The following is a 124219-nucleotide window of genomic DNA, read 5'->3' as shown; positions in this document are numbered from 1 at the left end:
CACTTGGTAAAAACTATGAGGTCTGTTCAGAAGATATCTAGCCATGTAATATGAAAAATAGAGACATTTATTGAAGAGCATACAAGATAGAAGAAACATTGTACATAAGACAATGATGCCTCAGTCCCCTTCAAAGTAGGCACCTTGGGACCTCACACAATTCTCCCATCACCATCAGCTGCCCTATTGTATTTTCCTGAATTTCATTGACGGTCTAAAATCTCTTCCCTTTTCAAAGGTGATTTTAGTTTTGGGAAAAGGCAGAAGTCACAGGGTGCCAAATCTGGGCTGTAGGAGGGGACTGAGTCACTTGGGTGATTTGATGTTTTGCCAAAAAAACTGCATGAGACGTGATGCATGAGCAGGCATGTTGTCGTGGAGAAGTTGCCAATCACCAGTTGCCCATAGCTGTGGTCTTCTAAATCATCCAAATAATTACCACAGAGGAATGTTCAAGCTTAATGCAAAATTTGATACAGATTCACTGCTCTACTTGCTCAGTCATTTTGAATGCAGTGGCCACACAGTATACATGCTCAGTCATTGGGGGCGTTAGACACTTTTGAGGCCCCTGCTGACTAGTACAGTGAGGTCATCATTGTTCACACATGTGCATTCCAGTCCCCTCTCCTTGGCAGCCAGGTTACATGGATGTTGTGCAAACCATTCTTGTTCTATTAACAATGGCTGGACTTTTTCTGGACAGACCTCTCATATATTTATATTCTTCAATGCTTTCCTTGGCATCCTTCAGTTTTAAGAGGGAAAGTAGGTACCCAAGAAAAGCTGTATCCAATTAAGAGGTTCTTAAATGTTATAGCACCCTTCTTTCCTTTCCGTTAATAGATAATAACTATTACTGCATGAGGTCCTGTGTGCCTGGCCCTGTTCCAACACTTTCAGTAAATCAGCTCGTACAGTTCTCAGCCCAGTCTATAAGCACTGTCGTTAGTTACCACCTTTAAACACGGAGGTAAACTCTGCTTCTATGAAAGGGCTGCTGTCAATTTTTTATAATGAGATTTCTGCTGTTCCCAGAGAACTAGTGAAAGCAGGTGGCAAACTGTAAAGAGTTTTACAGGGAACTGGAGTTAGTATTATTTACTGATATGTGAGCTGTAAAAAATGTGTTTAGGTAGCCTGCACATTTGAAATTGTCAGTGGAGTTTCTTTTCCAACTCGGTCAAGAGGTTGGTGGGAAATTGGCTAAGTAACTCAACTTCTTAAAAACCTGTTTGCCAGGCTTTGAAGGGAAAAAAAAAGAATTTCTTCTAATTTGTAAGAAATAGTGACACTTCTTCCAAAGGTGAAGCCAAAAGGAGCATTGGTTTTATACCGCAGTGCGTATCTCTGCTTCTCTCCTCCCTCAGCTGTTGGCTGACTTAGGAGCAAGCTGGGACTTGCTTTTTTCTTTTCTTTTTTCTTTTAAGAAACAGCATCAGAGCAATGTTTCAGCACTGTCTACCTGAGTGATCTCAGCCTGGACCAGCAAGCAGCGGCTGTATTTATAGATTTGAGTAAGAATTCCCCCACCTTCACCGTGTTTATCTCATGGGTTCTGCAGCCACTGCAGTTTGGAGCCTGTTGTACCGGCTGTGGGGCTGGGGAGGTCAGATCCATGCCGTGATGTGCGATTTTATAGCTCTCGGTTATTAGTGAGCAAATTAGTATCCTGTCCTAATAAAAAGGGTGACTAGACTCCTTGCCTAAAGTATACTATCTAGTTAGGAAATATTGAATACACTAAAAGGGCATGTGCAAAGTCTTTATGGGACCAGTAAGGGGGGGACAAAGGCAGAGAGACAGCAAGGAGAAAAGGTAGGTGGGGAGGGGACTTCGCTCGGGCACCACGGCGCTGTGTGTGGCTGCAGTGTGTGGGTGAACGCAGTCAGCTCCGCGACTCCTTTTTCTCCCCTGAGTTCAATCTTTGTGTAAGCATTAGCAGCGAACTTTCAAAGGAAGAATTTTGTAATCAGTTGCATCTTCCATTTCCGAGACTGGTTTCCTCTGAGAAAGGTCCATGGATGCAGAGAAGCTGTTGTTTGTTATAAAAACATTTGCTGAGCACCAACCTTGGACTAAGCACAGGCAAACTCAGGACTGGGTAACTAATCCATTACAAGGTCCACCCACGTTCAAGATCTACAAACTTGTGTGATTTAGAGTAGGTTGCCATGTCCTAGAACAGTGTCAATGCGACGTACTCAGGAGCTTGCCTCCTCTGCACCGGTTAGATGGCGCTTCACGACCTTTAGCCTTCATGCGAATGTTGATCAAGTGGGGCAGTGATCTGCAAGCAATTCTTTCCTGACGCATGAACTTCAACCTGAGGAGTGACTGTCTACTGAAATCTCCCTTATTAACACTTCTAACTGTGATAAATAAGCAAAGTTATATGCACATTTTCCCACATAGAATGAATTAAAAATATCTTTTACCTAAGTAGAGAGCGAAGAATAAACACCAGCCTCTCTCTTTTAACCTCACCCCACCCCCACCCAGTCCCCCGTCACTAGCATATCTGCTGAGGGGACCGGGTGCAGAAGGACTAGGGGAGGTAGCCTTGCAGTAGGCCTACTTCCCCTAGCAACCAGGGACACCATTCAGCCCGGAATGGAGCAAAAACAGATACTGACAAACATTTGCTTGAGGAATGGGAAACTGCTGGAGGCAGCTGCAGCTCCAGCCTTCAGGACTGGGGAGACGAGGCTGTCGGAGTCCAGGGGTGGGTGCCCTGGAGCCTCAAGTGACGGAGCATCCTCATTTTCTCCCTCACCCTCACAAGTCATGTGGCTTCCTCCAGGTGGGGGCTTTATTCCAGACTGTGCTAGTCTTCCTTCAACGAGCCTAGACGCCCTAAAACTTTCCTAAATACTCCTCCGCTCTCCTGCTGTCACCTGCGTGTTCTCTCAGAAGGACACTTAGTCTGAATGTTTTAGTCTGTCCTTACTCTGTTCTCTCCCTCTCCCCCTCTCCCTCTCCCCCTCTCCCCCTCTCCTCTCCCTCTCCTCTCCATACGTACACTCATGGCCAATGTTTCTGCTTTCTGGAAAATTCTCAGGTCTGTATCTCTAATCCCCCACTGGTCGGTCTCAAGCGTACATCCTGCATGTCCAGCCAACCGTCCCGAGGGCCCCTCACATTCAAAGGGTCTCACAGGAACTCTTGTTCATCCTTCAAGGCCACCTCAGGGCCCCATTATTGCTGTGGGCACCCTGTGCTTTCACTCTGGTTTAACGTGGTCGTTTATAGCAGTTCACCCTCATTAAGTTACTGCCACCCGTGTCCCAGGTTCAGTCCTCGCTCTTAGGAGCTCTCAGCGGAGGGCTCCTTCCCTCTTGATCCCTCTGTCTAAAGAGCCACGCCCCTCTTCCATCCGTCTAATTCATTACATAATTCTTCCTGGACCATTGCACCCAATGCCTTGAGGGGATCCCCGCCCCCTCCCCTGGGCACTCTCTGGCTCTAGAGCATGACTGTGCCTCTTCTGTGTCACTGCCCCCACCCTCCTACTGGCCGCCTCTACCTACTGGCCCTAAAGGCCGGCCCCTGATGTCAACAATTTCTCCAGCCTTTCCTCCCCCACCCCTCAGAAGCAATCTCTCCCTTTTCTGAATCTTCCTAGTGCTTTCTGACTCATCAAAGTCTACCTGGTATTAGAGTTTATGGATGTCTGCTTTTCCCCTGTTCAAGTCTGGGGCCCCTGAAGATGAAGTTAATCTCTATAGTGCCGTGGCACCCAGGACAACACCTTGCACATAGCAGGGAGAGAAGGACTCTTACATGAGGAAGCAAATGAACACACCACAGCTGGGCAAGAGCCCGTGCTCTGAAGACCTGCACTGTGTTCAAGATGAGGATGTCTAACCAGGGGGCACTGCTGGGACCACAACCCCCACTCGGGGTTCCTTCAGGTTCTCAACACGATAACCAGTATACATGACACCTCCTCACCCGACTGGAGGGTTGGGTTATGAATTCCTTCCTACTCCCCTAGGCCCTGCCCTGTCTGTGACTGTCGCCTTGCCACCGGGATCTCAAGTGACCCCCTCCCAGGGCCCCATTTTCAAGTCTCCCTTGAGTGGTGGCTGTAGGATTACGTGAAAAAAAAAAAAAATACCCGACGAGGCCCTCAGTACATTTTCTTCTCTTCCTCCAAGCACAAGAGAAAGTGAAATGTCGGCACTCCCTGCAGTTGGGGACCCCAGTCGGAGGGAGGCTCTGCAGAGCCATCACCATGACTCCTGAATGACACTTGGCATGCTGTAGCCACTCTTCCCCTTGAGTGACAAGCTCCAGGATGAAACAGGAAGGTGTGGTCAGGTCATCCTGAAGACACCAGCGTCCCAGGAGGGCTTAGGGCTCCCCACGGAGGAGGTACACTGTGAGCAGGCCTGGGGCAGGGCGGGGTGTGCTCACACTGACTCAGAGCTCTCAAGTGATAGGCTGCAGGATCCTGCCCTCGCCTGGGACTCCTAGGCAGCCCTGGTCGAGCAAGTTGTTGCAAATTGGCCTGGAGGGATTACAAAATCCTGCCGAGATGGGGCAAGGCCCTGCCAAGCCGAGATGAACAAATGATGGCAGCTGCGCTGGGAGAGGGAGAACAAGTGTACTCGGGCCACGTGAGCCAGTGGGTCTTCCAAATCAGAGGAGCCTTCCAAACACTCGGCCCCAAGCCGAGCAGGCCTGCTCCCCTCCACCCTGCAGGAGCTGTGTTATTCCACTCCTCGTTGTGTAGACGAAGAAGTAGGCTCCGAGTGGCTCAGTGCCTAGACCAAGGTCACCAGTTCATGATGTGGCAGATGAAAGAAGGGCTATCTCCCAAGCTCCAACCCCTTTTTCATCCTGGAAAGTTTACGGATACTATGTTTGATTTTAGTTTTTAATCATTGGAGTTCCTCAGCTCAATGTGTGATTAAATTATTTGGGGTATAAAGTGCCTTCCTAGCAACGACAATTTAATTCACGTGTAAGAGGACAGGTGCACAGAATGACGTGGGGGGCACTGTCAGATGGGCCCACTTAGTCCTTCCACAAACCTTGAGTAGCTGAGGCTCTGTTCCAGGGATACAGACGGGACACAGACATGGTTCCAGACCTCAGGAAGCCCATCATGTAGTCAACTGTGTCATGCAAGTTGGAAGAATAAAGCCCTATGCTTCCTTCAGATATTCCCAATTTTATGTATCCAAATTCAGAAGGAAGCTGTCCACTTAAAAGATTTTGCTAGCCAAGGAATGCTCATTTGGTGTCCATGGGCAGCAAGGCCCCGTGTATGGAGGCATGAGTGACAGTTCAGAGTTTGAAGGAGCTAGTGCAGAGTACTTAGGCTCTTCAGAGGGCAGTCGGGGGTGATGACCTTGAAATCCCTTTGCTGGAACGGGACTTTAGTGTTTTGAGTTTTGCTTTGTGGGTCTTGGAGTTTTAGAGCTGGAAGGAACTCTAGGAATTTACCAGAAGGACAAAAGCCAGAGCAGTGACTTGGTGCAGAACCACCCTGCGCAGAAAGGGACTGGATGACTTCCCGTGTCCAGTCCCAGTCCCTGGGCAACGGACGTCTCCAGGCTGGCTCCCAGCAGGTACTCTGGCTCCAAAGACCACTCCACCCCGAGTTCGCTGGATGTGACACTGTGTGAGTTTTTGGTTTCAGGGGTCCCAGTCCGTCCTTTTCTCATTACTTGTGTTTGACCAAGATGGTAGAAAGAGGCTTATATCATAGAGATCTAAGGCACAGTATAATTAATATAGATAATTATACTGTACTATAATTAATGTGGTAAATATCAGTACATTGGCAGTCATATTATAATATATAAATGTATCCAAGTAACACATTCTACACCTTAAACCTACCCAATGTTACACATCAAATTCATTTAATTAAAAAGAGAGGCACGTGCTAACCAGGGAGGATGGCTGGTGTGTACATCTCATTATCAGTTATTAATGTCATCTTTTATTAAGCTGGATGCTTTGTAATTATTTTCCAATTCTCAGGACAACCCATAGCTAATTATGACTACCCTAATTTGGGATGTGAAAAAAATGAGATTCTGCTTGATTGACATTTTCTCAAGATCACACATCAAGTAAGTAGCCAAACCGGTACTGGAGCCCACATCTGCCCGACTCCAGAACACCCACTCTCCTCTGTGCTGCAGAGCCTCCCAGCTATCCCTGGGAGGCTCCTCCTACGAACATGGTTGAGAAGAAGCACAATATATTCATGATTCGAGCTTCTATTCAGCAGCCCACTGCTTCCCTGACCACTCTTGGTGTGCATTACGTATCCCTCTCCATTCCTCCTTTGCAGGTGACTGTGGGCTTTTTTCCAAACCTGTCACTGAAAAAGCTTTTTCCACAGTTATCTCCGACACCTAACACTGTGCCTGTCTTCTAATGCATATTTAAGAATTACTGTTCGAGTAAATAAATGATGGACTCAATGAGTGAGTAAATGAAATGACTTCCTCTTATTTCCACATCTCTGTATTTTAGAGCACTGAGCACTTGTAGCCCAAAGAAATCTGTGCCTTTGACTCAATGTGTATTTCTAAATTCAGACTGATGAAAGTGTAATGTATAAACAAAATCACCAATTTCAGGTGTGCAATTTAGTGAGTCTTGAGAAGTGGATACAGCTGTGTAGTCACCATAGCTATTATAACATATAACACTTATATCGGCCAATAAGGTGCTGTGTGCTCCTTATCAGTTCCCTCCCCTCTGCCCTGGCCCCTTGGCAACTACTGGCCTGCTTTCTATCATAGTGGTATTATGTCTAAAGAATCTCATACATGTGGAATCATTTTAACTTAGAATCATTCTTTTGAGATTAAACAGTGTTATTGTATCTGTCAGTAGTTTGTTCATTTGATTACTATATAAATTGCACTGTATAGCTAGACCATAGTTTATCCAGTCATCAGACAGACGTTCGGGAGTTTTGCAGTTGTATCCTCTTGTGCATAAACCTTCAGCTTTCAAATACAAGAAGATTCAAATGAACATTCAAGTAAAAGTCCTCATTTGGCCATACACTTTCATTCCTTGTGGGGAAATACCGAGGAGTGGAATAGGTGGCCAGGTCACATGAGAAGTATTTGTTTCACTTAGCTACTGCCAAACAGTTCTCCAAAGGCTACCACTTTACATTCTCAAAAGTAGTTTATGAGAGTTCTCCATGCTCTACATCCTCACCAATATTTGGTACTCTCCATCTTAACTTTAGCTGTTCTAGTAGATATATAAAATAGCATCTCATTATGGCTTTAACTTGCACTTTCCCCTGTTAACTAATAACGTTAAACATCTTTTTCATATGCTTTATTGGCCATTTTCAAGGCTTTCCTAAAGCATCCAAATCTTTTGCCCATGTTTGCACTGCATTTTCCTCTTAATAGTGAGTTGCAAGATGATTGTCTACATGGAAAAGCCCTCAGAATTGACCCTCAAAACATACTTGAACTGTGCCCTGGCTGGTGTGGCTCAGTGGACTGAGTGCTGGCCAGCGAACCAAAGGGTCACTGGTTCGATTCCTAGTTAGGGCACATGCCTGGGTTGTGGGCCAGGCCCCAATAGGGTGCATGTGAGAGGCAGCCACATTGATGTTTCTCATCATCAATCCCTCTCTTTCTCCCTCCCTTTCCCTCTGTCTAAACATAAATAAATAAAATCTTTAAAAAAAAACATACTTGAACTAATAAATGAGTTTAAATAGCTCACATGATACAAGGGCCACAAAGAACTATATTTTTATACTTTAATGAACTACTGGCTACTAGACAAAAACTTTAAAACAAATGTCTTCTGTATGCTCAAAGAACTGAAGGAAAGTACAAACTAAAGGAAATTAGGAAAACTACATCTGAACAAAATGACATAAAGGAAGATATGGAAATTATAAAAGTGAACCAAACAGAACATTCTGGGCTGAAAAATACAATAACTGAATTTTTACTAGAGGGGTTCGACAACAGACTCACATAGGCAGAAGACAGAATCAGTAAATGTTAAGTCTGCACATTTGAACTGATCAAGTCTGAGGAGCAAAAAGAAAGAAAAATGAAGAGAGCCTAAGAGACTTGTGGGACGTAAACAAGCAGACCAATGTAAGCATTATGAGAGTCCCAGAAGGAGAAGGAAGAAGCAGAATATTTGAAGAAATGATTGAAAATGTATCAAATATGATGAACTACATGGCTATGAATCAAGAATCTTAAACTTTAAGTATGATAAATCCAAAGAAACTCACACCAACACACATTACAATAAAACTGTTGAAAGATTTTTTTAAAGAATTTTGAAAACCCAAGAGATAAATGATTCATCACATCCAAGAGATCTCCAATAAGATCATCAGTACATTTCTCAGCAGAAGCCTTGCAGGACACAGGCAATAGGATGATATATTTTAAAATGTGAAATTTTAAAACTGTCAACCAACAATTCTATACCTGGCAAAATTGTTTTTCAAAAATGAAGGAGAAAGTAAGATATTCCCAGACAAAAAGCTAGGGTGTTCATTGCCACTAGACCTGTTCTTACAAGAAATTCTAAAGGGAGTCCTTCAAGTTGAAAGGTAACTTGAATCCACATGAAAATACAAGGTTCTTTGTAAAGGTAAACACGTAGACTAATATTAAAAAATAGTATTGTAATTTTGGTTTATAATTCCAACTTTTATTTTCTACAGTATTTAAAAAACAAATGAATAAAATATGAATAAAGTGAATAAACTATTTATGTTAATTGACAACATATAAGGATGATGTGACATCTTTAACAGAGTGGGGGAAGCAGAGCTACAGCTTTAGTGGTCTTTGTATGTTGTTGAAATTAAGCTGGTGTCAAGTCAAAGCTATAGTAGTCTTTGTAGCTTGTTAATTAAGTTGGTGTCAATTCAGGGTAGTGTCATGACTGTAGGATGGTACATCTAATCCCTATGATAATCGCAAAGAAAACATGTGCAGAATGCACAAAAAGGAAATGGAATGAGAATCAACATGTGTCACTGCACAAAGTCAGCTGGACACAGGGGAAGCAGTAATGGAGGAAATGAGGGGCAAAAAAGCTAGAAAGAAGCATTCAGAAAATAAACAAAATGGCAAAAGCAAGTGTTTTCATATCAGTAATTACTTTAAATGTAAGTGAATTAAACTTGGTCAAAAGACATACAATGACATAATGCACAAGAACAAAAGGAAGGTCAGTATCCAACTATGTTCTGTCTGAGAGATGCACATTCGATCTAAGAATCAGGTTGAAAGTGAAAGAATGGAAGATTTTCCATGCAAACAGAAACAAAGAGAGCAGGGGTGCTGTGCTAATTACAGACAAAATAGATTTTAAGTCAAAAACCATTACAAGAGGTAAAGAAGGGCCCTGTGTAATAATAAAGGGTCAGTGCTCCAAGGAGACAGAACAGTTGTAAACAGACTTGTGTATGCACCAAATATCAGAGCTCCAAAACATCTGAAGCAAACATCGACAGAATTGAAGGGAGAAATAGACAGTTCTGCAGTAACAGAAAAAGACTTCAATACTCCAGTGTGAATAATGGATAGAACAGCTAGACCCAAGCTTAATAAATAAACAGAGGACTTGGCCCTGGCCAGCATGGCTCAGTGGGTTTGGCATTGTTCAGCAAAGCTTGAAAGGTTGCTAGTTCAGGGCATACACGTTTGTTGCAGGCCAGGTCCCTGGTTGGGGGTGTACAAGAGGCAAATGATCAATGTTTCTCTTGCATATCAATGTTTCTTTCGCTCTCTTTTTCCCTTCCTCCCCCTCTCTCTAAAATAAAAATGAATAAAATCTTTAAAAAATAGAGGACTTGAATAACACTATAAACCAATCAGATCTAACAGACATATTCAGGTCACTCCACCCAACAACAGCAGAATACACTTTTTTTTTCAAGTGCACATGGAACATTCTCTGGGAAACCATATGTTAGACCATAAACAAGTCTTAATAAATTTTTAAAACCTGAAGTCATAGTATCTTTTCCAATCACAATGGTATGAAGCTAGAAATCAACAGAAGAGAAATTAGAAAATTCACAAATATGTAGAAATTAAACAACACAATCTCAAACAACCAATGGGTCAAAGAAAAAAATCACAAGGGGAATTAAGAAATACCAAAACTTACCAGATACAATAAAATAAAAAGCAGTATTAAGAGGGAAAAATGTAGCTGTAAATGCTTACATTAAAAAAGAAAGAGGTCTCAAATCAACAGTCTAACCCTACACCTTAAGGAACTAGGAAAAAGAACTAAATCCAAAGCTAGAAAGAAGGAAATAGTAAGGATTGGAGCAGAGATACATAAAATAGAGTATAGAAAAACAGTAGAACAACAACAAAATCAAGAGTTGCTTCTTATGAAAGACAATAAAGTTGACAAACCTCAACTAAACTGAAAAAAAGAGGGTGAAGATTCAAAACACTAAACTCAGAAATGAAGAAGGAAACACTACTAACGATTTTACAAAAATAAAAGGTATATACGTACTCTAATAAGAGAGCACTATGGGCAATTGTATGCCAACAAATTGGATAATGAAGTGGACAAATTCTTAGAGAAACACACAACCTGGTAAAACTCAATCATGAAGAAAGGGAAAACCTGCATAGAGCTATAACTAGGAAGGGGTTTGAATCAGTAACTAAAAATGTCCCAGCAAAGAAAAGCCCAGAACCAGATGGCTTCACAGGTGAGTTCTACCAAATACATAAAGAACAGTTAGCACCAGTCTTTCTCGAACTCTTCTAGAGACCGAAGAGGGAGGGGAACACTTGCAAACTTACTCTGCGAAGCCAGCATTATCCTGATACCAAAACTGAAGACTCAAGGAAAATTATAGACCAGTATCCCTTGTGAATGCAGATGCAAAAACCCTCCACAAAAATACTGAAATGGAATTCAACAGCACATTGAAATGATTATATACCGTGACCATTCAAGTTACTTCCAGTCATTCATGTCTTTCCAGCGAAGACATCCTCTGACATGAAGCAGACATCCTCACTGTACACTGTCCAAATTCCTGACCCACAGAGGCATCAAGCACAAGGGCTGTTGTCTGCACCGCTAAGCCTGCGGTAGCTTATTGCACAGCAATAGGTACCTGGAGCACATCCCTTCATGGACCTGCTGTCAGATACAGGGCGAATGGTTCGAGGACCAATTTAGCCAGCTAGTCTAAGTGGGTATGTTGAATGAGGAGCATGTTTCCAGTGAAGATGTCACGAAGGGACATCTAAGGCTGCTGAGACATCCCAACTTTCCGAATATAAATCCAGGGGTTGTTGAATGGAGTTTCTTCGCATGAGTTGCTATAGGCAACTCACCTCAGCACTTGTAGACAGTGAGGCTGTTGAAGGCAGCCCCCTTGCTGCCCAACTGGCCAGCCCCCTGTGCACTGTGCCTTTTGCCTTCACCCTTTCCTTTCTTCCTTCCTTCTGTCTTTCCCCTCTCACTGAGTGTCCATCATGTATGTTACTTTAGGTTCCGGACTGTCAAAGACGAGTGTGCATTAGTCGCGTCATCTATTGTCTGCATGCTATTGCTGTGCCATCTAGGGCCTCGGCGATTCTGAAGGGACTGCCCCTCCCAGGGCTAGCCGGTTCCTGCAGGTAGTAAATAACTTACCTGCTAGTCACTTGTCATACAGACGCACAACCCCAACCTCCTCCTTATGGGGCTCTCAAACTCAGGGCCACAATCCACCAGCCCTAATCACCCCAGGGACAAGTACCTGACAACTAGGGACACCTTTATGCCCCAGTGCCCACCCAAATTCTTCATATTTAGCTGATCTTAAGCCTGCTTGCCCTTCCTCGCTGTTCCCTCGGGAGGAACCACCAAAGGCTCCTGCTCATAATTGCCCCTTTCCCAGTGTTTCTCCATGTGGTCCCCATGGCATGAGATGACTCTTGGGAACTGTCAATCACTAGCTTTTTAGTGGCAGTCATCGTCTTCTCTGTTGGCCTTATTATACCTCAAATTTTCTATTAACACACTATATTTTAAAACCAAATGATACTCAGTTCCTGCCCTAAGGAAACTTAAAATTAGTAGGAAGGGGAGCCTTAAAATAGTAGAACTGGTAACATTCTGTTTTATGAGCTGAGCCGTGTGCAGGTGTGTTCATGTAGTGAAATCGCAGCCAGCATTCACTGTCTCTGCACTTCTCTGTAGGCACACTGTACTTCAATAAAAACATAAACATAAAATAATGGTGGTTTGAAATCCATCCATTAAAGCAACCTCATACACTAAACATAAGTAACCCCCGCTTCTTACAGCAGAATTGTTCGCAGCGGACAGTTCTCCATGATGACACCTCTCTCAGTCCTGCTTCATCACGTCAGTCATCAGCCTGACACTGTTTACCCAGAAATCAGACATGTGGAGATAGGCTGAGAAAAAACTGATTGTTCACTTTGCATTGTTTCTAGGCATTTTCTAGTCAGCTTCCCTTCTTCCTCTTGGGCATTTGGAAAGAAGAGGCAATAGAATAAAGAGATAGAAACATATCCCCTGAAACAGCAGTTAGTTTTTTTTATAATTTATTGGTTTTTCCATCTAAATTTCGAAGTGTAGCTTCCAACCCACTAAACAAAGATTGTTTCAGTGCCATAATCATTCCTCCTTAAAGAAGAAAAACTAGTCATTGTTCAGAGTGGGGTGGGGGAAAATTAGTGTAGAGGTTTGTCCTTGACATGGAATTTTCCCAGCCCTGGGTGCTCGGGAGAAGCACACACAAACCCCAGAGTGAGCATTAGCTTATCTCGGCGCTGCCGTGAGAATGTGCACACACGGGCAAGCCCTCATCTCCCTGGGCCCACAAGGCTTTCCAGCCTGTGCACGGGGCAGGGGACTTGCTCAAATGTGCACATGCATGTGTGGCAGATGGGACTGGACTCACGTCTTCTGGCTCCAAGTCCAGGTGCTTCCCAGCATTCAGTAGGAGATGTGATTAATCATGGACAAGCAAGCATGTATAGAGGGGAGATTCTTTAGTAACCAGGACATCTGATCTGGGGGACCCCCCCAAAAATTGGGTTTCTGAACTCTAGTGTTTCGGTACTATTAAGTCTTTCCTAAAGAAACGTTTGGATGTGGTCAGGGGGTCTACACTCCCCACATTCAGGAGCAAATGTCATCTGAAAATCCTATTCCTTTCTCCCTAGTCCCCAGCAGAAAAGCTGTGTAAACCTTAGATGCTGTGAAACTCTGTCCCGGTGTCCTTGTGTCCTGCCTGCTGCCAGTACGTGCAGGTAAGACTATAGGTACATCATAAACCCACACAGTGTAGTTGAATCCAACCCCGCCCCCCCCCGCCAATAATTCTAAATTAGGGACCTTGACGAATTTCTCCTATATGACTATGAAGAGATTTATGTGGGTTAAAAGAATGGAACTCTGAGAGCAGGTTCTTGAAGGGAAGTTGCTGGGCCAGCAGGTCTATGTCCAGTTTCCTGGCTCTCCAGCACCCGCCTCATCGGTAGCCAGCAGGGTTTGCCCATTTGCTTTTCACATTACCTTCAACCTATTAGTACACTTTGGATGAGGAAAGGTCTGATGGAACTTGGAGAGATGGGAGTGGAGAAGGCACAAAAGCAGGGGGAGACCCAGCAGCTTGTTAGAAGCCCTGTTCTCTGGTCTGGGACTCTGGGGAGGGCAGGGAGCTGGGAGCTCAGCCCAAGGCAGCCCTGGAATCCAGAAGCAAAGGCATGAGGAACAGAGATGTATGTTCAGGTTTCTGCACTGCCTGCCACCCGCACGCTGCAGCCTCAGCTGCCTCCCTGGGAAACAGCTTAACACTAAAACTTGGACTGCCTACTTTCGCAGGGGGCTATGTAGAGGCTCCGATGAGCCAGAGAATGGCCTTTCAAAGACTGTCAATAAAGTACAGAATATGGAGCAGAGAAGATGGTGATGATAATTTCCACCTCCAGCCTGCTCTGAGGGACAAAAAGCACGAGCAAACCACATGCCCAAAACCGCTGCAAAGACGAGGGCCTGGTGCTGTGGCTCCACCAGCCCACGGTAGCAATACTGCGGAACTTGCTCTGGCCCGGGGCCCTAGTGCCCTGGAGTCACCAAAATTCTTCAGTTTGGAATAGAACAAGGGGACAGAGTAAAGAAAGCTCCTCGAGGGGAAAGTTTTGGAGGCCTGACCCTGTTAATTTTATTTAAATTTTCATTCATTCATTATCTTTATGACATTTCACAGTCCTTTAAACATACAAGGTGCTCTCACAAATACTGTATCAGTAATCCTATCCCCATTTTACAAGTGAAGAAACTGAGGCTGAGATCAGGTAAATGCAACTTGCACTTGGGGTTTCTGACTTCAAGTCCTGTGTTCCTGGACACCGACGTTCGGCGAGCTACAGAGCCAAAGGAAAAGATGGTAGGGAGAGAGGGAAAGAGGGGAGAAAGGGAAAGGGAGGAAACGAGACGGGCGAGGGCGGAGGAGAGGGAAAGGAAGGTGAGAAGCAGGGAAGCAAGGAAGGAGGAGCGGAAAAAGAAAGGGTAAAGAAAAGAAAGAAGGAAAAGGACATTTAAGAGGAGCAGAAAGCGCAGTTTACACATCACATACCAGAGGAGTAAGGCTCAGGTCTGTGTGCCAGACAGGGTCGTTGCACGGTGCACGCACACAGTGTCCACTGTGCCCCCGAGTTGCCACACGTGGCTCCGTCGCTCTGACTCTGCTCGCCTTTGTCTGCGGGAACCCGCATCCCACCCCGCCGCGGGTCCAAGCACCTATGCTGCAGCGCCTACGTCTCCACACTTCTTGGTTCACTTGCTTGCGGATTCACTGCGCGGAGCCTCGACCGATGAGCCTCTGGATCAACAGCTAACTGGCTACGGCCCTGGGCCCAGCGCTGGCCGGAGCAGGCGTCAGCCTGGCTCTCTTGCTCAGCCCTCCGAGCCCCGGACTTTGGGGACGCTTGGTATCTACGCAGAACTCCGGAGGATTGAAGGTCGCAGTGATTCGAGAGGCGTCAGACTCACATTTGACCCCGCGTTTCTTAGCACCACCCGCACCAGGGCATGCTCATATAAAGTTGCCCAAGTAAATCAATGCATTGGTGCAAGTTAATGAAGAAATTAAGGAATGGAATGAGCGTACGAGCCTGGGTTCCCGCATGCGGACAGCTCACACTATCGGGGCTGCGCCAGTGCTAGCAAGTGGCTGCTAAACCTCGGGTCCTGGAAAACCCAGGCTGGAGCGCTCTTTCCGGACGAAATACAGGAAATTAAACGATTGGAAACAACAATCATGATACGTATTGTCTCTGCCCCCGCCCCCGCTATTTTCTCCATTTTGCCGTGGGTCTACGGAATCCGACTTGCCCGCTCTGCGCAGCCGGGGTCTCGCGTATCTTCCAAACGTGGTTCCTGGGCGCGGCCCCACAGCGTGCGCGTTCTGCTCAGGAACTACGCTGGGAGGGAGCCAAAGGCTGGCGCCGGAATGGGGACTCCCGCGGCCAGCAAGGGGGCGCTGTCTCCTAGAGGCCTCCGACCCTGCGAAGCACCCTCTCCGCGCTGGAGGGCGGTGGGGTTTGAAAGAGTCGAAGAGAAGTTTTTCCAGGGGTCCTCGGGCTGCAGCACGGTTGCCCCTGCAGAGATCCGCTCTCCACTCCCTACCCTCCCCAGCCCCCAACGAGCTGCCCTCCCCCGGACGGGCGCGGCCCGAGCTCTCCGCGGTTCCCAGAGCATTCTGGCCCAGGATTTTTCTAAAGGAATTTCTGGCAGAGGGGTCCAACACGGGAAATGGCCTAGGCTTCCCGGGGCAGGGAAGCCCGCCTAGACCGCGGACACATTCTCTCCGCACACGTCCCACACCACTCCCTGCCCACCCCACGTCGCCAGCCAGCCCCACCGCTCCACCTCGGGTTCCAGGATGCTGTCTGGCTGCAGGCCACCCACTTTCCAGTCTGCACTGCGCCGTGTCAGGCGCCCTTCGCTGGTCAGCCTCGGCCCGCGAGAGCAGCGGGTGAAGCGCACCGGCCTAGGGTGCCGCTACTGGATCCTGGCTGGAAGGGAAAGAAAACTAAGCCTTCTATTTTTATGTGGAAAGCTGATTCTCGTACGAAAATTATCCGAGGCTTTAGAGATTAAAATCGGGACATTCTCCATTCATTTGCCTAGTTTTAGCCCTGGGGGCGCATATTACGCACCCGCACCCGACACCCCCTGTGAACTCAGTCACTGCACGCTGGGAAATTGAAACCCGGACTCAGAGCTTAAAGGCTCTTTGTCTAAAGTTATATTATGTATAGAGTTTGGACTTCGCATACATTATCTCTGAATCTTCACAAGAGCCCTGTGAGATATCTTATCATCGTCCTCCTTCAAGGATAAAGAATGGAGGCTTAGAGAGATACCCGACTTGCCCAGAGTCACGCAGGAGGCAACCCAAACACAGGGGACAGGCCGGGACTCCAGACTCGCAGTCCTCCAGTGACAATGCTACCTCCTTTCAGGGTCACTTCTGTGGAGCACGCACAGGGGTGGTGCTCAGCAAATGTTTGTGGAATGAATTCCAGAATCTAGTCAAGCCTTGTGATGGCCACGTTTTTATACAGTAGGGTGCGTCTAAGCCATATTTACTCACTCATTTATTCATTCACTTATTTGGCAGTGCCTGAGCACCTACTGTGTGCCAGCACTGAAGTAAGAGCCAGGGAACAGTCCTACTCACACGAAGCAGGGTGACACGGAGCTGTCATTGGAAGGAAGGGGTTCAAGTCCTCCAGGGACACGGTGAGCAATCAGCCCGCGGCCCTCTGAGTTGAGCGCAGGTCCAGAACCTGCAGCCTCCGTCTGCCCTGGAGGTGTCAGGATGACGGGAACCCGAGGGCTCTCAAGTCCTGCCAAAGTCGTAGGGGACGCGTGTGGGAGGGCCCGGTGACTCCACTCGCTCTGTGGGAGCTGGTGGGAGGAGAAAAGAGAAAATACAAGAAGGGAATTCCTGGAGGGAAAAGCTAGAGGCAAGGGAATTGGAGACCTGGACACCAGACACTGGGGTGGGGTGGGGAGGGATGGTAGAAGAGAGAAAGCGCATGGCAGAGTGAACAAGAACTGAGAACGCAGCCATGGTCTCCAAGAGCCAGGGTGCTGCGGGGCCGTCGAAGGGGACCGTCGGGTGGGCACTGAGTAGAACCCGACGCTGGATCCAACCCGAGCCAAGTGTAGCCTCTGGTGATCACTAAAGTTGGCTGGAGGCTGGGGTCCTTTTAGAAAAGCAGTAGGTGTGTTCTCTGGGGGGCGGGGGGATGCATGGTTAATGTCCCTCGTGCCCCGCCATTCCCAGCGAAACCTTTTTGGTCTCGATTCTCTGTAGGATTCCACGCCCGGGAGGAGTTGATGAAGTCTGGCCCTTGGAGGCCGCGGCTAGGGGCCTGGAGTCCGGCTCCTACTTTCGAACGAGGTAATTGCGAACGGTGGCCGCCTCCCTGCTCTGCGGCACCTGCGCCGGGAGCGGGCGGGACGGAAGGCGGCCCCCGGGCGGCGGGGCGCGGAATCCCTGGAGGGACCCGTGAGGCGGAGGGGCGGGCTGGGGGCGGGCGATGCGAAGCGGCCCTCCTTCTCTCTCCGGCTCCCCGCAGGTTTGAGCCGGGAGTCTGAGTCCCGGGACAGGGAGGGGGCCCGCGCGGAGACGGAGGGAGGGGCGGAGCCGTCTTCAAGAGTCATTGGAGGACGCGACAGCCCAAAGCTGATAAATAAGGGGCCGGGACGCGGCTGCGGGCCAAGTTGGACGCCCCGACCAGTGCGAGGGCCAGGCCAGCGCCCGCCCCGCGAGGCGAAGCGAGGCGACCCCCGTGCGGCCATGGCCTCGCTGCTGGGAACTTATCCGTGGCCCGAGGGGCTCGAGTGCCCAGCCCTGGAAGCGGAGCTGTCGGATGGGCTGTCGCCGCCTGCGGCCCCGCGCCCTCCAGGGGACAAGGGGTCGGAGAGCCGTATCCGGCGGCCCATGAACGCCTTCATGGTGTGGGCCAAGGACGAGAGGAAACGTCTGGCGGTGCAGAACCCGGACCTGCACAACGCCGAGCTCAGCAAGATGCTGGGTGAGTGATCCGGCGGGAGGGCGCGCCCGGAGGTCTCGGGCTGGGGACGCAGGCAGAGGCGGCTTGGGGCAAACGCGCGAACCGTGGCAGAACCTGGCAGGTGGGGACGCGTGGAGAGCGCGGGCGTCTCGGTGCCCGCCAGGTTGGGCATCTGTGTGAGCGTGGGTGTGATGGCGGTGGCCGGGATTCAAAGTAGGGACCCCCTGGCAAGGCCCAAAGTGAAACAAGGCGGCCCCGGCGTGGCCTCGGAGGTCCACTCGTGAAGACAGGAGAGGAATTGGGGGTCCTAGGGTACAGGCAGAGCGGGACAGCATCCAGGCCCGGGTCGCCCAGCTATGGAGACCCGCACTCAGAAACTGCCAGGACCGAAACGCTGAAACGGGGTGGAACTGGCCTTTGCTAGGAATACAGGAGTGGAAAACTCATCATTCCATTCACTTTACCTCTGGCACCATCACAGAGGGAGGTGGTAGCGACCATTAACGAATGTTCATAAAGAGACCTTTCCGGAACGCATCACTGCTTTAACTTTGTTATGAAAGCAACAGAAAAAAAAAAAAGACTACCACAAGTAGACTCCATTCGAGACTATTTCTCAATCAGACCAGTTTAGTTAACTTCATCTGGATACTTAGGGCAGCCTTTGAGGGCCTGTCTGTCTGGGAACCTGGCCCGGTGGCTTCCCTAGTGGTGCTGTGCTGTCCCAGCTGGAGTGGTCGGACTGCGGACAGGGCAAGCCAGACAAGAGGAGACAGAGAGGATGTTAGGGCACGTCGGAAAAACCAGAGTTCCTGTCAGGGCTTCTTGTCTCTCCCCTGTCTGGAGCTGAGCAGTTTTCACCTCTGCCCTACTCCTAACCTCTTAGCCCCTTCGATGTAGTTTTTATCCATTTTAATGGGTGGAAACCTTTGAAAGTACTTTGTGTGTGGAGGGGACCCTCGGCCCTGTGAGCAGGGACAGTATGTGGTCACCAGAGATCGGCCCTGCTCTCCCAACCTTACCAGACCCCAAACCAAAAAAGCCGGTTCCTTTTTTGTTGGAGCTTTGGGCTCCTTCCTGGTCGGAACCTTGGACTGAGGCTGCCCACCTTTCTGCTGGTTAAAGCCGCAGGCCTGCAGAGGGTCTCTCTTGCAGTCTAGTGACCCTCTCAAAGCAGCTGGTGGAGTGCCGGTTTCAAAGAGCCTTTTACAGCCCAGCCTCCTGGTTCGCCCTGCCCAGGAAGCCCTTGTCTTAGGGAGCCCCTTCCTCCATAAAAAAAATATTTAAAACTGTATTTTACACTGTTGGCACAAAGACAAATGAATTAGTATACACAACAATAAAACATTTTCTTCAACCTGTAAGTTTATATTTTCCCTCAGATTGCTAAAGAAATAAAAGCACTATTTTGTGGGGCCCTAGTTTTTGTTTTGTGGGTGCTACGTGCTGCTCCTAGGTGTTCTTGTGACAGGAGTACAGCAGGGTTTCTGTTGTAGACCCAGAGCCAGAGATGGAGAAGGACTTGATTTGGGAAGCCTTATAGAATTGAGGCTTCCTGTGTCCAGGGAAAGGGCAGGCCAAGGGACTTGGGTGGCAAATGCCTCTAGTAAGCTGATCCCTGCTGTCTATTTGCACGATAGCTTTCAGAGGTTACAGTTCGTTTTACAGGAAAGACACAGATTCCTTCCTGCTTAACCACACAGCCGTTGGCACTGGGTGAAGGGAACCAACCTGATGTTGCTCTTTCAAATACGGTCTTTCTAATCTGTTCAGAGGATGATGTATTTCCACTCCCATGATCTCGCCCGACCCTTTTCTTTCTGACCTTGGAAAGGAAAGGACTGGATGTGAGTCCCAACTTTTTTTACTATAAGCTCTCTAATCTTTAACATTAAAAGTTTCACCCATGAGCACTAGTATTTTTAGTCCCTACTAAAATTATTATATGAGAAAGCACATAAAGGCAGTTAGTTACCCATTTAGTGGCATTTAAAATTAACCTATATTTTATTAATACTGTAACATCCAGGTATGCTTAGAAACCAGAGCCACATTTTAGGTACTCAGTCCACAGACAGGGGAGGGTGCGGGCATCTGGGTCTTGGGTCTCTTGCAACAACTTTGTGGTCTCTGCCCTAGGCTGTGAATTGCAGACCAGTTAGCTCCAAATCCAGAGTTCCTAACACTTTTCATGCTGCCCTTTTAAGTGACAGCTAATTACATTAATTGATGACTGTCAGAATAGTTATAAACTTTCATCCCAGTGGTGGGACACCTTTGGTAATCACCATCCTCCAGCTGCCTCTGAGGGCCTGGGTGCAGAGCCTGCCAGCACGAGCACAGGCAGGAAGGTGGCCAAACACACAGCTCCACTCTGCACTGTGCAGAGGGATCTGGGCGGGGGAGGCGTGCCGCTCTCCTTACTGGGTTTATCCGGGCCTGTCCTCCAGGCTAGTGACTCTGAAACTTCAGCACACATTAGGGTCATGGGGGAACTTGCCAAAGTTGTAGAATCTGAGTTCACCCTAGGAGGTAACTACCTAAGGGGTCCAGAAGTGACCTTCAGAAAACCTGCAGCTGGCAGGATGTGCAATGCACTTTGAAAGACTCAAGCAATTTACAAAACAACACCCAAGTGAGTAAGGACAAATAGGAAATACAAATGAAACCAGCATTTCAGTACCAGGGGATGCACTTGTGCGGTACTTTTTACAGAGAGAGTTTTGTGTTGGGTAGTGTCACAATGTTATTTTCTAGTGAGGAAAAGAGACCCAGGGAAGTTAAGGGGCTCTTGCTTCCTGTGGAGAGTCCATGGCTGCGCAGGTGCCCCTGCCAAGGTCAGAGGGTCCTAAGATGACTGGAAGCTGCGGTGCATGGGCCTGTGTGTGTACACGTGTGCTTGTTGCATGTGCATGCTTACATACATATGTACATGTCACAGGCTGATGCTAGCATTCTGGCCATGGTCAGGTTTTCACACAGAAGGGTCCTTTTGACCTTCAGATGTAAGGGATAATAAGTGAGATCCTATAATTTAATTACGTCTGTGAAACTACCGAACTCTACCTGGGCTCCCTCAAGGGAAAGCCTGTGAGGTTTATGCCATAAATAAATACTACAATATCACTTCTTGAGAAACAGCAACAATCAGCGAAGGCAGAGAATTTTCATTAAAATGCACAAATAATTAGAATTGCTTCTCCAAGGGTTAAAAGTATCCACATCAATGTCGTGGTCCTTACATGTTTTTATCCTGTGGCTGACATTGGCCTTTAGCTGTGGGGCCCACATTGTTTCCGTATTTGTGTTACCTGATGGATTTTATACGAGAGGTGATGTGACTGTGTGTGTCGTTGGCATGGAGTGGTTTTGCTCCGTGCAGGCGAGGGAGGTTGGTTTGGCCTCTCGGTGCGCTGCGCGGGAAGGTCCATCGCTGGGAAGAGGGCGTGAAGGGGGAGTGCCTTCCTGTATTTTGTGGAGAGGTGGGGCCGCGGACGCGATGGGGCTCGGACGGGGACGTGGGCGCCCGAGTGTGCCCGTCTGGTGCTTGGGGGCGCCAGTCTGAGACAGGTGCACCGGCCGCCCCAAGCCGTGCAGATGCTGAACGTGCCCTTCTCTGACTTGTGTGAACAGGAAAGTCGTGGAAGGCGCTGACGCTGTCGCAGAAGAGGCCCTACGTGGACGAGGCGGAGCGGCTGCGCCTGCAACACATGCAGGACTACCCCAACTACAAGTACCGCCCACGCAGGAAGAAGCAGGCCAAGCGCCTCTGCAAGCGCGTGGACCCCGGCTTCCTCCTGAGTTCCCTTTCCCGGGACCAGAACGCCCTGCCCGAGAAGCGGGGCGCCAGCCGGGAGGCGTTGGGGGACAAAGAGGACAGGGGTGAGTACTCCCCGGCCGCTGCCCTGCCCAGCCTGCGGGGCTGCTACCACGAGGGGCCGGCGGGCGGCGGCACCCCAGGCAGCACGGACACTTACCCTTACGGGCTGCCCACGCCCCCGGAAATGTCGCCCCTGGACGTGCTGGAGCCGGAGCAGACCTTCTTCTCCTCCCCCTGCCAGGAGGAGCATGCGCACTCCCGCCGCATCCCCCACCTGCCCCGGCCCCCTTACTCCCCCGAGTACGCTCCCAGCCCTCTCCACTGCCGCCACCCTCTGGGCTCCCTGGCCCTCGGCCAGTCCCCGGGCGTCTCTATGATGTCCACTGTTCCCGGTTGTCCCCCGTCTCCTGCCTATTACTCTCCTGCCACCTACCCGCCTCTCCACTCCAACCTCCATGCCCACCTGGGCCAGCTCTCCCCGCCTCCCGAGCACCCCGGCTTTGATGCGCTGGATCAGCTGAGCCAGGTGGAACTCCTGGGGGACATGGATCGTAACGAGTTCGACCAGTATTTGAACACTCCTGGCCACCCAGACTCTGCTGCAGGGGCCATGGCTCTCAGCGGGCATGCCCCGAGTTCTCAGGCGACACCAACGGGCCCCACAGAGACCAGCCTCATCTCTGTGCTGGCCGATGCCACGGCCACGTACTACAACAGCTACAGCGTGTCGTAGAGCCCGGGGCCGCCCGTCCTGCTCTGCCTCGACGCCGCCACGCTCCGTCCTGCGCACTGAGCAGAGCCGGCCGCGCGGTGCTGCCGCCCACGGCGGGCTTGTCTGCCCTGCGGGTGCTGCGATCCGGGATCCGCGGATCCGAGGACCCTCTCCACCCCCTTCCCTGCCTGCCCCACTCCCTGAAGCCTGCGTTCTGAGTATATTCCTTCAAATGAGTCTTCATTGGCTGCACCTAGGAATAGGACAAGGTCGTTGCTGAGAGACGCTGGTTCCAGGTAGAATTTTCACAGACCTCTCCTCCCTGTCCCCATCTCAAAAACAAATGTTTGAGAAGCCCAGCAGCACCGTCACCGCCCAGGCTCTGACACAGCCGCAGGGATGCAGCCGAACTTGGGGTCTTCACGCGGAGGGAACCCTGGGCTGGGATCCAGGGACCCAGGATCCTCAGAGGGCTGGTGACACCCCAGCTGGCCTCTCCTCTCCTTCCAACCTGTGTTCCCATCTATAAAGTGAGGAGCACAATTGACATCTAAGGTCCCTTCTGCTCCAGGGTTTTCTGACTTAGGATTCTCGAAAGGCTGAAAGGAAAACGAGGTTTGACTCAGCAAATTCGTTAAGGTGTAACCTGTGAAGATTCCCTGTGCACAGCCTAGGGCTTTCTGCACTTGCACTGCCTTCCAAACTGGTCTTAGTCATCCAGATGGACTCTCTTCCAATTCGAGAAAAGAAAACACTCATCTTGACTTGGGAAATTAACCACTAGGGTTGGCTGCATTGCTGAAAATGAGATCGATTCAACCTGTATTTTTAAAGTATATTTTATATGTTCTTTTTTTATTATACACACATTTCCAGAGAGTATCTGCCGCCTAAACAGATGCAGGCAGTGTGTGAGACACACAGCACGCAGACCTTCCCGCGCACCCTCACATGCATGCCTGTGCAGCTGGCATCAGATACTCTTGTTGACATTGGCAACTTTTTGTCAACTGCCTGTTCCTAACGACCCAAAGAGTGGGGAACCTAAAAAGAATCTCCTCTAATTTGAATGTGTTGGTTTCTTCAGCAAAATTTCAGCACACTCTTTAGCAAAGTTCTGACTCCCCTCTGCAGACGCTGCCTCCAACTCCTTCTCTTCCTTTCCCTGGGTTGTTTTTGTTTTTGTTTTTCCTCTGCTCTTCCTCCACACCTAACTGGCCACTAGTTGAAAGATTCCAAGACTGATGATGCCCATGGTTGGGAGGGGAATTCATCCCCCTCACCAGCAAGTTGGTTCTTTAGGTAACATCTTCACACAGCACTTTAAAGGGACTTCTCCACGGCACCTTCCGGTGCTTGCTTCCCAAAGAACAAGAGACCCACTGTGATCCAGAAAGTGTTTCTGAGCCCTGGCCCCGCCCCCAGAACATTTCTCTCTTCCTCTCAGACTTCCTTTGAAGGAACGTACCTAACAGTGAGCGAAAAGGCAGTCGTTTGTCTTTTAATGTCAGCATATTATTGCCTGTATGAAATATGTGTTTTATATATTCTTCTATTATTTTCACCTTATATTTTGTATTGTTAAAAGATCCTTTTTTTTTCCTTCCAAGGAGTCCAATTGTAAAGTCACTTATAAAATATACTTAATCTTTATGCTATGACTGTATACAATGTTTGGTAATAAATAGTAAAGCACTGACAGTATGATCGACTGGCGCCGTCCGGAATGTGTATTAATAATCTTGTAAACCACGATCACAGACGTTAAGCTAAACTGTTCCATTTTCTGCTAAGAACTACACATACTTTGGAATGGTTGTAGATATTGATTTGTCTAAAATATTTAATTTAAATAAACACTTTTTGTATAATGACCATTCTAGTGGTGCAAAAAAGAAAACATTTTCAAGTGAGGTGGAGATACCATGCCTCATCAATTTTGTTTTAATTTTAAAAAGTGGCATTTATAGGGGTGGCTTATTTGATTTTTGAGTTTCTGGTGAAGTCATGCAGTCTAATATTATACATTGGAAACAGTGCTGTTATTATTAGTAATGGAAAAAAAGGCTAATTTATAGACTTTTCTCCCCAGGATATCTTCACAATTGTAAATTAGAACCGGGTGTTATCTCAAGATAGGAAATAAATTCTGCCCAATTACTTGCTCACTTAAGGCTACCACATTTGTTTTTTCTCCGTTTTGAAGTAGTTTGAGAAATACCTGGATTGCCTTCTCCACTGCGCAGGTGTGGATGTGGCAACGACAGACATGTGGGCTCCCAAAACTGGATGGAATGCGGTGAGAGGAAGGGGAACACGGGCCAGCAATTAAAGGATGAAACGTCTTGTGAGGTTTAGGGTTAAAATGCCAGCCAAAAAGTGCTTGGAAAAAACTGGGGATTACTCAGTCCCCGTGCGGGTCACCCATGTCTGGCTCTCTCCGTGGTGTAGCAGTCGTAACTTGTTCCAGTCAAGGGTAGTCTTGTGTTCTTTCGGGCCCTCTGGCCAAGGAGTGGGCCTTGGGAGGGCCCAACTGGGCATATGATTCCCTTTCAATTCTGATCATAATCTGTAGTCATTACTTTAATAGCACTTTATAGATGTAGGGAGTTTTACAGCGAGTTTTATGGGATATTTCTCATCCACAGCCCCAGGTAGGTCCCTGTCATCCATCCACCCCATTGTGCCACCAGGGACACTGAGGTCCAGGGTGGGAGGTGGAGCCGTGCAGCTCTCCCCACCCCATTCGGCCAGTGGTGGCTGGTTTCAGCCCTCATTTGTCCTGGACATTTGTTGGCAGCGTCAGCCTAACAGTCTCACAGCTCGAGGCTTTGGGCTCCACCATGACGTGGAATTACTGTGCACGCGGTCCGGTGCGTACCTATCACAGCCCAGGGAAAGAGGAATGAACAAGGAGGAAATCACAGGGCCAGAAACAGACAGAAGGCGAACTCATTGCCGTCCAGGCCGCTGCGCAGACAGTGGCACTTGCAGGGTCATCAGCTGGCTGGAGGACTTGTCTGGCAGCGTCTGCCTAAGACATTGGGCCTCAGCAGTGCCAGCAGGGTATGTTTCATTCCAGGACACACGCCATGGGGGTGGGGCGTTGTCCTGCCTCTGGAGGGCAGGGAACAGGCAGGCAATAGGGCCACTCTTCCCATTTCTTTTTCTTTTCTTTCTTTCTGGCTCTTTCACTTTCACTCAGCTGTGAGTGAAACAGCGGTCACCCTGAGGGACAAGAGAACCTTTCACTTTGCCTGATAAGAAGTCATGGGTATGAAGAGGTGTAAGTTGTTTTTTCTAAAATGAAGATGTTATCATTTCACTCTTTTCCTCAAGATCCCTCAGCACCTGCTCATCACCCACGGCAGAGGATGAGCACAAAAGTGGGATCATGGGGTTCATGCCTCTTGGTCTCTCGGTTCCTGGAAGGGACCTTGGTAATGTAGCCACATGGCCATTTGTTTTTATAAGCTTTGCAAAAAATATTTTATTTTGTATCTTTTCCTTTAAAAGCCCCTTCCTCCAATTGTACAAGCTTCAGCACCCCTAACACCTGGCTTGGTAGCCTGTGAGTGCCCGGGTGGCAGAAGCCTCTTATGGTCCCCATCACCCCTGCACAAGGTGTACCTATTGCACAGAAAGCTTATTGTCCCCTGAAAGCACTGTCTTTCCCCATACTTTCACGTTCTCCCATGCTTTTCCCTGGCTGGGGAGACCCTCTCTCCCATTATCTATCTAGTGACATCCCACTCATTGTCCAAGTCCGGCTCAGACGCCTCCGGCCCCGTTGGGAGAAGGGCTGGTAGGGCTTGAGCACTTACCGCCTTGCGTCAGAATCGTTTTCCTGAGATGTACAGTAGCTGCTCAACAAATAAATGGATGAACAAATGAATAAAGTAAACATCTGAGATGTCCTGTAGGTATTCTTCACGTTGGTGGGAAAAACCTGAACCCTTTGGGTTTCTAATTTTGGGGCCCATCTCTGCAGAAACCAAGACCCTAGAGCCTTTGTGCGTGTGGTTCTCAGGCTCCGAGGCTGGATGAGATGCAGCTGCTGCTACTTGCCCTCACCTGCCAGAGCACAGCCTGGGGCAGACAGGTCAGGAGACGGGCACGAGGACACTAGGGAGGACTCTTCTCTTCCATTCTGTCTTAGAGAAGCAGAACAGAGCTGAGCACAGACGGTCTGTGACATTTGTAACTGCCTGCGCTTCCTTTTAGAAGGTTGTGCTCTTGATTTCATCCCAGTGGAAGGGATTTGGATGGAAGGAAGGAAGGAAGGAAGGGGGGAGGGAGATAACTCTATCTGTCCATCAGTCTTATCTGTCACCTATCTCTCTATTATCATCTATCCTGGACCCATCCATTCATTAGCCCTCTCACCCTCCTGTCTATCTTTTGTCTGTCCCATCCATTTATCTACCTACCTACCTACCTACCTACCTATCATCCTTCTATTGATGTGTTAATTCTCAAAAGAGACAGTCTTTGTAGAAAGCTTAGAAAAAAATAACATCATAGAGAAAAAAATGCCATCTATGGTTCACAACTTAGAGAGATTACTGATAATATTTTTGCACCCATCCAGTCTTTTTGTCTAGTTCTACATATTCATCTGTCTTTTATAATAGACATTTTACTCATTAATATTAAATCAATGTATTCCTATGCCATTAAAGTATATATTTCTGCAAACAGTGTTTCCTTTCTAGTTGAAAATCAATATGAAAAAATTTTGAAAGAATTACCCACTCCATCGGCATAACTATTTTTAACATACCTATTTTTGTATACCAAACTCCCTAGTCTTGTATTCACATGTTCAGAATTGTACCTGATGTGTTCACAGGGCAGATATAGATCTGTTGATACTTGTCTTTATATTTGTCATTTTGGGTAATGGCACTATGTTTCGGTGCATCAACGTGGCTCAATTTATCTGACCATTCGCAAGCTATTAGATAACCAAATTGTTCCATTTTAATTTTTTGCCATGATAACTGCAGTGAACATTTATTTACTCATGTCCTTGGCTGGACTCCCAGCAGGGGATCACTGGGCCTAAGCATCTGAACAAGTTTCCAAAGAGTCTCAGTTGACAGTTGAGGCACAAAATGACTTCATTCAATACCCGGAATGAACTGACTCTTTCTTAACAGGAAGAATTAAAAACCCTGAAGATTATTTATAACTGACGTAATTCTGACCAGGCTAAAGTGGCTTTACTCACGGTGCTTCTGTCTTCCTGAGGACCTTTGCTGTGCCTGCTGCTGGCTTCCACTGGAAACAGGGAAGGTTCCTTTCCCTAAACACCACGGTGGATGGCACCCCCTTCCCTGAGCATCAATTTACTATGGGGGGGGGAGGGAGGATTGTGCCATTAGTTAGCAAGGCAAGAGGTTTGGTTCCCCAGAGTCCCTGGAGCGCTCCATCGGGGTGCTGGCTGCATTCCCAGGGTGCTCAGGGCCCTGGGCACAGGAGGATAGCGTCTGGAAAGAGCTGGGGTCTAGGGCAGGGGGCTAACCTTACCCCATCCCTGGGTTTTGATTGGGACTTAGGTTAATCCCTGGACCTTTTTCTCATCTCATTGGCACTTCATGAATTTGTAGGCACTTGAGAAATTGTAGAACTTTATATGCATGTATAGGATAGCTATTATCTAATTTTATTTTATTTTTTAGGGAAACTTTTGTTATTTATTGACTTTTTAGGAAAAAAGAGGCAGGGGAGAGAGAGAGAGAGAGAGAGATTTGTTGTTCCACTTACTTATGCAATCATTGGTTCCTTCTTCTTTGTGCCTTAACCAGGGATTGAACCTGCAACCTTGGTGTATCAAGACAATGCTCTGACCGATAGTGCCACCTGGCCAGGCCAGGGCTAGGGAACCTTTATTAAGAGTTTATCTGAGCCAAGCTGACAACATAGGCTGGGGCCTCAGATGGTCTGCTACTATCTATTTTAGATTTCTCCAGACAATTTCAATTCCTTTAGGCCTGGAGGCTGGTACTGAAGTGAAAAATCTGGAGCCATGTGCTCGGCGCTTGGCGCACTGGGATTGACCGTGTGGGAGAAATGAGGGGACAGAACCCCCAGGGGAGCTCAGTTTTCTTCTCCCGGCCCTGAGCTGGGGCTGAAAGAGGCCATCGGGGTCATTAGCTCGTTCTCCTGCCTCTCTTGCCTCTTAGTCATTCTGAGCGGAGGATTTGCATTTGACTTGAGAGTCCGTTTAAAAAAAGCGATTTTTTTTTCTCTATAAGCTAGTTTAACAAGTTCCATCGTTCAGAAGTTCTTTCTTTCACCTCTCCTGAGTCCCTTCTGCTTCAGTCGGAGTCCATGTCTGCGTGATGTCATCTGCAGGGGCGTGCACACTTTGTCCCCATCTTGCCCCGGAGGCTGGAGGTTAGCATGGGACCCTGTTTGAGGCTGGGTAGGGGTCGTGGTGCCCTCCAGGCCCTCTCTCAGGTCTGCATTCCCTGTAGTCGGGCTGAGTGTTGTGTGCGTGTGCAAGGGGGAGGGGTGAAGGAGCAGGCAAGGCGCGGGATCTCACCCGGCCGTGGGACAGCAGACTCTTCAGGCACTTTTGGAATGTTCTGCACGTAGGTGTAGGGTGTGGTCACTTTCCAGAGGTTCACGTCACTGGATCAAATAGTCACTCACCTTCCATCCACCCGAGGGGCCGTGGGGTGGCACCAATCTGGGCCAAGGTGAAGGGGACCTTGAAACAAGACCAAGATTTCACAGGACTCTGGAAAAAGCACTAGGTTATGATGGGTAGAACGGCTCTGCAGCCCCCAGGGGCTCTGGCAGCTGATGATCGTGTTCGATGATGCACCTGAGAGACAAGGCTGCGACTTCCAGGGTGAGAGCTCAGGTGGCCAAAGGCATCCACTTGCTCTCGCCCGTGTCTCTTCATGCTGCTTGGCTCCTCACCACGTCAGCGATTCCGTGAAAACGTCATGGCTCCTCCGTTTCAATCCTGACAAGTCCACTTGTCAGCGTGCTGCCAAGGTCAGGGAAAGCGTGTAAGCTTAACCTCTAGCTCTGCAAAAGGGAGTATGCTAAGAGAAAGTGATTTGCTCTGCTGAAGACCGTCAGCTGTGGGGGGGTGCCCTAAGGTAAACAGAGAGTTAGTTCCATCTGTACTGAAACTGGAAAGAACATGAGTCTTGGAATTAGGAGATTCTCGTCCCAGCTCTGTGACCTTGAAAAAAAAATCACTGGCAGTCAGAGCTGGAAAAAAAATCGTTGTTATCATTCTGTCAACCCCCAGATTTGATGAAAAAGGAAATGGAGGCCCAGAGAGGTCAGGAGATATGCCTGAGAGCCAGAAGCTGGTGGAGGGCCTGGGGGTGGAGGGGCACTATGAAGAGTGGGGGCCTGAGGGGGCCGGCCAAGACTCCTCAGGGATAGCCAGTCATTGCTCCGTAGCAGCGGTGGCCAAGGGGGCAGCCAGGACAGGACTGTGGGAGAGGGTCCCCCCACTGCTGTCTCTGCTGGCTCTGAGGTGTCAGCCGTGGGCAGGAGCTAGGGGCACAGATACAGGGATGTGGGGTGAGGGGGAGAAAGGGTTGTGGGAATGTCGATGGGAGGGGAGGCAGAAGCCCTGTGTGTTAGCATGCCTTCAGGAGACTTCCCTCCAAGTTTCTTTTTGTGCTTCTCTCAGCCCAGGTGGTCTCGGTGGGCCCTGGCCCAGGAGAGGGAGGCTGGGAACGGGCCTCCCAGAGGATGGGGAGATGCACTGCACTCCCCCAGGAGGCAAGCACATGCCCCAGGCTTTCCAGACGTTTCAGGGGAAAAGTGGTGGCTTCTGAAGGCTGGGACTGGCACAGAGAGGCCCGAGGAGCCCCCGTGGACACCTCCCGGAGCCAGCGCCCCTTTGTCACGTTTCTGCCATCCCTGCCTGCCCCACCCAGTGTCCAGGCTGCGGAGAAAGGCAGCAGGCAGTCCAGGGGCGGCAGAAGGGCTGGGAAGCCAGGGCAGCGGGGCAGGGCTGGGAGGGCAGCAGACCACAACACCGGACACCCTGCCTCCCCAGTGGGCTGGAAGATGAGGAGGAGGAGGGTGAAGGCGTGCAGGAGGGGCTGCAGAGGGTGGAGGGGCGGCCTGGCCGCTGAGTGTTTTCCTGCCCCTGGGAGCTGCTGTGACCAGGAGGAGGAGGATGTGGCCGGACCCTGTGTTTCCTGCCTGATAAGCCGGCCCCTCCCTGGGAGCCCGGGCCGGCCTACCTTCCAGCCCAGGGACCTGCCCAGGGAGGGGCTGGCTGAGGAGGAAAATCACTTCTCCAGATTAGCTGGCCCAGGCCGAGCCTTCCTCCCCCACCCCTTGTCCCTGCAGCGGCCACAGGAAACGGGGCTGGGGCCCAGCACGCCCAGAGGTCCCCACCTTCGGGCACTCAGGCTCCAGGCCCAGGGTCTGGGGGCTGTCTGGGCCCCCCCCACTCCCAAGTTCCCTGAGTGCGGAAGCCTTGAGGCTCCAGAGTCAACCCCTTCCAAGGAGGGCAGCTACTGCAAACCTTTTATGTGTTTGTCAGATCTCATGCCTGGAGTTTGGGCCTAGAAAACTGGTTCTTTTATTCACAGCAAGTTTATGTACCTGCCCCCTCCATGCTGGTCAATTGTCCCAGGGCACGAAGCACACAGGGTGCCAGTCTGTCATGGAGGGAAGGGAGGGGCTGGCTCCCCAAGACCCAGCTCCTCCCTGCTCTACCCCGTGGGCTCTGTGTCAGGGGTGAGACCCCCACCCTCTCTAAGCTTCGCTCCTCGTCTGTAGCTGGAAGGGATGACCATATGGGAGCTAGAACCTCCCTCACTCCCTCCCAGCATTCGGGATAGAGGACTAGGGTGCTGGACCCAAGCACCTGTAGGAGCACAAGGGACAGGGGGCCGTCCCTGGAATAAGGACAGAGGCGCAGGGAGGGTATGGAGGAGGCTCCCCAGAGACCTGTTCACAGACATGAGCGCCACCAGAACTGTGAGCCACTGACACCCAGTCAAGCCCGTTTCACAATAGTGTGGCGCTCCCCCAGGCCCACTGCCCAGGGCATTCCGTCCCCAAACTGTGGGCGCCACCTCCTTCCCCACAGCCTAGACCTGCTTCCCCAGCCGCTGGTGAAGGCACCCCCTCCACTCTCGCAGGGAGCCAGCACTTGGTAATAAAGGTGCACAAAGGCCACATTTAACACCCAGCACAGAGGAACATGTGCTTGCCTTGGAGAAAACATTCTCGTGGGAGCGGACAGGCCCCTGAGTGTGCGCACTCAGGCCTTACAGGTGAGCAGGCAGCACCTGCCCTTCTCAGGCAGGGGTAACCACCATTTACAAAACGCTTTCCCGCTTGGTATTTTAGGGGATCCTCACAGCAATCCCACGTAGGTACTGATTAGGTCCTGCCACAGGTAGGGAAGCCGGTGCTCGGGTGGGGCAAAGGAGCCAGTAAGGTTGCATCGCTGGTAAGCAGAGACAGTGACCCGCCCGTGGATTGGGAGACAAGCTTACCCTCCCTGGTTTCTGCCCGGAAGGAGGGGCTCTCTGTCAGCCTGCTCTTGGGGGCAGCATCCTCACACCACAGCTGAGCTTGAGCAGCGGGTGGGCGGCTGAGAGGAAGAGGGGGACTTCCCTGGGCCACAGACTGTCTGCAGCCCTGCCGGTGGCACAAGGCCACGCCAGCTGCCTCGGCCAGCAGCCCTCCCTAACCTGGGATCTCCTGGTTGTGGGAGACCTGGACCTGGCAGAGGCGGGAAAGGAAGGAAGATCGGGCTGTAGGCCTTTTCATCTTACTGTGCAGGGCTGGCCCAGCTGCTTGCCACGCTGTAAGCTCGGGCAAGTCACTTTCCTTCTCTGGGCCTCTGCAAATTAGGACTCCGGAACTGGGAGTCTTCAGAGGCTGGAACACCGTGGTCCTCTGAGACTGTGAAAAAGGAGAAAGGGAAAGAGGAGTGTCCCCTCCTCTCTGCTCCTGGCTTCAACAAGACAAGGCGGTGCTCTCTGGGGAGCTGGCACTGGTGGGTGTCCTTGGGCAGTGCTAGGGTGTCCCTCTGAGCAGAGCTGAGCTGTGTCTCCACAATCCAGGCCCTGAACACCTCCCACCGCTTCACCCACTCCTGCCTCAGCTGCCCTGGGGCCACGGCATGAGGCCCCCAGACACCTGGCCTGGCCCCATTCCTACATTTCACCTGGGCCCTGGCCCCACCTCCTTGGAACTCTGCCCCATCTTGCCTACATCACATAATCTCTCTACCTCTCCACAGGGGGCGTTGGGCTGGACAGGATGGGGCAAGAGGCCGCTGTCATCTGAGTCCAGCCTGACAGGTCCTCATGTAAAACACCCAGGAGCACCTCCCTCCCCACCAGGTGGGCTGCAGCACAAAGGCTGCGTCTGGTCTCCCCAGGGAGCCTGGGACCTCCAGGGTCCGTGGAGCCTCTTAGATTTCACCCTCCCAACCCCTGTCTGCTCCCAGCCCTCAGCACAGCCCCTCGGTGACTAACACTCTGAGCCTCTTCCCCTCCAATCCAGCTCTCGAGGGTCCATATGGTCTCAAAATGTCACCCTTTTGCTTAAGCTTTTGCCTATTCAGTGCTGCCAACAAGGTGAAGCTCAAACTTCTCAGAGGGACATGCAAGTCCCAACTCACCTGGCCGGCCTTGTCTCCCCTGACTCATTCCCCACCCTGTGTGCTGGGCATAGCCAATTTCCAAATAGGAGTTGTTTCTTCATACCCCAGTGCCTTTGCATAGGCTGTTCCCTGGGGTTGGAATGCTCTTCCCTGCATCTTCACTATGAGGATCCCTACTTATATCTCAGGACCCAGCTCAAATATTTCCCCTCTCAGAAAGAGTTTTCCTCACACCCTCCACCCACCCACCCACCCACCCACCCACCCAACCGTCCTCTAGTCTCCACCCCGAGTGAGTTTGTGGCCCCATTTTCTGCATATTCCCACCGCCTCTCATACAGCATCTGTAGAGGGCTGATGCAACCTCTCTGTTTTTAAGCCTCTCTTCCCACTAGTCTGGGAATGTATTTATCTGGGAAAGGCATCTCATTTATCTTTGCTTCCATGGGACCTACTTTGTGCCAGGCACACAGTAGGTGTGCAGTCAACATCTGCTCGGTGGTGGAAGAGCTCCATCCTGGCCCACCGTCTGCTCACTGTTTGCCCTTAGACATGTCACTTTATTTCTCCACGACTCAGCTGTTCTCTCTGTACATTGGTCCTGGTGTAGATCAAGACCTTTCAGATTATGGTACTGCACAGAGGCAATGGGACAGCACAGGAGATGATCAATATGAGGTATAAAGTCCTAGTCCAGTCGCCTTTTGATGATCCCTGGAAAAATTTAATTCTCACTGGCTCTCTGCCACCTCCTAGCCCGGGTCCTCACCCCACCCTTGGCCATCAGTCAGGAATGAGAACTATGTGTAATATTGTCCCCACCAGAGCCTATCAGGAAGAAAATTTGTGCTGCATGTGGAGATCATGTATATGTATACACATACGTGTTATACACATGAGTATCATACACACATGTACTATACACACGTGTGTTGTGACATCATGAGGCCTGACATGAAAGGCCCCGGGATGCCTTGCTCTCTGGCCGGCCCCAGAGGACAGATGCAGGGCTGACACTAACAGTTGGTGTCAGGGTTCAGCACAGTGAGGAGCTGGCTGCTAATTCTATAGTAATAAAAATGCTAAATCTCCTCTGAAAATAAATTTAGCCCTTTAGTAAGCTGACTTTCCCAGGCCTAATTAAAAAACATTTAGTTATTTCCTTCACGAAATATGTTGTTTGGTACTTACAGAAAACTTGAAAATACAGAGGCACAACGAGAGGGAGGGAGAGAGAGTCAGAGAGAGAGGGAGAGAGGAAGGGAGGGAGGGAGGCCCTGTGGTCTGACCTTGCAAAGACACCTCCTGTTACCTGTTGCTGTGTTCTTTCTAGGCTAGTTTTCTATCCCTGTGTGCATACTCACAAACATATTTTGTAAATTTAATTTTAGAATATTGGGTTTACATTGTTTCATAAACTCCCGTTTTAAAAAAGTGAAGATGTAGCCCAAATCTGTTCTGCATGGATGCCTGCCTCTTAGTGGGCGACGAACGCTCTGCGCGGCCCTTTAGAAGTCACATTGCTGTCCTCCCGTTACCGGGCCCTGAGAGCACCCTGCAGCTTGCTGGAGAAGCCCGGGTTGCCCCAAATGAGGCCCTTCCTCTTCTGCTGGTGAGTTCACCCGCTTCTCACATCTGATGAGCAAAGTGTACACTCCCAGCCTTTCAGGGTTTCTCAGGCTTCGGCTGCCCCCTCTTCACGGGAGTACAGCCACTCCCTGGACTTCCTCCCATGCATGCTCCAATCACTCAAAATGTGTGTGGGGCTTTCTTTCTCAGTGGTGTGCATTGCGAAAATAGGTAGGCACTGTTTTTACTCTCTAAATGTAGGTTATACATTTTTCGTGGCATATCAGCTTTCAGATGACATGTGTCCCACTCTCCAATATCACCCGACCTCCTTCCCCACCAGACCAGCTGCTCTGATGGGAAGGAAAGGCTGGAAAGGCTGTGGGCGGTGAGGGACACAGGGATGCCCACTTTCAATGCCACACCGGGTGCCCGGGAGGGAAGTGACTTGTCTGAAGGTTGCTCGGTGAGTCAGCAGCTTGGCGCAGCTGCCCTGAGAGTGCTGGGAACAGGCTCCAGACGGAGGGCTGCCAGGTCCCGGCCTCTGACGTGCATGCGCTGTCTTGCTCAGGGCGGAAACCTGTCTTCCTGGGAAGGAGGGGCAAAGGCCCTGGGGTGTCCCTGGGCCTGGAGATGCCTCCCTGTGCTAGAAACCACACCAGGGGCTTGTGGGTGGTACATTCCTGTATGTGTCGGCTCTGTCCAGCCAGACTGTGACTGTGCAGGACGTGGTCTTCCTGTCTCCTGTACCTTCCCAGGTTCAACCCTTTCCAGCTCGCTGCAGGGTCAAGACAGCACACAGGGAGGGCACAGACTTGGGCTCGGCTCTCAGTTCCTCCCCGTGCTAGCCGTGAGACCCGGGGTCCTCGAGCCTCAGTTTCTCCACCGGAAGGACGGGGATACTGAGACCCCCTCCCAGGGAGGATTGAAATTCCATGCTGTCCTTGAATCGTTCAAAGCAGGCATGCATCCCTTTGTAACTGGGATTTTTTTTTTCCTTTTGCTTCATCCTGTGACTGCCCATCTGGGAATCACAGTGGCTCCCTACCCTGGGAACGCCGCTCCAAAAGTCTCCACCTCACATCTAGGCCCTTTTCCAGATTCTTCTCCAAGCCTTTGTCTGCAGCAAGACAGGGTTTGTGGAGGGGGCAGGACGCCTCCGTGAACATGCAATTGACAAAGCAACAGGGCTCGCTGTGCCAGTGCAGCATGGAGACAGGCTTCCCCGTTCTCCCCCCAGAACTTGGAGGACAGGAGTCCCAGCTCCTGAACAGCCAATCCAAGGCCCTGGATTCCAGCCTCACCTCTGGCGCTGCCACCAGCTCCACCTGTCTACTCCTCTTCTCAGCAACAAGCCTTTGCTCAGGTGGGCACTTGGCTGGCTCCAGTGCCATGTCCCTCCCCCGCCCCCGAAACCTCCTACCCCCGAGGTCCCTCCTGGGCAGCAGTCTGTCTCTCCTGTGCTGGCCCTGCCCCTGTGTGCTGGGGGCCTGCTGCCCTCGGGCACATGCCTAGGGGTTGAATGTGAGCTTGTCGGCCTCTTGCCTAGAAGGGGGGGGTCACATTAGTGTGATGACTGATTTAAGGAAAGGGTAAATGATTGGGGTTAGGTCAGATGGGCCTGCATTTGAATCCCAGCAGATTACTCATTAGCTTGGGAACAATATAAGTAAGACCCCGACTCCTCCCAACCTCCCTCTCCTCGCCTGTAAAATGAGGGTAATGAAATGAAGTGCGCTTGGGCACTTGGGTAGGTACTGAGTACTAAGTTAGAGACGGCTTTTGTGGTGCTGTTTCTGCATTCTCCTCTGCGCCTCGTGTATTCCAGGGGTTCCACCTAGTCCCCAACATGGGGAGGCAACGATGGGGACGGTCATGGGTGTGCTGGGCTGGGCTGAGCTGTGTGACCCCAGCAGTGCGACACCGCACAGAGGCCTTGCTGACTTGCTGGGTCCGGCCTGCGCTCCACCCCTGTGCTGACCCCTCCGCCGTTCACCAGCTCCCTCCTATCCTCCGGTTTTGAAGTTTCCAGCAGCTGCTTACATCAGATTGGAGCATGGCGTTTCTGGGGGATAAAGACTTGCAAGGGATTGGGAAGGCAGTGGTCGATATGGAGAAGGCAGCCCTTCCTGCTTTCCTCCGGGCTGCAATGCCGTGTGCCGGCAAGGTCCGCCCTGGGACTTGGAGCCCTGGGTTTGTGTTTGCCTGGCCAGGGACCATGGCAGTGACACTGGGCCAGTCCCTTCCTTTCCCAGGGACTCTGTTTCTTCAGCTGTTTTATGAAGGACAACCTCCTGAGAAACGCTTCTGCGTGGATAGGGACTGGATAACACAGTCTTACTGCATCAGGTTCAGAAAAGTTTCTCCCTGTTGCTACCCTATCTCAGGTGCCTTGGAACCGTGGCTGGGAGCCACGTTGCCCTGTTCTTAGAACATTGCAGATGGAAGGGGCTTCAGAAAGGATACAAGCATTACCTTGCTCCTCATGTAGAAACTGCGGGCACTGGCAGTGTTCTCTGTTTTCTCAGCCTTTGGTGGAAGTATGAAAGAGCTTGATAATGTCAGAAAGCCCTTTGGGTTCTTGGGAGGACATTTTACAAGTACCACTGTGAGGGGCTATAATAGTAAGGTGTTGATGGTTGATAGAATTTTGGACCTAATCCATTTTTAAAAATCCTCACTCAAGCATGTTTATTTACTTTAGAGAAAGAGGAAGGGAGAGAGAAAAGCAGTGATTGGTTGCCTTCTGCACACACCCCACCTGGGGATGGAAGCCACAACCTAGGTATGTGCCTGCCCGGGGAATTAAACCTCAGCCTTTTGGTGTATGAGACAATGTGCCAACCAAATGAGCCAGCCAGCCAGGGCTGAACTTAATGCATTTTATGGAAGCAACCCTATTGAATGAGTAGGATATGATGGGGTAGAGTTTTTCTGAAGACAGAGACCAGTGATTGGTAAATTCTGTTTCGTGTTACTCACATCTTCCACTTGGCTGTGTGTGTGCAAGTTCCCAGAGAAGGGGTTCTGTCCCCTGAGTGCACAGTAGTTTTCTAAGAGTAGATGCTGTGGTCCCACTCAGAATCCAGAACACACAGGCTGACTTCTACCCAGGGGCCATTTCATCTGGGGGCAGGGTGGTCTTGGCTACAGGAACCACACCCTTTAGCTCGTGGGCGAGGCGAGAACTCTCAACGAGAGGGCAGAAGTTCTGTTTGCTTCTGTCCTGGCTTCACCCTCTATTAGGCAAGCGACCTTGTGCAATCATTTCACCTGTCCAAGCCTCAGTTTTCTCCTCTGTCTTGGAGGAAGCATTCCCTGCCCTCCCTGTCTCACTGACCTCCGTCAGACCGTGGGTGTGAGCACACCACTGCCAGGGTGGAGCTGCCTCCCGGGTGATTGGATTAAGCAGCAATCTCTCAATCAATCTTTTTCTCTCCTGCTTCCTATTGTCTGTTGTTTTTCTTCTCTTAGGCTGGAAGAAGCTACTGGCTGCTCTGATCCACAGGAATCCTTACAGCCATCACAACCAAGAAGAAGAGAACCCTGCCAGCAGTAGGTAGGGAAATTCCTGAATCAATTGGCCTGGCTGGGCTGCAGTGGGTGGGATGAGGATAGAGTATTTTGATTGGTCTAGGTTGGGTCATGTGCCGATGCCTGGTCCAATCACTCTGACCAACAGCAGTGGAGTCCTATGAGTGGTCCACTTGGGAAATGTGCTTCTCCTTTGGCCAGCGAGGGAGGCACTGTGGCTGAGAGTCCCCATCAGAACCAGCTGCTTGTGGCAGGAGGTAGAGAACAGTTCTTCAAAGAAGGAGCTGTTGACCTTGTAAGGCAAAACTGTAAATACCCACTGAGGTGCAGGGCTACTTTGTTAGCCTACTGGTGCCAGGTAACATCAATATTTCAGTTGTTGGCCCTGTACCTGAGTCCTGTGAGGAGACCTGGGAACTGACACCCTGCTCCACTCTGACTTCCCTGACCAAGAAGAATGGGAACTTGAGTTTTTACCCATCATGGAAAATTCCGGTGTCTGATATATATAACAGTTCTTCCTCTTAAAGCAAAGAACACAGGATGAGTCCCCTTAAAGTGGTCCTGGCCATCATGGTTCTCTTTTTCTCCTCAATCAGCACAACCACTCTCGGCCGAACAGGGGGCCTTTGGCAGTGCTCTCAGGTCTGTGTGCACACAGTGTGCCCACACTGTGCCTCTAAGAAGATACACTTATGGTACAAGGCTCCTGATTGTTAGGGAGTTGCAGGCCAGCAGGCAAGGCAGCTGGCAAACGCAGCGCAGAGGGGCGAGTGCTTGGGTGCTGGTTGGGGAGAGGAGGCAGGGGCACTTGGGGTGTCTGCTCTTGTGGGAGGAAGACCCCTGCCATTGCCAGGCCCCCAGACCTTGAAAGCCAGTAAAATGTGGAAGGGAAGAGTGTGAGCTCTGACCTTCTGGTATTATTTAACCCCTACCCGTTAGTTTTCTCATCTATGAAATGGGAATGATAATAGCAGTATCTACTCCATAGAAATGTTATGAAAATAAAAATATGTTAGCCTAGCCCTGGTCGGGTATCTCAGTTGGTTGGAGCATTGTCTCGATACACCAAGGTTATGGGTTTGATCCCCAGTCTGGGCGCATACAGGAAGCAACCAATGAATGCAAAAGTAAGTGTAACAACAAATCAGTGTTTCTCTCTCTCTCTCTCAAAAAATCAGTAAATAAAATTTTAAAAAACATGTTAGTATATATCAAGTGCTTAGAAGAGTGACTGGCACAATAGTGTGTGTTCAGCTCCTAACTGCCACCACATGTTTATTCATTTACTCCCTCCCCACTGAACTGTGAGCAGAGACAGTTTTCCTCTTTGGTGTATTCTCAGGGCTTAGAATGGTCCCCGGCACACAGCAGGCACTTACTAAATATTTATGTATAGCAGACTGACAGCTAACATTATATTTGACTTGAATTATTTTAAGATTATTTTATCTTCCTGGTTTCCCTTCTTCCAACCTCTATCTCCCCTGATCATTTTGCTCCCCCACCTAAAACTGTGTCATGGCTCCTTCCCCACAAGGGAAGAGCCCACACTCCCCGGCCCTTTGCTTTATAATCGGTCCCACCCTGCGTGGACATCGTTGTCAGCTGCTCTCGCTGTGGTCCCCGCAGCCACTTGCCACAGCCTGCTTGCTGCCCTGGTCCAGCCTTCTCCAGCCTGGCTCTTGCACATTCTTTTCTGTGTGATGTACTATCTCTCATACCCCTCTCAGATAGAATCCTAATTATCTTCCCATGTTTATTGCACATTATGTTTCATCTGAGAATCTCTCCTGTGTCTTTTCCATATCTTTGTATCCACAGTCCAATGTCGTTAACCGCCTCAGTGGTGAGGTTTCTGACACCCCGAAGTTACTTCCGTTATCTACCTGCTTGTGGCCTTCATATCACGCATCTCAGTCAGTGAGTATCTGGTTTCATTGCTTGTCTGGGCGCAGTGAGCTCAGATGGGAGCTCACTGGGAGCTCCTCAGAGATGGAGGCCTTGTTTATCCCGTTTATTTCTGCACCCCTAGTGCCTAAAAGCTTCTGGTACAAACCACTGGTCGAACAATATCTTGAGATGAACAAAAGCACAGTGTCTTCATGGAAGGAGTCTGACTCTGTATTCTGAGTGGCTTACTACCTAGCCCCGCCCCTCCTTCGTCCACCCTTCTGCCTCCTGACCCTCCTGGTGTGGTCTGACTGCTCACGTACACCCAGCAACCAATTCTGGGCACGTTTCTTCTCCATAGTCATTCTTTCAATTTAGTGAGACACTGCTTTTACAAACATTTACATATTTATATATTGATGGGTTAATATTATAACCTCAACAACAAACATTTCTATTTTTCACATTGAACTTTTAAAAAGTGAGCTTCCAGTAGCATTCACAACATTAAGAGATGTTTCGGCTTGAACAGAATAAATTTCTGAAAGCTTTACGCTGATTGCCTGAATTAGATGAAAAAATGAACTGTTATTGGCATTGACTGGTTTGTTTCTATTGACACACGTGATTACACTAATACAAAACTGACATTGTTTGAGCACGTGTGAACTTCTCTTGGTGGCTCTGGCTAACGAACAGCTACCACTGCCCTCTTAGCATGTGTACGAGAAAACTTGGGTTTAACAAACGGACTGAACAAAGTTCTCCAGAAACACACAACCAATAGGACATAATATAAATATAATTATATGACCACATATATGCATACAGATTGTATGAGCATATAAATTTACATATATGTGAGAGAGACTGGCAATTCCAAAATCTTTAGAGCTGATGTTTCTGCTCAAGTCTAAAGGCTGGCCGGCTGCTATGGAAACAGGGGAGCTGATGTCCCATTTCAAAGGCTGTCAGGAAGGAGAAATTTCTCTTACTCCACAGAGGTCAGTGTTCTGTTTTATTCTGACCTTTAACTGATTGGATGAGGCTCACCATGTTAGGGAGGGCAATCTGCTTTATTTAGTCTACTGAGTCAAATATTAACTTCATCTAAAGCCCCTCACAGAAATATCCAGAATAATTTTTGGCCAGGATTTTAGACAGTCTTCTTAAAGTTACGGATGACCTTAGAGTTAGATGCTGACGCCTCTTGAACAAACGTGTGTCTTGCTTTTTATATCGTCATTGACATCACTGTGGTTCTCAGGGGGACAGTAAATGCAGAAAACCATTTTGTGCATGTTACAGTTTCATCATTAATTTTCTCGAAAAAGAGAGTCAAGATAACTTACATTTTCAATACTCATGCACTTTCCCTTTCTTTTGTCGAACTCATTGCTACTGAGGTTTATTGAAAAGTGAAAACGCCATAGCAAACGCTAAGGTAAATAGTTGTCGACTCGCACCGTGCAGTCAATGGCCAAGTCTCTGCCGCAAACTGCTGCCGTGGCCGCCCAGGCCCTCCAGTGAGAGGCCTGCCTTCCAGCTCCTGCACACCAGGCAGACGCCCCTCACCGGTCACCACCACCTCTCCCTGCTGACCCTGGAGCCTGGTGGCTGGGTGGCGTCATGCATTTTGCAGGCTGTGGCATGACGGGCAGGAGCAGCAACACAGACTTTGTCTCTCAGCATCACCCCAGAGGGGAAATGAACACTCATTAGCTGCTTCTGTCTGCAAGCATTTCCCCCTCGCAGGGAGAGCTGTATGTACTGTCCCTGAGAGGGTCACACTGAGTCAGGAAAGGGTGGGGACGGTGGGGCAGGTCAGCCCTCATCACCTTCTGCATTTAGCTTTGTGCCGGGGTGCAAGCTTGCTCACTGCACCAGTGTCTCACGCGCCAAGAGACGCAGTCCTGGCAGAAGGTGGGAGCACAAGTGGAGGGCTACCAGTCTTGTCCTAACTTCTTTTAAAGTGTTTTAAATTGGATTCCCTCAAGCAATGACAAACCAGGTAGGACACAGGGACAATAGGAGTCAGCCAGGAGGTGTGGTCACCTCACCTATGGGGCACTTTATCCTCGGTCTGTAAGAGACGCTCCCGTCTCAGCCTGATTATAGGGTAGTTTCTCAGTCTGGGGTTCCATGCCTGGTGCCAGTGTCCAGGCCTTGTCTGTGAGTGGGGGCCGGGGGGACTCTGCTCTTCCACAGTTGGCCTGGGGTCCTCTACCAGTTGCTGCAGAAGGCTGCTCAGTGCCTTTTTCTCAGGTGGGGGAATGGGTGGGGCTTTCCCAATGGGGCCACCCACTCTCTGTTCCTATCTCGATGTAGAAAGCTCAGTTTTAGCTCCCATGGTGGAGGGGGCTTGAGGCCTCCACTCCTGTTTCTGAGGAAGCCTTGAATCCACTTCTCACTGTGTCTTCCCTCCACACTTCTGGTCTCTGTGACCCTCCCATCCCCACATCCTTCATACGTGCAACCCAGCAACACATGCAATAGATATTTAGCAAGTTCTGTGACCAGCACGTCTACATATTTGGGTAGGAGCTAAAGGAGGAGGGCAGCGTATCAAGGTTGCTCAGGGATCTGTGTTTGAAATCCAACTTTCCCAAAAGCCACTTGGTTTTCTCCCGAGTTGGGAGGGCCTGGGGGTTCAGTAGGGTGTCTCTCCTCCTTCTCAGATACCAACGATCCAGGCTTCCCTTGCTTGTCCTTGGGCAGGTGATACCAAATCACTATGGAAGTCAGCTGGGCATGCAGGTGTTGGTCTCCCTTGATAAATGGGGAGATCTTTTTTAGGATGGAAACTTCTAGCCCAGTGGAGGATCCCACAGGGAAGGGCAGGGTAGGGCAGTCTGTTACTTTCACCAGCTCTGCTTTTGGTTTGGCAGGTCCGATGTCCCAGGGAGGAGTGTCTTATTCCTGACAAGTTTGGTAAGCTTCCCAACACCTCTGCAGATAGAAGAAGGAGGTGCCAGGATTTTCTTAAATTTTTCATTCATTTATTCGTCATCCATCCATTCATCGTTCTTTCATTCTTTCTCACTTCCCAAATGTTATTTAACATCGGTATCTGTGGTATGGCTGAAACCCCAGTTCCAACCCCAGCCCTTCCAGGTAGAGCCACCCCTGAGGGCAAAGAAAGGGAGGCCCTGCAGGCTGACCGAGTGGACACATAGCTGCAGGGACCACCTTCTTCCCTCGGAGTCTGTGCAGCACCCACCCCTTTGTTCACTGCTTGGCTGGTGCTAGAGAGATGACTCTGGCCAGGCTGGGGGTCTACCCATAGGCTGGTAACTGGGGGCACTTACGGCAAGGATCCTCCTGGGAAGGATCAGGTCCACTGACCGTCAGGTCCACTGAGGAGGACAGTGCCAGTAGCCCATTGTCCACAGTTCCGGGTACAAATGGCCTGAACCTGAAAAGGTTCAAAGCCTCAGGGGTCCTGAGGGTCTCTCTGGGCACTGGCAAGGCAAGGCTGGGACACTAGGGTGTGGGTGTGGATGGGACGGTAGAACCTCCCTCCACTTGGAAGTAAGACAAGGCAAGAGGGAGTCATTAGTTCCTTTGTGCTGAACGCTCCCAGCCCAGCGTCAACGGGCACTTCCAGTGCCTCTGGGACACTATAGCAATGCTCTCAGCCCGGTTTCTGCCTACGATGGCCAGGGTGGGGTCCCCAGCAATGGCCTGGTCTGGAGCAGTACCCGCTTGCCTCTGCCCCCTGCAACACATACACTCACATACACATACGTGCTTGCTCATGTGTGTACACAAACACACACACACTACACACACAGGCTGCATGGGTGTTTTGGGATCCCAATCAGGCCTGGACAGCATAGGAGGGCAGCTCTCCTTCTTCCCTCTGGAGCACAGCAGTTTCAGCAACACGGTAGATGTGGGTATTAAAAAATGTGGAGTGAAGGATAAATACATCAATGAATGAATGAAGAGATGAAAAGTTTAAGATAAACCTGACACCTCCTTCCTCTGTCCAAAGAGGTACTGGGAAGCTTATTAAATGTCTCAGGTATAAATTACCCTCGCTGAGGATAAATTTATCCTCACTGAGAGTAAATTCATCCTCAGTGAGATGGGGAGAGTCTGGGGAAGTGTTCCCAGTGAGACACCTTCCTAGCCAGGCATCTCCTGTCTCCTGGAATTCTCTCAGAATTCCTAGCCTCCAGGGCTGGTGACATGCCCCCTTTGGGGCTCTGTCTCCCTACCCAAGTCCAGCCTGGCCTCCATAAGCAGGCTGACTTTGCCTGGAAACACCTAGACCCAGGCACACCTTTAGTGGCAAGAAATAGAAAGCAGCTGTGGTCATGGAGACACAAACATAATGACGACAGGGGGAGCTGCACTATGGCCCGCCCCATTGTGAGCAAGGGACACCGGGCAGACGGCAGAGGAGACAGCAAGTCGCTGGCCTGGAAAAGACAGTGAGAGGCAACGTCCTTTCTGGCCTGATCTCGGGGCCCCAGTCACCTGTCAATTATATGTCTGTGCCAGCCAACCGCTACCGGATTGTGTGGTTGTTTGTACGAGGCACAATGCCGCAGAGCAAGGAGCACTGCAGTAAGAGTCTGGAGACCTGAGCTTGCATCCTGGTTCTTGTGCTGCCCCACCGAGTGGCTCTGAGTAAACCCTCCACACCTCCTTGAACCTTGAATTCCTTGATGAATGGGAATAGCAAACCTTGCTTCATCTATCTCCTCGGGTGTGGAAGATGGACCTTAGACACCAGCCAGGAACTCCCCCACTTGACAGAAGAGAGAGCTAGGGCGAGGAGACAAAAGGGTCATAGGCAAGGTCACCCAGCAGAGCAACAGCAGAGCCAAGTTTGAAACCAGATCTCTGCCCTCTAAGGCAGCACTTGCTCCCCTGACTTAGTCTGAACAGTGTAGATTCTCCCAGAAGGAAGAGTTGTCCTCCAGCAGGGAGACTGGCACATGCAGGGCAGGCTGCATTCTGTCGATTCTGTTGCACCAATCTCAGAAAGGCAGCGGAATCCCAGGACCTGTGTTCCCCATCCAGCAACAGAACCAATGTGTCAGCTGGAAGTCCTTCTGGTGTCTGGGTCACCCCTACTCTGACCGGGTTCAGCCCACTGGTGGTTCTGTCTTCAGTGTCAAAACTCAGGCTTAGTCAACAAAAGGGCTGTTTGCCCACCAGGCACAAAGCTCTGTGCTTAGCAGAGAACAGCCGTCTTATTTGGGTTAGATTTTTAGGTGATAGAAGATGGTTTCTAGAATGAAGACAGAAGTAACATGATGAGTGTTGTTTCATTTCTTTTAATTGCTAGAAATCTCTGATCTATTGGGTGCCAAGCACATCACATAATGCACAATAATGATTGAGGAATGGCTCTTCCATGATCAGTGTCTGTAGACAATGGACATGAGGGATCTTCTACTTCTTGCCTTTTGCTCTCTTTGCTTTTTCTTTCTTTCCTTTGTTTGCTTTGTTGAACTTGAGAGATTCATCTTGGCCTGGCTGGCCAGTGATGGACAGTGGGAAAGGGACAGGAGAGTTGAGCTTTAAAGTCTTCTTCTGAAGTTTCAGGTCCAAAATATCATAAGTTACCTGTATTTCATACTGCAGCAGCTCTCTCAGGCACTCCATCTGGATGTGAATGGCCTCTTTGATGAGATTCTCTAACTCCTGGGAGGAATGGAACATGGATGGTGAACAGGGCTCAGGGGAAGGTCAAGGCCATCTGCAGATAGGGTACCTCAACAGCATCTAATTCTTTTTCCTTTCCCTGGGTGCTGGGACTTTCCATTTTCCCTTCCAGATCTCCTCTCCACCCTTCTCCATCCTGTTCTGTGCCCTGGGAGGCCGACTTTTGAGGGCAGCACCAACCGGGCACCTTGACCTTTGGTTTCTGGTTGAGTTCTGCCATTGGGACCTCCGGTTGGGAGGTCCTGGCAGGATATCTGAGTGTGGGAGGAGAATGTGGTCTCTCATCTCCCCCCACCTCCCAGCCCTGGGTTGGCCATGGCTATGATCCTCTCCCTATAGCCACTCCTGTCCCACGGCCTCTCCCATAGCTACAGCTCTTGTTTGGGGTTCCAGGAATTGCTCTTTTCCTTCTGCAGTTAGGCCCGTTGTGGTGACCACCCTGTGTGAGTGTCATTGGTTACTGACATTGTTCCGGGACCATAGGCCAGTGTCATACCCCCTGTTTTCTGGTCAAAGCAAGCTCCACTTAGATTGCACCCCCCTCATTTTCCTCCTGCCCTCATCTCACTCTCACATCTCAAAGTTCTAGTAGCTTCTTTGGAAGGGATGGGAAATTTCTTAGAGAGTGGGCATGTCCGTCAACTAGCCACCCACCATCGGCCGAGTTCAACAGAAGATGTTCTCGGTCACCTAAACCAGGATCATAGCATCACGAAATCCTGGAGGTTGTGTGCCAAGAGGATGCACCACGTGTATTCTACAGTGTTGAGTGTCCCCAGCTCAGGCACACCCCCAGAGCGCACAGCACAGGAGACCCTCGCCACAATCCGCCAAGCAGGGCCCCATAGCTAAGTGATGGCCCACAGAGAAGCTGGGAGGAGCAGGGAGAAACGGCTGTGTGTGTGGTGGGGGCAGGTGGGCAGGAGCTAGACAGTAGGTACCCCCTTCCACCTGTGGCCTTGCCCACATGTTCTAGAGCAAGATCCCTGGAACAGGGTGGAGGCAGGCTGCTGTTTGGGTTCTACCAGTCCCGTTGGATGTCTCAACACACTGAGATTACGTACGACCTGCTGTGCTACTTGTCTGGGAGACCTAGCCTTAGGAGGGAATCATTCCTTCTGCTGTGTTGATGGTGCTTTAGAGATTTGCCCAGTGTTTTATATACATTTAAAGGCTACTTTAAAGGCTACTTATCCGTTCACTCTCTGGCTGACAATTCAGGAACCAAAAGCCTTTTGGAGCATGCAGGCCCTGTGACTCGCAGCTCCACACCCAGTCTCACCCCTACGCCCAGTCTCACCCCTACGCACATGCGCACATGTATATACACATGCATGTGCTGCATGTCTCTGTGCTCAGAGATGATGTGACAGTGATGACATCAGTGACTGTGTGTAGTTTTAAAAAAGCTTTAGACTCTGCCAGGCCCTCAAGAAGCTGGCTGCCCTGAGGCCAAGCTAGTCACCATGTATTGAAGAGCTGGTCACTAGGGACTGGCCCCCAGAGCCCCAGAGGCCCTGGAGACCCATCAAGAGGGCGACCTAGTTCCTTAGATGCATACACCAGACACCAGACACACCAGGTCCTCCCTGACCAGCCAGCCCTGCCCTTTGCCTGTCTCATCGCATTACCGCCCTAGCTGTGCCCCAGTGCTCTTCCTTCGTCATCTCCACCCAGGCCTTGCTGCGAGCAGGCAGCCAAGAGGCACCCAGAGAATCTGTGGTTGTCAGAGCCTGAGGGCTTTTTTGGTGGAGCCTGTCACTGATGGATGATGCCATGGAAGGAAGTTGGACTTTGGAGTCAGCCAGGCCTCAGTCCAAATCTAAACTCAACCACATGCTAGCTTGGTGACCTAGGATGAGCTGATCAAATTCTCTGAGCCTCAGTTGTTCCACCACTAAAATGGGGACATGAAGTATACCTTATAGGGATGTGTTTCATGAAACATGCATGCAAAGCCGTGGCAGATGGCCAATGACTCGCTGTCCTTTTCAGCCCCCTTCCATATGTGCAGATACTTGGGGTCTTGTTTGTGCATCTGACTCCAGCCTGGATGTTCTCGTGGTAGGAACAGGGGTGTTTGCTCATAGCAGGGGAGCAGCCCTCCCACCTTGGGGCACAGCCTTACCTCTCTCTTCAGAACCCGGCCCTGCTGTGCTGGTTCCTCCTCCGAGAAATATTGCTGCAGCTTGTGCTCCTGCTCCAGGTGCAGCGCCTCCTTTAGGAGCATCATGTTGGTGCGCTTCTGCACCTCCTCCACGCTGAGCTCGGCCACCTGCTGCTCATGCTTCCACAGGTCCCTGTCCTTACCCTCAGCCAGCGGGAGGGGCTCGGGTGGCGAGCACACCTCCAGGTGGGTGACGGTCAGGTTGACTTCCTGGTCCTGGCCCAGGACGTACTGGTAGAGTTTATAGTGGCGGAGGAAGGTGTTGTGGAAGTAGTCACAGAGGGCCAGCAGGTGGGTGGTGTTGAACTGCCCCTGGTAGTCTCTGAGCTTGTTCCCTAGGATTGTCACAGCCTCGGTGATGGAGCAGCCTGTGGGCACAGAGGGGCCAGGCCTGGAGTGTGAACCGGGGCACAGCTGCATCGATTGATACAGGCTCTGAACCCAGGCCCTCTGACCCCAGAGCCCACGGGGTCAGAGCCTACCAGCTATTTTGTATGACCATTTACTAGCCGTTGACAGCTACAGGGTGTATCACATTTTCCTTTTTACCTTGGGCTCTTGAAAACTCAAAGCCAATTTTACGTAATATCTTACATTTACCCCCTTTTTTTCTTATGTGATTATCCCTCTCCTCACCTGTATTGTGACTTTTAACTCTTGTTTTCAAACCTCAGCTGTGCTGTATATTGTTTCCACTTGAAACCCTTTGGGAAGGAGATGAGGGTGTAAATAATGGAGTCTGATAGGAGTGGAGCGTGAGCTGGTCAGAGACACAGACAGATGGATGTCCAGGCAACTGCTGTGTTGGAGACCCGTGTCACAGAGTGAGGCTAGCACTGCTCATCCCACGGAAAGGTCAGCTCTGAGGGCGGCGCCGCCGGGCCCCTCACACCAGGAAGCCCAAAGTCAGGCAGCAGCTCATCGTCTCCGCCTTCTGACTTGGTCGCCCGCTCCCCACTCCTGGCACCCTGGCCTGGGCCTAGGGTGGTGGTCCCTGCACAGCACTCACTCCCCAACCCCAGGAGTGCCACTTTCTCACAGAGCACGCCCACCACAACCCCACCCCACACTCCCTAGAAACGAGTTCTTTTGCTGTTTCAAGCAAAATTAAAGGTTAAGTTTACTGAAAACGGTTTTTAAGAAACTAATCTTATCAATTGCTTTGCTAGAAAAATGACAGTTTTAAATGATACAAGATTTGATTGCATTGCTCTTATTATGTATTTATGTAAATCTCTTCTTTGCATATGTAATTTGGCAATTGAAATTTAGGTAAGTAGATAAATTACTTTAAAAAGTTACTCAGAAAGTATAGATACATTGTTAAGTTAGATGTTGACACCTTTTAATTTTTTAATTTAACTTAAAAATTTTACTTAGTCATCTTTAGCCCTGACTCGAATACAAAGAGTGCGCTCTGTGTGTGTGTAAGGCAGACACTCTGCACACCCATTGTGCAATCAGGCACACAGGCCACGGGCCCCACCGTGTGATAGGGGAGGGCCATCAGAAAAGAGTCTGAAACAGCTCTTCGCTGTGACTCGGAAATCCCACTTCTGAGTGTGTATCCAAAGGTAATCACATCAGGCTCTTGAAGAGATCGCTGCATTCTCACGTTCACCGCAGCATGGATTACACCAGCCACGCCATGGACACGACCTAAGGGAATGTCCACAGACAAACGGATAGAGAGGGATGCCCACGTACACACACACACACACACACACACACACACATAATAGAAAGTATTTATCCTTAAAAAAGAAGGAAATCCTGTCATTGGCAACAACATGGATGGACCAGGGAGACGTGATGCTAATTCAAATATGACGCAGAAAGACATATATTGCATGACTTCACTGAGATGTGGGATCTCAGAGAGTGGAGCCCATAGAAGCAGAGAGTAGAATGATGGTTGCCAAGGGCCGGGGGTGGGGGAAGTGAGGAGAGGTTTGTTGCTCAGGGAGGACAAAACTCCCGTTGCCTAGGGTGTACGCGTACTAGAGATCACCGATCCAGCATATTGCCTAGAGGTAACAACGCTATTCCGAGTCCTTGCAATTGGCTAAGGGAATAGATCGTAAATGTTCTCACTACAAGTAAAAGTGATAGCTATGTGAGGTCATGCATATGTTAATTAGCTGCACGGCTGTAATCATTTCACAGTGCATATTGTGATGTTTCATTGGACACCTTAAATATTTGTGAGTTATTGACAATTGACAAATTATTTTTCAGTGATACCTCAACCAACCTGGGAGAAAAACACACACAAAAAAAGTTTAAAAAGATGGTTCCTGAGGAGAGCTAGAACAACAACAACAAGAAAAGGCTGAGATGCAGCTCTGGCGCGTGCACAAGTGTGCGAGGCACTTTCCTCCCCTTTGCTCACTGGATTCTTACAGCTTCTCATCTGTGTCACGGAGACCCAGCCTTGGCCTGTTCTGGGAAATAAGCCAGCCAGGTTGCTGGTCCCGGGGACCTCTTCACCCTGAACATATGTCTCAGGTTGGTGGTGGGGAAGGGCCCAGGGTCTGCAGGAGCCCTACATTCCAGAATCGCCAGGGGCTAAAAATACAGAGCCTCCTACACACACATGCACAAACACACCCGTGCATCACACGTACATATACACACATCTCAGAAGAGGAAGTGCTGATTCTAAGGTGGGGGATGGCTTGGGAATTGCTACCTCCTAACCTTGATCAACGAGCCAGACTGCGCCGAAAGAACTCAGATATAGACACTCAAGGCCCACTGAGTCATCAGATGACCAGCTGCAGAAGGATGGTGCCAAAGGTCCCAAATGCCCTGTTCTGCTGAGCGACCTTGACACGTGGAGTCTGCCCTTGGGACCCTGGTCCCCTCCGTGTGACATGGCTGCTGGGTCCCTTCCTGCACATGTGTGAGCTTCATGCTACTCAGAGGTGGTGGGAATTTTGTTCTGTTTCTTTTTGCTTTTGGAGAGAGGTGGTTAAAAATGACAATATAGAGTGTCTATTTTCTATGGTGCTCATGTACATTATGTAATTACAGAACAAGAGTTGAGGACTCCTCTAAAGGCAACATGTAAGTCAGTGCCCAGGGCAAGTCAGTTCCCCCAGGCACCCGAGTGCAGAGAGGAGGAAGGGGAAGCACAGTGATTCTGGGTCCTGGGTGCAGGGACTGGGTGCCAGAGAAGGTTTCCTGCAGAGAAGACCCTGGAGCCCAGAAACAGGAGGAGTTTGGCAGAAATGGCATTCCTGGTGGAAGATCAGAAGGGATGAAGGCTAGAGGCAAGTGGAGTACTGTGTGGCTGTGTGCAGGGGTCCCCAAGGTTCTGAGCCCCTGGGAAGCAAAGCTGGAACCCGGGGGACTGGGCTGGGGGACAGAGGGCTTGAGGTCTTCCGTTTGCAGAAGGCAAGCATGCATAAGGCACACAAAAGAGCCGCACTTCTTCACAGAAGCCAGAATTCATAGAACCCGAGGACATCCAAGGATGGGCTTCAGGACACTCGGGGACCCCCAGAATTGCACCCAGAATTTTGCATGTGCATGTATTTCTGGGGAGAGTGCACATAAAGAGAATCATTTAATTAAGAACCGCAGGAAAGTTAAGAACTGTAGCAGAGCGCTTCGGAGCCCCTCAGAGCTGTTCGGATGAGAAGTGAAAGGTCACACGGGTATTTCTGAGGCATGGTGGTGGCCCTGGAGGACGACAGGGAAGACCAGTAAGGAATCCCGGGGGGTGGGGGGAGTGGGGCAGGGTGAGGGCACCGGTTTCTGGTCATCAGTGCTGGCGTCCAAGCCAGTGTGGAAGTGACCGTGTGCTGACTTTGTGAGATGAATCATCACACCTTCTCTGGGCTCTGAGGAGCTGAATTGCTGGAAGGTGCCCTATTCCTCCCCCGGCCTGGCCAGCAGCTCATGGGGCTGGGTCACGGCCAAGGCCAGCTCCTAGTATTCTCTCTTTGCCCAGCAGCCACACACACAGCCCAGGTTTGAACCAAGGAGTCCACAGGCCCAGCAGTGTTCGGTGCCCTCCATAAGTGTGCGCATGTGCTCCCAGCTGCCTGTCAGCCTGGTGGAGGCCCTGCTGCGGGCATGAGCGATGGCCTCAGCCTAGAGGTCACGAAACACGAGTGGGGACCTGGTTCCAGGGCAACAGGGAAGGAGTCCCTGGGCTGGATTCCAACTTTCAGCCCTGAGACCCTCGACTAAATTTGGTTTTCAGCAAAGCTCATCCCAAGCTGGCTCATGAGACGCTTTCCTGGCCTCCAGACCCCTCTCCATTTGCCTCGGGTTGTGAAGTCCTGATGACTCAGAAAGCCGAGGATTAAGTCTCAGGGAGAAGCCTCTGGCTGCCAGGGCAGACAGATCTGTACCTGCAAGTGGCTCTTCAATAACAGGGAGTGGTCTTCATTTGCATTGGCTGCTGGGAACTTCCTGAAGATGGTCCCCAAACCCCTGGAGGCCAGCACCTGCTGGGGATGAGGGCACAGGAGTGGAGGAGAGCAACGAGTGGGGAAGAGTGGGGGTGGGAGGACAACACCAGGTGCTCCAGAATCAGGGCAAAAAGGCACTGGGCTTGGACGAGGGGCTCGTGCACCCTCCCACCACCCCTCACATGCGGTCTAGGGCTGGGCAGGAGCAAGATGTGCCACATCCCAGTGGGCCAGGAGTGGCGAAAAGGAGCTGTTCCTTCTGGGTGGGCGTGAGGGGGAGGACCCAGGTGCCACCGCCGGTGCCCCCTGACAAACCAGTTTGGTTGCCCCCGCCTTGGCTCTCAGGGCAGGAACCAAGTTAGGCCACAGCTTGGCTTCCCTTTCTGAAAGCTGAGCACCAGTCAGGGTTGACCCTGGATGACAGGAAACACATGACAGCCCAGGGCCCGCACCACCACCCCCATCCTATGGCCTGAATGCTGTCATCCCCCCCACACCCTGCCCATCTTTCTGCTCTTGGCCAGGCTCTGCTGAACTCATTTACCCTGAGGTGCCCATGACTCGACAGCCCAGAGGACAGGGTGTGCTTCCCTTGCAGGCACAGAGGACTCCCCTGTGGGGGGCGCTTCCACCGTGCCTGTCGTTGCTCAGGCTCCACCCAGCCCTCCTGGCTCTGATACAGGTGTAGGCCCCAACCCGATTTTACCCGAGAAAGAAACTGAGGCTCAAAACGGTCAGGGAATTTGCTCAAGGGCACGTGACTGGTGAGTGGCAGAACCAAAATGCAAACTGCGGTGTGGCTAGGGGAAGCACCTTCAGCCATTCCCCGAAGTTCGGTGAAGCTTTGGGCTCTCTTTGCAGAGCCTTGTAAGTAGAGACCAGAAGGAGCCCCCACCAGGCAGTGACTACGTAGAAGTGAATGCACCCTGGCCAGAAGCCTTGAAGATATGTTGGATCAAGAGAAATTAAACGGAGCCCTTCATATGCTAATAAGCTCAGCAAAATATGCTAATAGGTTCAGCAAATGGCCAGAAAGGGTTGAGCATATGCAATGTTTCTCAAGTTTATTTGAATTAAATAGTCTCTTGGGACCAAAGAGCATATTTTGGCAACTATTGAGCTAGTCTAGTCTGTTCATTCTGTAGATGGGAAACTGAGTCCCAGGGAAAGGAAGGGGCTTGCCTGAGGCTCATTCTCACCAAGTCAGGACCCGAGCTCCAGCTGAGGGGTTGGTGGCCCGGCACCTGTTACCACTTGCACCATGGGGAAGGGACTGGTCTTGGTTTTCATCACTGCCCCCTGCCCCGGGGCTTCTTGGTAGGTCAGAAAGTTCTCAGAAGGATGGGCAGGGGCTCTGCCTGCCCAGGGGAGGGACGAGCTAGGCTCTGCTCCAGGAAGTTTACTCTGTGGCTGCCCTGCTAACCCCTGGCCCTGGGGACAGCCAGGAGTCTGGGGTGAGAGAATGAGAGCTCTGTACCTTCTGGGGCTCCTTCCTGCCTGCCCCAAGGTCTGGGCTGCTGGCCTCCCCTCCTTCCACTGCAAAACAAGCAGTTCCTTTGGGAACACCCCTTCCAGGTGTGTCCGGTGATGGAGCTGCCTGGAGGGCTGCTGGGAAAAGACAGTGGGTGGTCTGGTTTGGTCTGACATCCCCCATCTGGGGACATGGGTCTGCAGCGTCCCTGCTGACCTCATCAGCACTGTCTGGGGGTGGCCAGGAAGGACCAGACTGGCTGGAGAGAAACCTTCCCTGCAGCCTTGTGACCACAGCGCCAAGGATCCCACAGCACCTCATCTTGCCAGACATGCGCTCTGTTTTCAGCCACTGTTCACAGTCACACGGAGGCCACCTGTGAGCCTGGGGTAGCCTCAGGATTGAAGTCGGCACTGACCTTAGGGATCATTCTCAGAGCTTAGTGTGGGGTGCCGGTTAGAGCACAGACTGGAAATGCAGACAGATATAGGCCCATATACTGCTTCTGCTTTCTAACCACTCACACAGGTTATTTACTTCTCTGGGCATCAGTGATCTCATCTGTAAAATGGGGGTGATAAAAATGCTGCCTCACTGCAGTAGATGAGGGCACACATGTACGGAGCTTTCCAGCATGCCTGGCACATGGTAAGCACTCAGTAGGTAATGGGATCGTCATGAGCAATACAGTGCAGAGGCTACTGGCTGTGAACGATTCTGGAATCAACCAGTTCCTCTGAGGTCCTTACCTGACAGTGGAGGGAAAGGGTGTCTGGGAAGTCGACTGTCCCAAGTTTCGGGGTAGAGGAGGGTAAGGGAGGATTCAACCCTTCCAGTGAGAACATTGACTGAGTAACCCGATAGTTTGTAGTTCTACTGTTTCTTGGTCATCCTGTTCTCTCCCTCTTATTGTGAGCTTTTCAATGACAGGGACCTGCTAGAATGGACCAGATTCCCCAATCTCAGTGGATTTTTCCAGAAAATTCTGGACATGTGGTTGCTGCCTAGTGCTAAGCTCTCAGTAAATAATGATACAACCAACCTTCACTGGTATACCATTTTACAGTTTTAAAGCATTTTAATTATCCATCAATTTATTTAATTGTTCACAATCAAGCTATGACATAGGTTAATTGCTCCCATTTAATAGAGGAGGAAACTGAAGCATAGAGAACCTATGGAAAATCAGGACTCAAACCTGGATTCTCCAGCTCCAAGGCAAGTGTACCACAGCTACTGAAGTATCTTTGAGGAGGGAATATACAACATATAAGAAATATATGGAACTACACTGCTTCCACTGGGGCTTTTAAATCTGTGTTTATAGTGGTAAAATATATATAACATCGACCTTACCCTCTTAACCATGCTTAAGTGTACAGTACAATGGCCTTAAGCACATTTGCATTGTTGTACGGCCATCACCACCTGCCGTCTCCAAGACTTTCTTCATGTTGCAAAACTGAAACTCAATGACATTTAAACGTTAACTCCCCATTCCTCCTCCCCCCAGCCTCTGGCAATCACCAATCTACTTCTGATTCCGTAAATTTGACTCTTCTAGCCACCTAATATAAGTGGAATCTACACAGTTTGTCCTTTTGTGAATGGAGTCTTTTACTTAACAGAATGTCTTCACGGGTCACCCACGTTGAAGCATGTGTCAGAATGTCCTTCCTTTATAAGGCTGTGTAGTATTCCACTGTGTGGACATAGCACATTGGTTTGTCCATTCACCCATCGATGGGTACTTGAGTTGTTTCTGCCTTTTGGCTATTGTGACCAGTACTGCTATGAATGTTGGTGTCCAAGTCTCTGTCTTCAGTTCTTTCTGGGTGTACACCCAGAGATGGAATTCCTGGCCCATATGGCTACTCTCTGCTCAGTGCATTGAGGAGCTGCCATACTATTTTCATGTCCACTAGGTGTTTTGTTTTTAAGATAAACCAATAGCCTCATCAAAGGCAAAATCTTCCCAAATACTTGAATTAGAGAGCCTTCATTGTATTTTTAAAGAATTCTTCTCTGTTCACTTTCCTGGAACCTGAAGGGTAAACACAGGGCCAAATATTTTAAATATTTAAAGATTGTCATGGGCTTTTCTCCAATCATTTCTCTTTGCCCACAGCGGTCGCCCTACTTTGTCTGCTTAGCAAATGCACTACTCACTGTTTCTTGCCCCATTCCTCAAGAAGTTGCATGCTCAGTGCTAAAGAACTCTGGCAGGAAGAGCAGACTCTGAGACCGGAAGGTCACAGGGTTAAAGCTGACTCTGCTCTTTACTGTGTAATGATCTGCAAGTTACCTAACCTCTCTGAACCTCAGTTTCATCATCAGGGAGTGAGGACAATAGTACCCAACCGCCCAAGACTTGTGTGAACATTAGATGAGCTGATCTGTGAAGGGGGCTTAGTGCCTCGTGACTGCTGAGTGAATGTTCATTCTTTCTGGTCCTCCAGCACAGTGCTCTGGCAGTGTCTGCTGGAGAATGGCCGAGGGAGTGGAGCAGGGTTACACAGATTCAGAGGGTTCAGAGGGCAGCACAGGAGCCATTAGGCAGAAGGCTCAGAGAGACAGATTTCAGTTCAGCAGCAGGAAGAATGTTATAGAAGCAAGAGATTTGTCTGTGGAGTGACCCTTGTTTGAAAGAGTGAGGAAGAATTTATCTGGAGAAAGGATTCCTGAATAACGTGTGTGGTGGTGGTGGATCAGGTGACCTCTTGAGTCCCTTTCAACTCTAAGAAGCTATGGTGACTTCCATGAAGCCGACAGTTCCTCAAAGCCCTACCTGGGGCACTGTGGGTCCTCCTGACGAAGCCCTGCATCTGTCTCAAGCTTGGGGAGGGGATTCTTGACTGTCAATCTCCATCATCATCCCTGTTATCATCATCCCTGATGATAGATGAAACCAATCAAGTCATCCCACCATGTCAGGGACAGGGCACGTCATAACTGCTCCTCATCCCCTTCGATGCTGGGGGCCTCCAGGACCACCCAGCATGCCCAGCTGACCGAGGAAGGATGTGGGAAGTTAGAGGTAGGACATGGGTTCACCCCAAAGGGCCACAGCTCTGGTCTCAAGGGCACTGGTACCATCTGCCCACACGCCGGGGGCACCTCCAGGCCAGAACACATTAGCCAACCTGCGCAACTCACCCTCCCAGCTGGGCCTGCACCACCCCCACATCGGAGCCATCCTGCTGGGGGCCAGCATCCCAGGCTCAAGTTGTGACTAACTCCAGGTGACCCAGTTAGGAACTCAGCCCCTAGGTGTTCCACCTGGTTGTTCCAGGTGCTCAGCTCTTCCTGCCCACCAGCAGCCTTGTTCCCCTCACTGCAAGGTGCTCTCCCGGGCTCCATGTTTCTCAGGCCTTCACATGCCTCGCCTACAGATCCCTCTGGTCAAGATGGAAGGTTGCATGGTGAGGCTCGTGCTCTGCCATCAGGCAGACCTGGGTTCAAATCCCAACTTTGCTTACTGGAGGTGTGGCCTGGGGCAAGTTACTTAAACTCTCTGGGCCTTAGTTCCTTCATCTTTAAAATAAAGCTTAGCAAGTTTGAAGTGAGGATCACTGATGATGCTGTGTGTGAAAGCACCATGTGCAGGACACTCATACCCTTGGGGAAGGTTCTGGAAGGTTTCTATGGCACATCTTGATTTCTGACCTACTAACTGGTGCAGTGTCCCTGGTGAACTGTGGCCTCACTCAGTGCCGTAATTTGATTTCACATGGTGCGCCCTTCCGTATGTTGAAGTCCTAACCCCCAGGACCTCAGAATGTGACTATATTTGGAGATAGTGTCTTTAAAGAGGTAATTAAGGTTAAATGAGATCATGTGGGTGGGCCCTAATCCAATACGAGTGGTGTCCTTTTGGACAGAGGAGATTAGGACGCAGACAGACAGAGAGGAAAGTCCAGGTGAGGTGCAGAGTGTGAAGACAGCCATCTACAAAGCAAGGACGGAGGTCTCAGAAGAAACCAACCCTGCTGGCACCTTGATCTTGGACTTGCAGTCTCCAGAACTATGAGGCAATAACTTTCTATTGTTGAAACCACCCAGTTTGTGGCACTTTGTTGTGGCACCTTGTCGTGGCAACCTGAGCAGGCTCATATGCTCAGGGAGGAGTGTCTGACAGGATAGTTGCCTGTTTGCTCCCAAGATATCAACCAATGGCCTTTTCATAAACTTCCTCTGCCCATTAACAAAGAAGTTGCCCCCAAAGGCCCCTCTTCTGGGGTTAGTCTGAGGGACATCAGGTTCATACTGCTGCAAGATTCAGTCAGCTGCTGATGTTGACTCACTGTTCTTAAATTTGCTTCAGTTGCTAAGTGGAAGCTGACATGACGTGCTGGAAAATTGTAATACTTAAGGAACCATGCTCTAGGTATGAACCATTTCCCAAAGAGGCTTTTAAGGTGTTCCTGCTCTCTGCTCAGGCTGGTCCTGAATCACTGGAGGCTCCCCCACATGGGGTGGGGAACTTGGAGGCTGGTGGATAGACCATGGGGCATGACCTTGTGTGTGCCTGGAGGAAGGGTTTGTGCAGAGGAGCCAGGGGGATTAATCCCCTCCTGCGGACCCCAGGCTGTGGGGGGTGGGTGAGGGGGCTGCCTTCCATCCTGGCTGCCTGGTTGACATTTCCTGGAGAATCAGGAGTGGCCATGGGTGGGACTGCAGATACCAGTGCTGTGACACACTTCACTGGGCGTGCCTGGCCACCCCATGCCTCCACTGACGGGTCATCGAGGCCTACTTCCTCCCATTCCCCAGGACAGCAGGGGAGGCGTTCTTCCTAGCCCACATGTCTACCTGGAGCATCAGAGAGAGGCCAGTGCTCGCCAGATGTAGAGGATGGCAGGAGGCAGAAGCTCCAAAGTGACTGATGTGCAGAAGGCTCCGCAGATGAGCAACAGTGGTGGGTCCCAGGCAAGTGTCTGCACTGGCTCACACACCTCCAGACCTTGACTCCCTGCTGAGTGAAGTCTGGGGCCAGCGAGGCTGTTCCTCCTTTTACCATCCCCAGCTGCAAGGCGTCAGTCACACATGGGAATTACACCTGAAATGTCTGCAGCACTCCCAGGCAGAGGAGGAGACCTCAGCGTTCCCATATGCCCCAACGTCTCTCTTTAGTCCTGGTCTTGGCAGGGTATGCAAAATCTGTCAGTTACCTCTGACTTCCTCCCAGCAGGACAGAGCTGGCAGCCTCTGTCCTCCTCTGCTGTGACTGGTGACTTTGTGATGGGTTCTACCCAGAACTTCTGGGAAGCTGGCAGAGGGGATGCAATGAAAGGACTATTCTTCTGGCCTGGCGTTGGACCCCAATGTCCCGGTGAGCCATTTGCCAGGACATGGAATCAGCTTACACTTTTGAATAAAGAGCTAACCATTCCCTCCTGGTCCTGGGGCTCGATTGGGCAGGGAGATAAGCTGAGCTGTCGGCTGTCCTGGCAGAGTTCTGATTCATTGTTGTGCAAGCATGACTCTCCTTAAACACTGACTGCCAACTTTGTTATCTGGTGTATGAGCAGAGCTCAACCATCCTTAGCCCGAGATTAATCACACACACACACACACACACACACACACACACACACACACACACACACAAATGCCTAGAGAAGCTACCTTCCAAGATAAGTGACAGGCCGGTGTGGACTTTCACTGAAACAGAAGCTTGAATGTGAGTTGGTCAGCCAGTGGGACCCCTGGCTGGACACATCTTGCACCCCACAACCTGTGGTAGGTGGGACAAGTGCCCAGGAGGAGGGCAGGGCGGGAGTGAGATGAGAGAGGCCTGACCTGCCTTCCTCGCCAGCCTTCCTGCCTGTTAACGCCCGGGCCCCTAACAGGAGCAGCCAACAGATGGCTTGGGCAGGGATGCTTCCTTACATGTGTGCCTGAGGGTGGGTCACATGTGCATGGCCAGGCTAGAGGGTATTTGGACTGCCTTTCTCGTGGCCCATGATTTGAACCCATCTTCAGTTTCATCTGCAGGGGGAGGGGAAGATAAGAAACGGTGCAGACAGTAAGCCCTCTGAGGGAGAGCATGCAGTAACTTCCAGCCCTGGACTGCCCGCGTCTGCTGTTCACCTTGTCTCTCCTCCATGCATGATGGGCACAAGGGAGCTAACATTTGCTGAGCACGTACTCTGTGCCTGTCATTCTGCAGTATGTCTTGTGTGCCCTGTCTGATTTGATCCTGCCAACTGTCCTATGAGTTGGAATTATTTCCTCATCACTTTAGAGATGAGGAAATGAAGGCCCAGAGAGGTAATGTTTTCAAGATTATACAGTAGGAAGTGATAGAGGTGGGATTTGAACCCAGATCTTTGGACTGCAAAGTTTCATGCCTAATCACTTTGTTGTGCAGCTTTTAACACCATCTGGACACACAATACTCAGTGCAGTAATCTTGGGACAGGTCAAGTAACCTAAAACCTCTCTGCATACGGAACATACTGTCTCCCTGGGCATCAAAAATCCATTCATTCATTCATTCATTCCTTCATGGAACACCTACCATGTGCCACATGCATTATTTAGTCCTGAGGGGACAGATAGAGGGGATAAAAGTAAAGAGGGCATAGACACCCTCTCCAGTGGTTCAAGCTTCCCATGATCAGCCTTCCTTGCTGTCCATTAAAGGTCTTTGGGGGAAGAGTTTAGATCTGAATAGAAAAGGAGAGTGGATGGCCTGGTGGAAACAAGGTTTGAGAAGGGTGAACGAGGCAGCCGTGGTAGGCAAGGGGATGGTGAGCGTGCATGCAGGTGCTCAGAGAGGACACACGGCAGAAATCCAGGTCTTCATCCCTGTGGTCCACTCCCAAAAATCAGAGCTAACGCCCACTGAGTATTTACCAGGCACCAAGCCCACACCATGGGCTTTACATGTACAACATCACTAAAACAATCCTAGAAAGTGGGTGCTCATCTGTTCCCATGTGTAGATATGTAATCAGAGGCTCAGGGGGGATGTGACTTGCCCAGGACCCCACAACCAGCAGGAGACCGAACTGGGATTTGCACCTTCCCTTTGGGTGCTGAGGTTCTTGGTGGATTCTGTTTTCAGGGAGCAAAATTCCAGGTTTGGAGACCACCCAAGAGCTTGTTTCTACTCCATGTCTGTACCAATAGTGTTTTAGAAATTTTGAGATGATGTAAAGCTAAGAGGAAGAATTTTCAGCTGAATGGCCCAAGCTCAAGATTTTAAGATGTCAGGAGGAAGGAAAGATGGGCCAACACTGACAAAATGGAATCAGTGGAGATGATTTTAAAGTCCCACGTGTATACTCAAAATTGTGATTGCACAGGGGCAGGATGGGACAATGTTACCTACAGGGGGACTGCTTGGCCAATATGAATCAATGTGACCTGGATGCTGATGAAGTAAATGCACCCCTGGGCTGTATTAACAGCAGCAGCATCAACAAGATAGGGGAGGTGTCATGATCACGTCACTGATCAAATTGCAGGTTGTGTTGTGTTTGGATCTGGATGCCACATTTTAAGAATGATATTGACAAACACAAGTATTCCCAGAGAAAGGCATCAAGAAAGGGAGCAGTGGGTGGGGAGGTGGGGAAGAGGGGTCTACGGAAATGATAACTTATTAAGAATGATAAAAGACCCGGGGCGGGGGGATGTCTAGTCTAAACGTGAAGACATGATAGTAATCATCATCTCTAGCAGAGACTATATAATCACTAAATATCTCTAGGGCCTGCACTCTGCTTCTAGAAGATAGACTTTGAGCATTTGAGAAAAGGTGTAAAAGGAAGATGTGGCTAGCTGTAAAAAAAAACTTCCTAACAACCAAAGTGGTGTACAAAGGAGTGATTGCCTCAGAAGGAGGGAGCTCCCTGTTGCTTGGATGGTGTCCACAGAGGTTGGAAGAACCTCGTTGGCTGGCTGGGCTCCCTGCAGAGAGGGAATTTTTCTGATCACCTGATTTTCTTCCAACCCTGGGTTTTAGAAGCCTATGCGACCCAGCTAGGCAGTGTTGGCAAGGCGTGCGACGACCAGAGATGCCAGCAGATCCTGCGCAATCTAATCTCCTCAGTTTGAAGTTGGGTTTGCATCATCCCGCCTGTTTTTCAAGGGTCGGCCTGTGGAAGTCCCTGATGGAAACTTGAAAGAGCCCAAGTTCCCACCTGCTCAGGGCTGACATTTTTCTCACTAAGCCAGTGTTTGTTCTGGCCACGAGCCACTGCAGAGCTCAGGAGCTGAACTCTGGTCCCCACGCGTTGCTGTGAGCAGTGGGGAGCAGGACTCAGAGTGGTGCCAGGTAGGCCCCGGGGCGCCGGGGCTGGGGGTGGCTGGGGTGGGAAACCAGGCTATGAACAACGCTGTGTCTTGCTCAAGCCTTCAGCCTGGGACCACTGGGTGGGAGCAGGGATGTGAAAGGACACATGAGCAGCTCAAAAAACAAAAGAGGCCGATCCAAGTGCACATACGATGGGTGACAGAAACACTGAATGGCCTGAAGCAGAGGAGGGATGGGGTTTTCTTTGTGGGTGAAAAAAATCACTATACTGTTTGGTGAGTAGGTGCAGAGAGGTACAGAATTTGAAAGGTCAAGGCATGGAGCTGGGTGAGAAAGGGTGGTGGAGGAGGCAATGGAGACAAGTGGTGAGCTCAGGGAAGGACGTGGAGGTGCTGCCGGTAGGGCTGGTGGGAGAGCTCTGGGTACGCTGGGGACGCCGTGCATCGGGAGCAGGAAGTGTAGCTTGGACACAAGCACTGCAGGCCTGCCCCAGCCAATCTGGTCTCCCAGACGGCCACTAAGTAGACAACACAGGGGAGCGTATGCCGTGTGGGTACACTGGACACAGGGATGATTCCCGTCTCAAGAGGGGCAGAGCGGAGCGGCACAGGGTTTCATCACACTACTCAGAATGGTGCACAGTTTCTGGAACTTCCCATTTAACATTTCAGACTGCAGTTGAATGCAGGTAATGCAGTTGAATGCAGGTAACTGAATCTACAGAAAGCGAAACTGTGGACAAGGGGCACTACTGTATGCAAAGAACCCTTACAATTAAACAAAAAAACAACCTGATTACAAAATGGGCAAAGATCTTAACAGACACTTCACCAGAGAAGATACACAGATGACAAATAAGCACACAAAGAATGCTCCGCATCCTGTGTCACCAGGAAGATGCAAATTAAAACCATGAAATACCGCTGCACACCTGTTAGAATGGCCAAAATCCAGAGCCCGGATGACACCAAATGCTGGGGAGGGTGTGGAGCAGCAGGAACGCTCCTTCACTGCTGGTGGGGACGCAGCCACTTTCAAGGCAATTGGGCAAATTCATATAAAACTACACATACTCCAGTCATATGATCAGGCAACAGCGCTCCCTGGTATTTACCCAGAGGAGCTGAACACTTACGTTCGCACGTAAACTTGCACACGGATATGTACTGGAGCATTATTCAAAATTGCCACAGCGTGGAAGCAACCAAGATGTCCTTTGTAAGTGAAGGGAGGGAGAAACTGAGGTTTGTCCAAAAAATGGAGTAATATTCATCCCAGAAAGGAAAGGAGCTATCGAGCCACGGACAGACACGAAGGAAACTGACATGCGTATCACTAAGTGAGAGAAGCCAATATGGAAAGGCTGCCACCTCTTGTGCGCCTCCAACTGCAGGACGTTCTGAAAAAGGCAACACTACAGAGACAGTAACAGGGACCGGGTACGGGGAGGGATGAACAGGGGAGGCACAGGGGATTTGCAGAGCGGCGAAACTGCTTTTGTTGCTTTACTGGTGGGTACAAGTCATTATGTATTTTTCAAAACCCATAGAATGGACAAGACTGAGAGAGAACCCCAATGTGAGCTACGGACACTGGGTAGCTGTGGTGCAGGTTTATGGGTTGTAACAAGCGCACCCCTTTGGAGGGGGACGCCGACAGTGGGGAGGCTGTGTGTGTGCAGATAAGGTTTCCGTGGAAAATCTGTGTCTTCTGCTCTGTTTTGCTGTGAACCTGAAACCGCTCTGAAAAATAAAGTCTATTAAAAAAATAGTACAGCTTGAAGCCACACAAGCCCTAGAGGAAAACAGAGGAATAGCTCCTTGACACTGATCTTGACAATGATTTTGTGCATGTAACACCTAAAGCACAGGCAACAAAAGAAAAAAGTAAGTGGGACTCCATCAAACTAAAAAGCTTCGGCACGGCAGCGGAAATGATCGACAAAATGAAAAAGCAACCTATGGAATGGGGAAAAAGGTCGGCACACCACGCATCTGATAAGGGGTTAATATCCAAAATACATAAGGAACTAATACATTAGCAAAAACTCAAATAATCCAAGTAGAAAACAGACAAAATACCTGAATTGACATTTTCCCAAAGAAGACATTCCCACGGCCAACAAACAGGTGCATGAAAAGAGGCTCCACATCATTAATCACCAGGAAAATGTAAAGCAAAACCACAATGAGACATCACCTCACACCTGTTAGAAAGGCCACCATCCAAAAGCCTAGAGATGACAAGTGCTGGAGAAGCAGGGGACCCATATGGAGAAAGGGGAACCCTTGTGCAGTGTTGGTGGGAGTGCAAACTGGTGCAGCCACTGTGGACAGCAGTATGGGAGCTCCTCAAAAAGGTAACAGCGGAACTGCCGTATGATCCAGAAATCCTCCTTCTGGGTCTATGTCTGAAGGAGATGAAATGGCTTATTTGAGGAGCTGTCTGCACCCTCACGTTCACTGCATCGTTCTCCGTAACAGCCAGGACATGGAAACCACCTCTGTGTCCATCAATAAATGAATGGAAATGTGATTATACACATGCACACACAGGGGAATATTATTCATCCACAACAACAAGGAACTCTTACCACTTGTGACAACATGATGAACCTTGAGGACACAATGGTAAGTGTGATGTTATTTACATGTGGAATCTAAAGCACTGATCTCACGGAAACAACAGAAAAGACTGGTGGTTGCCGGAGGCAGGGGTGGGGGCAGGGGAAATGGGCGTAGCTATTTCAAAGGTATAAACTTCCCGTTGTAAGATAAGTAACTTCTGGAGATATAATGTACAGCATGGTGACATTACTGTACTGGTTAACAGTACTGTATTGTGTATTTGAAAGTTTCTGAGATAGTAGACCTTAAAAATTCACATTATAAGAAAAAATTTTAACTAGCTGTTTTCAATATATACATATATCAAGTCATTATGTTGTACAGCTTAAACTAATACAATGTTACATGTCAATTATATCACACTAAACTGGAAAAAATAGTGCAAAGAAATTTTCCCCAAACTATTGAAAGAGGCCCTACCATCCCAGAACCTTTTCACATGCATTTTGCTAACATGGGGACGTTCATAACCACAGCCACTCGAATCAGCTGTATCACTACTTGACACATGGCTGCCTAATTTGGTGTTTTCTCATGATTAGATCAGGTTCTGAGCCTTTGCTACAATCATCATGGAAAGATGCTGGGTTCTTTTGCACCCTACCCAGTGCATGGGATTCTCAGCGTGTCTAACTGAAGATGTCCACTTGGACCATTTGATTAAGGAGGTATCTGCCAGGCTCCCTCACTGTCCAAGTATTTCCTGCCCCCTGTGATCAATAGGGATGTCATGGGAAAGTTCTTAGGAAATGTGAAAATACCCTATTTCTTATTAAACATTCACACAGTGGTTTTAGCATCCGTTGATGCTTTCTGGTTGAGTACTACTAGGATGGTGGCCATAGAAGGCTGCTCCATATGTTGTTTAATGACTCAATCCACATCACACGGCCCAACAAGTCGACAGATGTGATCATGTCTCCTCATGCCAAGGAGACCCATCTGTAGTTGCTCCATCTATAAACTCTCCTGACTCTCTTTCCCCATCCCTGCCAGCAAACTGATGCCTGTAAAAGATGCTCTCAAGACATTCTGCAGAACAAAACCTGATACTGGGAACAATTAGCAGTCTTTTAGGAACGCAATGGGAAATCCATGGATGGTTTTAAGCAGAGGAATGTCACATTTGATTTATGTTAAGCAAAAAGAAAACTAGACTAAGCAAAAGTTCTGAATTATGATCCTCCTTCTCTCTTCCCTCAAACAAAATTTGATTTCCCTCTGGACATGCTCTCTACTTGCTACCCCAGAGGTATTGATCTGATGATGAAATTCATACTAAAGTGTTAATTGTCTGACCAGGAAGCAAACACCTGGTGCTGTGTGAACATGTAGGAATGGTGCAAGGTTTTCACCAGTGAAAAGACTCGGTGAGAACATTCTGTTTGTTCCACTTTCAAGAAAGCCTGGACAAGGACCCTGTTGATGTGCATGTGAAAAGGGTAGATGCAAGGGAAAAAAAGGAAGGGGCTCCTGGCTCTTTAGAGCATTCCTGGGTGTGGACTGCAGGGAGAGTGTCCTGTGCATCCACCTCCCCCTTCAAGCCTCTCTGACTTCTGCCCTGATGTCCCATACCTTTGGTTTCCTTAAGTATCTCTTCTGTGAACTTCACCACCTCGACCACCTCCACCCATGGAAAGCCTTTGCCCACGGCAAAGATGACGCTTTCGTAGAGGGTATCCAGCAAGATGCTTCTGCGGGAGTCTCCCACCTCGTCAAACTTCTCCCAATTCAGCAGCCTCCGTAGGTGCTCCCGACCCTCTGGTTTCTGCGGAGGGTGCAGGGTGACAGGGAGGAGTCAGGACCACTGGGCAAACACTGCTGGGGGTCTCCCCATAGCGCCCCACTGTCCTGAAGAGTGACCAAGGATGTAGATGAATATGCTTTCATTTCTGGACAGCTTTGCCTCCCATTTCTGTGGTGGTACTCTTCTTTCTAACTCTTCTTTCCAGCACTGCTCATTCCCCTAAGCACTCTCACGTGAGCCGCGGCTGCCCTGAGTTTGTAAACCTCCAGCAGGCTTCAAGTCCTCAACTATGGTGCTTCCTTCCTCTTCCCTAAAACAAAATTTGACTCTTTGGGCCTACTTTCAACTAGCTCCCCAGGGGTATTGATCTGATAACAAAATTCATACTAAAGTGTAAATGACTGAGAAGGGGCTTGCTGAGGCCGGAAGGAATATATTTTGCTCGGTGAAAACTCTGGCATTCTACAGGTCAGGAGGAAAGATGGATCAAGGTACCTTTTTTCCCTATCTGTAGGTAAGAACCCATTTTACTTGAGAATTCATCTGGCCCTTCCAAAAAGGTTCTTATAGTTCATCAACAGGTGTAGGAAGAAAAAGTGCCTTGAAGGGAGAGGGTAAGAAAAGGTGTGGTGTGGCTGGAGTGTTGCTTCTCGGGAGTGGGAGGCAGCTCTGGCCAGGGGGATTGTGGATGGGGATGTGGACTGCTGGCTGACTTGGTGCCAGAGGGAGCCCAGAGCCCTGGCCACAGCCCCCACGAACTTCTTGTCCACCACCGCCACTTCCCGGCCTGACCCAGGCAGTCCTTTCCCACAGCCCTCGCAGATCCCCAAGCTAATGTTTGATGGGAAACCTGATTGGAAGATATAGAGAAGGTGGTGGGAGCCATGTCCCAGGCAGGGATGGAGGCCCCACCAGGGGCAACCTTCGCCTGGTGCCTGCCCATCAGCTCGTAGCTGTGGGGAAGGGACCCAAGCACGGAGTTGGCATGTGACCCTGGCCTGAGGTCTGCAGCAGTGCCCTGACACCCCTCTGTGGACAGCCCTGCTCCGGAAGGAGCTTGCTGAGAAGTCCGGGCCCTGCGGGTTGGATCCTCATCACTCCTTGTCACACCTTTTGGCCTCCAAATTGGTTCTGAGAAACCAAGGAAAACTGCCCCTCCCTGCCCTAAAGCAAGAGAACACCCACCCCACCCCTGCCTCCCACAAACCACACACTCCTTGCACACTTTGGCGTAGAATCCCAGAGGACTCAGCGGTTCCTGACGCTCCCTGGTGAGAGATGGCAGCCCCTGGCCCTCTTGGAGTGGAGGCAGGCCCAAAGCCCACACACCCATCCCCCCCTCCCCTCCAGCGGGCTCTGAAGACAGCCACCAACTCTAAGGGCCCGTGAGCCTTTGGCCAGGCCATCTGGAGCGCACACACCCATTGTGGGCCAGAGGTGCTGCTCCAGGGAAGGAAGGGGTGATGTCCCGGGTGTGCGTCTGAAGAGGCTCCAGCGGGGGCCACTTCGCGCACACACCTCACTGCTAGACCAGTCTGAGCAAACTTCCTTTTAAAAGCCGTGTTTTCTCTTTACCTGAAATTGGAAGACTTTCTTCAGCTCCTGGGGTGTTAAGTGTGCCATGGCCCCGGGTCCGGTTGCTGGAAGACCCAGCCAGGACTGACTCAGAGTTCCGGGAACCTGGGGGTGAGGGTGCAGCTTTGTGAGGTCATGAAGACCTGCTTCGAGGTGGCTTTTTTTGAGGCTCCCTCCCCCTCGGCCCCTCCTCTCTAGCTGGGCTGCAGCTCTCCTACCCAACACCTTCACAACACATAGTTGCTGTGTCACGGGTCCCTTTCCATCCTTGTCATCCTTGGTAGATGCCTCTGTCGAACATAAGTTTACTTCTTGCTTTCTAATAAGCTGCTCTCTCCTGAATGATCTATCTCTCCACCCATTCCTTCCCTGCCTTCGGAGAACTTTGCTCTGTTCATCCCTTACCTGTTGGTCCCCTCCAGGGTTCTGTCTGCACCCTCTTTTTTTTCTAGACCACATATTCCTTTTAAAAATTCTGTCACAGCAAGAACACAACGTGAGACCTACCTCAATACACTGTATTGACGTGAGCACAATGCACTGTGCACGACAAACACAACATTGTACACGGACCTCTGGAACTGTCCATCACACATCACTGAAAGTTTATGCCTTTTGACGAGCAACTGTCCATCCCCCTCCCCCCAGAGTCTGGCAACCACCTTTCCACTCCCTGATTGATGAGTTTCACTGCTTCAGACATCTCGCACGTTCGGAATCATGCCGTGCTTGTCCCCTGTGACTGGCTTATTTTGCTAAGCACAATGTCGTCAAGACTTATCCCATGTACTTTTTTGTTTTCATTTTTAAAATTTCTTTTTTCTATCAGGGTAAAATATGCATAAGATTTACTTTGTAAACCAGTTTAGTCAGCGGCACGAAGCACATTACCATTGTGCAGCCATCACCACCACGCATCACCAAAGCTTCCCCAACCTCCCACACTGTCCCCACTAAACACTCCCCAGCTCCTTTCAGCCACCGTTCGGCTTCCTGTCTCTCTGAATCTGACTACTCTGGGTATTAATGTAAGTGGGATGACACAGTATGTTCCCTTTTGTGATTGGCTTTTTTTCTTGGTGGGAGTTTTTATGACAGTTATGATCCTTTTCTGCCTTTGCATATGGGGGCGCTGGGGACAGACTCTGCCTTTTAGAGCTTTGGGCCACAAGGGACCACATGGTAGACATGACAGAGAGAAGAGCATCACTCAGAGATCCTTTGTGTCCCTTAGTGGAAATGGGAAGTATATGTGAATATGAATGCAAAGAAGGGTCTTTATGGATGATAGGTAGCTCAAGAGGGTGGATCCTGGCAGATGCTATTTGTGGTCTATTCAGCATTTATTCTTCCCTAGTCTTACCATAGAACCTCAGTTCTCCCAAGGACAGCAATGTGCACAGCTAAGAAACATTTCCCTGCTTTTTTTGCAGTTAGGGGTGATCATGTGACATAGCTCCCAGGCAGGTTTTCCAGGCTTTAGAACATCCAATTTACCTTTATTTCTTTCTTTCTTCTGGTTGGGAATGCAGAGGTGATTGCTGGAGCACCAGCAGTCATATTGCAAGCATGTGAATGAGAATCCCATCCTGGGGTCCTTTATCATAGCCAAGGCCTGTTGCACCAGCCACTGACTAGTGACCTCTGCACTTTTTTTGTGATAAAAAGAAAAAAATTCCATATCTTGTTTAAGACACTGTTATTTGGGTTTAGATTTATGTGTAGCTACACTCAGGCTCCTGGTGCTAGATAGACTGATTTCTGAGGCTCACGCTGGGTCACATCAGGTCAGAAGATGGACCAGGCAGTGAGGGGTTCTCGTTCACAGAAGTAAAGTGATTTGCCAGAACCAGGAAGTGGGGGCGTTGAGGTCGCCGGATATCGCCCCTGGTCACCAATGTGAGCTGCACGTCCCGCTTCCTGTCAGGGCCCTGAGAAAGAGACAGTCGGTCATCTTGGGAGACTTTTCCAGGGCTGGGGAAGGGTGGGAATTCTGCTCGTGAAGATAAAAGGAGCCCCATCAAGGACAAATCATCGTGATGAACCGAGAGTCTGCCCTATTGTGGACACATCTCAGCGGATAAATTTAGGCTTTGTGGATGTGCGGCCTGTTAGACAGGTAGGAGCCCTTAGTTTCCCTGGGAAGGAGCCCTGGAGGTGGGGTGGGGAGACAGGCTGTCAAGAAAGGTCATTTTTAGGACACAGTAAATCTCGACGTCTTCCTAAGCAATCATTCATTTGTTCGCTCGTAAAAACGTTTATTGCACATTGAAGAGTGGCCAGTCCAGTAAAAGCATGAGCTACCGAGGCGCCTGTAACGTCTCCTATGACGTGGCCCTGACTTCCTCTTCCACCCCGTTTCCCAGCACTGCCCCCCACTCCTCCTTGCTGCTCTGCTGGACTTCCTATGCCTTGCGGCCCATTCCTTCTTGGGGCTTTTGTACTTCTCCTTGCCTCTGTCTTGAAGGCTCTTCTCCCAGGCACCTGCTTGGCCAGCTCACTTCGCTCAGGCCTTGACTACGAGCTGCATCCCCAGAGATACTTCCCCCATCACACTTCTGCTGTGGCAGCGCCTTCCTCTCTCTCTCTCTCTATCCCTTCATTCTGCTTTATTTTCCTTCCCAGCCCTTATTGCCACTGGACACATATGCATTTACTGTGTATTTATTACCCCTCTCTAGGACGTATGTCTGGGAGGGTGAGGTGTTCGCTTTGCTCACTGTGGGGACCTGGGCCTAGAAGGGTGTCTGAAGGGCAGTGGAGGCTCCATGTGTATTTACTGAATGAAGGAACACAGGCCCCCAAGATACGCTCACTCTAGGGAGGAGAGACTGAGTCACGAATGCACTGTCTAATGTATTAACAGTGCGTGGTGACGGGGAGGGTCATGGAAAAAAGAAGAAGCGCCCCATCCAGCTTCCAGGAGGAACAGACACAGCCTTTCTGCCTGGGGACAATGAAGTACCAGCTAGAGGGGGGCGGGGGCAGTGGCAGGACCCTGGAGTAGGAGAGATGAGCGATGTGGGGCTCCAAGAAGGGCGAGAACAGGGCGGAGGAACCTGGGATCCGAGGGGGAGGCCGCCATGGAGAGTCCTCAGCAGTGGGGAGGGGGTAAGGATCAAAGTCTTGGCTACAGGAGTGTGTCAGAGTCTCTTTAAAGTGGCCTTCCTTGCTGGGCTGAGGTAACCCTGACAGCCCTTCCTCACCCCCAAAGTCCCTGGCGTCTGTCATGCGCATTGGTCTGGTTGTGGAGAAATCAAGGCCAGTGGAGCTCGGGAAGGTAGCAACTCAAAAGCCCCTCTGTGAAGGGCTGGGATTTGGCAGCAGTAAGTGAGACCTGGGGGCAAAGAGGTAAACGTTTCAGCCCTCCAAATCCCTTCAGAGATATGGGGAGGGGTGCTCAGTTTTTCACCCATGTGGGGTGGGGCTGGAGTCTGCTTCACTGTTTTTCTTAGAAGAGAGATCCCAGCCTGGCTTCCACTTCACGGTGACAGGGCACAGGTGATGTCATCGCTGAGCGTGAGCGGGTGGATGGGCTTCCGCTTGCGGTGAGCAAAGGTTTGGAGGAGCAGCTGTGGAGAGCAGCATGGTGACCCATGCAATGACAGCCCTGCATGCCCCCAGCCTAAACTGTGGCAACTGTAATTCAGCCAAAGCCCTCACCACACCCAGTGGATGACTTGGTTGAGGTCCACAGCTTCCCCGAGGGGAGAGAAGGCTGTGTCAGGGAGGCCAGAGGCACCAGGAACCAGGAGCCAGCCCGGGAGCCCGGGAAAGGGAAGAAGAGACTGGGGACTCAGAACGGCAGCCCATGAGAGCACTCTTTGTTTATTTGGCATCTCTAGTGCCTAGAACAGTATCAGACACATCGTAAGAATTAGATTAATGTTTGTTAAACCAATGAAAGAAAGACATTCCCTGCATGATCACCGTTTTGCCGCCAGTGGCCCTGTTGGTCTCCAGTTTACAACTGGTCAGACGCTTCAAAACTGAGCCATGGTCCTCCAAGTCCTGCCCCGTTAGCTACTCTGTTCCAGTTGAAGAGCTAAGGCACTGGAGAGTGCTGGGAGTAGGGAGGAAAAGACGCATGAGCTGGAAGGACTATGTCCTAACTGTGTGACTTCACTTGTAGTATGAGCTGAACTGTGTCCCACAAGTTCCCATGTTGAAACTCTCACCCACACGACCTCACAAGGCACCTGCCTTTAGAGATGCAATCTGTAAAGAGGTAATTAAGGTAAAGTGAAGTCATATGGTGGGCCCTCATCCAATCTGACTTGTGTCCTTATAAGAAAAGATTAGGACACAGACGCTAGCAGAGGGAAGGCCATGTGAGGACATGCGGAGAGGGAGGCCATCTGCAAACCAAGGACAGAGGCCTCGGAAGGAACCAGCCCTGCTGACACCTTGGTCTTGGACTTCCAGCTTCCAGAACTGTGAGAATAACTGATGTCGTTTAAGCCCCCAGTCTGTGGTACTTTGTGATGGTAGCCTGAGCGGACTCATGCAATGTGGACACCAGCCCTTTGTGGGTGGGATGGGGTGGGATAACACAATTACAAGAAGGGTTCTTCCTTTCAAAGAAAGGGAAGGATGCTGTGACTACAGCAGGGAATCGCTTCCCAGATAAACAATCCATGGGGAAGAAACTGTTTGTTTGTTGTTTAAATTTCCAATCTGTGGCAGGTCAATATGGAAAATAGCACAGTAAAATGAATCATTAGAAAACACATCATCTCTGTGCCCCTAGTGTGGTTGCTTCTTGGCCATGAAGTGAGGATTACTGAGAGCAGGGAGAAGTCAGCTGATGCTGACGACAGAGAAGCTGTTGTGTGAGCTGCTGGAGGTTTTTCACAGCCAGAGCCCCGGGATTGAGAGCACGCATGACAAGTACCAGATGGCTGAGCCTGCCCCCGACACTGCCCCAGCCACAGTCCACGACTCCTGGGGGTGCGGGGTTGGGGTCAGGGGCTCCAGGAGGAGCCCAGGGCTCTCTATAGCAAGAAACAAAGTGAACCACTGCTTCCTGGAAAATACCTGAGGCTGAGGATGTAGTTCATTTTTAAGGGCAGGCGGGCCCCACAGGAAGGATGGAGCCATATGTTTATTGCTTGTGAGTCTTCTCTTTGTGGCCTAGAACTTGCTCTCTCTGCCCTATTTCCTTGCAAAGAGGCAACACATCAACTTGCATTTCCCCCCAAGAAACTTAGGGCCCAACCAGGCTTCTCTTCCCTTTGCTCAAGGTAATAAAACAGGAAGCACTTTTAGTATCAGAAAGGTTTATTAGAAAATTCTCACCCTGGGCTGTGTAGCATGTGATACTTCTGTTCATTAAAACTGACTGGAGGAAAGTAAAAAGAAAGAAAATATATTAGACATACAAAACACAGGGCAACTGCTTCACATTCAGATATTAGCATAAGGTCAAGTTGTTATAAAAGTTTCTAAATGCTTGCTCGCAGTATCTGGCCTTATCTCATTTTGTGTAGGTAACCAGCAGCTCGTGACCTCAGTTCCAGCTGCACTCGGTAACACCAGTCTAAGGCAGTTCCCCTCATTCTGGAAGTCCGGCTATAGAAGTCACACACATGGCTAACTGTGCCCAGCCGGGAGCTCCCAGGGGCCCTGCAGAGGTGGCCAGTGGGTGGCTGCCTGTGGCCAGGAGGGCCTTCCCTGCATTCAGGAGAAGGGAAGTGGGCACTCTTCCCTCCCAGGAGTAGTGAACGATGAAGGGGCAGAGGGAGGAGAAGGATCCAGATGATGACAAGAAGACAAAACCCCTTTGTCTGACGACAGCAGCTGTCTTAGATCTGAGGGCAGTGCCCTGGTGGGCTTCCGGCCAAAGCCAATCCAAATTCTACAGCGGGGTGCAGACCGCAGCTGGCTGCACTACACGAGGAAATGTGGTCGTGGAGACTACACTACAGCAAGGCACCAGCGATTTCTTCCCAGAGGATTTCCTATTCTGCTGCAAGCAGGGGTAGCTTGAACCCTATGGACCAAAGCTCAGCTCCTATCATCCCGATCAGAGGTCTCCTGAGGCAGTGACTTGGGCAAACAGACGTCGGTCAAGAATAGCCACTCTGAGGACTGGGCCTGATCTGGGAATGGTGGAAGCATGGAGGGGTCGCATCGGAGGTCCAGTTCATGCTGAGACCATGAAGCTGAAGGAACCTCAGTGCCCAGGAAGGAGTGAATTCCTCCAGCTGCTTGCCAGCCCTGGAGGTGGAAGAGAGGCAGGAGGGGGCTGGATTGATCAACAACAGAGTGGCTGAAGCGGTGTCCCATGGGCACTGGGCTGGCGGCAGGGCAGTCTCGAGCTAGGAAGGGGAAGAAGGGATCGAGGAGGGTGACTAGGGTCTGCCGAGAGTGAAAACAGATGGAGGGGGAAGAAGAGCAGGAGAAAACCCAGAGATGGAAGGCTGTGGTCTGGGACGGACCCTGTAGAGTTGAGGTTCCTAGAGCCGAGCACGTCTGGGCACAAAGGCCTGGGGAATAGACAGGGGAGTGAGTTCGGGGGCAGGGGGTTGTAGACAAAGGGTCTTAAATAAGAGGAATCTGAGTGCCACAGAGTAGCTGTTATCTTATCTGAGATTCCTTTCCATCTTCAGTAGTGGCTATAGCAGGTACATTAAAAACATTGAGTTGTGAATCTCTTACTGATTGATACAAAGGCCACTGAGGGCCAGGTACAAAAGCTCTAATAATTTAAATAGGTTTTCTGGAGGACAAAGTCTATTGGACCACGCAACTCATGGAGCCACAGACATTTACACACGGTCCCTTTAGAGGTAGGGCAGTCTCAGGCCAGCTTGCCTGGGGCAGTCTCCTCGGCCCCTGCTGTCCTGCAGCAATTGATGGAGCCCCATTTCACTCCTTGAAGGGTTGTGGATCGGCTGATAAAACATATGGTCTCTCCACTTAGAGGTCGCTTGGTGCACTCACTTTGTAGATGTGGGCATCAAACGAATTTATTTTCCCTTTACTTTACTTGCAGTCATTTGCACATTCTTTTGGAAAATAAAAAAAGCTAGTGGAAAATTTGATGGTCTTTGTGTGCTTTATTCATAGGCTCAGGTGAAGTGACATTTATTAAATATCAACGAGTGTTGCACGCTTTCCCAGTGCACCGTAAATGTGAGCGATATGGCGCTGCCCACACTCTGCACTTTGCACAGATAATCTGGGTTTCAGCCCGACTTTTGAGTTTGACAATATTTATTCTAACTTATTAAAACTATGTGGGCAAGCCCAGTGTGATGGGTAATTTTAGGTGTCACTTTGACTGGGCTAAGGAGGCCTAGATAGCTGGTGAAACATTATTTCTGAGAGTGTCTGTGGAGATTTTTCTCGAGAAGACCAGCACTCACATTGGTAGACTGAGAGAAGCGGATCTCTCTCACCAGCATGGGTGGGCATCATCCGATCTGTTGGGGGCCTCGACAGAACAAAAAGGCAGACATGAAGTGAATTCGCTCTCTCTGAGCTGAGACCTCCACCTTCTCCTGACCGTGGCTGGACATCAGCGCTTCTGGTTCTTAGGCCTTCGGACACAGAGCATGAAACCACTTTGGACACCAACAGCTTCCCTGATTCTCAGGCCTTCGGGCTGGGACTTGAACTATCCCCTGGGCTCTCCTGGGCCTCCACTTGTGGAGGGCAGATTGTGGGGCTTCCCAGCCTCCATAATTGCATGAGCCAATCCCTCATAATAAATTTCTCTCTAGATAGATAGATATAGAGATAGATAGATATAGAGATAGATAGATATAGAGATAGATAGATGATAGATAGATAGGTAGGCAGATAGATATCTGTATATATCCTATTGGTTCGGATTGTTTGGACTGAACGGCTGTAACCGGTAGCCAGCAGCGAGCCTTGAGTGATTCCATTGGCAGAATTGATCAGTTGTGTCTCTCTGCAGATTGGCTCAGTTTTTGCCTCTTGATGACAATGCAGTCTCAGTCCCAACTGTGTCCACAGGTGGCTCTTTAACCTAATTAATTCCCAGTGAGGAAACCACCAGCTTCAGGTCACACAGTTCATCCCTGCCTTCAGGCAACCTTGCACATGAACATGGGTATTCTAAGAAAGAGTAGTTTCCTGTCCTCAGAGAGAGTGGGTTCGATGATTCCAGGCTTCAGTAGTTCCCCCAAAGTGTTGCCCACCTGAAGCCCAAATGATCAATTTAGTCTGCAATCAGGGTGGAGGGTCCTCTGAGGAGGAGACTGGCCGTTCGGCACTGGTGGAGAAAGCTGCTGCCGATGGTTTCTTCAGGCCCCTGCACACCTAATTCCTGTCCCGTGGGATGCCATCAGATTTTTTTTTTCTGCTTTATGTGGGGAGATGGCAACTAGCCAACCACCTTTTCCCTGCTGTCCCCCACTCAGGACTTGTGTTTTTGTGGGACACTCCCCATGGACTGGGCAACCCCACCCCTGCCAGCACACCTCCCCCCGACCCCAACAGCACACCCCCGCCTGCACAGACTCCCTGTGGCCCACCCAGGGAGCTGGAATTGGGTGGGAGTCCCTGGGGTTTGGAGGGCTCCCTGCAAGCCCACGGGACTGTGTTGAATAGTCCTGAGGAGTGTACCCTTGGGCAGAAGGCCGGGAACAGCCTGGGTAACCCACTAAGCTAATTACTCTCTCTGCAGATGGTGTCCCCCACTAATCCTCTTTGGGTGTATAATAATCCAGCCTGTTTTGAGAGATGTGAGGTGTCTGGCCTCAGTGCAAATGGCCTGTCTGTCTGGGCTGAGAAGGCAGGGTGGGCTGGAGTTCTGGGCTCTCGAGCCAGGGAGAGTGGCTGTGAGGACCATCTGGAGAAGGGCCACGAGACCTGCGGCTCCTGGAAGTAGGACCAGCTGCAGGGAGAGAGGTGACATTCAAAGCAGCTGGACATTCCCCTTGGACTCAAGGGGGCTCAGGAAGCCGGGCATGTCCTTGCCCTCCCTAGAGGACGGTGAGCCTGTGTCCTGCAGGTCACCCACCTGAGGACAGTGTCTACTGGTTCTGGGAAGTCACAGCCAGCGGGGCAGCATTCCAGCCTGAGACTCTGGGAGGTATGTCTTGAGCAGGATGCTCGATGTGATGCAAGACTGGGGCTCTCCCGTCAGCCTGCCGGGCCATTTGGTGTTAGGTCATGTTCAAACACGGTGCGCCCTAGATTCAGGCTCCTGCTCGCTGATTTATGGGATATTAATATTATAGCCTGTCTGGTCCTCCCATTGTGCACCTGGAGGGTGAACAATGCACTCAGAGAGGCAGAAGTCCCTCCTGATGACCCTTCTCCATTTCTTGGTGTGGCGGGGGTGGGAGAGGAGCTCCTCTCCTGCAGGGTGAGACCAGCATGTGAGGGGTTTGGGTTGGGGGTGACACTGGCTTCTGAGAGGATCAAGACTTCAGGGAAAGCTATCAGGGGCTGGGGCGAACATAGCGTGTGTCATGAGGTCGGCGGTCCCTAGGAATGACCTCATAGGATTTCCTCTACTGGCCTGAAGTTCGAGGTCACTGGGCCCATTTCTCCAAAAGAAGGAAGTGAGGCACCAGAGAGTAAGTAATGGGAGGTCCAAGAAGTCAAACTCGGGTCTTCCTCAAACCCCTTCTTCCTTGCGGCTCTTTTTAAGGTTGTTCCTGGGCAAGGCAAATGCCATCTTCCTGCTCAGGGCTGACTGGCCAAGAGGCCAAGGACTGGGGGCCGGTGAGTCTCAGAAGGCACACAGCCAGGGAGGCCAGACCCTCAGCCACATCCCGTGTGACTGCCAATCACTGTCTCTGTGCCTTGCGAGGTCCTGTGCGTTCTGTACCCCACTGCCAGTTCTCCTCACACTGCAGGCTCCCCCCACAGTGGAGGGAATTCATCCCCTAGTGATAAAGAAGGGAGCGAAGCCACTGCCTCCTAGAGATGTAACCATGGAGGCGGCCCTAGAAGAGACTTTGGTCCCCTCCCACAGCCCAGAGTGTACCTCGGACAGTGAGGACATCCCCTGCTCGGGGCAACCTCCAGAGAAGCACAACCCACATCCCACTCCATTTACCCTCTTAGATATAAAAACGTCATCCAGAAGTCCTCTTCTGAATTCTGCTGACCCGGGCCTGCTCTCCTAGGCTAACCCTGGAGCTAGAGAAGAGCTGGCTGCCATCTGCAGCACCTTAGTGCTTATGTATGTTTGTGTATGTGCGTGTCAGAGTGTGTGCCTGCAGGTGTGCGTGTGTGCGTGGGTGCTTGTATGGGAGTGTGTTGACAGACATGCTGATTGGGGAGACCTGAGGCTGGAGAGACACCACTGCACCTGCAGTCATGGCGCGTAGGCCGGGCCCTGGTTCTGCTCTGTGGGCCTTGGTTTCCCAGGTGGGATGTGAGCAGGGAGGACTAAAGAGGCCATAGCCTCTCTCCAGCGCGATAGCCTATGCATGCAGCATTCAGCAGCTCTCTCTGCTCCAAGTTAAATAACCCCAGTCCCTGTAACCTTTCCCTGTAATGCACATTTTCCAATCCTTTAATCATCTTGGTTATTTTCCTCTGAACTCCCTCCAAGATGCCTATGTCATTGGATAAGTATGTTGTATAAATTAGTCAGTAAATCAATCTGTCAACAATATCTCTTGTGCAACCACCCTGTGGCTTGCAGGAGGTACCGGGCTGATACAACCCAATCACACAGGAACAAAAAGAGTTTTCACTCTGGCTCACACCAAGAGTTCACTTGTCCAGCAGTGGCCCAAGACACTGGGGTCATGCTGGGAAAGCGGGGTTCCTTTCAATGCCATCACCCTCCAAAGATCAGGGCCTTCCCCTAGCATCAGTGTCCGAATTGTTTTAAGTAAACATATAAGGGTGTATGCTCTGTCCAGAGCCCTGTGTGAGGCTCTTCGAGGGTTATAAAAATAAGAGTGATGCAGACCCTGGCCCTCAGGGGGAGAGGCAGGGGCGTGAGGTGGAGAGTGGGGGTATAGAGGCAGAGAGGATTCTGGGTGGGGAACTAGCCAATCCCCACCCAGCCTGCAGTCTGGAGGCTGCAGAGGGGCTGCTGGTGTTAGAGGTGGGTTGCTTTGAGAGGTTTTCTCCCAGATGCAGCACGATCAATAATAAAGTGAAGTAGCCAAAAGAATTCAGAATTTGGAGGAAACTATTTATTTGAGTAATGGTTTCATCGTTCATTAGCTGGGTGGATCTTGGGTGAGTTATTTAAGCTTTCTGAACCCCATGTTCTTGAAGAATAACATGGTAGGATTACACCGACCGGGAAGGACTCTTTAAGCTTTGATGATGTCACATTTGTGAGTATCTGGTGCATGGTAGGTGATTCATATGCATAACCTCTCTTCTCAACAAAAATCGCAGATGAGTTTCAGCAGAGTCTTCAGCTCTTCTGGATGGATGGATGGTGCTGACCATCCACTAGTGTGGGTTCTAAGTTCTGTTAGGTGGCTATGTGATGTACACAATGGTATCATCTCTGCTTATTGATCCTATTTTCTTTAAGATCAGAGGATAGTCCATTATCTATGGTATAGTGTATGCATCATGATTTTATAGTCTTAGATCAACAGCTATGATTTTGTCTCTTGGCTTTTATCCTTATGGTTGGCCTTTTCCAATTTAGCCTCCATTTTCCATATTAGAAAGAGCAGTTGGCTCTTGATTGGACCTCTGGCTAACCCGGCTGGGTAACTTTGGAGACGTCACTGAAGAGCCAGCCTGGTGCACAGCAAACACTTCTCAAATGAGAGTGTGTATCAGAATCATGTGGAAGTCTTACTGAGGTACAGACTATTGGAACCCACCCCAGAGTTTCTGATTCAGTGAGTCTGGGTGGGGCCCAGTCATTTGCATTTCTAAGAAGCTCCCAGGTGATGCTGAGGCTGTGGGTTCTGCACCGTGAGAACTGCTGCTGTAGGAGGACCAGCCCTGGAGCTTCCTGGAGCTCAACCAGCTGAGTGGACCTTCCGAGCCTGCTGTTTCTTTTGTAAACCTCTGCCTTACAGATTAGATTCAAAGGTAATAATTAAATACATTATGATGTAGAAGGCACTTTGGATACTATAAAACACAATATAGCTATTAATAGCTTAATGTTGTCCAGTCTATAGGTAAATTTACCTATAAAATGGGGATAAAGATAGTAATTTTTATAAGGATTAAGTGAGATGGTCTATATAAAAACAATATGTGAAATATGAAGAACTGTAGAGTCTTATTCTTATCACTTCCCTGAGCCTCGATTTCCTCATCCACAACATGACAGGATGGCCAATGGGCTCACCTTCTGTGCCCTCTCGGTCACGTGGCAGTTCATTATTCCAAATATGAATGCAAATTTGTATTTCATACCCTGCTGTTGCTGCCCTGTGTCCTGTTGGCCCCTTTGGTCAAAGCTGCGTGTCAGATCACTTCTGTTAGATGGTTTCAGGCTGTAAGAAACAGAATTCCCAGCTAAAAGTAGCTCTAAGATATGGGACTTGTTGTCTCATCTAATAGGTCTAGAGGCAGGGTGGTTTCAGGGTTGTTAACTCAATGGCTTGACCAAGTTCAGATTCTGGAATTCTCTTGGCTTTCTCCTCATGGTCACAAAGTGGCTGCAGCACTGCCAAACTTCACATCCACATGTGACAATAGTCAAAAGCAGGAAGAGATGAATTTCTAACTTGTATTCCTTTTAATGGATAAAAATACTTTCTTAGAGGCACTTATTGACCAGTGTTGTATCACATGCCCTGTGACAAGGGAAATGGAATTACATGATTGTCTTAGACTAGTCAATATTCAACCTCTATCGCCTCTATGGGGAAGAGGCCCAAGAAACGCAAGGTCACCCAATCAAACCTCTGTCAGCAAGTGAGACAGTGGTGCAGGAGTGTCCATGCAGAGGGTGGGGGCGGGTGGGGGACCAGCAGCCTCTGCTGCACTCCAGTGTCTCTTTCCAGTAGGAATCCCATCCGTAAGGGCTTTACTTGCATATCTACTCTCCAACATTGTGAGCTCTTCCTGTAGCTGGGAACACAGCTAGAAGGGGCCCCCAGCAGAATCTTTGAAAAGCTGTTTAAATTAGTATTTGCAAATCTTTGCAAGAGAAACTGAACTCTCTAGGAAAATCCAACCCCCCGTGCTGGCAAGGCAGGTCTACAAGGTCAGGGCAAGACCACAGCCTAAAGGACTCAGAGACCACAGGATTTTTCCTGGGCAAAGTGCTTGACCCTGAACACAAACCAACAACACAGCGTGACTCTTGTGTGTGGCGTTTCCTCCTGAATTTAGCATAGTGCCACAACCACACAGGTACCTGACAAGTACCTATGTTTTTTCTCAAGAAAGAAGCTCTCGCTGCCATGACCGAAGGAGCGAGTGAGCGAGTGAGGATGGGGAGAGCAGGGGAGGCTTTTGCAGTGGCACAGCTTTTCTGGAGTTCTCAGAAATCCGTGTCTGTGGGTTGGTCCACCCTCCTTCTTCCTCCTCTATCAGAGCTCTGTGAATCCACTCAAGGGTTTTCTAAGGGAAGAGGAGAGCCCTACTGAGTTTTTTCCCAAGGAGTAGGCTCCAGTCTAGGCTCAGGGATGGCCACCAGGCTTGAAAGGAAGCAGGGCCGGGAGAGAAGGGGATGTAGCCTCGCTGTCCCGAGTGCCCGCAGGGCAGTGATGGTAGCACAACAACGTGAATGTGCTCGATGCCACTGAACTATATACACTTAGTGCTAAGTGCTATACAACAGTGCTAAGATGGCAAACTTTATGTTATGTGCAGTTCGCCTCAATTCAAAAGAAAAACAGCAACAGCAACAAAAGCACACTGTCAGCTGTCACAGGTTGGGTTCCCCAGAAAGCAGACCCCAAGCGGGAGGTTAGGGTGCCAAGGGTTATTAGGGGGTGCCCTTGGGCCCAGTCCATGAAGAGGGAAGAGAAAGAAGCCGGACCAGCAGAGCAGAAGCCCAGCCACCCTGTCAGCTCAGTGGAGACTCAGCCAATTTCACAGGGAGCTCCGAAGGCGGGACAGCTCGTCACTGTTGTCCCAACTTGGGGCGAGGTGACCAGGCCATTGGAGCTGGGCCTGGAGTTGTCATTGGTGTGCACTGCCTTGCAAGAGGGTGGTCTTGGGCAAGGCTGTCTTCCGCTGAAGCAATCCTGGGGGCGGCAGGGTGGGGGGATGGCTGAGGGCTGCCATTTGGGATAAATGGGTACAAGGCGCGTAAGAGCACAGGCACATGAGGGGCCGTCAATGCCCACCCTTTAGTCTTTGCTGCGATGGTAGCAGCCCTCTCTGAGGAGAGCAGCATCTCCTCGTTTTACATGTAAGGCACCAAACAGTAAAGTCACTCGCTGGCCACACAGCTAGTAGTAAACAAGCTGGTGGAGAGCTCTAACCTTCCTGCCTGAATCCAGGGCTCCGTCCATGCCTGCCACCCTTAAGTATGGGCAACGAGGCTCTGCCTTGGGCCTTGGACATTAGAGGGGCTGGCTCTGGCCCTCCTCCATCTACATGTCTTCCTGGGAAGTAAGGAGTACAGAAGGGTATGGGATGTCCCCCACCCAAAGCTCATATCCTTCCGTCTCTTCTTATCCACCCACTGGGGACCCAGAATTTCCTGGAAGGTTCTAAGACCTGCATCAAATCTTCTCTTGGTACATCCTCCATGGTAAGGTATGCAAAATCCTTCAGCGACTCAGCAGTGAAAGACAGGGTCTTAACATAACACAGAAACCAGGACTGGCGTCCACACTCTGTGTTCAAACCCAGCTTCACTCCTGAGCTGCTGCTTGCCTGGAGGTAGTTTCAGTCTCTGAACCTCCTTTTCCTCCGTTATAACATGGAGAGGATGATAGTGGGTCCTGCAGGGTATGTGGGGAGCAGGCTGGCAGGGTACACGTCCCCTACACAGTGCTGATGTTCTGAGACGCTCATCACCATGGGCTCTCAGCAACATCCTCGGGTCCAATGTCCGTGATGCTGTTTGCATGGCACCTTCTGTTTTCCTGACACAGCATGGTCCTCACCTGTCTCCCAGACCAGACGCTAAGCTCTGGGCTCAGTCTGTGCCTGCTGAGTGAGGGAATGAAGATGGGGCAGCTCACAGGGCGTTGCAGGAGCCAGGGCTTCCTGAGTGAGGCAAAGGGCAAGCACGGGGGAGGAGAAAGCCAGCTTCAGCAGGTGCCTCCCACATGTACAGTGTGGAATCTGAGTCCACTGGTGGTCCATGTACGAAGGGACATGGCCTGGGACGTGTCCTCTGCCTGGCCTGGTTGTGACATGGGGCTGCACTCCCTGCAGAACTGGAAACAGTCTGCAGGGTGTGTCTCTGAGCACCCCCAGAGCCCACACTTCCAGATGTCCCATTTCACAGTTGGGAACGTGGAGACACAGGAAGCGGGAGTCAAAGGCTCAAGGTCACAGGACTTCTTCCCTTCCCGGAGGCCTTTCTTGGCAGGATGTGCCCAGCCTGGGTTGCGTTCGCTGTGGTTCTCCAACCTGGCTGAGCTTCTGACTCACCGGCACCCAGAGCTCCTCCCCACTCCCCACCCACAGAGATTTGCATTCAGTCTTGTGTTGGCAAAATCTGTGACTTCAACCAAAACCTCATAGTTGGCATATACTAGGTGCTGAAGACGGATGTTTGGGAACCACTGGTTGAGAGATCTTTACAGAAATTAATTGAAGATGCCATTCTTATTTATTTAAGTATTTACTTTCTCATTCTACTTATTTATTCTCTCATTCCCACAAGAATCTGAAGAATTATAAAAAGCCAACAGAGCACTCTATGGGGTCACTTGATGTAAAAATTGAACAATGTAAAGATAAATGGTCATTAGTACAAAAATCAGCCAAATTGGTTGTTACATAAGCTAATGAGTGACTTGGCTGAACTTCTCTTTGGTGGCGACAACGGCCCCCTTGTTTGCTCAGAGCACTGGTTCAGCAAGGAGCAGGGAGCGGGGCTCAGGTGTGTCCTCACGTGCAGCTGGGTTCAGAATGGCCTCTTTGGCACTGATAGAGCTCCCCCTAGTCACGGGCTTTGTGGCATCCTTAGGGCAAGCCAGTAAAAGAGGCGGAGATTTTGGTTTTTATTTGATTGGTGGAAAATGATGGAAAGGCTGAGGCCCAGATTGGTGAGTGGACCAACCAAAACCTAGAGAGGGAAAGGGCTGCCTACGTGTCTCTGTTGGAGATGATGTAGCCTCCTCTGGAGGAGACGCTCAGTCGTCACGGTTCTCCACATAGTCGGGAACAGGGGTGAATCAGACCCATGTGGCCTCCTGTGCACCTGCAGAGGGCAGGGGTGCGGCAGGGGTGGGAGGAGTGCCGTGGGCTGCCTCACTCTGGGTGCTGCAATTCAGAAGGTCACTGGCTTCCTGCAGAAGCATCACATGCTTCCAAGATCAACAGGTTCTTTAGGGGCCATCTTGCCTGGCTTCTTCATTTTTTTTGGAAAAGAAATCAGAGTCCAGGGAAGGGGTGTGAAGTCCCTGAGCCCTCACAGCCCCATTGAGACAGTGTCCGGCCACCTGGCCCCAGTTCTGAGCACTCCCTAGGATGCTGTTGCCTGGTCCGTGAATGGAGCCTGGGACCTGCTGGAGAAGAGAGCCAGAGAGCAGCTTCAAGCTTCCCCGGGGTGTAGAATGAGGCTGGGTGCTCTGAGGACCCAATAGGGCCTCCTCACATCTCAAACCACTTCCCTCGAGATGTACTTCCTTGTTGACAGATGCTGGAAGGTTCTGCTACCCTCCCTGACCACCCCCCACTCTCCTTCTGCCCACCCCTGGCCCTGTTTGTCAGAATGACACAGACTATACTCAGTTTTATTGCTTCATCTTGTAAATCAGTTTCTTATAACATTCCAGTTGCTTTCATTCTCTGAATTTCCACAGATCTATCGTGTTTCTGGACCTGGGTGCTCTGTCACACAGCACCACCTGCCCAGGTGAGAGGTGGCTGGCAGGCCCCCGGGGGAGGAAGGACTGTTTTTCCAGCGCCCACGTCAGGTTGTCGGCAGAACCAGGATCTCCTTTTTCCTGGTGCCGGGACTGGCTTTCCTCTCCCAGGCAGGAAAGACCACATTCCAGCTTTTTCCAGCATCTGTCACCTAGAGAAAGAGACAGATGGGAAGACAGTGCTGATGTTTTTCTAGGACATTAGTATATGCGTAAATGCTTTCCGTCCTTTCTGAGAAGCTGAGAATGCGTCTCTGGTCGCTGATCCCCAAGTCTCGCAGCTAGCTCCCCGCAGAGTGGCCAGGCCCACGGAAGAAGTCAGGTTAGGGGCTGTCAGAAGGGAAAGATCTAACATGAGCACCTACTGTGTCCCGGCATCGTCAAACACGTGCTCTCGTGTACATCTTGGGGTCGTTTTTATTTTCTTTTTCAGATAAGTAAACTGAGGCTTGGGGTCCTTAGTTAATTTACCTAAGTTACATAACTACTAAGGGTGAGAAAACCCAAAATTTGACTGCATCTGGAACTCTCAGCCTCATTGTGCTTTGATTGAAGCTCTGGGAAAAAAGAAAAGGGGGGAAAAAGGAAAAGAAAAATGAAAACCAACTTGCCAGAATTTCCTCTTAAAAACTAATTTTTTGTGCTTTTTAAAAGTTGATCATAGTTTTTCTAGAGCAGATGTTCTCTTGCTTATGCCTCCTGAAAGCACGCTGCTTTCTTCTTAGCTTTCACTCAACTTGTTGAGCACCAAGCTCAGGAAACAATGGGTGCAGACCAGCCTCAAGTGACCCAGAGGCACCTGGGCTGCCTGCTGGCACCTCTCAGCATGCTGTCAGGATCTGAGAAACACCGTTCTGACATTTTAAAAATAATTTTCCAAAAACCAGATCTTTACTAAAACCTCCCTAAAAGGAGTAATTTCATGGCAAAACAACCAACAGAACTTCTTCATCAATCTTTTTTCCCTAAATTTTCCTAGAAGCGTTTCAACATTTTTCTCTCTGGATCTTCACCAATATATTCATTATTCTCTCTTCTTTTCCCTCACTTTCAACTTCCTAATTATTTTTGTTCTTTTTAAATTTCTTGAGAGCTTTCTAACATAGATAAATCTAGGATTTGTCTGTTCTTTCCATTCTGCAAACTTACTGCCTGCCCCGGAAGCACAACCAAACCCCAGGCCGACTAATCACCTTTCTTCTCTCTGTGTGGGGGGTGGGGCTGCGGGGGTGGTAGGGACTGTCTGGGCGATGAGCAGAGAAATGGACTGGATTCCACTGTGGTGGCAAAATGGTGTCGGTAGCTCCAGCCATCATGTACATATTTCAGGAAGCTGGAAGGAGAAAAGAGCCAGAGGAAAAGGGTTTTTAGCAACCTTGAAAGAGATTTCCTAGAAGCCCCTCCAAATGACTTCTGCTTAAAACTCATTGGTCATCCTGATGTGAAAAGAAATGTGGGAAATATAATTTTATTTACTGGATATATTGCAGTTCTCAATAAATAGGATTTCTATGAGCAAGAGAAAAATAAAGGGACAATGGATTAATAGTCCCTGCCACGTATGTTAAATAAAAGTGGTAAATAATAATTTTTGTCTTTGTCACTCTTGGGACTTTTTTAGACCTCTGTAAAAAAGTTAAACTTTTTATTTTGAGGTAATCGTAGATTTATATGCAGGTATAAAAAATGATACAGAGAGATCTCCTGTACCCTTTATCCAATTTCCCCCATTCGTAACATCTCATAAAACTAGAGTGCAATATCACAACCGAAATATTGACATTGATCAGTCACGGTACAGAACACATTCATCACCATGAGGGTCCCTCGTTTTGCCCTTTTATAGCCACACCCACTTCCTTCCTTCACCAAGGTATCATTCATCCATTCTCCATTTCCATAGTTTTGACATTTCAAGGGTGTTATATGAATGGATCATAGAGTAAGCAACATTTTGCATTGTCATTTGTTGTGTGCATAAATAGTTTGTTCCTGCTTTATTGCTGAGTAGTATTTCATTGTAAGGATGGACCACAGTTTGTTTAACTGTTCGGTCATTGAAGGACATCTGGGTCATTTCCAGTCTTTAGCTACCACAGATACACTTGTGTACAGGTGTTCGTGTGAGCCTAAATTTTCATATCTCTGGGATAAATGTCCAAGAGAGCAACTGCTGGGTCGTATAGTAGTGACATGTTCAGTTTGTAAGAAACTTCCGAACTGTTTTTTAAAGTGACTGTACTGTTTTATAATCCCACCAGCAATGTGTGAGTGGCCCAGCTTCTCCACATCCTCACCAGCCTTTAATGGGGTCACAGTTTTTTTATTTTAGTCAACCTGATGGGTAGGTCAAGATATCTCATTGTGATTTCATTTGCACTTGCCAATGGCTAATGATGTTAAACACCTTTTCACCTGCTTCTTTGCCATTCATATCTCGTCTTTGGTGAAGTATCTGCTCGTGACTGTTGCCCATTTTCTAACTGCTGCATCTCGAGATTTCGTTATGTATTCCAGATACTAATTCTTTGTTAGATGTGTGGCTTGTAAATTTTTCTTCCATTCTGTCGCTTGTCCTATCATTCTCTTAACAGGGTCTCCTGCAGAACAAATGTTTTAGATTTTGATAAGGCTCAATTTAATCAAGTTTTCTTTTTCCAGATCTTGTGTTTGAATCCAAGAACTTTTAAATAACCCCAGAGCCTGACAGTTTTTTATGCTTTTTTCTAAAATTTTTATTTTTTTATGTTTTACAGTTATGTCTGTGATTCACTTTGCATTAATTTTTGTAGAAGATAAGAAGTTGAGGATAATTTTGTTTTTACTATGGATGTCCAAATGCTCCAGGACCATTTATTGAGAAAGCTTTCTTTGTTCATTTTGCATCTTTGTCAAAAATCAGTTGAACATATTTCTGTGGATTTATTTGGGGGGGGGAGTTATTTTGTTTCATTCATGTATGTGTCTATGCATTGGAGGCATTAAAAGCCTACAATAATCCATTTTGGGGCTTTTAAAAGAAAAGTGTTTTTACCACTTAAAGTAATATAGTACATTATAGAATATTGAAAATATGCTGAGAAGTTTTTTTAAAAATTACCTACAGGTACCACCATCTAAAAAACAGAATTATAAACACTTTGGGGTGTTTTATCCATGCATTTTTAATTATTATTTTTAATTTTTAAAAGATTTTATTTATTTATTTTTAAAGAGAAGAGAAGGGAAGGAGAAAGAAAGGGAGAGAAACATCGATGTGTGGTTGCCTCTTGCACGCACCCCAAAAGGTGACTGAACTCTCAGCCCAGGCATGTGCCCTGACTGGGAATTGAACTGGCAACGCTTTGGTTTGCAGGCCCACACTCAATCCACTGAGCCACACTAACCCAGGCACATGCATATTTTTTTTAAATGTGTACTTTTACTTTGTTGCTCTCATGTTTTTGCTGTGTATTAGTATGGATAGGCTAGGTAATGCTGCAGTGACAAATCTCAGGGGCTTAACCTGACAGAAATTTACTTCTCATTTGCACAGGAATGATGGCAATCTGGGCCTCCCACTATGGCTATTGTCCTAGCGGTGGTGACTCAGGCATCCAGGCTGCTTTAACTGACTCTTCTGCCCCGGCCTGAGGCATCCACATTCACTGTCTCAGCATAGTAATGGCACGTCTGTTCTCATTTCATTGGCTGGAGCTGGTCACATGGCCCCCTAACTGCGGGGAACAGAAAGTGTGGTCATGTACTAGGAAGGAGGAGTAGAACGCAGGATAGAACATACGGCCTTGCATTGGCTCCATATTGAATGAAAAATGTGTTTTATTTTATAGGTTAGCATAACAATTTCTTTCCTGCTAATTCTTCAAAACATTTTTAGATGATTTACAGCCTAGAAAAAAAAAACCTTGACATTTTAAGAAATAACTCCTTTGTCATCTGGAAAGTTGATTTATGTAAATTGCTTGTTCTCCAACCACCTGAGATACGTGAGGCCTCACTGTGGGTACAGCATCCTTGCTGAGACGGAAAGGACTGAGCGGAGCACTGCCATCAGGCGGCTGCACTTCCCGGGCCAGACTGTGCACAGCTCCAGACAGCCTTGCTCTACAGTCTCCAGTTTGCGTGCTATCTTCCCTACAGCCCGCCTCATTTCATGGTAGCTTTGTTTTGTTTTTAACTCGAATAAAGTAAAATCAAAAGACAATTAAGGGAAAGACCCAGACCATTTAGCACCCTGTAACAAACACACCCTGTGTGACATTCTGCCAACACCATCCCCTAAGAGGAGAAAAATGTCACAGGGCCTTTGCTCATGCTGCTCCTCTCACTTAAAATGCTTTTCATTCTGCCTTTTCCCAGTTAAATGCCACTCATCTTTTGGATTCCTTGTGTGAGGATACCTCAATATGTTGGTAGTCTAAGTACAGTTCAAGTAAGCTTTCCTTAGAGTCGTGAAACAGAAATGGTCATCCTAAGATGTTCAAATAGCCCAGTTTATTAAATAAATTGAAAATATCAGTGGGAAGCAAAGAGAAAGAGGTGGATAGGTAAACACAACTGCATTACCTGAATCCTAGGTTACACAGTGGCCATGGCCATGCTCTGTTTCTCTCTCTTTCCCCCTCTCCCACCCCTCCCCATTCCCTTCTCCTTCTTCTATTACCTTTCCTGTTGCTGATGGGGTTACAAAGACCAGAACTGAGGGTGAGCAAAGGGCCTCAGCAGGCAAAATGTGTGCTTGCTCTGTCGTGAGCAGCCCAGCTGTGGCTCCTCCATTAACCTGTTGAGCAGCTAATGGGTTTATTTGTGTCTTTCTGTCTGGTCAGCCCCCTTATTTGTCCTCAGCTCTGGTCCCAATAATTCCAACCCTCAAACAATCTGAGTAGAAATTCTTATCTGAGTTTGTAAGAAAAAAAAATCAAAGGAATGAATTATTGCAATTCTTTCTTTAACTTTCTTCCTCTGCGATACACTCAAATTCCTGTTTAAGTCGCCAGCGTCCATGGAAAGTTCCTACTCCTTCCTCCCCAAGTGCCTGTGGATAACTGGAAGTATGTTGGCATGCATGCTTAATTTGCATAGGCAAAGTTTAGCCTGCTCTGTGTTCACATATTTAATCCACGTAAGGCATACCTGAAACCGACAAAATATTACAAAGCAGGTATTTTCCAATTGTTCTTTCCCATTGTGGATTCAGTGCATGTTCCCCGGACCTGTGTCTGCACCTCTTAGGCTGCCCTGGCCTCTCAGGCCATTGGCTCCAGGAGTGGGTGCTTTGCCACTCTGCAGAGGGCACTGGCCCTGGGGCTGCCGACGAGAGGGTGGGGCCGTCCCAAGAACTAGTTCCTTATCAGGAGGATACAGAGCCCTGAAAATCCCCCCACCCCCGGAGCCTGTGTTTCCTTTTGGATCTCTGAGCATCTTTTGATCTTGAAACTAATCCATTTTTCCTCTCTCTCTTCCTATTTCCCCCCTCTCTTTCCCCTCCTGTCTCAACCAATTTAGGGAAATAAGAGCCTATGTGGGAGATAAGTTCCCACAAATAACAGCGGCATTAACTCCTTCCTTGCAGGAAAGCTTAGGCAAGTTGTAATTAACTGGAGCATCTCGTGTGCATCAACTGGGTTGCTTAACTACAGGGGACATTCTTTTGACTATATTTTTTTATTGATATGTTTATTCCTCTATTTATTGCCAAAAAGACCTAGAAGAGTCTTCTGGTTACCACATGACATCACACACAGTAAGTGCTCATCTTAAATTTATCATCCAATTGGCTTGATTTCAGTGTTGTTAGATAAATAGCTCCACTTCAGGGCGAGAGGACCCTGCCACTCAGCAGATTCTGTGGCAAGTTGCAGGGTTGGGGACTCTGAAGCTGGTGCCTCCTGAGCGTGTGAGCATTGAGTCTGGGTCCTGAAACCTGACCCAGAAGGTTCTACCCTCTCCTTACCTGCCCTATGGGCCTTTCTCCTCTCTGGGTCTCAAGATCTTGTGCACTAAAACGCTCTACCTGTCTGTCTCAGTTACAAAGTTGCTGTGGGGTCAGCTGAGAGCATGTGAAGGAGCTTTGTATTCTGCAAAGAGCACCCCCAAACAGGGCCTTTGTCACAGCCTCAGGTCCCATGGCTGGGCTGGCTTGGAAGTTGCTTCCAGGGTCTGTGAAGACAGGCTGCCCCTCGCCCTGCTCACTCGGACTCCCCTGGCAGCTTCCCAAGGGGCATCCGTGCCCAGCCAGCCTCAGTGACAGCGAGGGTGAGCTGGTTCTGACCCGCTGCAGCATCAGGCCCAGCTCTGAATCACCTAATCCCAACTAAGAGCATTTCTGATTGCTTGACCGCTGACCTCCTGCAGCTGGATTATCAGATGTGGCTTTGGGGAATAGGCTTGTTTATAATGCCAGAGACAAAGGGAGGAAACACAGAGCAGTTAAAACAACGGTCCTTCCTGTTGCTCCAGCGCCTTTCATCCGAGGAGGTCATTACGAAGCAGGCTCCTGGGGCTGGCGGGGCCCTGAAATGCCATTCCAGGGGGAAGGGGAAGAAGGAAGGCACTGACTGCAGGAAGGGTGCAGGTAATCCCGCTACAGCCCTGCAGGGCAGGTGTTGATGTGTCTACTGTACGTGGGAGTGGTGTTAGGGTCACTCGTGAGTCTAAGTTCAATTTTCTGCAGCTGCCAGAGGGTAGCGCTGGGGCTTTGAGGGGGTCTGGCTGACTCCAAACCCTTTTCTCCTCTCTTTGCCTCATGTTGCCATCCTTATGCTGAACAAAGCAAGCTTTAACCTACCGCACATGCCCCCAGAACCCCTCTTCGGTGCCCAGGCATGCAGTGTCCTGGAGTCTTTGTCACACACTCAGAAAGGGGGACTATTAGAAGGTTCCATAATCATCACTGAGTCCAAGTAACTCATTATTCAGATGAAGGAACTGAGGCCCAGAGAGGTGCAGCAACTCCTCCACACTCACACAGCACCCACACCACACATGGCAGAAGGCAGGTCATCCACACAGAGCTGCTGAATATATGAGGGAATTAGTGGCAGAGCTGCACGTAAGCCCAAGCCCCCCTCTCCCTGTCTGGTGTCAGCCCCGTCAGTGGAGGCGGTGTTGTCCCCAGGTCAATGCGGTGGCCTGACCTGGGGTCTGTACTTGCACCTGCTGCCTCCAAGCATTCCACCTACTGACCGCCAGCTGATCTCGAGTCACCACTGTTCATGTTTTTAAAGTAACCAATACTCATTTTGAAGTAGTTCCAACCTGGCTGCAAAGTTGTAAGAACTGAACCAAGAACTCCCACCTCCTGCATCATCTCTGCGAACACCCATCACCCTCCCCACCTGCCTCCTTCACCAGCAGCCCCGTGCAGGGAGGGGAAGGGGAGAGAAGACTGGAGGAGGTGGGATGCTATTAGTGTTGTTAAATCAAAGGGTTTTCCCTTTCTCTGTTTCACAGTTGCCTGGAGAGTAGAACATTAAAGAACTCTGTCCTAAGAAGTCTTCTTTCTTGTAAATGCCAAGGACCCAGTTGGTACCCAGTGGGTAATTGTAGAGTGAACTGTTCTCATACAATAATACCACAGTTTCACTAGTTATGGTCCCTTAATACACCCAAGAGGGAACAGAGGGTATGTGAAGCTTTGGGTCTCACGGGCTGGGTTGGGATGACAAACCTTGCTGGTAGGGTGAGAAAGCCCATGGGTTAACTTGGGAAGCTGCTAGATGCCTAGAAGGCGATCCTCTTGGAGGAGGTGATGGGATCACAGGCCACTGAAGCTCCAAGGTCACTTGGAAAGTGCCTGGGCCTTTGTCTCCTCCCCCACTTTCCCCAGTGAGACAAAGTGACATCCTCAAGACAGGCAATGGTCATGGCCAAATTGGATGCAGAGCTAGTCTTCTGACTCCCAAGCTTTTGCTTGTTCCCCTCACCCCTAGTTCAACTGTTCTGTGCACTTACTATGATTGGCCCATGTTAATGTAGCAGAGAGGAGACAAAAAGCTCACAAATGGTACGCACTTTCACCCAGGCATGGCAGGGAAAAGTGGCCAAGAAGGCTCAACACTGCCCAGGGCCTGGGTGGATGCATTCCTGAGGGAGGTGGGCCTCTAATTCCCAGTGAGGAGGGTCCCAAGGAGACTAGAGAGGCGGTGCCTATTGGTGTCTCTTGAGAAGGGGAAATCCCAGTTGGGGGTGGTGTGCTCATACCAGACAGAAGAGTCATAATGTCTAGAGGTGGATTTGCTCTGCCCACAGTGGGGGTGGGGAGTCATTGGCCTGGTGGCTTCCATGTGTGGCTCCAGGAATGCTGGAGCAACTATGCCTGCAGATTCCACTCCTGTTGGGATGCCCACTAAACCCTTGGAGAGTCTCCTAATTCAGCAAGAGCCTGGGGACTTGGTACTCTTCTGCCATCTGCTCTGCCAAATCTAGAGTCTCCTTTAGCTCCAGCTAGCAGTACCCGAGCAATACCAGCAACTTTGGAGTGACCCTGGACAATCACGGAAACCAAGTTCCCCATGAAGCAGCAGCACACTCAGTACCCACCTGCTATATGCTGACTGTTTTTGCTTTCTTTGATTTGATCTTTCTCGACTAGTCACAATCATAGAGAATGAGTTCATATGCTGGTCGAAGCCTCAAAGATGACAGTGAAGATAAGGTTGCCCGGAAGGATGCCTCTTGTCCCGCGGTCCAGGTGCTGAGCATCTTGCTGTTTTTGCCAGCAGCCTTGGTTGCGACTCCGTCTTAGATCCTGGGGGAGCGTGGATTCTGAACTGTTTGCAGAAGAGACGGGGTGACCTGTGTTTGAGCTCATGTAGGAAGTGAGTGAGCAGGGTTGTGTTAGATAGGAGCCAGGGGTGCCTTCCCCCTCAGCAGGTGCCTCTATCACTTCTTTTCTGCTCAGACAGCTGTATTGGGGCCCAGCCTGACCCTCTGAGCCCTGTCTGCTCTGCTTCAGAGCCCGAGGCTGCCTCTACCCTGCAGCTGGGACTAAGCAAGGATTTTTTACAAAAATATGAAAATGCCTGTAACAGTGACCCACCATGAATTAGTGGTTACTACATGATTTGACGTAGGTCTGGAGAACTTTTCAGAGTAATTTGGGTCACAGACTGCAGGTTTGGGGCCCCTCCTGGTGCTTTGAGGTTGACACCAGATTCAAGAAGGATAAAAATGGTGGCATTTTACTTCTCTCCCAGGACTGTAGGCAACTCTGGGTAGGCTGTTGACTCTCCAGTGCCTCCCCAGAGTCTGGCATATAGTAGGGTGATAGAGAGTATTTATGGAGCTGAAATGCACTTAAGGTTTCAGGGCTGTTGCTGGTGCCCCTGCCCACGGTTTCCTGTGGCTAGAAGCGGAACTCATGTGGGGTGTTTGGCTTGTTCAATCTCTGTTTGACTCTCCAGATCTATTCTTAGTCCTTGACCTAGGAGTTTGACCTTAATGGATTGCCTCATGGTCTCCCTCACCCTCTGGCTTCTTGGGTTTGCCAATGGGAGACTCCAGCTGAAAATCAGAGGGCAAGAGGGTAGAGAAGTTAGGGTATGTATTTGTTTCCTCAGCCCCTGCCAGACTATAATTTGGCAGTGTCTGCATTCCTCTACTCAAGACCATTGGGTGGCTGTTCTGTAGCTTCAGCTCTCACTGGTCCAGCAATTCTGCTCCCCACCCCCTGCCCCTTTAGGCCCAGGGGCAGTAGCAGCTCCCTACTCTTGCTGTCTCCTAGGTGCATCACCATTCCTTGTTGGACGCAGAGTGTTGGACACTCTACCATCTTTCTTCTCTAAACTCTCTCCAATTAACTCTTTGCCTGTGCCCTGTGTTTCCCACAGGCAGATGCCACCAGATGCTGACCCTCACCCTCAGAGTGACTCCTGGGGGTCAGTGGCTCCAGGCTTTATGCTTCTGTGTGGGAGGTCGAGCCCAGCAGCATAGATAAGTGAGGGCATTGGCTGAGGTATAGTTCATTAGATCCCACGGTCTCAGCCTAAGGAGGAATGAGTAGAAACTAATGACTGAGAGGTGGGATGAGCCATCTCAAGGGACAGGTAGGTCAGTTTTGGCTTCAAATATGGACAGATCATCAAAGGGTCCTCAAAGGCATTTAAATCCTAACATGGACCGCATTGACCGTATTTCAGGTCAACCTCTGACTGAGAACCTTCTAATGAATGTTCATTCACTTACTCATCCAGGCACTCAACACACATTCCCTGAGCACCTAGTATGTGCTGTGCACTGTGCTACGCACTGGGGATCCCAAAATAAATGGCCTAACTATATCTTAGTGTAGTAGGAGAAATAAGCTGTGTATGCACATGACAATTACACAGTTGGCATGAGAATGAGAGAGAAAGAGATAAAGTACTGTATGAGTTCAAGGGAGAAAGAGGACATCGGGATGAACTAGAGCATCCCCTCCCCTGATTTCAGGTGGAGAAAACCACATAAATCAATAAGTTGGATCATATAGCCAAGAGCTGATTGTTTCCAATGAACTACACTGCATGGGAGACCAAATCATTATTGCTGTCCTACTATGTCCCACATACTTCACAACCATCATTTCAAACCTGGTAAATACTTTATCCCCACTGGGCCCAGCAAGCTCCAAACTCCAGGTATGCCTCTCCACCGTCTCTCCTGCATTCACATGTCACAGACAAACTGCTTCCACCCACCTCCCAGAGGAGAAACGGCTGACTGGAGTGTTCGGTCTCCATCCCAGTGGAGGGCCATGGAGGGGAGGGCTAGCCAGCTGTAACTAAACCTAAATGGAGAAACAGGGATTTCCTGCCATGGTTACATGCTGTGGTTGTAGCCCCAGGTTATTGTTTACAGCATTTGTTAGAATCAGGGTGTGGTGGTTAATTTTATGCTTCAACTTGACTGAGCTAAAGGATGCCCAGGTAGCAGCTGGTGATACGTTATTTCTGGCTTATCCATGAGTCTGGTGTTTCTGAGATCAACGTTTGATTCCGTAAACTAGGTAAAGAGAGAAGGTTACTTTCACCAATGTGGGTGGCATCGTCCAGTCCACGGAGGGCCTGAGTGGAACAAAAGGATAGAGGAAGGGAGAATTCTTTCTCTGTTTGAGCTGAGACCTTTGTCTTCTTCTGTCTCTGGACATCAGCACCCCTGTTCTTGGGCCTTCAGACTCCAGGAGGACCTACAACAGCTCGCTTGGTTCTCAGACCTTTGGACTTTCTGGGGCCTCCCGCTTACAGATGGCAGATCTAGACTTCTCAGCCTCCACAATCACATGATTCAATTCTTCATAATGAATCTCTTTCTGTGTATCTCTATATATCTTATTGGTTCTGTTTCTCTAAGGAACCCTGACTAATACACAGCGATGGTTGTGAAAACACCACCCCCTTCCCGAGCCTGCATCTCTGCCTCCTCTGTGGACAAAGGCTGTTCCCATCTTTGCTTCCTTTCCTTCCCCAATTGGACTTGGCCTCCGGTGGCCCCTCGCAGGCCCCTCCCCCACCATCTTCCACTGTGTGAAGCATGATGACAAAATGACAAAAACATTCTCAAGGAAACGAGCTGTCCCGCTCACGGAGGCCACCGTAAGTGTCAGAGAAAGCAGGGTTTGGAGTTATTCATTCTGCTTCCATGGAATCAGTCCAAATCCGTGCTGGGCTGGTTCCCCCCTTCCTGTTTTTCAATCCAGACACTTGCCGTCACAGTATGGTTCCCGTGGTGGTGCAGAATCTTTACAGGTCAGTTATCCTTGGGTTTTATTTCATCATGAATAGGCTGTTTCTCATTTGCCTTCAACCGGTCCTCATCAGCAGATTGAGGCAGCCTCATGGGGTTGGGGTGGGGGGAGTGCAGGGGGAAAGAGCATGGCATTTGCAGTCTGAAGGGCCACTGAGCCTTGCCTATCATTCATGACCCTGAGGGCAAGAGACAAACAAACCCTGGAACTACGCCAGGCCTTGGACTTCTCCTTTGTTCAGTGGGGTTCCCAGCCTCGCCTCTTCTTGTAGGTTAGCCATCCTCAAACATGCTCCCAGTCTCGAATCCCATGAACAGAACCATTCTCCTCTCCTGTAACAGCATAAATTCATCATGCCTGTTTAGAACTATATGAAAGATTACATACTGTATGATTCCTTATGGATAGTTAAGGATTCTTTAGGCTTTGTGAACTTGTGTTGAGTTGTGGTTGTACATCCATTATCTATTTTGAAGAAGTGCCCTCTCTCTAGTGTGTGTGTGTGTGTGTGTGTGTGTGTGTGTGTGTTAGGTACAGTTGCCATGACAACATCCCGACTTGGGCCTGAGTCTCCCTAGATCCTCCAACCCATCCTGCTGCTTGATCTCAGGTGATCACCGCTTTCAAGGCATCGTGCGCCTGCTCAGAAGCCCACCAGGGCTCCCAACTGCAGTGCCTGCTTTATGTGTAACCCCTTCTCCCCCAAACCAGGCAGTGCCATCGCTCCTGAGATTCAGGCATCTGCTCCATCAAGCAGGGCTCCATTCCCATAGTTGCTGCAGGCCTCGCCCTGCTCTGTCAGTCAGTGCACATCTCCCCACCCCACAAAGGCTCACCTGGAGGTTCCAGTCAAATCCCCTGGTTGCCTTGACCAGTCTCTCCCTTTAGGAGCTTCAGTTGGACTTAGACTTAACATCACACGGGTTGGTGTGCCATTGAGTTAGCATGTTGCTTTCGCTCAGTGATTTTCAACACTGGCTGAGAGTCAGCTGGGGAGCTTTTCAAAGAAACTGAAAACATTTTTAAATACTAAAAATTGCTTGGACCTCAGGCCAACCAAAGGCTCTGAAGGTAAAGTCTGGGTGCCAATACTTTCAAAAGCTTTCCAGAAGTCATGGGCTGAATTGTGTCCTTGTCTCCCCTACACCCCACCCTGCCACATTCATACATTGAAATCCTAGTCTCCAGTCCCCAGTGCCTCAGAATGGGATGGTATTTGGACATAGAACTTTTAGAGCAGTAATTAACTTAAATGAGGTAATTTATCAAGGTGGGTCTTTATCCAATATAACTATCTGGATAAGAAGAGGAAATTAGGACACAGACACACACAGAGGTATGACCCTGTGAAGACACAGAGAGAAGATGGCCATTTACAAGCCAAGGACAGAGGCCTCAGAAGAAACCAACCAACCCTCTGACACCTTGATCTTGGACTCCAGCCTCCAGAACTGTGAGAAAATATGTCTGTTATCGAAATGACCACATGATTCTACTGCACGTCCAGGGAGCAGCCCTTCTTCCAGCCACCCCGATCTCCCCCACCCTGCCTCCCAGCTAGATCATAATCATCCGAGGGCCGGAGGGAGCTGTGCCTTTTGAGTTCCTCTGTCTCTAGCTGGCTATTGACCCACTGGTGACTAATGACCTGTTCTGCCACAGCACGTGGCCTCCATGCACCTCTCTCCAAGGTTGTTTACTCCTGATGCCCCCATCTTACTTGGAGATGCTTCAGACTTTTTTTTCCCCTAATGTCCTTTATGCCTATCATCTTGGCCAATTTTCCATCATAAAAAACTTGTATCATTTTCTGTTAAAGGCCTTTTCCTGTTCCAGGGATCTCAAACTTATTTGGCATGCCTAATATATTCTCTTATTTTGGGTAAACAATGAAGAAACTTCAGGAAAATTAGCAGTAAAGCTAACAGGGCAGACTCATGGAAGGTGCCAAAACACTGGTGACATCATGGAGCTTCTGTGCTAGCTCAGAGTGTCTATTTCTAGAATTCTTTTATGTGAGAAGATAAATAAACTTCTACCTGGCTTAAGTCATTTTGAGAATGGGGCCCCTGTTACTTGCAGTTAGGCGATTTCTGATCCAGCAGTCATCTTAAGATCACTCTAGTTGTTTAAAATTTGTTTTCTAAGTTGAGCTAAGATCAGCCTCAGTGTCCTAGGAAGGGCCTGGCCATTCTTAACTCCAAGTTCTGCCCTCTAGGATCACCCCAAAGAAACTTAGTCCCTTCCTTCTCTCCAGCATTGACTTTTTTTCATCTTGATGTCTTTACTTCATATCTTTCGCTTGCAATTGTATGTTTGTTGGACCACAGTCCCCCTTAGTTGCTTCCTCAGCTGCTCAGGTTCATGGGCAGCCCAAGGGTATGCATACTGTCTGTGCCTTCACAGAGCATCTCAGCTACCTCCAGCCCGTGGCAACTGTCCTTTCTTTGGCTGTTTATATGTTTCCTCTATACACTAGCCCATGGTCAGGCAAGAGAGCTTTCTGCCTTTGGGTTATCCTATCCCCATTTTATTATTTTCTTATTATTTGCTGATGTGCTCCTCACCTTATTCTTAGCAATGCATGGGCTCCCAAGCATCATTTATTCAGCAGCAGGGACAGAACCAGAAGCACTTACAGCCTACAAGGAGCTCAGACAGCCCATTTTGCACATTCTACATTGCATTTTAAGCCCTGTAAATCCAGGCCATCTCATTAGCCTACTTCCCCTGTTGATAAGAGTTATCTAGAGAATATTAGTAAGTGGGGGTAAGGAGGGGAAGACAGGAAGGTACTGTAATGCTGGTTTTATTTGGGGTTTGTTTTTGTTTTTGTTTGGACACAGTTTCCAAGGACTCTAGTTCCTGTGTCAATCTCAGGGTTCTTCCAGCCGTAAGTCTCTTTTCCTGAGGTGTAATGAATGTCCCCTTCCTTCATCACCAGAAAGACAGGGAGCCATTTCTGGAAAACTTTTCCCAGTAGCTACAGGTTGAACAAGAGAGTGTATATTCACAAACATGATCTCTTTTCTTCTTTCTAAGCCACCCCATCAGCACATGCCAGTCAGCTCAGAGCTCCATGGTCTTTCTCTCTGGTGTCCCTCCTCTTTTCAGTTTCCTCATCTCCAAGGACTACATCAAAGGTTCTTTTTTTGTCTTGTTGAAAATGTTTAAGTTCTACTCTCTGAGCAAATTTCTGTTATATAGCATGGTGTTATCCACTGTGGTCACCACGTTTTATTGCACGTCAGGTCCTCAGGCCTAGATCAAAGGTTCTTCACCTGGGCTTTGTGGGTCTCTGGGAGGGCTCCTACGAGTGGGCCCCAGAGGTCCATGAAATTGTATGCAATATTTTGTGCATACGGGAATGCACTCACTTTCCTGGATGGGGACGTTCTTCACAGTTTTCACACCACGATTTGGAAAGGGGATAGTTTTACCTGGAAAATTTTAAGAACTAATGCCTTTAGTATTTTCTCAAGAGGTCTTCCAGGTTCAAGGATAATTATTTATAGCAAACTCCTAGTGTAACCTCAGCAGCCATTTAGTTGAGCACCTTTGTTTCCTGGTTAAAGTAACTGAGGCTCAGAGAAGTTAAGTTGATTGCCCACAGCATCAGCTGTTTCCTGGCAGAGCCAGAGTGGGGGCTCCTGATCCTGGGGCCCTCCAGAAGCCTCAGGGACCTTCATGTGCCAAAGGGTGAGGAGTTCTGTTTTCTTCCCTGGATTATAAATTCCGTGAGACATGAGCCCATCTCACCGCACTGAGACTCATTCTCTGCGTCTCGCCAAATGTCCATCCCATAATAGGCCTCAAATGTTTGTGGCTAGATTGCTTTATACCTAGTAATCATAAGTCGACTCACATTAGCCCCCCTTTGCTCTCACCATTTATTCTGATCCTGAATCCACCACTCAGAACCTCGAGCCCAGGGGGTGGCTGCTCTGCCGTGTGGAGCCCGCGTGGTGTTTCCCGCACCCCGCCCCACCCAGCTTGGATGGGAGGTCTTCTTCCACCAAATTGCCTTTCTCAAAGGACAATTCATTCCACTTGTTCCTTTTTTTATTTTTCTGTTATTTTACGTTACATTTTTTATTCTGGTAACATATATATAACATAAAATTTACCATTTTTAACCATGTTAAGGCCACAGTCCAGTGACATTCAGCACACGCGTACTGCTGTGCAGCCACTACCGACATCCATCTCCAGAACTTGACCTTCTTAAGTGAAACTCTGTGCCCATTTAAACCCTAACTCCCCATCCCCCTCCCCCCAGCTCTGGCAGTTGCCATTCTACTTCCTGTCTCTGAAAGTGACTGTGGAGGTACCTCACATAAGTGGAATCATACGATATTTGTCCCCTTTTGTCTGGCATACTGTCTTTAAGATGCAGCTGTTGTAGTATGTGTCAGGATTCCTTTCTTTTCCCAGACTGAGTAATAGTCATTGTGTAGATGTCGCACGTTTGGCTTCTCCACTCACTCATCAGCGGTACTAGGGCAGCTTCTACCCCTTGGCTCTCGTGCGTAGTGCTGCTGTGAGCATAGGTATGCAAAGTCTGTCTGAGAGCCTGCTTCCCACTCTTTTGTGTGTATGCCCAGAAGTGAATTGCTGGGTCACATGGTAATTCTTTATCTAATTTCTTTGAAGAACCGTTACACCATTCTCCACAGCAGCCTCACCATTTTATATTCCCAAGAGCAAAATCTCCATATTCTTATCAATATTTGTTACTTCTGTTTGTTTTTTTGTTTGTTTTGATAATAGCTATCCTGATGGATGTACAGTGGTATCTTATGGTCCCCTCCTTTTTCTCAGGAGTCACACTTATCCACTTGATCGCAAGACGGGACTATCGGGTTGTAGCACACTGGCCCCCTGATACTGCCGTATACACAAGTCACTCAAAATCAAGCTTGAATACGTGCTGTGGCTTTGTCATGGATATGTGCACAGCCTATACTTGGCACTTTGTCATACTGCATTTCACCGACTTTAATGCACACAGGTTCCCCCGACACCCCTGCACCCATGTTTTAATAGCTCTGAAATCAGAATGCATACTGCAACCACTAGTACGCTTTTGTCTTAGTTTATCACTAAAAGGTGGGGCTGAAAATGGCTGTAGACCTTGTAAAGCCTGTGTAGACCCATGTGGTGCTGGAGGAGCCTACAAAGGGCCGGCCACCTGCTGAATGACAACAGCTCTCGTGCTTTCTGGAGGCGACGTGCCACAAGCATTTTCATCTGGGGACATACTAGTCACATGATGGCAGCTTCTTTCAGCTGTTCTTGAGTAATATCAATAAACCTTTCAAGGTTTCTTCCCTCCCCCCTCCAGCTCACTTACTCTTAGGTTTAGCACTGGTGTCGTAGCCTCACAGATTGTCTTTCGCAGAGCCCAGCCCCTGCCCCGCCTGCAGACTGCTCTCACCCACTTCATCCTCTTTCTGAGGCCTCTGCCTCCAGCCCCTTGCCCTGGCCTAGCTCACTTCCAGGGCTGGTGACAAAACTGCTTCCTCCCCTCAGGCCCACTCTGCTCCATTCCTTCCACCACGGCTGTCACCTTTTGAAGTGTTTCCTGTAACTTCTATTTTTTTCTTCTCTTGCCTCTTAATCTGTTTTTCTCTACTTCCCTCCCCACCCCCGAACAGCTGGAATGCCTCCTCTGCTTTCTTGCCCTGCTTCCTCCTGAAATCCCCTGGCAACCCTTCCCCATCCTTGGTGAGCAACATCAATCCCAGGATGCTCTGACTGGTGCCGTGGACCCCAGGGTTTGCCAGGACCATTTAGCAGTAGTGATTCACCCCCAGTCTCTGCGTTCCTCAGTGACTCAGGACAGCTGGACCTCAGAGCTCCCTCTAATCCACGCTACCCAGCACACCGGGATGAGGCCCTGTCCCCAGTGGGACTGGTGTGGGGAGTCCAAAGGGAGGTCTCCTTCAGAGCTCGGTCACAGGGGGTGACTGAATAAAAGCCTCCTGCTGTGGGAGTGTCTCCCACCTTATCTAGACCTTCCCCACCAGCCGCAGTGCCCCCACCAGACCCCAAGCTGGAAGTGGAGAGTGGAGAGCGGGGAACCAAGCCCCGGTTGCTCTCCTCCTGCTCCTCACCCTCCTTCCCTCCGCCTTTCTCCTGACTCCTCGCACCCCTGACTCAGGCCTCGCCTTTCCCTCACGGTGTATCCTGCTGTCCACATTCCCCCTGAGTGTGAATGGGGGAAGGGTTGTCTCCCCTCTGCTGTGAGGGGGCCCACGACCGTGTGCCTGGCCTGGTTCATGATACGAGATACGGGGACTCCGGTGTCCTCTCTCCAGGCCAGGCCCACCATCCTACATAGCTCCTCTTGTCAAAGAGGTCACACCCTCTCCTGTTCCTGCTTAGGGACAGGAACCTCATGACTTTGGAAGGAGAAAAGCAGGGTGAGGAAAACTGAGCCATGCAACTTTATGTATGAGCTGACCATTAATCTTCATTCCGCATCGAGGGCCGGTGTCATATTCTCCCCTCTGCCACCCCAACTGGCAAGTAGGAATGGGACAGTTGTCCCTTTGGGGGCAAAAGGGGAGGATTTGGCAGGGCCTTCAGAGCTGCATCCCCTCCTCTCTCTTCTGTCTTCAAGACCTTCCCAACTCAGAAATGCAGCTTGGGAATCTGGGAAAGGCAGAACACTTAGCAGTGTGCTCCCTGGGGTTCTGTGTCCTCTCCTGCTTCAACTCCAATCCGTTAAGCCGAGGAGAGAATTGTCGGCTCCCACAACTAAAGGGCCAGTTTTCCAGTTTGGGTTCTTGTTTCAGGCCTTGCTGCACCCAGGGGCTCAACTGGGTCATCAGGACTTGGTCCTATCCTTCATGGTGGCATCTTTTTCTGGTTCTGTGAAGCAACCTCTGGCAGGGCCAGCTTATCTCGGCCTCACTGCCAGCAGGGCCATTACCAAAACGAGGCCACCTGATCCCACAAACCCACCTGGACCCATAGTGTAGGCATCCAGGCAGGTGACCGACCCATTGCAGTTAGCCGGGGACAAGTGGTAGCACGGGCAGTGGGTCCTGGCTCACGGGCTTCTCAGCGCTAACCCTGGGGCAGTCCTGGGCCAGCCGGATCAGCCCGACCTGTAATGACACCTGCTTCCTATTTCCCCTTCGTGCCGCCCCCTCTGTTTCCAGCCTCCTCTTCTTCATTTACCTGTTCTTGGACCAGATGTAGAGACCCACCTGAGTTTGCTTTTGTCAGTCATGAGCCTTGCAGACTTCAGTGAAGAAGGGTTTTGGGTTCTGCCGCTGGGGCACCTTGAGCCAGAGCTGATCTGATTGTGTCTGTGCTGTTTCCTCCTCCCCACAGGGGCATTCATCAGCCCCCTTAACAACTCTGTGTCAGACACACCCACGTGCATGGTCAGACACACCCACGTGCACGTGCCCACCCCTGCAGAGAGGGGGCCTTTCCCACGACCCCCTCATGCCTGCCCCCGAAACTGTTCCCCACACCACTCTCCTGCTGGGTGAGGAGCAAGTGCCACCTTGTACCCAGCTCCAGAGGCTGAAACCCCAGGACCATGCTGTACCTCATGCTCACCCACAGCCCCTTCCCACCAGCCCATTGGTTGGTCACCCAGCACCACTGGTGGCTTCTTCTCAGCCTCTGCCCGATCAGTCCCCCTGGTCTCCCTTCCACTACAGCTGTCCTCGTTCACCAGTAACTTTCCCGGCACTCTGAGGCCCCATCCTCCCTACCGCTGCCAGGGCGTCTTCTAAAATATCAGGATGACATCCACTGAGAAGGCCCTTACTGAACGCCCATGCTTGGATCCTTTGCTGCCCATTTGCACATATGTCCCCATCCTGAACGCCCTGAGTGGAGCAGGGATGACAAACATCTGGCACCTGTGTGGTCCTCCTCTGCCCTGATGCTACGGCAGCATTGCTAGCTAATCACAGTGTACAGGGAGCCTGGGTACCTTTTCCTCCCATCCTTCCAGCCCACCCCATTCTGTCAAAGTTGGCACCCAGGCCATACCTATTTCCCACGCCCATCCTAACTTCTTCCTTCTCTGGCTAATCCTAGAATTGTCCTTTAGGTCTCTGCTTCTGTCACCTCCTCCAGGAAGTCTTCCCTGACTTGCCATTTCTCTCAATCTGCTTTCAGTCATGTCCTGTATATATTATATCTCTATCTCTATTTTTATATCTGTATCTCAGAACATTTCTTATGCTACCTTTTAATAATGTACCTACCTGTCACACAAGAGTGTGAAGTTTTAGAAGATGGGTGCTATGCCTCAGTAATCTTTGTATTTCCAGGATCCGGCATAGAGCCTGGTACACAATAGCTGCTCAGAAATTTTTGTGTGGCAACCAAACCAGTAAATGAGTGAGTGAGTGAGTGAGTGAGTACATGAATGACCTGTTTTGAAAGTGAAAGAATGAGAAGTTTATTCGGCCTCTTTGACAAGGAAGATCAACGGGTTTCTCCCTCCCACATGGCTACAAGAGGAGGTCAGACTGCTCAGGGACTCATTGTGGGGCTGAAGTTGAACCTGCTGGGTTCTAGTGGTGAAGCTGGAGAACAAGCCGCCGCACCATCTTCCTGTGAGGAGCAGGGTGATCTTACAGTCTTGAACGCCCTCACCTTCCACAGTTGATGGACCCAGGCCACCTTCGATCCTTCAGCTCCTTCCTCTAGGTCCTAAGTTTTTTCTAATTTTTGTGCACACGAGTGAGTGTCCCTGTATGCGCGCGTGTGTGTGTGTGTGTGTGCACACGTGCACGCGCGCTCAGGTGCGCTGGCCATATAAGTCAATGCAGAATCTAGTCAGTTATACGAGTGCAGGTGTATTTAGCAGCCAGGTGACCAGCAGGTCCTCTGGGGCCGTGTGGGAGGGAGCCTTCGTGGTGGCTCCTGGCTGCTATCAGCCTGGTTTTGTTGGTACTTAGAATTCCTCAGGAGACATTTTTAATTTCAAAAATCCAGTTAGAGATAGAGAATTCCAATTCAGAAAGATGTTATTTTCTAGAAGAATGACAGAAGGGGATAGTTGGCCCCTTGAGCATGTTTTGGGATGTTATGCTTTGCCTGGGTCCCCAGTGAACCGCAAAATGGCCTTTGCCTTCGCCTCAGGCCAGGCTCCTGCTTTGCCCTTGAACGCCCCCCTTTGCCCTGCAGAGCTGCCATCGGAGAGGCTCTAGAGAGATCGATCCTCTCCACCCGGAAATGGGCTGCAAGAAGCAGAGATCCTGGAGGCACCAGGGACGCTGGGGGTCATGGTGACACTGGGGGCCGTGATGACATTAAAGGACACATCGACAGTGGGAGACACAGTGATGCGGGGGAATGCGGTGATTGTGAGGGACATGGTCCTCCAGTGTTGCTGTGTCCCCCGGTGTCACTCTGCCTCCCCACTGAGTTCCCCAGCATCGCTGCATCCCCCAGTGTTTTGTAATTTTTCTCTCAGTTCCTCGGGGAGGGCCAAGAAGGATGCTCATTGTCACAAGTGAAGATGACAATCAAGTGGGAAGGAAAGTCAGCCCTTCAGGAAGGCACGTGGAGTAACAGCACAGGCCGCTAGTGCTGTTAGCGGGAGGTCTGAAAAAGCAGCTTAAAGGGATTAGTTGGGAGGGAGGAGGTTGAAGAAGCTAATTATAAAGTTTGTGCCAGAGATGAGAGAGGATTACGAGGCCTTTTTGTGCACCAAGATTTTGAAAAATGAGAACAATCCCTTCCCCTAAGAGGAATGGGGCAAAGGGGAAGGTGAGGTAAGGAAGGGAGATGTGGGTGCTGGAGGGACTGTATGCAGGGGGCACAGCTGTGGCAGGGAAGGCCACGGTCACCTGCAGTGAGCACACCCGTTAATGAGGGTCCTGCGTGGTCTGAACTGCACGGGAGCAGGGACCACTCCTCCCCTGATGATCATTACTCAAGGGTCCGCTTATTGACAGGCCTGGGCTCTGTTGTGTGGCTCTGAGAAATATCTGCCTTATTAATCAGCATGGATTTCCCAGGCCCCTGCTGTGTGCCAAGCTTGGGGCTGGCATCCCAGGAGCACAGGTTCTGCCTCCCATGCCTGGGGGCAGCTGACCAGGAAGGATACAGCTCAGGATGTGGGAAATGTCAGGGAACCATGCTGAAAGTGGGGGTTGCCCCAGACTTGGGGGCTGCAGAAGGCTCACAAAGGAGGGAAGACAAGGCAGCATGCAGAAGGATGGGGGTCACCACGCAGGGGAGCCTGAGTCAGGCAGCCTCATTGGAGTGGAGAATGCCTGCAGAAAAGGGCAGAAGCTGAGTCTTAGGGGGTGGATAGGAGCAAGATGGAGAGGCCTCGAATTGTGGGATAAGGGGCCTGGGCTTTTTCTGCAGACATGGGGAACCACTTGAAGGGCTCGGAGCACAGGAATTATCTGGGGGGAAAACTGGATTTCAGAACAACTTGGTCAGCAGGTACACAGGACAGACCATGGCATGGTGGCCTGGACAGAGTCAGGCTTCTGCAAGAGTTCCAGGTGAGGCAGTGAGCTCTACCATGGTGGGAATAGCATGAACAGCAGGATGAATGACCTTGACCCAACTGTAGCTGGCCTGACCCCCCCAATCTCCCATGTCGATGGGAATGGGCTGGGAGACTCTGACAGGGTTCACTATGCATCTTCCAAAGACTTTGGAGGGATGTAAGGAGGAGCATTTTTTTTTTTCATATGAAAGCAAACATCCCCATACAGTGGAGAAAGCATACAACATCAAGAGGTGACATCATCTTTGGGCTACAAGTCTCTTTGTCTGCTCTTTGGTACCTGAAAGGTTTGGGACTGAAGGATTCTACTCCAGCCCTCCAACTCATAGTTAAAGGATGCGAGTCCAGAGACCTGGGCATCCCCCTGGGGCACACACAGTCTGGGCACTGAGAGAGAGTGGGCAAGGTGCCCAGGCCTCCTGACTGCCTACCCTGCATTCTTGCACCTGTGTTCCATGGTCTTCCCTTTATTTATTCATCTCTTTAGGAAATAAACCCTAAAGTATTCAAAGGAGTTCAGGTGGTAGAAATGGGTAAGAGAAACAGCAAGAGGAGGAAAAGGAATCAAGAGGTATTGGTGCTTGCTCCGTGCCCAGAACTCTATATGCATAAACTTGTTTATACATTATAACCACTGGGCAGAGTGAATATGGCTGCATTTGGCAGGTGGGCCCTCCAAACACAGAGCATGTCATTCACCTCCCAGGTCATACGGAGTAAGGGGGTGGGGTAGAACGTGAACTCGGGACCATCCGATGCCAAACCTTGGGGCATTCCTTCTATTCCATCAACATGGGTGAACCCTCCCCTCCAGAGCTGAGTGGATCAAATTTGGAACGGGCAGGGAACACCTCTATAATGAAGAGCAGGGAGGAAATTCAGAATCTCTTGGCCACTCTCTGACCCTCCTCCTTCGATTGGTTTCAGCTGCCTGGGGCTCCACGCCATGAACAGCGCCCCAAGGGATGCCCAGGCCCCCAGCTACCGCGAGTGCCTCCTGCCTTCCGTGGCTCGGACCCCCTCTGTCACCCAGGTCACACCAGCCAAGAAGATCACTTTCCTCAAGCGAGGGGATCCCCAGTTTTCTGGGGTTCGTCTAGCTGTCCACCAACGTACCTTCAAGAGCTTCGGGGCACTGATGGATGAGCTCTCGCAGCGCGTGCCTCTCTCCTTTGGGGTGCGTTCTGTCACCACACCCCGGGGCCTGCACAGCCTCAGTGCCCTGGAGCAGCTGGAGGATGGTGGGTGCTACCTCTGTTCCGATAAGAAGCCCCCCAAGACCTCCAGCGGGCCAGGCCAGCCACAAGGGGGAAGCCCCTCTACTCAGCAGTCTCGAGATGTTGAAGACCAGTGCGAGGTGCCAGGGACATCCTCGTCCCGGAGGAACCCTAAAGCCCCAAAGAGGATAATGCTGGTTAAGAATGGGGACCCTCGATTCCAGCAGACAGTGGTGCTCAGTCATAGAAATACCAGGAGCCTGTCAGCCTTTCTCAGCAAAGCCTCGGACCTTCTGCACTTTCCCGTGAGGCAGGTGTACACAACCAGCGGGAAAAAGGTAGGCTGTTGGGGCATGGCATTTTCTTTAAGAAGTCCTCTGGATGTCAGGTGAAAAAGCTGGGATGGAATGGGGAGGTTATCCTTTAAAAGGGGCACTGGTTGCCCCACCCTGCTACCAATTAAAAGTGGGTAGAGTGCAGACACTGAGTCAGTTAATCAAACAAACAATCATTATTCATATTTTTTGCTACCAATTAGTGAGCACTTAGTGAGCCCAGACACAGAGCAGTTTAATACAGGGCATTCGGGGGCTTCCCTTGGACGTCTGGAGGCATGCATGCTGGGTTTGCAGGAAGCTACCACCCCTGCCTGCAGCTGCTGTGATTATTGAGTTCGAGCAGACTTCTCGGTCAGTGGTGGCATCCAGGCCTGTACAGCTGAGATTGGGAAACTGCCACACCTGCACCTTGACCAACACGCAGGAACCTTGGCCTGGCCACCACTGCCTGAGCTGCCACCATCTCCTGAAAACCTGTGTAGGGCTTTCTAAGCCCCGGCATCCTGGAAAGCGCACCGGGAAAAGAGTGGAATTGACCTCGACAGACCTAGGGTGTAGTCTCCGCCACACAAACCCATGAGGCAGTTAGTATACCATGTGTAGAGCTAAGAAAATTGAGGCAAAGATGTCAAGTAATTTGCTCATAGCTGTATGGCTGGCAAAGGACAGGGCCAGCCTTAGTGATTTCAGAGCTGCGATGGAAGAATCTTTCTAAGTTGTGGTGTGTTTGCTATGTCGTAGCATGTGCTATCTTCAGATTTCACAGACAAATAAGACTAGGCCCCTACCTGCGGTCAATTGGCTACAGTTCAGTGGGAGTAGTGAGAGTGAGAGAGCAGGTACAAAATAAATTAATGGGAGAAAATATTAGCCTATTTTCAGATAGACATTGCAGGGCTACCGGCATTTCTGTAAACACAGTGGCCTCATCGCTTCCCAGCACAGGCTGTGTCAGGATTATTCGTTTGTGGATCCTCAGCTGGATGGACCCTCTCAACAATGCCCTTTTGTTGGAGGAGTCTGGGACTCCCCACAAGCCCTAGGCTCCTAGCTCCTTCTGCAACGGGAGCACCACCGAGCCCTCAGTTCTGTTTTCTCCCTTGGAAAAGTCTGGTTTTCTACAAGCATGGCTGCATCTATAAATTGATGCACTGGGTCACATTTGCGTCTTTGCGATGGACCAGAGATCTAAATCAAAGGAGGAATGGACCTGGTTGTTCGAAACAAACTTTTAATTAACTGGGTTAAAAGAGCTGGTGGACTGCAAACTTGATGTCATTTTGGGAGGAGAAGATGCAAGTGTTCGTTCTCTCTTTTCCATTCCCTTGTTAATGGGACATACCCTTCTAATTTGAGAAAATGAAAGAGAACAGATTCAGCACTTTAAAGACGGAACTGAAGTCCCCAACAGTGCTCATTACCACGTAATGCTATAAATAGCGCAAACCCTCCCAGAGGCAGGGGCCTCGGGGCCAGGTGAGATTTTTCTAAAAGCAGGAACCTATTTTCTGGAACACAACCTAGCACTGATGTTGCCTGCTCCACCTAGCCCCGGACATCCTGCTGGTGTGTGTGTGTGTGTGTGTGTGTGTGTGTGTGTGTGTGTGTGCGTGTGCAGGGGGAGTGACCAGCATCTGGGAGACCAGCTTAGAGAAGCCCTGGAGGAGCTTGGGATGGAAGGGCCGCTGGTGCAGAGAACAGTGCCTTGCCCTTCTCTGTTCCACTAGGGGCAGAAGCAGAGGCGAGGGGCCCAGATTACGCTGGAAAACACAGATCAAACCCAGGAGAGGACCTGCTTGGGCAAAGGGTGAGATAGTGAATCAGGTCTCTGTATGGAAGCTGGTTGCTTAAAAAAAAATGCCTGTCCTGGAGGGTGCAGGTGAGGGCAGGGAAGCAGACCAAAGACTTCATGAAGTCTTTTGCACCTGAGGCCTCCGGAATAACCCCTAAACCACAGACCTCGCAGCAGAAGGGTGTAGTTAGGGAGGAAGATCACGGTGGTAGGACCTCAGTCCCAAGCTGGTTATGGTATTATAGCAATTGGGTCACACATTCGGGATGAGATGGACGAACAGGGCCACAGCGAGTGGATGCTTTTTCTACTGAGTCTTCCCAAGCAGGAGGGAGGTTCTGCAGACCAGGTCTCCTCTGATTCACACTCTCCTTCTTCAGGTGGATTCTCTGAAGGCTCTGCTGCACAGCCCCCCGGTGCTGGTGTGCGCTGGTCCCGAGCCCTTCAGACCTCCAGCAATGGAAGGTGTGAGAAGAAGTGGGACCGAGACCTTATCAGGGCAGACTTCACGGAGCAAAAACGGTGAGCTGGATTTTGTGTTTCCCCAATGTTATTTGCATGGGATAGTGGTTCAGGAGAGCTGGGAAGATATTCTTTCTAGATAACTTAGGAAAGCTGTCTTTGGCTCCAATTCTTGGGCAACCAGTTGTTTGGGGTCTGTCTTGCCTCTTCTCATCACCATCAGCCTTAACTGGGTTGAACATCTGGGGCATGAGAAAGGAGAGTCTGGTACTTAGAGAATAGGGATCAGGAGATCTTGACCTCTATGTTTCTAGGATTTAATATAAGCTTTATTAAGGCCACGGCCATATGGCATTTACACTTTCAAGAGTCATGACTCTCTTAGACGATGGTGGGGCCAAATGATCTAAACCTAAAGATAACCGTCGATCATTCATCCAACCCATCGGCCTAAACATCCAACCATATATCCATCCAAAAGCCTACTCTGTGCCAGAGTTTAGGGTTTGTTATTAAAAAAAAAAAAACACTTTACTTTAAAAGCACAATTAACAACTGTACAATAAGATTTTCAGCAAAATTATTGGAATGACAATGGGCAAATTTTGGTGAGTAGATATAATCTTATACTCTGTGAAAAGCTGTTAAGAAACAACAATAGTGGTGTCAGGGATTGCTGCACACTGGGTACTGGAGATCCAGAGGCCCATCAGCCACAGCTGAAGGAGCCCCGGTCTCCTTTGGTGCTGATGAAAGAGCAGAGCTTCAGGAAGCTTCCTCGTGCTCAGACGGACTCAGGGTGTGTGTTCTTTTGCTGGCCACAGGCTCACCCTCCACTCGCTGCTCCCTCTTGTCAAGTATGAGCTAAGGAGATGAAATGAGGAGGTACTAGGGGTCTTCATTCTTTCTTGAAGTCATTTTTTTCTACCCCCGGTAGTCCCTTCTCTTTTTCATGGGGTGAAATCCCAACTATCAGGACCTGCTATTGTGTGTCCAGGTCTGTCCTTGCAATCATTTATCAACCCCAAAGCTTGATGAGTATTAGGATGATAAATCACCACTAATAATTGCACAGCATCTTACAGTTTACCATCAGGTGCGTGTGCAGCAGCTTATTGATTTTGTTTCCTGTGCTGGGGGTGGGCGGGAGCCAGGCTAGGGGTTCACTCTGGGCGCTGCTGCCCTGCCCGCCACCTCTGCTGCCTATCAGGAACCCACTTTGTGCCAGCGACTCTGCAGGAAGTTGTTTTTCTTTTTTTTCTTAGGAAGTTTTATATACATTGCCTTGCATTGTCCAGACACACTTCCAAAAAGATACCATTATTTTTATTTTACAGCTCAGAAAAAAGGCTCTGCCCAAAGCTACACAGGTAGGGAATGTCAGGGTTCAGACTGAATTCAGACTTCAAGTTCATCTCACTTTGCTCTGCTGGTTCATAAACAGCCAACAGTGGATATTTGTTCTAGAGTCGTTTCTGCCCTTACTGTGTGGTTTTGGAGGTGACACGGTGTTTAGGCTCTTGACCAGCCTTTTTCTCCTGCCCTGAAGCTCCCACCAGCAGCTCATTGACTCTTTCTCTTTCTTCCTATTCTTCCTTGCATGCCAGGGAGCTGGGGCCCAAAGGCCAAGCAGAGCGTGATCCACTCCAGGTCCAGGTCGGGCAGCAGGCTGGGGCAGTTTCCCTTGCTGTCGGAGAGGTCTGGCCTCAGCGACCCCCGAGTGTCCCTGCATCATGCCTGGATGGGTCCTGATCCCGACAGGCACCCTGAGGACACGCCTGCCCAGCTCGGCCCGCTGGTGGCCAGCGATGACGTCGAGAAGAAGGTCCACGTGAACGAGGACGGCAGCCTGTCTGTGGAGATGAAAGTCCGCTTCCACCTACTGGGCAGCGACATGCTCCTGTGGTCCAGGAGGGGCGGCAGGGCCAGCGCCCTCACAGCAACCAGTGGGGACAGCCATCCTGGGGGCTCCTCGGAGCCTGGGACACAAGGACTGGGGACCCAAGAGGCAGCATGCAAGGAAGCCTTTGAACAAGGCAAGTGGCAGCCAAGGTCCAGATGTGAGATCTGGATGAACCCCCTGTACGCCACTCAGGGAGAGGGGACAGCAGCTCCGAGTAGGGCCAGGCCAGCCCCCCATGCCCATTCCAGGGGTCGCTGGAGCCGAGGGGTTGCTGGCAGGAAAAGCAGCAGCAAGGACAGTGTCAGCTCTGCCTCCAGTGACAGACCCCCCGAAGGCTCGGAGCCAAACTCCTCCTGCTGCTCCAGGTCCCCAGAGGGCAGTGTGGGCAGCTGTGACCTGCATCTGTCCCCCAGGGCCGCCTCCCAGAGAGGACCAGAGTGGGGAGCTGGCCGTATACCCCAGGTCAGTGGGGGCCCAGGTCCAGAGGGAGGAGGGCTGGGCAGCAGGGACCACAGCTGCCTGAAACCCAGGACCCAACGTGTGACAGGTGCTCTCTCGGACTCCTCAGCCAGTGCCGGGTCTCATGAGGAGTCCAGTGAAAGGGGCAAGCGGCACCAGGGCCACCACAGCAAGACAAGGACCATGACTTTCCCATGGAAGGCCACCCATGGGGGAGGGCCCTGTTCCTCCACCATGAACCTCTCACGTTTGGGGAACGAGGTCCCATGGGAAAAGGGGAACGGACCAGGTCCCGGACACGTGCAGGCCAGGGATGAGTGTGGGGTGAGACAGCAGCTGGCTTCAAGCCATTTTAGCTCTGGGGACATTGCAGAAGGTTGTTCCCTGTCTTCTACCTGCATCTCAGCCACAGGCAGGAGAAGAAAGCAGGAGAGCAGAGCTAGTGCTATGGCCTCACCCAGCAGTTCTGGCCTTGGCCGAGGGCTCCAGAGAGGCTGCCCGAGGCAGCACCATGGACAAAGGGACACCCACTGCCCACTCAACTCACCTGCATCCAGGCAAACACAGGGGCCTCCCAGCAAAGGCAGGGGCTGCCCAGCCAGCCCAGCACCACCCTTTCCTGGGAGCTCATCTAGCACCAGGAACCCAGTGTCCCGGGACCCAGAGCCATGCCCCTCTGCCTCTCTTCATTCCCAGGATGCGAGGGGGGTCAGCAGTGCCCCCGTCACTCCTGTGAGTGATTCAAACTGTGTTTCTGATCTCTGCCCTGCCCACTCTCCCACAGACGGGAACCATGAGTTCAGGGCAAACTCACTTTGCAATTCATCGGACTCTTGCAGCTCTCTAGCCAACAGCCAGGGCGAAAACGCAGGGGGCGATGTCCCCAAGCCTCCCTGGCACTTGCCTCTGCCTGTTGCACAGCATGAGGTGGGGCAGCCAGGAGCCCAGCAAGGGGGCTGCTACTCAGAGATGGGCACATCCGGGGGCTGCAGGACCCCCTGTGGGGAGACGCACGCCCAGCCTCAGGGCAGCCTGGAGCCTGTCTCTGAGGCCCCCCTGGTATGCAGCAGGCACTGTCCCATTCCCCCCAGGGCGCAGTCCTCTGTCAAGAACCATGGTCTCCCATGTAGCAGCAATGGAGACCACAGTGTGGCTTCGGGGCCAGGGGGCACCGCCCTGGGAGAGGAACAGCTTGATGCGCAGCACCCACGCCCCCCCGGCTCTCAGTCAGGGGGCCCTGGCAGAGCCGGCAGAGCAGCGAGAAGGGGCAGCCTGGGAGCCAGGCCTGGGAGGATGTGCCAGGGCCAGGTCACTGGTGGAGGGGCCGGTCTGGAGGAGCGAGAGGACAAGGGCAGCGTGACACTGGGTGCCCTGCCCCGAGCCTCGCCGGAAGCCGTGGTCCGTGAATGGCTGAGCAACATCCCAGAGGAGCCCGAGCCCGTGAAGTGTGAGACGGTAGATGGCAGCGTGGGTGTGGTCAGGGACGGCACGGAAGGCCCCACTGAGGACCCTGCAGACAGACATTCCCCCAGAAGCCTGGAGGAGCCAGCTCAGGCCAGACAACCGTCCCTGGAAGGGGCCACCAGTGAGAAAGCGGAACCAGAGGGACCCCTCCCAGTGACTGGTGACGCTGGTCCCCAGCCAGGAGAGGGTTTTCCTCACAGTGGAGTTTCGGAAGCCCCCACGGAGGCCAGAGCAGGTGGAGCGGCAGCTGGGGACTGTGGTGTGGGCCAGTGCGTGCTTCCCCGCAGGGTCTCTGCCTCCGTACAGGTCATGAAAGCGCTGATGGGCTGCAAGCAGGGCCGGCCCAGCAGCCTGCCCGAAGTGTCCGGCCCGGTGGGCAGGAGGCTCAGCCGCTCCGCCCAGGCCCTCGTCATGTGTCTCGCCAGGCTCCACTTCTTTGATGAAGATCTTGGGTCTCCCACCAGCAAAGTGAGGTTCACAGACTCTCCTCGGTACCAGGAGCTCCTGAGCACTTTCCAGGCCTTGTGGCCATGGTGTGGCCTCGGGCCAGGTGAGCTGGACTCAGGCCTCCAGGAGTTTGGCAGGTGCCAGGCTCTGCCAGGCCTCAGGTCCCAGGCTGTGACTCAGGACTTCACACCAACATCCTCTTCTGGTGTGGATGTCGGAAGTGGTTCCGGAGGCTCGGGGGAGGGCAGGGGACCCTGTGCCGTGGACTGTGCCCTGGTGTCTGAGAGGATAGGCCTGCCCTTGGAAATATCCCACCAGAGGCCTGATTCCAGAACCTCAGAGAACCCAGAGGAACTGGGAAGGCAGCAGCTGAGTGGTTGCATGGCCTCCTCAAGCTCGCAAGCACGGGCTTACGCCACCAGGAAGGGTGAGGCAGAGGGAAGCAGTGGGGGGCAGATGCTGGGTGGCAACCTGGACCAAGTAGTCGAGAGCAGGATGCAAGGAGAGGCAGTGCAGTTAGAGAAAATAACAGAAGAAGAAGAGAAAGCAGAACTGCAAGGGGAGGCTGTCGGTGGGTTTCCAGAAGAGGAAAGGGCCGTGGGACAGGAATTATCAAGGGCTGGATCTCAGGAAGGGGAGGGTGCACGGGACCATGAGAGTGTGCAGGAAGAAGAAGCAGGAACAGACCCTGCCTCCGCCATGCTGTGCCCTGCAGGGAGGAGAGAGACATGGGCAGAGACCCTTGGGAGCCTCGTTGAGAGGGACTCAAATGCCAGTGGGAGTCAAAGTGGTCCCAACACAGAGCCCTGTTTGGAGGAGCTGCTCAGAGCCGCTGGGACAAGCCACGAGCAAACCCAGGCCAAGTCCACCCAGCAGGCTGGAGAGAAGGGCTCTTCTGCAGCTCTCAGGGTGTCTCTGGACCCTGACCCCCTCTGGGTGTCCAGTCTGCTGAGGAAGATGGAGAAGGCCTTCATGGCCCACCTGGCCAGTGCCACAGCCTCGCTCCGAGCCCGCTGGAGCCTGCAGGGCCATGAACTGCTGGACCAGATGGTGGCTGAGCTGCAGCAGGATGTTGGCCAGCGGCTCCAAGACAGCACAGTAAAGGAGCTGCGAAAGATCCAGAGCCGGGCTGGGAGGAAGACTCCGGGGCCTCCCAAGGTAGCCCTCAGGTGGGAGACGTCCCAGCAGACAGAGCAGCGCAGACATCGCCTCCGGGGCCTGCGCAACCTCTCGGCCTTCTCGGAGCAGCCCCTGGCTCGGGGCACGCTGTCCCTCTCCCTGGAGGGCGTGCCAAACCTCCGTGGAGCCCTGGGGACCCAGCTGGGTGGCAAGGCCGAGGAGGAGGAGTTCTGTCCCTGTGAGGCCTGCCTGAGGAAGAAAGTGATCCCTGCGTCCCCGAAGAGCACAGTGGGCATAGCCAGTCTACCCATCAAAGAGGCCTTTGACCTGCAGCAAATTCTGCAGAAGAAAAAAGGAGGGTGTGCTAGTGGGGAGACAGCAGGCAGGGCCCCCGAGAAGACAGGGATGGAGCTGCATCAGAGGGACCCCTCGGGGACTGGGACTGTCCAGGGAGCTGATGGAGGCCTGGAGCCGGGGTTAGGCCAGGGCGCTGGGGCCAGGGAGGGGGATGAGGACGAGGACAGCCAGACTCTCAGCAGAGGTGAAGATGCAGGAGGAGCAGAGGAAGATGCAGCTGCTCAGCAGAGAGGAGGGAACACAGGCCCCCGTGCAGGCCGCCACCCAGAGGCAGCGGAGTGGGAGAAGCAGGGTGTGGGGCTCAGGGAAGGAAGCCCAGAGGAGGGCTCTGGGGCCCGAAGTCCAAGTAGACAAAATGATGGTGCCGACACTGTAGAAGTCCAGGAAACTGAAGGAGAGGGACAGCCAGCGTCAAGAAAAGGAAGTCAAGGTGAGAAAGAAGGGAGTTCTGGGGCTGGCCCGAGGCAGGGCCAGTTGGACAAGGCTTCTGGACCCAGCAGCTCAGACCCAGAGAGGTGGCCCACACCAGCCCCTGCCGCAGGCAGAGACACCCTCAGCCACAGGTCAGGCGAGAAAACAGGCCTCTCCTGGTCCAGAACATCCTCTCTAGGAAACTGCTCTCAGCTCTCCCAGAAAGGCTCCGAAGAGGAGCTTTCAAATGGAGATATGAGGACCTTTAGCGATGAGCCCAATGGAGTCCCTGCTTCAGAGGGAAGAGTCACAGTCATGTATTCAGAAAGCTCCACCTCTGAGCAAGAAGGGCCCTCCGTGGGCTTCGGGACTCCAGAGCCAGGGACAGGCCAAGGTCTGACCCCTGAGCCCAGACCCGGCCAAGCCTCTGACTTAGAAGCTGAGGAGGTAGTTAAACATCTCTCTGGGACAGAAAGGAGGCTTAGAAACCTCACCATGGATAGGGCAGATGGCTTTGACCAAGACGATTTAGATTTCTAGAGATCCAGCTGTGAGGTGGTCATGAGTCTGGAGCTCTGTTTTCACTCATATTTTGTCTACAAACCAGAGTGTGGCTCAGCACCCTGGTGATGTGTGAACGTGGGGGGAAGATCAAAGGCATGCCGAGGACTCAGCCACTCCTTGGTGTCCGGGAGCTTCAGAGGGCCGCCTGCCCGCCCGCCGCCCGCCCCACGCTCTGTGTGTGAGAGCTTATCTCAGATCTGCCCTGTTATCACAGGTCATCCGGCCCCACCGTTTCCCTGCAGGACCCAGGAGGACAGGACTGACTGGAAATGCTCCAGGGGAGTTTTTGTTTGTGTGTTTATTTGTTTTTTTTGTTTGTTTTCTTTTTGTTTTGGGGTTTTTTTTTGCTAGCAAATGTTTCTCATTCTTTTGCCTATTGATCTCCTGTTATGTTTCTCCTTGGCCTCTCTTGGCACTCACCTCGTTCGACTTTGAGGTACTTCTCTGTAGTCCTGAATATATTTGGTGACTCTGCAGATGTGAAAAAATTCAGGGAGAAGCAGATAAATTCAGGGTCATTGGGCAAAGTTTGCTCTCAGCCCCAAAGTCCCAGTGTATTTCCTTAATTTGTGTATATGTTTTGGGGGTAACAGAAACGCCTGGAACAGGCAGAAAAGAAGAAAGAAGGGAACTGGCCACCCACCATCCCATCGCTCAGAGAGAACTTGCGTTAGAGGTTGGGCGTTTTTTCTAACAAATGGTCTTTCTAACCACTTGATAGTGGATGTCTCCCTCATACAGTCCTTTTTCTAACTTTACAATGTAAGAATTTCCCCTCTTTATCTTCAGATCTTCATAAACCTACTTTAATAACTGAATAATACATCATGAGAATATAAAATACTCTACTGTACCATTGTACTCTTGTTGACCATTTAGATGGTTTTCATCATTTATTTAAACACTTCTTTTATCCTGAACTGCAGGTGATTTCTTTAGGATAGAGGCCCAGGCACGGAATTTTTTCAAGGCTCTGGCTGTCTTGCTGCCACACTGTTCTTCTAAAGGTCTGTCCTAATGGACACACATGGCCCGACGCCCTCCCATCCGTGTTTGGTCGGGTCACTAAAATGAGAAAATGTCTGCTAATTTTATGGACAAAACCTGTATCTCCTTTTAATGGGGTACTGTTTTAGATATATTTGATCACTAGTGAGATTACAACGTTTTCTAGGTTGTTTTGAAAGCGATGAGCAAATAAAGTATATGTGCTTGCCTTTTGCCCATTTTTCAACTGGAATCCTTCTTTTTTAAATGAATTGATTTCCATGTGCCCTTCAAAATATTTTTAAATTTTTATTTATTATTTTTGAGATGTCAAAATTGCCCACTCTCCGTATCCTTCTTCAGCCAGCCCTGGCCTGGGTCCTGCTGGAGAGGGAGCTTCCTGACGGGACAGGCCTCTCGTGCATGAACCCTTGGTGTGCTCAGGCGAATGAAGGTGGGATTCTATGCTGCACGAACAGGTGTTGTTCACTGGTCCTCCAAATGTAAATGTTAATAATAAAAATAAAGCAGATGCTGAGCCTGGGCTGCGTCCTCAGGCCTGCAGTCATCGTTCCGCTCTGTTTCTCCGTGCTGGAGGTATTCTTAATAAACTTGCACATTTTAAAAATTTCTGTGGAGGTGATATGCTAAAGTTTTTACAGTAAAAGTCTATCTCTCTCTCTAGGAATCAGTATGCTAGCCAGATGCTCCCAGGGGAAGAGACAGCATTGTGAGCTTGGTTTAGAAGTGGTGAGGTGCAGAGGTGTCCTGAACTTGTCACTGTTTGTTGATGTGGAATTTCCACTGTGCACCTCTTCTGTGACTTAAGTCTCACGTCGTCCCCTAAGAGATATTCCAACTATAATCTGCTACCTCCCCAAGTGACAGAGACAGCCATTCCTGGCACCTCCAGATCTGGCATTTAATGAAGTGGCATTGCCCATCTCTGGTTGAGAGAATGCAGTGGAAAGAGCACGGGACTTGGGGTTAGATGACCGAGGCTCCAGTTCAATGACAGCCCCTCAGTTTCAACGCCTGTGAAATGGGCAAAACAACGTGTTCGTCACTGCACTGTTGAGAAGTAGGTCAGATCCTGTATGAAACTTCATTATACACATGTTGGGAAGATACCAGTACTTTCATTAGAACTGCTGCTTCCTGAGGCCTATTATGTGTCAGGCACCATATCAGACACAAACGATCCCAGTTAGTCTCTCCAGCACATCTGGGAAGTAGGCAAATGGACATGTCATCCCCGTTTCACAAAGGACGCACCCGAGGCAGGGCAGACTGACATCAGCGTGCCCAGGCTCATGCAGCTTGGAAGGGGCAGAGCCAGAATTTAGACTGGGGTGCCTCGGACTCCACAGTCCACGTCCTTTTCCATTGTATCACATTTTCTTCCTTTCAGTTCAGGTCCTATAAATCAGTAACTTGGCTAGAGGTGATCAACGCATTGTTGAATGAATTTACTGCAAAATAGTTAGGACTTAGGAAAGTAAATACACTGGGATTTTTTTGCTCAACTGATTGCATTTTGTTCTTAGTAATTGTCTACTTATGCACAGATAGATACCAGGAGCTGGAGACAACGTGATCTTATGAAGGTGGAACTTAAACTGAAAGGTATCTCTCCAGGGGATTCTCCTTTCAGGTACAGACTCCACCGCTTTAAGCCCTCAGATATTTCTGAACTTTATATACATTTAAAAAAAACTTTTTTTTCTCTTAATGACCAACTCTGTGTTTTCCTCTGATTTGGTGATAAAGAATTTCAGAGCCATCAGCTAAGGTGAGGATTTTTCTCTATCCCCACTCCTCCCACTTTTCTATAGCAACCATATTGCACAGCCTTGCACGGGCCTCTGAAATGCAGCCCTGCTTGAAAATGTTGGTGTTCCCATCACCCCATCCTGTCCCTGATTCAAAACTCAATTCATTTGTCACTTCGAGTATTGGCCAAGTACGTATAGTGTCAGTAGTCATGCAGACGTCTTCAGCCAGGACCCCTTACAGTAAATGGAACAGGGAAGTGAGTGGTGGTGGAAAGAAACCAAGCTCTTCTCTGTCCTAGCCTTTAAGCTGGTGGGGATCAGATTCCAGCTCAAAAGCACGGTATTTCAGTGGCTGAGAACTGAAGACCCAAGGACAGGGGCTAGTCCCGGAGCTTCTGACCTTATTGATCTGAATTAAGATGCCAGCACAGCTACTTGGTCAAACTCCCAGATGTGTACAGTGGGCCACCAAGGGGGCCCATCACTGATCTAGCCCAGCTTCCTCTTCCCAGGTGAGGAGACAGACCCATCTTGCACAAGAGAATTGCCCAAGTCACATAACGAGACAAGTGGCTGGGCTGAGACCAGAGAGTGGGTCTTTTTCTATATCTCACTTTGTACCCCTCCTTCCCAAAGCGCAGGGCAGCCCTGCAGAGAAATGCAGCAAGCAGCACACCTGCTCCCTGATAATCCAGCCCCCTGCTCCCTCACCTGCACACCCGCCTACCTTCCTCGTCATCCCAATTCGCCGCTTTCTCGTCTGTCCCTGAGCCCCAGGCACTGTCTCTAGAAGGCCCCGTTAAGGTGTCCAGTGGAGAAGTCACCTGCCTTCAGTCTGTGAAGCCCTTGTTACAGTGCAGCTGTGAAGGGGACAGTCCTGAGAGGTTTCCAAACCCAGCATGGGCCAGGTTTTCCCCTTCACTTTAATGAAGTGAAGCTCTCCAGGTGGAGAGCTTTGTTAACATGGACATTTCCACTCAGGAAATTTTGGCTCAGTGCATCTGAGGTTGGGCCCAGGAATATGTTTCAATAAGCACCTGGGAGGAAAAACACATACCCCCCTACCCGGTGGCCTGCCAGACCATTAGCTTTGCTGTTCTCCCTCATTATGTGGTCTTCCCAAGGGACAGTGTGGGTCAGTCACAGCCAACCTCTCTCTCTCTGCCTCTCTCTCCTGAGATGCAATTAGAGTAAGGAGAGATCACTGTTTGCTGGCCCTCCTACCCACTCCCAGTGTCCACTCCCAGTTGGCATCTCTGGCCCCTTGCTGTCCATGTGACTCACCTGGGGTAGACATGGACCTGGGCCCCCACAGTCTTCGAGCTCATGCCCTTACTTACCCACTGACCCAGGCAGAGCGACCCAAACCTGATTCATGACTTCCGATGAAATAAGTCAGGCACAGCCTCCTGGGGTAATGGGCCCAGGGGTCTGACCCTCCGTCTGCTGATCCTTCCCAGTGTCTGTGCTGGGCCCTGGCATGCAGGAGGAGAAGGCAGCTCCCCTGGACCGGGTGTCCACCCTTCCACTGTATCCACACCCTCACTCCAGACGCCCACCCATTCCTCTGGGGTTTATGAGGCCAACGTACGTCCTCCTGGGTTCTAAATGTTTAGACCTGGTTTCATAGCCCAAGACACCCAGTGCATCAAGGAGAAGACCCACTGGACCTCCACAGGTCAGGGAAATGCCCCACTGCCCGCCGCTGCTGCCGTCCCTCTTCCATTTCCATCTGCATCCCCCTCCCTCTCGATTCCCTGCTCCCACCACCCTCTCGACCATGAAATCTCTGCTGGTTGCTTATTTCCAAACATCAGGGCTTTTTTTAGTCATCATCTCCCTGCATGGCAGTGGCCCACACCCCTAATGACATCTCTCTGGCCCTGGGACAACGTCCCCTCCTCATGCCCCTCACTAGCCTGGCTCTGGCTGCTCATTCTATGCTGGCACTTTGAACCTGAAACACTGGCATCTCTGCACCCTCAGCCCATTGCTCTTCTCCCCTTTCCTCTCCCTGGGTGAGTCCACCCCCTCTCGCTGTTTTTGCTGTTATGTTTCAGCTCGTGACTCCCGAATCCAGGGCTTCAGCTCTAGCCACTACATTTTCCGCAAGAGCAACCCACCCAGAGCAGAACTCATCCTCCTTCCCCAGCCTGTTCCTCTCCCCACGCACTCACCCGGCACCACCAGTGTCCATCCTACCCTAGCATCTGCCCCACCCCAGCACGGCAGCACGATGCGGATGAAACATTGTGGACACTTGAAATGGGCTAGGCTCTCTTCCAGTTTGGCGTCCAGGGGAGCGCCAGGTGGACAGGGACCCTGGGCCGGGTCTTGCCTAGGAAGCTTGGGTGTGAGGTGAGGGGAAGAGCATTCCACGTGGAGGTGACAGGCAATAGGAGCAAAGAAGCGGGGAGGTCAAGCGTGGGCTTGCACGGTGAATAGTGAATAGTTAGGGTCCCTGGAGCCCAGGGCATGTGAACGGAGAGCACAGACACCTGCGGGAACCCATAGCAAAAGGCACTGGAACCCTAGCCTCCAGGATAGCCCCAACCTTTGACCAGAGGCATCGAAACAGCCCGGGGAGAACTCAGCTCTGCCTGGAGTGCCCTTCGGTGGAGGGTCTACTTTGTTCTTGAAGATGCCCTTTCCTCCTCTCCACAAGAAAACCAGTGGTCTCTAAACACCAGCACTCCTAAGGTGTATCTGGAAGAGGCTTTTATGTTCATCGTCACCTTTAATCCTTGCCACAGCCTTACAATGTTGTCTGACTGCCACTTTATGGAGGCTGAAATGGGTTCAGAGGTGAGTCGCCCACGGATGTATGAATGGTGGATGCGAAAGCCATGGTTTAACCCAAGTCTGACTCTCCTGGGCCTGGGGACTTCTTCTACGTACCCTGGCACCGAGCCCCACACTCCGAAGGACCTATCACCTTTCATCACTGGACTGGGCTTCAAGCCCCATCATGTACCCTTAGAGCCCCACTGCCACATGCTGGCCGGGCTGGTGGCGCTTGGCTAGGCTGCACCTCCAGCCCCAGTGCAGTGCTGCCCTTGATCCGCCGGACTGAGTCTTCCAGGTTCTCACGTCTCATAACCCCAGAACCCACCCCCCTAGCGGCCATCCCTCATCACGGAAGATTCCTCTCCATGATAAAGAACCAGGAACTGGTGGCTTTCCAACTCCGGGCAGCCTTGGGAAAACACTGAATGTCTTTGTTTGTCACGAGGACTGGGGCACCAGTGATACTTGGCATGTAGGGGTGGGCCAGGATGCCGAACGCCCTGCAACAACGTGGGCCAGTCCCTCTCAGGGATGGGTAGTCCCACCCAAATGCCACCGGCATTATTGCTGCCACATTTTATGATTGAGGAGACTGAAATTCAGGAGCATAGTGGCTTCCCCGTGGGCACAGGGCTAGGAGCAAATAAGCATCATCTCCTGATTTCCGTCTCTTCTCAATGAATCACAGAAAGAAATGAGACTTTCCTAACATTCCAGCCTCCGGGCGAAGGGATGAATGGCTAACCTACCGAAGCTACATCAGTCACAGTAGTTCCAGGAAAGGACAAACCCAGGACAGATACCCAC

At 50.3% G+C, this 124219-nt stretch overlaps 3 protein-coding genes and 1 long non-coding RNA gene across 4 annotated transcripts; 2 read left to right on the top strand and 2 right to left on the bottom strand.

The window, feature by feature from the left end:
- Positions 1 to 15728: 15728 nt before the first annotated feature.
- On the bottom strand, positions 15729 to 17537 carry LOC123814210. Its single transcript, XR_006784847.1, has 3 exons — positions 17342 to 17537; positions 16724 to 16953; positions 15729 to 16055 (listed from the first exon to the last, which is right to left on the bottom strand). It is a non-coding gene; the product is annotated as an uncharacterized LOC123814210 (long non-coding RNA).
- Positions 17538 to 17673: 136 nt separating this feature from the next.
- Positions 17674 to 24752, top strand: SOX7 (SRY-box transcription factor 7). The gene is made up of 2 exons (XM_045831889.1): positions 17674 to 18089; positions 21702 to 24752. The coding sequence occupies exons 1-2, from the start codon at positions 17852 to 17854 to the stop codon at positions 22619 to 22621; spliced, it is 1158 nt and encodes a 385-aa protein (XP_045687845.1). The 5' UTR covers positions 17674 to 17851; the 3' UTR covers positions 22622 to 24752.
- A 20868-nt stretch (positions 24753 to 45620) lies between these two features.
- On the bottom strand, positions 45621 to 68218 carry CUNH8orf74 (chromosome unknown C8orf74 homolog). The gene is made up of 4 exons (XM_045831375.1): positions 68171 to 68218; positions 66424 to 66616; positions 48022 to 48428; positions 45621 to 45872 (listed from the first exon to the last, which is right to left on the bottom strand). The coding sequence occupies exons 1-4, from the start codon at positions 68216 to 68218 to the stop codon at positions 45621 to 45623; spliced, it is 900 nt and encodes a 299-aa protein (XP_045687331.1).
- Positions 68219 to 76907: 8689 nt separating this feature from the next.
- Positions 76908 to 119127, top strand: RP1L1 (RP1 like 1). The gene is made up of 4 exons (XM_045830766.1): positions 76908 to 77237; positions 108258 to 108885; positions 111058 to 111199; positions 112747 to 119127. The coding sequence occupies exons 2-4, from the start codon at positions 108277 to 108279 to the stop codon at positions 117837 to 117839; spliced, it is 5844 nt and encodes a 1947-aa protein (XP_045686722.1). The 5' UTR covers positions 76908 to 77237; positions 108258 to 108276; the 3' UTR covers positions 117840 to 119127.
- The last annotated feature ends 5092 nt before the right edge of the window (positions 119128 to 124219 follow it).

This window comes from Phyllostomus hastatus, unplaced genomic scaffold, assembly GCF_019186645.2.
Source record: "Phyllostomus hastatus isolate PE091 unplaced genomic scaffold, TTU_PhHast_1.1 phas_contig_159, whole genome shotgun sequence".
In the NCBI taxonomy this organism is placed as follows: domain Eukaryota; kingdom Metazoa; phylum Chordata; class Mammalia; order Chiroptera; family Phyllostomidae; genus Phyllostomus; species Phyllostomus hastatus.
This window is presented reverse-complemented; position numbering and strand designations above follow the sequence as displayed.

Coding starts and splice junctions, on each gene's coding strand:
- SOX7 (XM_045831889.1), top strand. CDS start 17,852: ATGGCCTCGCTGCTGGGAACTTATCCGTGGCCCGAGGGGCTCGAGTGC. Junction 18,090..21,701: donor CGAGCTCAGCAAGATGCTGG/GTGAGTGATCCG, acceptor TTGTGTGAACAG/GAAAGTCGTGGAAGGCGCTG.
- CUNH8orf74 (XM_045831375.1), bottom strand. CDS start 68,218: ATGGCACACTTAACACCCCAGGAGCTGAAGAAAGTCTTCCAATTTCAG. Junction 48,429..66,423: donor GATACTTAAGGAAACCAAAG/GTATGGGACATC, acceptor CTGTGCCCACAG/GCTGCTCCATCACCGAGGCT. Junction 45,873..48,021: donor GCCGGGTTCTGAAGAGAGAG/GTAAGGCTGTGC, acceptor CATTCCTCCCAG/GAGTTAGAGAATCTCATCAA.
- RP1L1 (XM_045830766.1), top strand. CDS start 108,277: ATGAACAGCGCCCCAAGGGATGCCCAGGCCCCCAGCTACCGCGAGTGC. Junction 108,886..111,057: donor ACACAACCAGCGGGAAAAAG/GTAGGCTGTTGG, acceptor CTCCTTCTTCAG/GTGGATTCTCTGAAGGCTCT. Junction 111,200..112,746: donor GACTTCACGGAGCAAAAACG/GTGAGCTGGATT, acceptor CTTGCATGCCAG/GGAGCTGGGGCCCAAAGGCC.